A 144179-nucleotide genomic window follows, 5' to 3' on the forward strand; every position below is an offset into this window, starting at 1 on the left:
ATAAAGTCTGGCTGGAGGAGGAGGAGTTGCTCGCCATGTAACTTTTAGCCTAGTGGTTAGAACACTTGCTGGGGATGTGGGACACCCAGGTTCAATTCACCCCTCTCTGCCAGAGGGGGAGAAACGATTTGAATAGGAGTCTCCCACCTCTTAGGAAGCTGCTCTAACCACTGAGCTATGGGATTTTCTTATTTGGGGACACCTCCTTTTTCCTTTTCCTCCAGCTGTTTTATGTGTGAAGCGAAGCAGGCACCTAACTCATTCCCTCAAGACGGGGTGCAGGTACCTCCAGGCAGCAGGTTCCTGGATTGCTAAGACAACATAGGTACCTCCCTGCAGCCCAGATTTAGGTGCCTCTCTCTGAGCCAGAGCTTAGCAAACACCCCTCTTGTTGGCATTTCCCATCGGAAGCTGAAGTGGCTCCCTGCCTAGTGTGCTGACTTTTGTGGATCACATTCATTGTACAGGGAGACTTGGTATCACAATTGGCTTTGTGTACTGCAGTGATATTCCTGTGCTTTTCTAGGCATTTAAAAGTTAGGTGCTGTGAGCCTCAGCATTGCAAATGCTCAAGTCCTTTCATGGATCCTACCCCTTGTGCTTAACTTCATGCCTGTCAATACTCCCTTTGAAAGCACTGGGACTAATCTAGAGTGTAAAGTGAAGCACCTATGTAAGTCTTTGCAGGATCAAGGCCTAACTACAGACAAGGCACAAGAAGTGAGTGTAAAACATGATGGTGTGGTTAGGCTCATGGCTGCTTGTGAGAGGTTTCTGTGTTAGAAGAAAGATACTGAGTAGGGGTGCCAACTTTCTAATCACACAAAACCAAACACCCCTGCCCCTTCTCTGAGCCCCTCTCCCTCCATCACTTGCTCTCCCCCACCCCCACTCACTTTCAATGGGTTGAGGCGGGGGTGGGGATGACGGCTCTGGCTGGGGGTGCGGGCTCTGGGATGGGGCCAGGGATGAGGGGTTTGGGGTAAAGGAGGCTGGCGCAGGGGGTTGGGGTGTTGGGGGAGGCATGCAGGCTCTGGGAGGGAGTTTGGGTGCGGGAGAGGACTCCGGACTGGAGCAAGGGGTTGGGGTGCAGGAGGGGGCTCAGGATCGAGACAGGGGTTGGCATGTCGGGGGAGGGGAGAGGCGTGGTTGCGGTTCCTGGCCAATGGGAGCTGCAGAGCCAAGACTTGGGGCAGGGGTAATGTACGGAGCCTCCCTGGTCTCCCATGTGCCTAGGGGCCACAAGGGCCTGGCGGCTGCTTCCGGGAGCCGTGCAGAGCTAGGGCACGCAGGGAGCCTGCCTTAGCCCCGGGCCCTCGCTGCACTGCTGACTGGACTTTTAATGGCCCGGTCACCAACGCCAACCAGAGCCACCAGGGTCCCTTTTCAACCAGGCATTTTGGTCGAAAACTGGACGCCTGGCAACCCTAATACTGAGTCTGTTTTTTTAATTCATAATAGACCTAGAGGTCTCTCCAGCAAAAGGCTTAAGAACAAGGGGCTGTCCAAGTTGCCTTTAGAAACACTTCAGCATATGAGGGATGTGGTGAATTACACATAAGAAGCTAAAAACCTATTGCTATTGCTACCTACAGCAATTACTGCTGTAATTCCAGTTTTAAATTTTAATTGAGTCCCAAATACGGAAAAAGTTTTCCATGGATGGGTCTCAGTGCCCACAGGAAAGGGTTCTGCAGGTACAGGATTCTGTCCACCCAGAGCAATCTGCAGGACTGGGGCCTAAATTGGTACTTAAAGTGGATACCTATAGCTACATTAGGGTAACTATGCCTTACTATTCCGTCATGAGAGTCTGAAGAAAGATTTGAGTGTGACAGTAACCGTTAAAGTACTGGAATAACAGGATGAAGGATATGAAAGGAGGGAAACATTTTAGCGTTTACCCTAGATAACTACTTCCAGTTTATTTGCAGATGTAGGGAGAGAACTACTTATCATTCTGATCAAAGCTTCTTCTAGGACTGTTCTATCAGGATTTTACAACTTCTCTCTGATTTATTGAGTAGTGCAGGGGGCCACTTCTCAGCTGGGAACCTCTTTTTCCAGTCTAGTTAGTTTTTCTGGGAATTAAATAAATAGAGGGGGAGACTTTGAGCTATTCAGTATTTCAAGTACTAGCCTGGCGATGCATGACCCTGACGGCATTATTAATCCACTTCAAGAAAATGCTCTAATTGTGCAGCCAAGCCTGGAGTTTTTCCTAGGGCTAAAAAAGGAATCAGTATTTAGGAGGGTTGATGCAAAGAGACTGTTTCCTAAGACCTAGCTGGCTGGGTCTGCTCGGGTGTGGCTGGCAAAGCTCACAATAGCCTGTAATACCGAATGGACAGAATATGTAAGTCAATTACTGTTTGTCTTAGCATTTGTAGCCAGAAAGCATGATCTCATGTTATGTGATGACTCTTCTTAAATAGTGTTTGAGCCCTTCTGGCAGATAGAGGTTACTAAATGATACTTTATACCATAAGAATAACTATTTTTCTGACTAGCTGGTCGTTACACTATTCCCTTATGAAAAAAAATGCAGTTAATCTCTAAATTACTACTAGTGAAAAAATAAGGGAGCTATGATGAGTGCTGGAGTCACCTTGCAAAGGAGGGAGTCCAAATGTAAGGTCTCATGATTTCATATTAGTGTTTTTTGCTATTGGATATTCTTTCAGTGACCTTTGGTCCAGATTATAACGAGAAAAAATGCTACGCTACTGACTTGATTAAAAGTCGGTGCATTTCTGAAAGCCGGTTTCTTTTTATTTCATTGTCTTTGTGCTTCTTAGGGCAGAAGATGCAGAAAACTAGATAAGTGTTCTGAATAAAGATAAGATAGAAGTATGTATATATAGTAAATACATGGAAACAAGGTAAGCAACAACACAACAAAAAGCACAGGTAAAATTAACCTAGCTGTCTCTTGGTTATTTTCTCACATCTTCATGTGAAGCAAATGGCACTTCTATGCACTGTCAAAAACCAAAGGAAATATTATGGAAACTATTATTGTGTAATCAGCTTTTCACAGAGCCAGGGAGTATCTCTGGCCTTATTTGGTACTTTTCTGACATTTTTTGGCTAACTTTATTTGTTTAAACTATAGATTGTTTGAACATATTAAATCGTGTTCAGGTAGGAGCAGTGCACTTCAGAATGTACCTAACTACTGATTTTGCTATTAGGAATAAAAGCTAGAGCACTAATAAGTGGACTGAAGAAGCAGCTCCATTTTCCCAGTAATTGATCTCTCCTCAAGCCATTACACCAGTATTTGTATCTGTTTAAATATAACAAGATAAATGTCATCCCTTTTTAGGGCTGAATTGTTTTCTGAAAACTACATTAATGTATTAATCCATGTTGAGGTAAAACAGACATCTGTATTTATGCTACACTTCAGATTATACTTAAGAAAAAAAATGTAAAAACACAACACTGTCATTTTCTATAACATATGAAGCTTTGAGTAAACAGCACAACCAAAAGAATTCAGCTGCAAGTTAAAGTGACATAGCCACTTTAAATGTTTAAATAAAAGAACTGTTTATTAAATATCAGCTTCACCAGAAGTGAATTTTAAACTTTATGAATAACCATTATGACATCATCCTACATCAGATTTAGGGTTGGATTTATCAAGGCATCTGTTTAATCTACCTACTGCATCTGGATTGTTACTTATAATGCACTCATTACTTTGGTACCTAGCCCTCCTGCCCTCCTAAAAAAACCACACCATCATCATCCTCATTGCTGTGGAACATGACGCAAATGCTGGTTATGTCAGCATCACAACTGCCAGCTGGTGCCTTCCACATTGCCTTTTCTTTCATTTCTCATCATGACATGACCTAAAGAGCCACCGTAGATCTAGGTTGCATCTACTCTATAGATCCCTTATTAGGAGCAGCTGCCTGCTACTAGAGTTCCAGAATAGAAGTCAATTGGAATTTTGTCATTACTTCAATGGGAGCAGGACTGAACCTTCAACAGCTGCTGTGATGTGGCCAAGATCCACAGGATCCTATATTAATCTTCCTTTCCCTGTAATAATGTCTCAGCAAACAATGGTAGTAGTAACATTTAAAAAAAACTCAGATTCCCTCCGTCCTTTTTGTAAATAGGAACAATTGACACACCTTCCCCTACTTTACATGCACTTTCTTTACAAATTTCAAGAGTTCAGAGCGTAACTATGACACACATAAATGTTTTATTTCAAACAATCAGGAAAGGTGGAATGTATTGCTTCAGATCTAAATAAATAGAATAACTGCTTCCATGCTAAGAGCCTTATCCAAAACCCATTTCATTCAGTGGAAAGATTCTCAGGGCTAGATTCACAAAAGGACTTAGGTGCCTAACTGCCACTTTGGGCACCTACATCCCAGAATCAGGCCCCACTGAGATACACAAAACCCCCACTTAGCTGCCCCCAAGGCCTTTTGGCTCCTAAACTTGCTCAGCACCTAAATTTTTGCAGTAAAAGTTCCCTAGAAGCCTGTTTTTCTCACTGTGCACATGTATACTGCAGCCCCACGCTGGACATCTAGACACGTAAGCCCTAAAGTGAGACCCATCGAGAGACATTTGAGGCCCAGTACATGGTATTTGCAGGGGCCCCACCAATTCCCATTTCACCCCATTACAGATTTTTTTGGGGGTGGGGAGGGCCGAGCTCAGAGCCCCAATACAATTGTCTCCCTTTTCTCCCTCCCATCAGCCCTTCCTTCGAGTGTTGCACAAACTGGGGACAGATAGGTTTTCCTCAGCCTAACTTGCCTGCAGGGTCCAATCCAATAAGTGTGCTCAGAGCTTACACAAAACGTCTGGAGGAAAAGAACTTTCCTCAAAACTTGTAGCCCAGTGATTAGGGAACCCACCCAGGATGGGGGAAAACCCCAGTTCAAATCCCTTCTCTGCTTGAGTGGGAAAAGGAGTTGAACAGGGATCTGTCACCTCTCAGGTGAGTGCCCTTGCCACTGGGTTATTCTGATGGGGAGGGATCCCTCAATCCCTGTTTAAAAAGTCATTGTAGCTGGGGGACTTGACCCTGGCTCTCCCACCTCTCAAGTGAGTGCACAAACCACCAGGCTACAGAGGCATTTTCGTTCTTGCTTTTTCTTCTTTCATTAGTTATCCATAGAGGTACCTACCTCCAAGAGAGGGCTAAACAACCCAAAGAAGAAGGGTTTCAGAGTAGCAGCCGTATTCAGTCCACTGAATGCATCTGATGAAGTGAGCTTAGCTCACGAAAGCTTATGCTCAAATAAATTTGTTAGTCTCTAAGGTGCCGCAAATACTCCTTTTCTTTTTTCCAAAGAAGAAGGCATCGCCTCCCTGCAGCCCAGACTTAGGCACTGAACTCCTTGAGAGATGTGTAATTTAGGACACATCTCTCTTGCTGGAATCCCCCATGGTCTCCCATGGGATTGTGTAAACTACTGCCCAGGTGCCAGACTCAGTCTTTGTGAATCTGGCTGATTCTCTAGGTGCCTAAATCTGGGATTTAGGCAGCTAGGGTGGAATCCACAAAGCTATGTAGGCACCTAGGTCCCATACTACCACCCACAAAACTCCCACAAACCTTGTAGGCACCAAAACTCACTTAGTGCCTAAGTTTTTCAAAGTAAAAATTCTCTTGGCACTTAAGTTTCTGCTCCTGGGCATGCACATTGTTACCTCACTCAAGGCATCCAGACTCTTATCTTCTGCCTAAGCCCAAAGAGATTCATGAACCAGGGAACGTAGGCATTTGACCACCTAATTTTCCCATGGGGCTTCATCTGGCAGGCATGTTCAGAGGGCATCTACTGGCATCAGGCCCCATTTAAAAACCACCCAAGGAGATAGAACCCACCCTATAACTTTTAGCCCAGTGGTTAGACTAGTCACCTGGGATGTGGGAGACTGTGATGATTCTCAGGGTACATAGGACCAGGTTTACAAGGGTGCCGATGGCACCATGGCGCAGAGTTCACACTCAGAAGGGGAGAAGGGGCCCCACTCCACCCACTCGGCCTCTTCACCCTGAGGCCCCACCCACTGCTCGTTCCTCTCCGCCCCCTCCTCCCTGCTGAATCCACTGAAGTATTCCCCTGTGATATCCAGCTCCTGACAATAGCTACTCACAGAAATCCCAGATCCTCTTCCACCAAAGGAGCAGTGTATCCCAGTTTTACCTTAAATCACCATTCCTGTATCACACACAACACTTGTAATGAAACAAAAGACGGTTTATTTAAGAAAGAATAGAGACTCCAGTAGAAACAAGCGACAGTGATGGAAACAAATGGTTACAATACAAAAAAAAGTCAAAATGTGAATTAGGGCCTACACTTATTAGCAGTTACTTTTCCTATCTAATAAAGTAGGATTTCCCCCAAACTTCAATCTGTTGCAGAGTTGGCTGGCTTCACAGGAACCAGGATCTAATCTTTCATGAAAAACACTCCCACTCAACAATATATCACCTCAGTGAATGGATACAGAGTGCTTCTTTCCACTCTCAGGAAGGTGCTCTAACAACTGAGCTCTGGGATAATCTGATGTAGAGCTCTCTCAGTAGATCCAGTTGAAGCTGTTCCACTGTAGATAAATCCTTAAATGGTCAATGGACCACAGAGAGAAAGAGTGGGAATAACTCAGAGTCCCCCCTCTGCCAATCACTCTTTATTTCTCTCTTCACCAGGAGAGATGGAGGGAGCCCCTATCAGCCTATCCCACAGCTCAGTGGTTAGAGCAGCCTCCTGAGAGGTAGGGTTGCAGGAATTGAACCCTGGGTTTCCACCTCCCAGATGAATGCTCTAGCCACTGGGATAAAAGTTATAAGGGGGGTACCACCTCTATCTTTGTGTGGTTCAAGACAGGCCCATAACTGTTTCCCCCAAGAAACTATGTAGGCACCTAAGCACGGAGACAGGTCCTGGATGTGGATCACTAGCAGAGCTAGACATCTCCCTGCAGCCAGGATTTAGGCGCCTGTTTCTGAAAAAGGGGCAGGGCTTAACACATCAGCATCTCCCATTAGTCAGGTTAGGCATGCTCTCTTTTGTAGATCACATTTTAAGGCACCTCTCTCTCCCCATTCTATAGAGTCTAGGTGTCTAACTCTGCTTTGTGGATCACAGAACTGTTCTTAAAAAGAAAAGGAGTACTTGTGGCACCTTAGAGACTAACAAATTTATTTGAGCATAAGCTTTCGTGAGCTACAGCTCACTTGAGGGCTGTTCTTGTGATTTTGTAGGTGCCTACAAATTAGGAGAGTGTTGCAATGCCTAAATCCCTTTGTGGATTCCACCCCTAAGTACTTGTGTAAATCCCATTGTTAATGGAATTTTTAGAAGTGCCTGGGTGTCTGGCTGCCGAATGCCAATGGAGTTTTATATACCTACATACCTTGAAAAATCTGACTAAATCCCTTCGTGCCTAACTCCCCAATTTTCTAATCGCCTCTAGGCGCTATTAGAATACAAATTAGAATACAATAAACAAATCATAAAAGAGCAAAAAAGCGATGCCCCAGCCAAGCAGCCTACAATTAGCCAGATGGCGCAAACTGTAGCATAGACAGAGCCAAAATCTAACCCTCTGACGTTTTCTTTGCACAGAGCTTGTCATCTTGACATTCAGTTGAGCTGCTTTGTGACCGCAGTGATTTACCGGTGAAATTCCTTAGAGTGGGGCAAGCTGCCCACAGGCAGTAGAGCTGAAGGCAGAGGAAATACATTTATCAAAGGACAAGGCAAACCCCAGAAATCAAAACAGAGACTAGTTTCTGGCTGGGAAGTTATCCAACATATGAGGACAGTTTTAGAGAGGCAGGCCGTGATCCTGTCGCCTGCCAATACATCACTAGCTTTCAGGCCATTTCCCCTTCTTTGGGAGGAACCAAACTTCCAGGCGGATTTGCCCAAAGCTGGAGAGTTGTGCCAGCAAATACCTTCTCCATGACCTTATCAGCTGACTCAGTCTGTGAATGATTCAAAAGCCAAACCCCTCTGCCCCCATCCAACTTCGCAGCTCCTCCCAGACCGACACCTGGCTCCGAGCACGCAGAGGGCTGCCACGGTCTGCCGGTGCTGCGGCTGCACAGCGCCGACCCGGGGAGGCGGCAGTCCGGCACCCCTCTCCCCCGAGTCGGGCCTTTTGCGAGCCCCGAGCTGCGGCTGCTCAGCAGGCAAGCTAGCCGGAGCCCGGTGTGAGACTCTGATTGGCTCGCAGACCAGGGAGCTACAGGGGGATTGGCTGGGGAGCTGCCTTTGTTCCCTTTCTACTCCCTCCACGGCAGCCACTGCCGCAGGGCAGCGGAAGTTTGAGTGCAAGAGCTACGCTGGCTGCAGCGGCTGGCTGGGTGCAAGCAGGCGTGAGGCTAACGCAGCCCCCACCACATCCGCGTGCCGCTGGTGAGCGTCTCCCTGCTCTGACCCTTCGCTCGCCCAGCCTTGCTCCTAGCGGAGAGAGACAATGGACTTGGAGAGCAAAGTGAAAAAGGTAAGGGCGGGCCGCTGGGTTACCTGCTCCGGGCGCTCCTGGGGCGAACAGCGCCCCAGCTCCCCGCTGCTGCTCCTCATTGTTCTTTTCTTATATAGCAGCTGCTCTCCTCTCCCTCCTTCCTCCAGATCCATTGCCGCCGCTGTCCTGTCTATAGTGTCTGATCGGGAGGGGATAGATAAACTCACTACACGGAGTATGCACCTCCTGGTTCAGTCATAGCTAATGCGGGAGGGGCGGAGTGGGAACCACCCCCCCCACACACACAAACACGCACCCCAAAATCTTATGTTGTGCAGGATCTGCTTGAATTATGTTGACTTTGCCCCTCAAGCTGCTGCTAACTTCTCAAGGGAGCGAGAGTTGGGCCAGTTAATTGGGGCTCCGAGTTGGATCCGATTAGAATACAAGGTGAAGATCTCCAGACCCACAGAGCATGATGCATGGCCCCTCCCTGGTTCTCGCTCAGGTTTACTAGCTTTGCTGTTAGCGTTCAAAGACTCGTAAATGTGGGTAGTGGTGGAGGATGTGTGTGAAAGTGGTGGCTGGGAGGAAGTTGGGTAACTTGTTTCTGTTTTTTAAAGTAGAAGGTTAGAGGAAGTGTTGTTTAATGTGACCAGAATAAACTCGTACAAAATAAGAGGCACTGAATGACTGGCTTACTAACCAACTCACTGCCATCACCCACTGTCCTTCCCTAGCTCCCCAGCCAAAGAATGTTTCTCTCCATTTGCAGGGGCAATTATTTAAATACAGAAAATTGCTCTCCTGACTGCAGGCCTATGATCATGCAGCCCATACATTTTTTTATCTGATAGGAAAACCAGAAAAGTTAGTGCCATATAAGAACTGAATCCTGAAAAAAATAAAAAATACCTATCCTGCTAACCTGTGTTCATGTATATACCCTTTATACAGGGTATCTTCAATTAAATCTTTAGCTAATTCAGTAAGTATAGCTTAAGGATACTCTAAAGACCAATTGACTCATTTTGGAGAGAATATTCCATTTTGAGTCAGTTATAGATTTCATTTTCTGTATGTCTTACCCATTGATGAACTTGTTTTATTGATGTGGAAAACAGGCTCTTTGCTACCTGATAGCAAACTTTTCTTTGGGACATCACAGTTATTTGATTTGGAGATAAGTAAGAGAAGCTGATGGAGAGTCAAAGTTTTAGTTTAATGCAAATTTCTTCAATAATGAATTTTGGAAAGGCAGATGGAATATCATATGTGGAATTCTGTAACGTCTTAAATAGATTTGAGGAATCATTTTTTTTTCTAGTGTGGTCTCAACTTAAAACTGATGTCATATTTAAAAAGGAACCTTGCTGTTTCATTTATCTAGTGTAGTGGTTCTCAAACTGTGGGTCGGGACCCCATTTTAATGGGTTCGCCAGGGCTGGCTTAGACTTTCTGAGGCCCGCAGCTAAAGCCCGAACTCCACTGCTTGGGGTTAAAGCTGAAGCCTGAGGGCTTGAACCCTGGGTGATGGGGCTTGGGTTACAGGCCACCTGCCTTGGGCTGAAGCCTTTGCACTTCGGCTTTGGCCCCCCCCAGCTCACGGTAGTGCAGCTCAGACTTTGGCCCCTCCTCCTGGGGTTATGTAGTAATTTGTTGTCATCAAAAGGGGGTTGCGGTACAATGAAGTTTGAAAATCCCATATCTAGTAATAAATATCACAAATGCAGAAGAAACCTTGCATGTGTGATAAACATAAACCTGGAAGCATCTTAAATAGTTATGTCAAAACCTGTCTTGAGGAACAAAGGTTGTGTTCAAGCGTGAATTTTTACATTTTTCCGGTACTGTATTTGGCTAGGTACAGAGATTTATAAATGATTTTATTGCTCTTTCATCCAAACGTGCAGACATCCAAAATGTTCCTTTATTGAGAAAAAAGTGGAAATGACGTTTATAAGAGACTTAAGAAATGTTGGTTTATGAGCCAGAAACTTACCAAAATGACAAGGGTGTCATGGGACTGTGGGTTAACAACTCATTTGTGATTCCTACTCAAGTATAACCAACTTTCACTGAGTTAGTGTGTGGGGAATGTAATCTGTATGAAAAGCCTGATTGACTTTATAGAATCTGCATAGAACGTTACGTAGGCCCTGATCCTGCAGTTGACTGTGGGTGGGTGCAGCCACACACAGATCCATTGATTTTCATGGGGCTGTACAGAAGGGCAGAGATATGCCTGCACAGTCTCTTGTATGTCTGGAACCTTAATTAGTAAAAAAGCCCAAACTTTTTGAATGCAGTTATGAAATGTACTCTAAGCCCCTGTACGATATTTAGATGTTGGGGGAACCTCAGGTTCCGCACTCTTTCTGAAATATTACTTCCTCTTTGTATAAGATCAAGAGCTGGGGGAAAGAGTAAATCTAAAATTTCACACCTGTGTTTTCATAGTTTAGCATATCAGTTGTGAAAACGGGTGGTATCAGGTTCTACTTTTGCTTAATAGTTTGGTCTTGGCTTGAGCAAAATTGTCATGGGTGAACACCTGCTTTAAATCATACAATAGGAAATGGAAATAGTGAAAGATAATATTATTACACGAAGGGCTTTTCTGTTTGTTCTGTCTTGTTTTTACCCAACTTTCACTTCTCTCTCAGACTCCAAAACTAGTCTTTGATATCAGCAGAAAAGTCTTTGGTGAGAGACCTACAAACTTTGAAGTGGACACAATAAAAAGAGCAGCATAGCTGCATTTTCATAAATTAACCTGATGAAGTCAGGGATACGGAGGACTCCTCCCGGCCCTCCCAAATGTATACATTAATAAACTCTCCATCGTTCTTTTATCACCTCTCCTCAATTTTTTTTAAACAAAAGAATAATACATTTACATTTCTCAAAATGAAAGAAAGTGGCCCCCTGACAGATCCTGTTGCTGATGAACTGAAAGCTTCACTGTGTGATCCAGTGTTTAGTAGTAAATCACCAGCCCTAGTTGTACAACTGCTTTTCTTTCCCTAATGGGGGTGGGGGGGAGTGAAATGTTTTGATTAAAATTGTTTTATACTGTCATGAATTTACAAAAGGCCACAGCCCTGAATTTCCACATTACACAGCAAATGAATCCCTGCTGTCTCCTTTCTTCCTCATGCCTTTCCTACTCTTTATTGAGCCCCATTGTCTTTTCTCCCATTTCTCTCCAAGCCCCTTTTCACTTTATTTTCTTCACACTTTTCTCCAACTGTCTCTCTAAAACAATCAAAACTAACCTCAAAAATGCCAGTCAGGTTTGCCACCCCACAGTTGACACTCCATGCATCTGATGAAGTGGGTTCTAGTCCATGAAAGCTTATGCCCAAATAAATTTGTTAGTCTTTAAGGTGCCACAAGGACTCCTTATTGTTTTTGCGGATACAGACTAACACAGCTACCACTCTGAAAGGTAACTGAGTAATCACTATGTCCAGACTGAAGAACCTATTCATTTTTGGCAGGAGAAGAGAAACTTGGCCTGATCTTTAGTCAGAAGTAAGAAATGGATGTCATTGTAGTTGTATCTGATGCCCTAAATCTACAATGTGGTTGGTGCACAACAGTAGTTCATTGTCCTGAAAGACTTAGGTTCTAAAAAGGAACAAGGGACAATGGACTGAGCCTACACTGAGCAGTGTGTGACATGAAAACTCCAAAAGATGGTGTTGATAGAAGCTAGAAATGGAAAAGAGACATCCCTTGACCATTCAGTATTGGTTTTTCTATAATACATTGAGTATCTTGTTTACATTGCTACTAAATACATCAAGTGATGAAACTTCTAACATGATACTTCTAGGACTCCTGAAGCTCTAATGAACACAATTAGAGCCTATAATTCTTCCTCCCTACTCCCACACACATAGCCATTGACAGCCAAGGCGGACAATTAGCCAGGATGGACAGGGATGCAAAACTATGCTCTGAAGTGTCCCTAGCCTCTGTTTGCTCCCGGAAGCTGGGAATGGGTAATGGGATGGATCACTTGATGACTACCTATTATGTTCATTCCCTGTGAAGCACCTGGCATTGGCCACTGTCATCAGACAAGATACTGGGCTAGATAGACCATTGGTCTGACTCAGTATGACCATTTTTTATGAAATCTTTCACTGCCTTTAATTTAGGCTAAAAATAATATCAAAGCAAATGCTTACTGAATTGCCGAATTGGTTCAAGTGTGGGTTTTATTTTTTTTTTTTTTTAAATCTGGTTCAAATACACTATTTTAGGGATATGCTTTGATGTAACTGGATCCATTTTAAAAATAGGTACACTGGCACAGCTTTTTTTTACGAATGTCTATGCTGGACAAAATCTGGGTAAGAGCCCTGGTTAAGCCTTATCCCCTGTACCATCTATCCAGGTTTGGAGGAGCTCTAAGCCTAAGCTAGCTGGCTGAGTGGAGGCCATGGGTGAGAGCCTGGGCTCCACTTTAAGTTGGGCTGGTACCTGCTCACTTTGCAGAGGATATACCGGCTCTCTTGCCCCTCCTCCCCCCCCCCCCTCCCCCAAAAAAAAAAATCACTGAGCCCTATGCACTTCCCACAGTTTCTCCCATCCCATCTCCCCCGCCGCCAGGATAGACAAGTGTTCTCACAATTGAAAGTTCCTAGTGCATCTCAGAACAAAGAGCCATGGGATGTGCCCCAGACACACACAGGCAAGTGCACAAATGGTGAGGAAGCAGTCATGTGGGTAGATCTGTGAAGTGGGGGAAGATCACATCCAAGCTAGGCTCAGATTCAGGTGTGATTACTTGGGTTAACTGTGCAGTATAGACATAGCCTAATATACACAAACCCAGAGACTCTACTTCCCCTCCAGACCAAGAGCTCTGAGATGGAGGATACAAAGTAGCAAGAAGCTGTGCTCTCGAGCCACGCCCTTCTTTTTTAAAACAGTTCTGTAGTTGTTATTTTAAAATCCTCTTTGAGGAGAGCTGCAGTGGACGCCGTGGGGAATCTAGGGGCACAAGCAATTCAGGATCAGGCGCTGGCTATTTCATCTTAACCTAATAATGAATCTGCCTGCTCTGTAGTACTCATTTCACCTCCCTCTGTTGCACTGTAAAATTCTTTGGCTGTCCTTAACCCATTTGGCTATCACTAACTCAATCTTTGTGTATGAGATTCTATGATATTCCCAACACATGAGCTCAAAGACTGATCAGTACCCCAGAATTCATGAGGTTTGCCTAAATGTCATGAAATAATTTAAAAACAGAACAAACATGGTAGGGGGGGGTTTAATCTGTATCCTAGTTTCTGAACTCCTCCTATTATGTGTTTTTTGTAACAATTGCAATCTGAATTTTCAACCTGTAAATCACAGGCTGAATCTGAACATTTGAAAACGCAGGTCTTTGCTCTTGGCCTGTAGGGGGTTGATAGTTCCTTGACCCACCTGGTGTCCACGGTAAGTCACTCTGTTTAGGCCTATTTGACACTTCTTAGCCTTAACAGTTAGTCCTGCCTCCCTTATGCGCTCGAAGACTTTGTAGATGTTCCAGGTGTTCTGCCCAGGAATCCGAAAATATGGCCACATTGTCAAGATAGGCGACTGCATATTCTTCTGATCCCACTAGGAGACCATCTACAAGTCTTTAGAAGGTGGTGGGTGCATTCCGCAGCCCGAAAGGGAGTACATTAAATTCATACAGCCCGACATGTGTGGTGAAGGCTGACCTTTCCTTGGCAGATTCATCTAGCAGTACCTGCCAGTACCCCTTGGTTAAGTGCAAGGTAGAGATGAACTGGGCCCGTCCCAGTTTCTCTAACAGTTCATCTGTGCATGGCATTGGATAGTTGTCTGGGTGAGTTACGGCATTTAGCTTACGGTAGTCCACGCAAAAACATATCTCCCCATCTGGTTTGGGAACTAGAACCACTGGAGATGCCCATGCTTTGCCAGAGGGGCGGATTACCCCCATCTGTAGCATATTCTGAATCTCCCGTTCTATAGCAGTTTTAGCTTGAGGAGATACCCAGTAAGGTTGGACTTTAATTCGGTGAGCATTACCTATGTCAATAGAGTGGTATGCCTGTTCAGTCAGTCCAGGGGTGGTTGAGAACATTGGCACGTAGCTAGTGCACAGATCCTTGATCTGCTGTCGCTGCATATGCCCAAGGGTCATGGAGATGTTCACCTCTTCCATCGCTTTTCCCTTCTTGGTAGACACCTTCAGGCCACTCAGCGTCATCTCCTCCCTGGGCTGTAAACTGACATACCTTTAATTCTCTGGAATAAAAGGGCTTTAGAGAATTAATATGGTACACCTTGGGCTTTCAGTTGGAGGTGGGGAATGCTTTGAGATAATTAACAGCTCCCAGGCGCTCCTGGACCATGAATGGCCCTTCCCACGACACTTCCATTTTATGGGCCTGGAGCACCTTTAAGACCGTGACCTGGTCCCCTACTTTGAAGGAACGCTCTTTGGCATGTTTATCATACCAGGCTTTTTGCTCTTTTTGAGCATCCTGTAGGTCGTCTTTAGCAAGGGCTAGAGAGGTTTGGAGGGTGTTTTGTAGGTTGGTTACAAAGTCCAGAATGTTAGTTCCTGGGGAAGGTGTAAACCCCTCCCATTGCTGCTTCACCAACTGTAATTGCCCCTTAACCATATACAAGTTCAAATGGTGAAAACCCTAAACTGGGGTTTGTAGGCAAACAGCAACAGCTGCAACACTAGGTCCCAATCATTGGAGTGCTCATATACAAATTTATGTATCATGGCCCCCAAAGTCCCATTAAATTTCTCCACCAGGCCATTTGTTTGATGATGGTAAGGGGTGACAACCAAGTGATTCTCCCCATGAGCTTCCCAAAGGCTTTCCATAGTTCCTGCCAGGAAATTAGTTCCTGCATCTGTGAGGAAATTAGTTCCTGTGAGGATGTCGGAGGGCCAACCTACCCTGGCAAAAATGTCTGCTAGTGCCTGGCACACACTTAGCCCTGATGTTGCTTAGAACTGGCCATCTGGGTGGCAAAATCCATGAAAGTCCATATGTACTGCTTTCCTCTGGGTGTCTTTTTCAGAAAAGGACCCAGAATATCCACAGCTACTCACTGAAATGGAACTTCAATGATGGTGAGTGGCTGGAGAGGGGCTTTGACCTGGTCTTGGAGTTTTCCCACTCTTTGGCATACCTCACAAGACTGGACATAGGTAGAAACCTCCTTGCCCATTCCCTCCCAGTGGAATGATCTTCCCAAATGGTCTTTGGTCCTGTTCACCCCAGCATGGCCACTAGGATGATTGTGGGCTAAGCTCAAGAGCTTAACCCGGTACTTAGTTGGAACTACCAACTGTCTCTGAGGAGTCCAGTCTTCCTGGTGTCCACCAGAAAGAGTTTCCTTGTATAAAAATTCTCTTTCTACAACAAACCTGGATCGATTAGAAGAGCTGAGAGGTGGTGGGTTGTTCTTTGCCGCCGTCCAAGCTCTCTGGAGGCTTTCATCTGCTTCCTGTTCAGTCTGGAACTCTTCCCTTGATGCTGGAGACATCAGTTCCTCATTGGATTGTGGACCTAGGCTTGGTCCCTCTGGAAGCGATGTAGGGGATGGGGCTGTTTCCGTTGACTACTCTCCACTGGTGCACTATGTTGGGGTTCAGGCTCTGGCTGAGCCTCTTGTGGAGGGTTATCAACTGCTGCCATTTCAGGTTCAGTTGGGTCCTCTGGTGTTGGGGTTGCAAGTACTGGATTCAGTGCTGGCAATGGGTCTGGTGCTGGTTGTTCCGCCTGTTCCGGTTTTGGGACTGGCTCTGTCTGGGTCTCTGGGACTGGATCCACTACTGCTGTTACAGACTGTGGCATGGGGTCCGGTTCCATCACCTCTGACCGGGTCCTGGTAGAAGTTTTTGGAACAGAGCTAGGCATGACGGCTTGCTTAGCCTGGCTGCGGGTGACCATTCCCATCCTCTTGGCTAGCTTCACATGATTGGCCAAATGTTCCCCCAACAGCATGGGGATGGGATAATCATCATAGACTGCAAAAGTCCATGTTCCTGACCAGCCCTTGTACTGGACAGGCAACTTGGCTGTTGGCAAATTGAAAGAGTTGGACTTGAAGGGTTGAATTGTCACTTGGATCTCTGGGTAGATTAAATTGGGGTCCACTAAGGTAGCATGGATAGCCAACACCTGTGCTCCGGTGTCCCTCCACGTGGTGACCTTCTTCCTGCCCACACTCATCTAGTTTTGAAAGTATCTTGTCTCCTCATTGGTCATTTTGGTCAGGTGCCAGTGAGGTTACCTTTTAGCTTCTTAACCATTTACAGGTGAAAGGGTTTTTCCTCCGGCCAGGAGGGATTTAAAGGTGGTTAGCCTTCCCTTTATATTTATGACTATAATAAAGAGCAGATCTCACAGAGTCATAATTTTTTTTTATACAGTTACTGAAATTGAACAAAGCATGAGAGGAACTTGAAGGAAATATTGATTTTTCTTACTTTACTAAAAGTACTGTTACATCAAGCACCCCTCCTTTAGGATTGTATTTAAAAAGTCTCTCCTGACACAATTGTCCAATTTCAATTGATTGCATAAAATGATTGTTGTGCAGGATGCAAGCTACTGAACTCACTAAAGTAGGAATAGACTAAAATAAACTGACAGTGCTGCTTTGTGTTTGTGGCTAGTTAGTTTTTTCCTATGCCCCCTCCCCACCCTCTCAAAGACGAGTACTCAGACTAAAAATCACTAGAATTGAATTGAAAGGTGGATGATGGTTTTGTATTGTGTCATGACCATGGTTATAATTCCCACATCTGACAGCTGGGTGTGTATATAGCCAGCAAATACTTGTACAATTTGAATAAACACTACTGGCATTCTTTGACAATTTTAAGATTATGTAAGTCTCCTTAATAGCCTTAGACTTTATCGCTAGGCCGTGTACCAATGCCTTAATGTTTACATTCTGGCTCTTACATACAACATTCTCTAGCTAAAAATTGTAACAAGTGAATTATTTGACTACTTGTGTACTAATATTTTACTGCTGCAGCCAGCTCCATGATTTATACTGTTGTCTGTGCTGCTATGAGCATCCTCACTAATGTTCTCCTCCTTAGATACAAACATTTTTCTGGCATCTCTTAATATTGTTAAATGGATTTTTTTTCCCCCACAATGCTCCTAAATCATAGAAGTGTAGGACTGGAAGGGACCTCAGTATGTCTAGTCCAGTGCACTCAGGGCAGGACTACGTAATAGCTAGACCATTCCTGACAGGTGTTTGTCTAACCTGTTCTTAAAAACCTCCAATGACTGAGATTCCACAACTTCTCTAGGCAGTATGTTCCAACACTTAACCAGCCTGACAGGAAGTTTTCCCTTATATCCGACCTAAACCTCCCTTGCTGCAATTTAAATCCGTTGCTTATTGTCCTATCCTCAGAGGTTAAGGAGAACGATTTTTCTCCCTCTTCCTTGCAAAGTACCTTTTATGTACTTGAAAACTGTTATGTTCCCTCCCCCTCATCTTCTCTTCTCCAGACTAAACAAAACCCAATTTTTTCCAATCTTTCCTCATAGGTTAAGGTTTCTAGATCTTTGATCAATTTTGTTGCTCCCCTCTGGACTTTCTCCAATTTTTCCACATCTTTTCTGAAATGTGGTGCCGAGAACTGGACGCAATACTCCATCAACTTTACACTGATAAGGCCTCAGCTGAAGATACTGGGCAGAACTGGACCCAATCTAAATCCTAGGCAAACTTTTTGGTATGTTTTTTTTTTTTTTCATACCTTCATAAAACCATTATCCTATTTAGACAGAGTACATGCCGCAGTTCTATGATCCTACTGGGGGAGGGTGTAACATGATGCTCCTTGTTACACACATAGCTGCCACTAAATTTCATCGTCATTGTCTCAGAAGCCTACACCTACATCAAGACCGTAACACTTTCAATTTCTATAAATTGTAGTTAACTTGCAATCCTAAGAAATGGAATGTGAAATCTAACAACTCTTACCTGTTGCTGGATTTCATTTCAAATTCCATTTCATCAAGTTTATCTATTGTAAAAGCCAATTCAACAATGAAGGTAAACATAATCACCCAATCAAAATAGCATCAATATGGTATTTCCAGCAGCTGAATCTCTTGTGTGGATTTTATCCTTTGTCCATGTCTTTACACTTTAGACATTTCCTAAACTAAATTGGGGTCTGTCAGTAATCTGTTTTGTGTGACTTTTTCTAAAGTGCGGTGGGGCACTGTGGAAAGTCTGCCCCCTCCCCCTTTTTTTTGTTGACTCTTCCACATCCATATAAATGAATAGTTGATGCTTGAAGCAGAAGAACTTGTAGTTTTCTGCCAAGCTCCCAAGGACACCTGTATAAAAGAATGAAGGTAAAGTATGTTCCCTCGTGTTTGCATTGAAGACTTGAATAACGTGGATGATTCTTCTCTCTCTCAAGAGCAAAATAATGTATCCAAGAATACAGCATATTGAAGATTCTTCCAACATGAAGTATTGCGTACCTTAATGTGACACTTCTCCTTGTGTAGATGCTTTAAGAGTTGAGGGAAAACCTCTGTTTTCGTTGGGTTGAGAACTTTGGAGAATGTTTTGTACAACTTCTTAAATTCTCGAAAGATCTGAAAACAATGGAAGTATTTAGGTATCCTTTGTTTCTGGAGATTCTGGAGGTTGACATTTTCATGGAGCTAGTTTAGTTTAGTTTCTGTGATTCATGAGGCAGCCAAATCAAATAGGCCTCACTGGTTCCAGTATAGAAGGTGGCTCTTAAAGGAAGAGAGGCACTCAGGAGTGAGAAAGGAGGCCTTGCAGTAGAAATTCTCTAGAAATGACATTTTAAGTTATGTCTCTTCTCTCCTTTACCTCCTTCGCCTAGCTCTCTTCCTTTAAGCATAAAGGAAAACCAAGAAAAGGTGAGAATTCTGAGTGCTAACCCCTAGATGTGGGTATTATGTTGGGAAGAGGGTGAGACTCTGACTATGCTCCTCTTTAAAGAGACTTCCAAATAGCTTGTGCTAGAATTCTGGTGGACTCTAGAATTTTTATTTGTAATAGAAATGCAGTCAGATTTTAGGTATCTTGACTACATCTCCTCAGATGAGGTACCACTGGATGATCTGTTTTCTTATAATATGACTTCCATCTCTTTTTGTACCTAACGTTAGAAGTGATAACTCTTGGGCTTGTATTTCATAAATGTGTTTTAAAAAAAAACAAAAAACCTCCATAGTAGTTACAAATGACTTCTTTGTTTCTAGCACTGTGTGGCATTAGTCATCCATATTGTGCTAGGTAGGAATAATCACAAACAGCAATGGCAACTGAAAGTGATACTTGATGGTAACATGCTAAGACCTGAAATAAGTTATCACCAAGGCAGGCATGTTAGAATGAATCAGAATCCGGAAAGGTCAGGATGTTCTGCACTCTAATTTCATCCTTTCATTAGTGACTTTGGTTTATAAGCTACAGATTGAATGGTCAGAGACTAAACTGCACTTTTGCTTGTTATGGAGGGACTACCTACCTCAACACTGAGGTACTGGGGAAACAATGTGAGGAAGTGTCCACTGTCCATACTCTTAACTGTGTTTTTAAAACAAACAAACAAAAACAAAAAAAACCACACCTCTATTTCCAGTGTAGTGGCCCTTTTGCAAGTGCTAAAATCTCTTCAAAAATGCTGTCTGCCTGATTTAAAATCATATCTGGTAAAAAGGCGGTAGGAAACTCTGAAGATGTCTTTTATGCCAAATTTCAGCCTCAGACTAATATTTGTGGTCTAGTTATAAATTCCTGATAATCTAGGTTAATAGTAGAAATTCAGGGCTGCTATAATATCACACACATGAACAAACTATTAAGTGCTTATGTATAGCCACTGGGGTTGCTAAAAGTTCTGAAATGTATAGATTGTCAGCTGTGACAGTTGGTTCAGCTTGGAATGGAGTAAAGTAGTCTCTTAAGAACATTAAGAATGGCCCTCCTGGGTCAGGCCAAAGGTCCATCTAGCCCAGTATCCTGTCTTCCGACAGTGGCCAGTGCCAGGTGCTCCAGAGGGAATTAACAGAACAGGTAATCAAGTGATCTATCCCCGGTCACTCATTCCCAGCTTCTGGCAAACAGAGGCTAGGGACACCATTCCTGCCCATCCTGGCTAATAGCCATTGATGGACCTATCCTCCATGAATTTATCTAGTTCTTTTTTGAACCCTGTTATGGTCTTGGCCTTCACAACATCCTCTGGCAAGGAGTTCCACAAGTTGACTGTGTTGTGTGAAGAAATACTTTTGTTTTAAACCTGCTGCCTATTAATTTCATTTGGTGACGCCTAGTTCTTGTGTTATGAGAAGTATTAAACAACACTGCCTTATCTACTTTCTTAACAGTTCCTTATCTACTTCTGGTAACACTTGCTTAGCTGTAACCATTTAAAACACTGCCCATGAGTCATGAAAGGAGCATAAAACAGATGTTCATTATATTTATACTATCTTCCATACCCAACCTGTCCCTAAATCAGCAATCTTGTTTGAAATACCAAATATTTTTAGATAGCTTTCTTAAACATTTTCTTTGACAGCAGTTGACATGAAGAAGCCTTCCTCTGGCAGCATTTCATTTGACCTATCTATCCAATTACTTCCATAATTCCATTTATGGAGAAATTGATTCCATCCTCTTTTCAAACTCTCATTCTCTATTTATGCACATATTCAGTCCACTTTGTTATATTTTTAGATACATTGACAGACTAGTCTGGCATAGAGTAACAGCACCACACGTCCAACATAAAGTGCTATTCAGAAGCATGCCATTTGAGAAGAGGAATGGAGAAAATGCAGTGCATTTCATTAGCTTCACTTTCCAATTTGGAGACTGTTTGAATGCACCAAATGTGGTCTGTTCTAGTCAGCTAACGAATATTGACTACAGTTCTGTGTATATAGTCAGTCCTTACTGCTGAAGCAAAAGACACATCTGTTAAATATTCTTTGACTATATTACTTGACACATGCTGGCAAGTGCAGAATACACATGTGAAGGACAAAACTCTGCAACAATTTTGTTTATGGATGCTAAATACTATTTTGGGAGATGTAATGAGTAGTTCTACTGTCAACAAAGGCACTGAGTATGACCATATAGTGGGGTAGAGACTAGTGCATTTTTGAACGTGAATGGAAGCTGTAGCTAGACCAATTCAGACTGGAAATAAGGCACACATTTTTAACATTGAGAGTGATTAACCATTGGAACAACTTGCTACTCACTGACAATTTTTAAATCAAGATTGGATCTTTTTCTAAAGTATCTGCTCTAGGAACTATTTTGAGGAAATTCTATGGCCGGTGTTGTACAGGAGGTTAGAGTAGATCATAATAGTCCCTTCTGGCCTTGGAACCTGTGAATCTCTATGAATTTACAGGCTTAACCTCTTTACAGAAACTTTGGAATTCCCTCTTGGGGAGGAGGTGGGGCAGGGGCAGAAATGGAGACGGGGTTAAGTATCAAACAACTCAAGCGCTCTAAAGTAACTAGTTCATGAGGATCCTAGGCTGTCCCTTTCTAACTCTTTCCATATTTTTATCCATAAAATTGCCTCACTACTCCCCAGGTTATATATCCAAAGATCTTATTAACGCTTGTTGCCACAGCTGTGCACTGGGAGTTCCTATTGAGTTGCTTGTTCACTAACCCCTAAATCCTTTTCCAAGTCACTGCTTTCCAGAATGCAGTCCCCCATTGTGTAGATATGAACTTAATTCCTTGTTCCTAGATGTTTAACTTTCATATTTCTGTTTCAATGGGCCCATCTTCCCAAGTGATCCAGATTGCTTTGTATGACTACCCTGTTCTAATAATTATCATTCCACCAATCTGTCATCTGCAGATTGTAACCCCAGCGATTGTTACCCTACTAGAAACACCCTGATTAGATGGTTTCCAATTGTTTGCTTTGAGATCCATTAGCCACTTTGTTATCAATTTAACATATGCTTTATTAATAATGCATAGTGCTAATTTATTCATAATGTCATGCAGTACTAAGTCAAATGCCTTACAAAAAGTCTAGGTATACTAAGTCCACACAGTTTCCTTTATCAACCAAACTTCTGATTCTGTTCTTTAATAGGTTTTGTCAAACAATCTTATTTTCCATAAAAGAAATGCATAATGCAGCCAAGGTTTTGTGAAATATACTAAGGCACCCAGCAAAGTCATGTATTTCCAAACATCTCCCTGCCCTCAGGTTGGCTTGCGAAATCCATTTAAAACTTAAGCTAGGCTGATGTAGAGTCACCTTACCTCCCCACCAGACAGGGGCTAGGATTTGCCCATTAAATAACAATGATCAGTGAGTTTCCCCATCAGCATGTCTTATCCCTGAACCCCAGTTGGAAAGCCCTCTGCAGGGACCTGTTTTAGCCAAGTCAGCTGGATGTTAATTTGTCACACTCTTATTTAATAGAGTAGAATATGATTGAGAGAAGCCCTGTCTCTTAATCCATCATCTTCTAAACATTTGCTGAGCTGGGTTCACGTTAGCACATCCAGCAAGAGGTAACTGACTGTGCAAACTAGGATCCATCACCTTGAATCTTCAGGGTGACAAAGGTGCAGCCATGATCAAAGGGATGCACCTTTGAAATGCTAGGTTTTTGGGAAAAATAGGAGGGGAAAATAGCTCCAGAGCTTTGCACAGGGATGTTAAGTTATGGGGCAGTAGCTAATGGTAGAGGGCAAAATATGTCCTCTCCTATACTATGAATGCATGGGAAAAGCCCAAAGACCACGGATCAGAAGAGTTCAAGGGTCATAAGGTGACAAGACATTTGATTAATCTTTCAACTGCCAGAAATGGCATTTCCTGTGACACTAGCTAGTTTGTTTATTTAGTTCCCTCCTGGAAGGCTTGTTCATCAGTCTAACAAGTGCAGATTTCTCAATTCCAGATATGTTACTCATCACAAATACTGCAGTAAGAATGACTGTCTCTGTCTAAGATGGCACACTGCAACATAAGCTGCTGAGTAATTAATTGGAACTATTAACTAAACCAGCAGTGCTCAAACTGAGAGTCGTGATCCCATTTTAATGGGGTCGCCAGGGCTGGCACAGACTTGGCTGGACCCAGGGCCAAAGCCTGAGCCCCACCACCCGGGACCAACGCCGGAGCCAGAACCCCACTGCCCAGGGCTGAAGCCAAAGCTCAAGGGCTTCAGCCCTGGGTGGCAGGGCTCAGGTTACAGGCCCTGGGCTTCTGCTTTGCCCCTCCCCCCACCTAGGACATTGGGGCTTGGGCTTTGGCCCAGTCACCCAGGGCAGCTGGGCTCAAGCTTTGGTCCCCCCTTCCTGGGGTCATGTAGTTATTTTTATTGTCAGAAGGGGGTTGCAGTGCAATGAAGTTTGAGAAACCCTGGACTAAACTATAAAAAGATTTGCTTTGCTTCATTGTTTTAGAGACATAAGAATTACCATGTTACAGCTAACCAATAATTTAGTCTAATCTGGTATAGTGGTATTTGACAGCACTGCTTTCTTTCTTCCCCCATCAAATATACTGCTGACTATCTGAAGAATTGTGTGTCAAATGTGTGTCAACACACATGCATTCTAGTGGGTGGAGAAGGTGGGTTTTTTTGCACTGTACGAGGATAAGAATTGATGGTCATTGTCATTCTAGCTAGTGTAAATAGAATTCTGTTCCTTCAAGTGTCTCGTCCTTTAAGATTCCAAAAAACTCCTTAGCAGTAATCTATGTTGGTGATTCCATGAATTACCCTGATACACCCTTTAACTTTTTTGATAGCTGAAAAAATGTATTCAACCTTTTAATTTCACTGCTATGTTGCTGTATTATGTGAATAGCAAATATCACTCAATTGTTGGCTTTTATCATACCACTTATTAAACTCTCTCCTGTTCTTCTGCATTCCAAGTTAAATACAATCCCCCTTTTATTCTCTCCATATGAAAACATTCCCCTACTGTTTACTCTCATTGCCCTTCTCTAAATATATTCTGTTTCTATTGTGGGCCAATAAAGGTGGGCCAATGGTAATGACTGAGAACAGAATATGCTACACTCATTACAACACTGTTGAGGATGGGATGTGCCACACTTTCAGCTATCCAATGGCTAATAACATCTAAGCAATAACCTGCATTATCCTAGTTATGTTGTATTCTTTTAGTCCTGACCTCTGACTGAAGTTAATGCATATAAATGTCTTGAGGGAGTTCTTGACTAGCTTATATCCTTCATTTGAACATATGTACAATTTCAATGTTTTCTGTATTTACCTTTCAAAACTAGATGAATAGCTTTTATGATTCTGTTCTTGGTTCAATCACTAAAATGTCATCCTCCATAAGTTGTCATTTGATTATTCAAACTTTTGTTTTTTGACACTTAAGACCTCGATCATAAAAGGTAAGGGAAAAATGGAAACTGAGATGCAAAATATAATCTCTTGAAAAATAATTTTAAGTTTCATAAAAGCTTTCACTTTACTTTTAAACAGATGGGGTTAGGTCATGAACAAGGATTTGGTGCACCATGCTTAAAATGCAAGGATAAATGTGAAGGATTTGAACTACACTTCTGGAGGTGAGTACAAGTGTGACTTGGCTAAAATGTAAGGCTTGATCCTAAAAACACTCATGCACATACTTAACTTCTGGGGTACAGTAACTCCCCACTTAACAGCGTTAAGCGACAGGACGTTTCGATCTTACCTCCCTGCGCAATTACAGAACATGCTTAATTTAAAGTTGTGCAATGCTTCGCTATAATGTTGTTTGGCTACCTGCTTTGTCCACAGCTGGCAGCCCCCTTCCCCATCAGCTCCCCTATGCCCCCCCACCACACCGCCTGCCAGCAGACACTGTGGATCGGTGCCTTCCTCCTCCTCCTCCCCCCACCTCCTGCCCATGGCAATCAGCTGGCTTGCAGCGTTCGGGGGGGGGGGGGGGAGGAGCGAAGACACAGCATGCAGAGTAAAGGGGGTGGAGGGGAGGGAAGAAGAGGCAGGTTAAGGGTGGGGGCTTGGGGGAAGGGGTGGAGTGGGCAGGCCTAGGGTTGAGCCCCCCGAACTTGGTGCTTGCAGAGTAGGGGAAGCTGCCACTGCACAACCCGCTTCTCCTAGCCTACGGCACCTTCAGCCTCCTTGCCTGCCTCATTGTCCTCAGTGCCAGTGGGCAGTGCCTGTGTGGGGTAAGGCAGGGGCACCTCTCAACTATAGTATTGTACGGCAAAAAAAGTTTCCCTGGAACCTAACTCCCCCATTTATATTAATTCTTATGGGAAATTGGATTAGCTTAATATTGTTTCACTTAGTCGCATTTTTCAGGAACATAACTACAAGGTTAAGGGAGGAGTTACTGTATAAGTAATGCTGTTGTCTTCAATGAGACTACTCACATGCTTCATTGTTAAAGCATATGCTCAAGTGTTTACAGGATTAGGGCCACAATTTGGCAGGTACTTGAGCTGCACCTAGTAGAGCTGTGCAAATAGGTTTTTTGGGGGGGGAGGGGGGAGAACCCTGCTGGCTATTCTTTAAAACCAAATAATTGTTCATTTTTAATTTTTTTAAAAAAGCCACACACACAAATTAAATTTTGAAATGAAAGCCTTTTTGAATGGAAAAACCAGAACTCAGTTGGAACAATTTTTGGTAAAGTCAGCACAAACTCGCCAAAAATTCAGGTCAAGCAAAACATTTTAACTGGGTGTAGCGAAGTCGAGACTCACTGGTGCGGCACCTCCTGCTGGTTGTCTTGGGAATTAGCTCTCCAGCATACAGAGCGCCTCCTCCTGGCCAGTGTCTCACCTGCCGCTGGCCCCGTGTCCCTCCAAGACGCTGGTGCCCTTTACCTTGGGATGCTGCCCCCAGCAGTAACCCACAATCTGGGTCTCCCCTCCCAGGGGAACCCCCAACCCTCTATCCCCACCTTGCCTCAGTGGCTACTGCTAGTCATCATCTAGCCCCCGCTCATTGGGGCACACTACAGTCTGTGAACCACTCATCCCTAGCAAGTGGGGTTTGGACCTGCTGCCTTTTCCTGCAGCCCAGTACCTCTCTTTAGGCCTTGAACAAGGCCTGGAGCTCCCCAGCTCCTCTTGCCTTTCCCTAGTACTTCTCTACCTCTGGTACCCTGCTCCCAGGCAGCTAGATCCTTCTCTTTCCATCACTAGAGAGAGACTCACTTAGCTCCTCGCTCACAGCCCTTTTGTAGGGCCAGCTGTGGCCTGATTGGGGCATGGCCCCAGTTATGGCAGCTCCCCAAGTCAGCCTAGCTTTTCTTCTCTAGGAGTGGGGTAACTGCCCCACTGCACTGGGGAAGAAAGAATTTTGGATGAAAAAAATTCACTCCGCTCTAGTGCCTAGCTTCAAGTACTTGAGTTGTCTTCAACATGGATTATTGAATTACTTTTGTGTTTAAAAGTTAGGTGCATACTTAAGAATCTTGCTGAATCAAGGCAATAAATAGGAACTCCATTCCTCTATTTTATACAATGAGAGATATGGGGGGAAAAACACTTTGTTTTGATAACAAAATGTGTTGTGCCCCTGCTTCCAACAAAATACATAAGCATTTGTCTGAGCTGTAGTTAAAATGATTTTAATTTACGTTGAAATTGAGTTAATGTTTGTGGAGTCTTATACAATTGCTAACTTGACTCTTGCTATATTAAAGTAATTTATTTGAAATATTGCTTGAACTCGGATGGTATGCTGTTCCTGAATCCAAAATTGGCTATGACCTCTATCTTCTGTGTAATAAACAGATAGTGGCTCGTTAGTGCTTTATGAGGCTTTGCATAGAATTAGTATTCTGTAAGGTTGTGAGTGGGTTTTTTTGTTTGTTTTGTTTGTTTTTTTACTGAGCAGGAGAACTTTCACTTCTCCCATATTGTCATTTCCACCATCCACGCCCACCCACCAGAGTCTGGGTTCTACTAAAGCCTGACTACACTTCAATTTTACTGATATAACATTGTCAGCTAGGAATGTGGGTTTTTCTTAACTGAAATAGTTATACTGTAAAAGCTCTAGTTTGGACACAGAATACCAGTCTCGCATCAATATAGTTTAGTCTACTTCTTGAACTGAAATAAGCTATACTAGTATAAGCACTTTTATACTATATAACTGTATCACGCTGGGTTGGGTGTGCAACTCTGACTATACCACTATAGTTAAAGCAGCAAAACTCTCTAGGGCAGACACATTCACTCTCTTTTTAGACATTCTGCTGCATCAGAGAGTAAACTCAATCTGTTGGATTCTGGATCCACACTAGGGTTTTACCAGTATAACTATTTCAGTGTATTGCCCCTAACTACTGATCCATCCTTCTCTTGAATGGTCTTAAAAGTGAAGCAAGTAGTCTGTAAAGTGAACCATGCTGTATAAATGGGTACTGAAGAAAAGAAAATAAAGTCCAGATTTTGCTGATAAAGGAAATGCAGAACTATGAGTATGTGCTGCAGCAGTTCATCAGTCAGGAGGAGGTAACACACCTGAAAATGGATTCAGTTGATCATACTAGTTTGAAATAAAAATGCTCATATTTTAAATAGGATGTAATCACAAATGGACAAAACCTTAAGCTGATCAGCTTTTTCATTTATGTTAACTAGTAAATTCAAGGTTCTCTATTCACTGGGACAAGAGAATGTGGGTAACAGGTGTGGCGAGGATTGCAGTCTGAGTTGCTGTTAAGGTTGGGAGGCTTAAACGAGATCTCTAAACCCAACCATTCTGTTTTATTCTGCTTGGATGTTTTTAACATCTGTCTGCTCTACTGTCTGATTACATTCTGCATGAAACCAGTGTAGCACTACCCTCTACTGGATGGAATTGAATCTGCTCTCCCAGTGTTTCAGTTTTAATTGGTTTCAGAGTAGCAGCCGTATTAGTCTGGATCCGCAAAAAGAAAAGGAGGACTTGTGGCACGTTTGAGACTAACCAATTTATTTGAGCATAAGCTTTTGTGAGCTACAACTCACTTCATCGGATGCATTCAGTGGCTTCCCTTCATTTCTTGTACAAGGGTTCCCAAACTTTTTGCTATGTAACCCCATTTTAATTAATTCCTCCCAGGACCCCAGACACCATGGAGGACACCATTTTTAAAAAGAGCAAAATGGCATCCCTCCACACATGACCTTGAATGCCTATACTGTGAGGTCATGCCACATGGTTGATGTCATATTGCTCTACAAAATGGTGACACAGTGTCACCTTGTATGTGTGGTGTGTGCAAGGTCACGCTGTGTGGAGGATGCCATTATGTAGAGCAAAATGGTATTCTCCATGCATCGTGACCTCGCGTGCACCATACATAAGAGGTCACGCTGTGAAGAGTAAAATGGTATCATCCACACACTAGGGATTGCAGCGACCCCCAACTGCTGATGGTACAACCAGTTTGAAAACCCCTGCTGTAGTGTCAGGCCTGAAAACAATATAACACGCTTGAAAGAGCTGCTGGGGATTCTCCTTATGTTTTTGTGAAAGACCTCATAGGCTTTTTCTGGAGAACAAGATTGAGAGTTGTATGGCTAGCTGGTGGCAGGTCATTTCCCTTCTTTGGAACAGACCAGGTTTGGAAACTATAAGCCTCTTTCTATTCAAAGCACAGGATGGCTTGGAAGACAGAGGTGAAAGGATCTGTCATAAATAGGGCCACATGTATGGTGTAATTATGAAGTCATGTAACTACAGGTTATTTTCGAATTGCTACAGAACTATTTGAAAGTCTAAGCTTTTAAAAAAAAAAACTGTCTAGGCTTCAAGGTCATAAACTATGTGTAAGTCAATGTCTACAATGTAGTGGTGTCTGCAAATAACCCACAACAATACTGAGTGGCAGGGATGCACCCACTTCTTCTCGGTGGGGTATTAATACTGTAGTCTTAAGACTTCACAATTGTCCACAACACTTATTTTTCTCTGAGCAGTTTAGCATTATCAGGCTAATTGTTTGGGGTTTGTTTTGTTTTTGTTGTGGCATTTCTGAACCACTATCACCATCAGGGTTTTTCTTTTTAAGAGATCTATTAAAAACCATAAGTAAAATAAAGACTTAAAAACTGTTAAAATAAGGCAGCATGGAATCTACTGTTCAAATTAAAGTATCAGGTGAATTGATGATAGACTTATTCCTGCAGGGTTTTGCCACTACTGGAAGTCAAGGAAACTGTTGAAATGCAGACTTCTATAAACTTGGCAAAACCTCCCTGTAAGGGGGGGAAAAAAACTTTATACACTGACCAGCATTGTCTAATATTAATCTTCTACAGCACTGCTTCTCAACCAGGGGTGTGGGGTCATGAACATGTTTCAGGAGGTCTGCCAAGGCTTGGGCTTCAGCCTCAGGTGGGCAGATTTGGGGAGGAAGCACTATCTCAACCCCCAGCTCACCCCAGGAGGCCACCCAGCCTGTCTGGGTTGGGGAGGGGTGCAACCAAAAATTTCAAAATTACTGCAGAAGAAAGATCTCCCCCCTGCTATCAGAAGGGATTGCCTTACAGCCATTGACTCCACGAGCAGGCAGCAACTAGCCAAGGAGACACACCACTGCTCTGTCCTGCTACATCAGCATTTCAGGGAGCAGGGCCAAATGGAAGGCAGAAATCGGGAGGGAGGAGGGCATTTGGCCTCACGTGCCCCACCCCCATGTATTGCCTCTGGTTGGGGGTCTGCAGGTTTGTCTATTTATGTTTTTGGAGTCCCTGGGTAAAAAAAGTTGAGAACCACTGTCTTAGGGCTTGTCTGCACTGGCAATTTACAGCGCTGCAACTTTCTTGCTCAGGGGTGTGAGTTCCCCACCCCCCGAGTGCAGCAAGCTTCAGTGCTGTAAAGCACTGGTGTAGACAGGGCAGCAGCACTGGTAGCTACGCCCCTCACAGAGGTGTTTTTTTCTCTCCCAGCGCTCTGCTGCAACTACACAAGCCATGTTAAGGTGCTGCCGCGGCTTGCCAGTATAGACTAGCCTTTACAGTATGATTACATACGCTCTCATCTAGTGGGAAAGTAAGACTGGAGTCCTGTAACGTAACCTATTACAAGTAGCGGGGAATGTTCTGACTTGCCCTTTGAAATGCAGTCTGAGAATTCACAATGCTGTGTGACTACCAAAAGATGCTAATAGCCTGCCACATTCACAAAAACACTATTTGGGACCAGTACTTTCCTCAAAATCATGTAACCCTTCAGCACCTGGGTGGAAAATATGGTGGCTTAAGCCACATTTCATATCTTTCCTCATTCTGGGGCCAAAAGGCAGGTCCTTAGGCGCATCTTGCAGCAGCACTGAGGATGTTTTAAATTGCACTGCTCCAAGGGGCTATACCAGTAGAAGGGGGACTTTAGGATTTCCTTCAAGACCTTTTCCGCTCTGCTTATTCAGAACACCTCATCCAGTTCTAGGAGAACATTTCATCTTGTTTTCTGGTAACTCAGGTTACTTAATTAGGCATGTAACAGCTCTATGTCCACATTGGACGGGTCCAGACGTGGGGCTTGCATATAAGGTGATGCCATAATACCAAATCATGTGTCACACTGTACCATTTATGTATACTTTTCCTAGCTACGAACATCTATTCTTGAATCTAAGTGGTTTGGACACTGGGCAGATTGTGTGATGATTGCTTATGTCCTTGCCTTATCTACTTTCAAGCGTATCAGTTCAGGGTGTTCTCATTTATCTCAACTAGCCTGAAAACACTATCTCTGGCACACAGCCGGTCACACCCTTGTTTACGGTCTAACCTTGCACTCAAGTTTATTCATTCCCAGCAAGATCTACACCTACAGGGGGAAGAGGTGTGGAGTACCTGTATTTCCTTTATACTGAAGGCCAGGACCCTGAGATTTAGGGCTGTTAAACCAAACCTGTGCTAGTGAGAGGAAGGGGAGGGCATGCTACAGAACTCTTTTCCCTTTGCTCAACATATTTATTGCTCCGATGTAGTACAGTGGATATGGAACTCTTCTTGGGCAGCTGAATCTGCCAGCTTTGTTTGCTCTGTGCCAGGAGCCAGCACAAAATGGATGTGGTAAAGACCAGGATATGTCCCAGAGTTGTATAAATAGGTTGGCTGTCTCAACTTCTTCAATCCCCACTTTCCCTCCACCTCATCCTAACACACACATCCAGGCAGGGGGAAGGTGAGGGCAGAGGCGCTGAACCTGACCTTCATGAACTTTTAATTTGTTCTGAGTTAATAAACCCATCCCCTGAGAATAGAAGGGAAGGGAAACCACTTTCCACAACCTGTAGATCTGGTGGGAAGTATAGGAAAGAAGCTGATTTTCATTCCCCACGCCTCCACCCCCAAACATACACACTGTAAGTGCTGCTGCCAGCTCAAGAATCAGAATCATAGGGTTGGAAGAGACCTCAGGAGGTCATCTAGGCCAACCCATGCTCAAGGCAGGACCAACCCCAACTATATCACCCCAGCCAGGGCTTGTCAAGCCGGACCTTAAAAACCTCTAAGGATGGACATTCCAGTGCTTCACCACCCTCCTAGTGAAACAGTGTTTCCTAATATCCAACCTAGACCTCCCCCTCTGCAACGTGAGACCATTGCTTCTTGTTCTGTCATCTGCCACCACTGAGAACAGCCTAGCTCCATCCTCTTTGGAACCCCCCTTCAAATAGTTGAAGGCTGCTATCAAATCCCCCCTCACTCTTCTTCTGCAGACTAAATAAGCCCAGTTCCCTCAGCCTTTTCTCATAAGTAATGTACAACAGCACCCTAATGATTTTCATTGCCCTCCACTGGATTCTCTCCCATTTGTCTACATCCTTTCTGTAATGGGAAGCCTAAAACTGGGCACAATACTCCAGATGTGGCCTCACCCATGCCGAATAGAGGGGAATAATCCCTTCTCTCACTCTGCTGGCAATGCTTCTCCTAATGCAGCCCAATATGCCGTTAGCCTTCTTGGCAACAAGGGCACACTGTTGACTCACATCCAGCTTCTCGTCCACTGTAATCCCCAGGTCCTTTTCTGAAGAACTGCAGCTTAGTCAGTTGGTCCCCAGCCTGTAGCTGTGCGTAGGATTCTTCCCTTCTAAGTGCAGGACTCTGCACTTTTCCTTGTTGAACCTCATCAGATTTCTTTTGGCCCAATTCTCCAATTTGTCTAGGTCACTCTGAACCCGGTCCCTACCCTCCAGAGTATCTACCTCTCTCCGCCAGCTTAGTGTCATCTGCAAACTTGCTGAGGGTACAATCCATCCCATCATCCAGATCATTAATTAAGATGTTGAACAAAACCAGCCCCAGGACCAACCCCTGGGGCACTCTGCTTGATATCAGCTGCCAAGTAGACATTGAGCCCTTGTCACTACCCGTTGAGCCCAATGATCTAGCCGGCTTTCTATCCACCTTATAGTCCATTCATCCAATCCATACTTTAACTTGTCAGCAAGAATACTGTGGAAGACCATATCAAAGCTTTGCTAAAGTCAAGGTATATCACGTCCACTGCTTTCCCCATATCCACAGAGCCAGTTATCTCATCATAGGAGGCAATCAGGTTGGTCAGGCATGACTTGCCATTGGTGAATCCATGTTGACTGTTCCTGATCATTTTCCTCTCCTCCAAGTACTTCAAAATGGATTCTTTGAGGACCTGCTCCATGATTTTTCCAGGGACTGAGGTGAGTCTGTAGTTCCCAGATTCTCCTTCTTCCCTTTTTTAAAGATGGGTGCTATATTTGCCTTTTTCCAGTCATCCAGGACCTCCCCCGATCACCACAAGTTTTCAAAAATAATGGCCAGCGGCTCTGCAACAGGGTGGATTTGATTTAAATTTTGATTTTTAAATCATGATTTAAATCACTAGTCATGAAGATTCGATTTAATCATGGATTTCTACATAAATGCATTCTTGTTGGTTGTTATAACCTTAATACATATTCTTCACAACTCAGATGTAGGTTTCATTTTTAGAAGGTACACACTATATGTTTTTAAAGTGATCTATTTTGAAAACTTTTCAGATTAGTTAGCTAAATCAGAAAATGAATTGTTTGGTTATTACATTTACCAAAGGTAATTGAAGTAGATATTTTTGAAGTCATTGGGAGGTGAACTATATCCAACTATCTCCAATTCAATAGGTTAATCATTAATATTTGGAAGATTTTCTTGCCATGCTGTATTAGGAGGAGAATATCACCAGACAGACGTTTAAATTGTTTTATTTAACTAAAACAACAACGTTGTATATTCTGGATTTTTTTCTTCAACAGCAAACATAATATTTTAACAAAACAAGCATTTGACTTTAGTTAAACATTCAAGATTTTTAAAATCCGGTTTCTTTTTGTTAAAATTTTTTAACTAAAATAGTTTAAATTTTTTTTTATAAAAATAAAAATTAAATCAACTGTCGGCCAGGTCAACATGAGAAACTTAAAATATTGGCTTCTACAGCTAACTCAGTCGTCTTCACCTTCAGTTTCCTGTTTTGTTCATAATCTGAAAAAGGAAAAACAAGCTTTCCTGCTTTTTACAGGTCCCAAATGATTTCTCAATTTGGAATGAATTATTCGAAAGGAAGAAAATATTCTTTCTACACCAGCGGAAGAAGCTACTGCTATTAAAAGTGAGATTATCACTTCAACAGTCTCTGAATCCAAGTGCTTACGTGACTTCCACTAGTTCACTGGTGTGACTTTCTTTAAAACATCAGCAAACGTATATTTCTTGAGTGGTTCACACTTAGCTCTGAAGTTTATTATAGTTGGCATTATGGAGGGATGATTGATGGATATCCATGTCAGAGCCAACTCCTCTTCTTCAGCAGTTAAGGTTTGACCCTGGAACCGAGTATTGAGAATATTTGCAAGAAATGAGCTGGAGATAGTGTTTGTTCCATTTGTTTTTTTTTAATACTTGTAATTTAAACTCTGTCATTGCATATTTCTCTTTTTAAGCTCTCACTCAGTTCCTTCCCAGTTTCAACAGCATCAGCAATAAAACAGCTGTTTCCCTGCATTTTGTTCAAGGCTACAGAAATAGTCTTCAGGGTATTCGGCATGTGCTCAACATTTCTCTTAAGCCCAATGTTGAGAACTTTGGCTGTGACAGTACCATCTCTTTTTTTCACAATTTTGTTCAGACTATCATCAGATTAGGCCAGTTCTTGGTATAGTGCTCAAAACAGTCCAATCATGAGTTCCATCACACATCTTGTGGGAGCATTAGCTTGGTTCCTCCCACTTTTTTCAGAGCAGCTGCTGCAAAGTGGTTGTTATGGAAGTATTTTGCAATTTCAATAACATTCACCTTTACAGAAACTCCTCACTTAGTCATCCCGGTTAATGCTGTTTTGTTATTATGGTGCCGATCAGTTAGGGAACATGCTCGTTTAAAGTTGCACAGTGCTCCCTTATAACGTTGTTTGGCAGCCCCCTGCTTTGTCCACCGCTTGCAGAGAGAGCAGCCTGTTGGAGCTAGCTGATAGGTGGGCTGCCAATCCACCCTGGTTCCTAGCTAGCTATCAGCTCCCCTAAGTTCCCTGTGCAGCAGCCACTCAGCAGGATATCCATTGCCTGGCAGGTCAGCTGTCCCTCCCCCCACTGCCCTGTGCTGCTCCTGCCCTCTGCCTTGGAGCTGCTCCTGGGAGCTTCCCGCTTGCTGTGCAGGGCGGGAGGGGGAAGAGGGATGCTAATGTCAGGGTGTCGTCCTCTCCCTGCTCCTGTCCACCACTCCTGTCCCCCCATCTCCACAGAGCAGGGGTGGGGGGGACACAAAGGGCTCTGGACTGAAGGAGCTTGATAGCAGCAGCTGCTGTCTCAACTTGCTGATCTACTTAAAAAGGCAGTGTACTTAGAGTGGGGTCAGCGTACTTAAAGGGGCAATGCGAGAGTCTCTCTCACACACTCTCTCTCACATACACACACACACACACACACACACACACTCACACACTCTTTTGTCTGGCGAAAAAAATTTCCCTGAAACCTAACCCCCCCACACACACATTTACATTAATTCTTATGGGGAGATTGGATTTGCTTAACATCGTTTCGCTTAAAGTAGCATTTTCAGGAAGATAACTACAATGTGAAGTGAGGAGTTACTGTATTTCTGAAACACTGAAGTCTTTGGCTAGGAAGTACAGCAAATGAGCACTGCAATCGCATGTTGTTAGCTTGGGACTCTCTTCTAAATTTCTTCTCATCTTGGATACATTTGCAGCTTTGTCTGTGACCAAGCTGCGTACTAGACATTTGAAATTTTTTTCAGTTTGTTATAGTTTTTACTGCTGCTACTTATAAGTATTCTGCTGTGTGTGCATTTCCTGATGTATCAATTCTTTCTGTAAGAAAGACATTCCCTTCTTCTCCTGTCACACCAGCACACACAACAGGATCATTGTAGACATTGCTCCACCCATCAAGACTCAGGTTAACAATTTCACCCTCCAGGCCTTTTGCACACTGCTCAATTTCTCTTTCATACACTTTATCCAGCAATTTGCCTGCAACATCTGCTCTGTTGGGTGGACTGTATCCTGGTCTTAATGACTGAATCATGTTAATCAAGTGTGGGTTCTCAATCATACAGAAAGAGTTCGTTGCATAAACAAACTAGGCAATTTTTTCATCAATTACCTCTTTCTGTAATCTGCTGGTTCTTATCACAAATTTATCTATGGTTGTTTCTGGATGATGAAGATTTTTCTTTTTCTTTTTGCTACAGGTGATATACTGTGCTATGTGACATACATGATGTGACTGAAACACTATCATTGGCAGATAACTCTGAAACTGTAGAAAATGATGGTGATCTTGAAGGTGGATAGTCTTCAAAATCCTATATGGCAGGGATTGGCAACCTTTGGCACGCAGCCTGCCAGGGTAAGCCCCCTGGAGGGCCGGGCTGGTTTGTTTAGAGACGCCCAGTGGGAGCCGCAGGTTCAGCTGATCGCAGCTCCCTCTGGGCGTCCCTAAACCTCTGACTGCCAGAAGCTGTGACTGGATGACAGGGGAGGGATCACTCGATAAATTGCCCCGTTTCGTTCGTTCCCTCTGAAGCATCTGGCACTGGCCACGGTCAGAAGACAGGATGCTGGGCTAGATGGACCATTGGTCTAATCCAGTATGTCGATTCTTATGTTCTTTTCTTGTGGTAGCCACTTCAGATATAGATTTTGCATTTGTCCTCTTGAGTGAATATTGCAATATCTGACCTTGTTTTAAACCACTGTGGGTATGTGCAATAAAAGGGAAGTGTCAAAACTGGTAGAGAAATTACCACTTGAGGTTTATAAAGATAGGGTCTTTTAAGGGCAAAGAAGATTACTACAGGAATGATGGAAAACCTCTTTAATTTCAGAAGGGTCACCTAGTTTCTGCTCTATTCCTTTTTTAAAAACACAAAATTATTATAGGGATAGATCTACATTTTTGGAAGGCAGCAGATGTGCTTTCTTAGTGGTTCACTTTGATGCATGTAACTAATGTGAGATTCGGCCTGCAGTTAGGGTGCTAACTGCCTATATTCCTCCAAAATTATAGAAAAATATGTCGAAACTGCAAATGTGGCCAGGAAGAACATGATGTCCTCACAAGCAACGAGGAAGATCGTAAAGTGGGGAAGCTCTTTGAAGACACAAAATACACAACCCTTATTGCAAAGCTGAAAACTGATGGAATTCCCATGTATAAACGCAACGTAATGATACTGACTAATCCAGTGTCTGCCAAGAAGAATATATCCATCAATACTGTGACATATGAATGGGCTCCTCCTGTTCAGAATCAGACACTGGTAAGAAATGCAGAACTTACTTTCTGCTTAGTGATAACATTTAACTGGGGTGTGGGGCTTTTGGGTTTGTTTGTTTTTTGTTTTTTTTTCTATTTTGGTGGTTGAAGGGGAGGCAGAGGGAATCCACAATAAGGGTCAGCATTTGTGGATCTTGTATAGGATCAAGTCCTTGTTTTTGATTTGATTGTATTTCTGATCCTTGTTTCATAGCTTTTAAAATTACCAGTTGCTTCAAAACCTGATTCTCTCCTCCTTTTTTCCCCCTCCACCTCTCAAATAAAAGTGTGCTGGTATTCAGCCTGTGGCCCTGATGTCTTCATATGGATTTCAGTAGGTTATAGTTTACTGCACGCTGTCTGTCTGTCTGTTTGAGGTTTTTACTTTGGAAGTGGTGGGGAAGAGGCCATGTTCTTATCTAATAGTTAGGATTAAACATTGCATTAGGCATATGCCTTTAGTAATGGCACTAAGAGAATTTACAAATGCCCAAATCTGTCCTTTCTAGAAGGACTGAATGAAATGGGATGTACTGTTTAAAAAAAAATACAATTTATGTCATTGTTTAAAGTAAGGGGAAGCACTCAATGCTGCACGTTTCTGTTACTGTATATGGTAAGAACAAGCTCAGTGTTGACCTCTAAAAGAAAAGCTTCTTTTAGTTTGTTAGCAGCTCAACCAGATGAGACACTTAGATAGCCTTCTGGGGATTTTTATTTTACTTTTTAACTTGAATTGTTGACTTTATGTACTGGAGTGCAATGTGATCCATAGCTGGAGATGCTCTCTTTGTGGCCTGCTTCTAACTATGATAGGATGCAGTATCTTTTTTTAGTGACTTTCTTAAAACTACATATGCTAAATCCTTCAGTACTTAACATTCATTTATCGATTTGTATTTTTAGTTTTGTACTTGCTTTCCTGAAACTATCTTCCTCTTTGCCACAATTATTTGTAATTGGTTCTGTGCCCTGGGCAAGCTGCCCAATGCTTTTTGGTTCAGTTTCTCCATCTGTAAAATACTTTGAAAACATTGTCAACATGTATGTAGAGTGCTATATAAATATTAAGCATTGTTGGATATTATTTACAGGAGTAAATACTATTTTTTTAACGTAGTTATAGGCTTGGAATCAAGCATGTCTTTCATGTTGGGCAGAAGTCAGTTAATCTACTGCATTCATCTAGATCTACTAAAATTTGGAAGCTTAATGTTTATATAGAAGATTTTGCTAGTGATTAATTCAACTGTTGTTGGTTTTAGCCACTTGTTTAAAAAGCTAGATTCCATAATTGGCATCTGATATCTAATTCTTCCGGTTTAGGCTAGACAGTATATGCAGATGCTTCCAAAAGAGAAACAGCCTGTGGCTGGCTCAGAAGGTGCTCAGTACAGGAAGAAACAGTTGGCTAAGCAGCTGCCTGCTCATGATCAGGATCCTTCGAAATGCCATGAGTTATCTCCTAATGAGGTGAAGCAGATGGAACAGTTTGTGAAGAAATACAAGAATGAGGCACTTGGTGTGGGAGATGTCAAGTTCCCTAGTGAGGTGGAAGCTAAAGCTACTGACAAGAATAATGCTAATGGTGACAGAAGCACCTCAGCACCTGTAGGAGCAATGGAGGACAAGTCATCAGGTCAAAAAGGATCCCAGTATGTAAGTATAAAGATAGCAGCAGGCAATATCAAAGGCTACAAGTAGACAGCTGTCAGATACCATGCAAACTACAATTTTAACCTACTGAGCTTGTACATTGAATGTATTTGAAATACATGACTCTTGGCAGTATTAAAAAAAAAAGTATACAGCAAATACCTCTAAGCTTCCTAACTATGTAGACTATCCTACCTTATTCTCATAAGTAATATAACAGTGTGATTCTTAATGAAGTGATCATGGATGAGAATAGTGTTCTTTCTTTATGCTATAAACTAATCCCCTAAGGGGAAGGAATGCTCTTAGTAGTCTGTTCGTGCGTGCTCTCTCTCTCTTGCTGGGAAGGGAAGATTTTCTGAGGTAACTTAACTTGCTGATTTTTACCTAAAACTAAAGAAGAGCAAAAGATTATATATTCCTAATAAAGTAAGTTTCCTCACCAGACGGTGAAATTCATTGATATTTTGACTAGTCAAATTTTCATGTTGAGAACTACACTTTCTTTCTCTAGCATGGTCTTCAGTTCTATGCAGTGTTGAAGGAAAGCCATTAATTCCCAGTATTGGGGAGTAAATTTTTATTGTCTCAAGAAGGATCTGAATAAGATCTTAGTTGACAGTTCCACAAAAATGAAGCAAATAAGTACTACCTCTTGTGTTCCTTTATATTCTTATACAAGTATGTTTTAACCATACTTGCTTTGTTAGGATTAGAGATTACAAACTCTAGCTGTGTATATCTCGGATACCTGTGTATAAGCAATGCAGTTTAACTGGGGGTTAGACTGAACCACAGGTGACTTGTTACCAGAATTTAGGACTTATTCTATGATTCTATGATTCTATGATTGCCCCTCCTAGCCTTGCTATTGGGGTTCAAAGAGCAGATAGTGAAATTACTGGAATTCATATTATTCACATGAGCTATTTACAAGGAACTGCTACAACTGAATGAGTGTTTTTAGTAACTTTGGAATATCTCAGGAAAAAAAACATGGAATAATGCATGGATTGTATGGGGTTGTGTGGGGGAGGAATCTAACTTTAGAGTTCATTCTTTGTAAGTGTATCATAGGAGTTATTCCTAACATAGGGCTAGATTCTGTAGCATTTTGTCTAGTATATTCAAAGCTTTTAAACTAAGTGTGGACTGATGCAGTTAAGGAACTCTATCTGACCACCTCTGCAATTCTTATTCAACTGCTGCAGCAAACTAGATATTGGAAACTACTTTTTGAAATAAATAACAAGACTCCCATTGCAAGAAGGGCTGCTACTACCACATGTTAAAATAACATGCCCATGTGTAGCAAAACCCCTATTAACAGGCCATGGTGAAATTAAGCTATAATACAACAAGATGTGTCATGCAGTCAGAACCACCTTCTTGTGATACTGCAGCATCAATATCTTTCCTGTTACAAAATAAACTAATATTTTCTTAGAAGCACCCCCTTGTGCAAAGTGTGATGATAAACTGCTCTGGATTACACTGGATCAAGGGAAACGTAGCTCACAACCCCCTGTGGAGGAGCATTTACAGAAAATTCCCTGTTGCCAGTTCTCTCCCATTTAAATCTCCTAGGAGTGTGTAACCTAAAGCACCTCAGTGTAGCATGATTTGCCCAGGTAAGAAGGGGGCAAATAGGGACATTGTGGCCCATATACATTTGTGTGTTTCCAAACTGAATTTAAAAGGGGGTGGTTGGGACTCTCCCAATGCAGGTAAAAAATTGGTTTTATCAAGGTATCAGGGCACACTCAAATACATATTCATTAAAATGAACTTTTTGTTTTGCTATAAATAAGAAGCCTTGTAGAGCAGGGAGATTGGATAGTCAGGGTTCAGTGAGTCAAACTTTATCTATCTGGTGGAGGGAAAAAAAATCTTGTGTGAATAATACCCCTCTTTTTCCCACAAGGCTAGTGGGTTGCAGGGGAGATGGAGTACATGGAGGTCCTACTCTGGCTCACACTGAAACTAACTGGAGCCAGTGGGAAGTTTTCCTATGGGAACAGAAGCAGGCCTGAAGTAAGGATATGAGCCAAAAGAATATTTATTACTTCTAGTACTTACCCCTTCAGCAGTTTCACTGCCCCATTTTTTATTTATTTATTTAGGTTATTTGGACTCTCCCTTTTATGTACACTTCCTGGAAATATTTTATTTGAAAGGAGCAAAAAGCAGAATAGAATATTTTATTGACTTCAGTTGTGTGGGGGGGGGAAAAATGAAAGGAGCCAATCAGAATAGAGGGATCATAGTAGCTAGTCAGTGGAGAGTTTCATATTCACAGTATAGCTATTGGAGAGAGGAAAAGAGGCACACAATGAAATAAAACCAATCAGTGCAGGAAGTGCGTAAGTGATAAATAAACTGTATAGCATACACCATCTCTACACTCCAACTGGCGGACAAAACCACTTCAGTATAAATATAAATATTAGTAAAACAATATGCCTAGACTTCTTGGAACCTATTTGTAGTATGATTGTGTTTATACTTTTCTTTTCCTTCCCCCTGCCCAAAGATAGATAATTGGACAACAGCCATGCGTGGCTCAGAAGCAGGGGAGTGTAGGCTTAACACAAAGATTTTTGAAATAGGAACAGTATGTGCCTTCTGTTTAGCAGATACAGCCACTATTTTATAATCTTTTCAATACTAAAAAGTATATGACCTTATTCTTATTTCATGTGATCCAATTTTACTCCAGCAACTATTGGTTTCACTAGTTATTCCTCATTCTCATGAAGAGTTGGTCCACAGAATACTGGATTAGCTAATAGGATAATGGTCACTCATCTCTTGGGTGCTGTTCTTGACTCTGCACAGATTCATAGATTTCAAGGCCAGAAGGAACCACTGTGCTCATTTAGTCTAACCTCCTATATGATACAGCCCATAGAACTCCTGTAGTAACATGTACTAATTTACTTTCATACTGTTCCATGAACCATGTGAAATTTTCTGGTGGTCTCAGTTCAGTTCCAGTGGATAAATATACACATTGCAAAAACCACCATCCAATTAATCAGCATTGGTGCTATGCTGGCATAGCACTGATCTTCTTGTATTATTGCTTAATTAAACCTATTATTTGATCTGGGATAAAACTTACTAACGTTGACCTTGGGAGTAATTCCACCTCCTTAATTTTAAGCTAGGAAGTTAGGATTTATTGAAATACAAATTGTGGAGTTTTTTTTATAGATATTTTATATATCCTCATTTTATATCTAACTTGACTTAATTTGGATGGCTTCATTATAGTCCTGCTACCGCTGCAAATTAAACATGAAAGAAGGTGATCCAGCTGTTTATGCTGAGCGTGCTGGATATGACAAACTGTGGCACCCCGCTTGCTTTGTGTGCTGCACCTGTAATGAACTTCTGGTGGACATGATCTACTTCTGGAAGAATGGAAACCTATATTGTGGAAGACACTACTGTGACAGTGAGAAACCCCGATGTGCTGGATGTGATGAGGTAGGCAAAGCCCCCAGCCCCCCCCCGTACATATTTAGAATATAGGTGTTTTACTGCGAACCAGTCTTTCCTTCTGAAAGTAACTGAATATTAACAAAACAGTCCTATACAAAGGGATGAGTGATACATTTTAATCATCAATTAAATGAGAGCTGACTTATGTGGAATATAATGCAGTTAGCTAGGTCTTGTTTGTCTTTCTTGCTGAGGACGCTAGGTGGAGTGCCTTGCTAAATTACACAAATATCTTAATGCAAAATGCAGAGAGCAGACATATTAATGCCATTGGAATCTACTGCATTAACAGAGTCAGAGGGTATCTGAAACAAAGCCAAGCAAATGTAACTTTAAATGTGCATGGAATGTACATTTAAATGTGCATGAACAATCTGGATTCAGAAACAGTGTAATCAAATGTCCAATTTTTGGAAACCTGGCAACATGCCTTGTTAGTGGTATAAAGTTTCCTAGACAGAAATACTGTTCAAATCATACATTTGTGGTGTTTTTTCCCCCATAGCTGATATTCAGCAATGAATATACCCAGGCAGAGGGTCAAAACTGGCACCTGAAACACTTTTGCTGCTTTGATTGTGACTGCATCTTGGCTGGGGAAATCTATGTCATGGTAAATGACAAGCCTGTCTGCAAACCATGCTACGTGAAGAACCATGCTGTGGTAAGATACTTGAAGTTATCTTGATTTGTAGAAATGAGAGTGACAACTTTTGATGGTACAGTATACAATCACATTCTCATCCATATTATCTAAGGTATGAATTGTTTCAATTTGGGTCAAAGTCCATCAGTTGTCTTCTACTTTCTCTTGATACCGAAATAATTTTCTAATTCGTGTATATATAGAAGCTGTTTAAAAGAATGCAATCTGTTAACCAACTAGGCAACTTACAGAGCATTTAGTATGTAAACTTGGACTAAGACTACCTAGAAACTGAAAGATCTGAAAATGGGTTAATGATGATTTTGTGTGTGAGGTAATATCTTTTACTGGACCAGCTTCTTTTGGTGAGAGACAAAAGCTTTCAAGCTTACAAAGAGCTCTTCTTCAGGTCTGGGAAATGTATTTAGCTTTGACACCTAGTACATTTCCCAGATCTGAAGAAGAGTCCTTTGTAAGCTCAGAAGCTTGTGTCTCTCTCGCCAACAGAAGTTGGTCCAGTAAAACATATTATCTCCCCCACCTTGTCTCTCTAATATCCTAGGACCAACACCGCTACAACAACACTGTATACAATAATGACGACTTGTGTAACTTACCAGGCTAGCAGGATGGTTTTAAGATATAGGAGACATTAAGTCATTTTGCTAACATAAACCACAGCTACCGCCATTTTCACACTGTCAGTTTCATCACCACACCATCAGTGGTTTTTATATCTCAGATGTCACCACTACCTTTCAAGTATTACTAATTACTCACAAAGTAATAGTGCAGATTATCATAAAGTAGGAAGTGAGTGTGGTCTGGTGGGAAGAACAAGAGAGTTGGGATTTTGACTCCCACTTTCTAATTCTGTCAGTATCTGTAATGTTGCATGTTAGTTAACCTCTGTGTAGCCATCTATTAAATGACTAGAACATCTGTTGTAGGTATTTTGATGATTGATGAAATCCACACAGGAAAAGCTATAAGCATTAATAATGCTTTTCATTCATGTTTTCTTCTTGGCTTTTTTTTCCAGGGGTGAAAGTAAGATAAATTACTTACTGGTATGGGGGCCCGGCCTTGGGGGGAAGGGGCGGGACTGGGGGGGGGTCAGCCTCCCCCAGCCAGCCCTTCCATGCTGCCTGGCCTACACCGTCTGGGGCTCCAGTGGCAATTTTAAAGGGCCCAGGGCTCTGGCTGCCGCCATGGTAGCAGTAGCCCTTTTAAATCACCAGGCCCTGGGGCAGATGCTCCTTTTGCCCCCCAACCCCTTTGGCGGCCCTGGGGGCGGGGGGCAGTGACACAGCGCTTAAACATTGGCTGTGTATGGGCCGGTACCGGTGGACACTTCTTACCGGCCCATATCGGCCTACTTAGGTCTGCTATAGACCTAGTCCTGCAATCACTGAAGTGAATAACAGTTTCTATTGAGGGCAAGAACAGCTCCTAAATTTATGTATGGGCAAAAAAAGTTACAAGATTTCTCTATATAGTACCAAGAATTTAAAATGTCTTTTCTACATCATTTCTGAATTGCCTTGGAGCTTAAGGATTTACTTTCAGCTCCTTGAATACAGTGTCTAGGCATAATACGATCGCGCGTGTGTGTGTGGGGGGGGCACTACAGCAGAACCTCAGAGTTACAAACACCTTGGGAATGGAGGTTGTTCATAACTGAAATGTTTGTAACTCTGAACATTCAAAAGTTTACAACTGAACATTGGCTCAATACAGCTTTGAAACTTTACTATGCCGAAGAAAAATGCTGCTTTTAACCATCTTAATTTAAATGAAACAAGCACAGTTTCCTTACCTTGTCAAATCTTTTTTAAAATTTTCCCTTTAATTTTGTTAGCAGATTACATTTAACACAGTACTGCACTGTATTCCCCCCCTTCCCCACCCTTTTGTGTCTGTGTCTGAGTGTCTGTCTGCTGCTGCCTGATTGTGTACTTCCGGTTCCAAACGAGATGTGTGGTTGACTGACAGGTCAGTTCATAACTGAGGTTCTACTGTACGTAAAAGTAAGAACACAATGGCAGTTACAGCTCTGGGAAACGATTTTTATGGATGTGACGTGTGTGCTGCTTCAGAAGTTTATATAATATAATCCCAGTACTTCTCAGTTCAGATTTTTTAATTTGTGGTGTTTCTCCTGCTATCTGAGATGCTTCCTTCGAAACACACTGTCCTCCTTCTTCTCAGTCTGACCATTGTCCTTGTAGCTTAAATGAACTGACCTGAAACCTGTCTTTCCATTTTCATAACATTGTTTTAATTGAATGTTGCATAACTCCAAAAGGCCTGTACTTCAGGTTTGGTTACTTAACGGTTAAGTCTGAGGAGAATGCATAGTTTAGTAGCTAAAGCACAGCCATTATGGTGTGGTGGTGTGAGGCTCAGTTCATGAATGGCTGACTGTAAATCACTTTAAGATTCTTGGAAACAATATATCGTAGAAATAAACTACAAAACAGTTCGACTGATAAGAGTCCGGCTTCCTCTGGTGGTGCATCCATAGCTGTTGCATCACTTGGGAAAGGAAATATAAAATCAGAGTGCTGTTCTTCCTTTGGAACAGTGCCAACAACATTCAGCATTTTGGTCCTTGAATAGTCTTAACTAACTTTGCAACAACAATAATGCCTGCAGGCCAGGTCTGGGCACAATATAACTGTGAACTGAAGCAAGCTCTTCAAAGAAGACTTTTGAGCTTGAATCTCCTTGGTCAGACTGTCACCTCAACTGCAACTGTACAACTCCCTGTATACAGGCCCCTAAAGGGTGTGTCTACACTACATTTTTAAAACCCACAACAGCTTCTGCTACATGCTAAAAACAGTTGTGTAGACACTCTGGCTCTGAAGCCGAGGGAGGAAGGTGGGTATCAGAGTCTGAGCTCCAGCCTGAGCCTGAAGATCTAAACAGTTGTCATTAGTGCCATAGCACAAGCCCAAGTCTGTAAACCCGAGCTCTGAGAGTCACTGCTGCGGGTTTTAAAAAGCCGTATAGACATACCCTAAGATCTTCATGAATCTGCAGATTCAATCCACGCCTCAGATTTCATCCACCTGAAAAGTGGTTTAAAACAGATTAGAGGGTGGATAATGTTGGAGTAGTTTTGTGAGGTTAAAAAAACCTAGCACTAGAGGGCCTAATCAAAAAAGTAGGGGTGGGGGCATGAGCTTGTGTATGTTAGTTACTCAAGAGTTTTGCTACCATTTTTTTTAACTTCAACATTTAAATTATCTATCCAGAAACTTTTGCCTTTTCCTGCTAGTTTGTGCATGTTGATTTGTCAAATGTTGACCTGACTCTCTCCTCTTCTTTTGGGCTGGCCAAATTAGCAAAGTTTTTATTTCAGCCTGCTTCTGTCTTATATTTTGCAGTGTTACATAGATCCAGATATTTAGAATTAGCATCATAGGGAACCTTATTCTGTGGACTGTTGTATGTCCAATAACAATAGTTAAGACAAACAGTCCACTTGGGGATTCCATATGGTGAGAGAGTGAGTATGCGTGTAATAGAATTTTAAAAACAAATCTTCATTGTGCGTACTGGAGTGAAAATGCTCATTTAAGAATGCAACTAAAATATTTTGAGAGAATATTTTTAATGGGCATTTTAAATCAGTGTATACAATGAAAATAAAATATCCCTTTAAATTCTGAAAACCTGTTAGTCATGGTGTGGCTTTAAGACCGTAACTGACCATCCAAACCTGGACCTTATCTTTTGGAAATGTTACCATAATACCGTTACCGTAATACCATTCACCATAATACGTGGTTATAATGGGAGTCTTACCAGAGTAAGGATTTCAGGACTGGTTTGTGATACAGGCCAAAGAGTTATAGTGTATTACGGTGAAAAGCAAATTAATCTACTCCAAAGTAGTCTTTGCAGTTCCTATTACTTTAAAGGCTGCACAATGCTACCAGAGGGATGAGAGGAGGTGTGGAATTGCACAAGAAACTTAGGGCCATAATCCCAGTAGGGAAGAGGGGTGTGGTAGTAAGACAAATATTAGGTTGCTCACAAGTGTGACAGTTGAGGGCAACTGCAATCATATTGCTCCTCTATGGTCCATCAAGGGCATCTGCTCTCAGGTTTCCAGCTCCCCAGCCGTCACCTCTCTTGGGCCGAGACACATGTCTCTCTCCCTACTGACCTGGGTATTTCCAGGCTGCTGGGTCCTGCCTTCATTGTATGAGTTCCCCAGCAGGTCAGATTGCCTAGGCAGCCCTGCTTTGCCTTCTCCTCAGAGGCTATAAACAGCATAATTGCCCCCAGTTAAGTTACTGCACAGCCCTTTCTAAGCAAGCACATTTATTCTTAAGGTGAAAGAACCTACACATACTAATAAGCTTACCAAAGCTCACTCCAATTCCAACAAGGGGTCTGGCAGATGAAACATCCTTAAACCCCATACAGGGGGTGTTCTGTGGTCACAAGTTCATAACACCTTTTTGCTCTGACCAAGAATGTTCATGAATCTAAAAATCCTTTATACAGTTTGGGATTCTGATTTGTTCTCATGTAACAGGTGATCAGCTGACAAAGGCCCCCTCCTCAGGACAGGGTTTCCAAAGGCTGAGTTCTTGTATAACTGGAGAGGGTACATTGTTTCAGACAGTTCTCTGAAGCTCCTAACACTTTCCAGAGTTTACATTAGTCAGGTCTCCCTCCACAGACCTTACATAAAATTCCACAATAATACAAACACATTTGCATTTGTAATACAATGAACTCCTAAGATACTTAAACTTAATTCAGTAAGGTTTGTCCAGAATACTTCAGGAGATTGCCATATCTGTCACAACAGAAGCTACTGACCATACTGAATTGTGTTACAGAAATCAGTGGATGAAAAATGCAAGTAATTGCAGAGGTCAGTGATGGTGTAACGTAACTTCCCCTACGGTGGCTATGTAATTCATCAGGTCTGTCAATGCTGTGTTGTCAGTGGCAAGCTGTTCCAAAAAATGACACTGACCCTGGACATGGCATTTAATATGGTGCTGTATAAAACATGTAGCACAATGAGGACTTGTCCTGGTTGGCGCCTCAAGTCACCATCGCTATATAAATGTTTTAAGGTTAGGCTCTATTGCAATGGGTTCTTTGATTCATTGTTTTGTTTCAATTTTTAAACACTAGTGCCTGCTCATTTGCTTATTTTTTAATATGTACGCTGACTACTTGAAACCATCTGATAGCTGAATTAGGCTTTAAAGCTTCCTTTTGGCCCAGAAGAGTTCTTACAGTATTTATTCCCTTTTGTGCATCGGTCATTCGCAGCTAGTAATTCCTATTGCCTTCCATGAGTTCTACCCTTTCCACAAATTGGAGAGAGAATGTGTTTTATAATTTGATTGCTGTTTTCACTCATCAGGTCTGCCAAGGCTGCCATAATGCTATTGATCCAGAAGTTCAGCGTGTAACCTACAACAACTTCAACTGGCATGCCACAACAGAGTGCTTCCTGTGTTCCTGTTGTAGCAAGAGTCTAATTGGCCAGAAATTCATGCCAATAGAAGGAATGGTCTTCTGCTCAGTAGAATGTAAGAAAAAAATGATGTCTTAAGAGTGGTATGTGTACATGAAATGAAGTATCACCATGTTTCAAAGTCATTGCATTTCTACTGTAAAATGTAATATCTGGGCATTTAAAAATTGGCCTATTCCCAAAGACTCTGAATGAATAACCAAGAAACTTGCTCTGTAACTTGCTTTCTTTAACTATAAGTAATACTTTGTGAAAGTTTCATATTTCTCTATTCTTTATGGTATTGCTTTTGAGCACTTAATGCTAACTTTTTCATATCCCAGATATGTAGAAAAATGTGATGTGAGCTACATACCTTAACAGCTGTCTTCACCAAGAAGACTTTCCTCCTCTCGTACAATGTAGGATTTAGAACTAACAGATCATATTTCCTGGGTGTGGCTGTCTTTGTGAATGATACATACAGGTTTCTCGCTTCAGTTAGGGCAGTAAATTAACAGTTTTTAAAGCATTCCTGCTTTCATCAAGCACTTGGCTAAAGCCACACATTTTGTCTAAAACAAAAATGCACCCAGATTTATAGAACTCAATAAAAGTGGAATGCAATGTGTCACTTAATCCTCTTAATTTACTTTCCCTGAAAACAACTTAACTTTTTAGTAGGTGTACATGAAAATTAAACAAAACTGTTGTCAAGCTGGAATATATGAGTGAGGCTTCATTCTGCTAGTTCAAAAAGATTAGGCCAGTCTGATTATTGGAGGAGGAGAAAGGATATGCCCAAAAAGAATTTTAAACTGGCTTTTCCGGTATTTATGAATGCCCTCTTCCAAACTTGTGCAGTTTATCAAGGGGCATGGCACAGAATGACACCTCTATTTCATTCTGAGAATCTGGCATTTTACGAAAGGTGAAGGACTTTACATTTTAAGTGATCTGAATTTTTATCCAGAAGTTAATGGGATATGTTGTAAATTCTGAGCGGAAGCAGAAACAAAATGGATAGTTCTCACAAGACCCTTTCAGTATTTGTATTTGAACAAAAACTTTACAGTTGTATACTAACTTTTCTTACTCTGGAACTCAAAATGGATTTAAATATTGTGATTATTTTGGGGAGAGATCTGATTCTGGGGGGAGGGGGACTGAAATTTAAATTTGTTTGTTTTCTAAGAATAACAGTTGTATGCTGAAATGTCTTAATCTGTGTAATACAGGTGCCAAACATGAATGAGAGAGATGTTGGCTTTGTAAAGAACTATGCAAATTTCAAATTCAGCTCTTTAAGAATTACACGTCTATGTATGTACCTTAATGCTCACAAATAAAAAAGCTTTGCTGAACTTAAGTTGCATAATTTTTATTCCACTCTTTTAATTTATGTAAATATGCCTTTACTGCAGTAGGGGGAGTTAACTTCAAGGACAAAAAATAGTCTTTGGGTAACTATTTTAAGCTTCACGCTGTTCTGAAGACCATACTTGTTGGTGTTGTCTTTGTATGCACTTTAGAATACAGAAGGGAAAGGTCTGTTCAAACTCTGTAGTGATCATGATCTTGATATGAATTTATACAATTTTGTTCAAATACCACTAGTTCCAATTTTGTATCAAAGGTCTTGTGTTTAAGGCACAGGAGTGGGAGCCCTGTGGGATAGGACTTCTCTCAGCTTGTCTGCTGAATGAGAATGATATGCTAGAACAGCACAAAAGCATTGAGGCCTTTGTAAAGTGCTTTGAGAGCCTATGAGTGTGCTGCAAAATAATACCATTGAAATTACATGAACAAGAACCAATTTAGTATTACAAGTCTAGCAGGACACAAACATATGTTCCCTGGACCCTTTATGGAAAATTGTACCACCTTCTTGGGCTTGGGACATCCTAATGGCCAGGAGGACATACCTAAAGTGCATGTCCCTGAACCTGTACCACCATGGACTGTGATCTTGTAAGCTAAACAGGTTCAGGCTGTCAGTAGCTAGATGGGAGACATCCAAGGAAAACAAATGTGCTATAGGAAGTGCTGAAGGTGATTCCATGAATAACTCTTTGAATTAGTACTTAACCAAAGACCTGTCATGCTGCTGGAGGTGCCATCTGTTGAATGAGAATAAAACAAGGTCCCAATCGCTTCTAATGATGTAACTGCTGCTTTTTTTGCAAGTGGTGGGTGAATCTGCTGTGATGTCGGACCAAATTCCATTCTAGTAATAGCATGTGATCTCCCTAAACGATCCTTTAATTGGCCAAGATGTTCACTTTCTGTCCTTCAGCTGTCATGTGATTTTGCTGTTCCCAGGTTAATGGCAACATTCAGACATCCCAGAGGGGCTGGGTGTAGTGATTAAGTGATACGGTTTCAGACCTTGAGGCTTATAGATGGCACTGTGTGTGGGTTTTAGGCAAAACTGCCAAACTGAGGCAATGCACATTCATCTTCATGAGTGACTAACAGTTGTTAATGAAATTGGTCAAGCTGAAGCCAGTGTTTTTGTAGTAACGAGCTCACTGCTTTCTCAAGCATGCCAGCCTGGCTCTCTTCTCCAGCTAGCCTAAAGACATGCTGCTCTCTGACTAATCTACTTCCTCTCTCTGCTTCATGCTCCTGGGATGCCCATGCCCGCCTGGGTCCCAGGTGCTTCCAAAGCAAAAGTTGATCTACCTACCTGTTAACAATTTGGGTGTGTCTGCGCAGCCAAGAAAAATCCACAGCTGGCCTGTGCCAGCTGACTCGGGCTCAGGCTGCAGGGCTGTTTTCTTTGCTGTGTAGACTTCCGGGCTCGGCCTGGAGCCCAGGCTTTAGAACCCTGCAGGGTGGGAGGGTCCCAGAGCTCGGCTCCAGCTTGAGCTCAGAAGTCTACACAGCAATGAAAAGAGCCCCACAGCATGAACCCCACAAGCTATGCTGTGTAGGCATACCTTTTGTTGTATTCAGGGCTGACTTAAGCTAAGCTGAGGCTCCACTCCTGCATTGGGACCCTTCCCCTTCACTATAGCTATGCACCCACGCACTGTGACCCAACCCCTGCCCCGTCCCCAGGGACAAAGACCCTAGCCTAGTTGTTTGTACCTTCATTGCCTCTCAGCGGGACTACAGCAATTTGATATACCTGGGCATGAAGCTTCCAGCACTTAGGAAACTCCAACTAGTAGAAAATATTGCAGTTTATCCCATCAGCAACACAGGCTACCATGAGCACATCCCACCACACTTTGCATTGACTTCTGATAGACTTTTGAAATCCAGTTCAAGGTCTTGGCCTTTACCTTCAAGGCACTCCATGGCCTGGGTCTAGGATACCAAAAACAGTCAAGCTCTGGGATGAAGACCACCACGGTCAACAGCTTCACTCTCAACCGTAAGAGTCAAGCTTGTCTGTACAGGAGCTAGAGCCTTCTCAGGAATGGTCTGAGCCTGGAATGAACTCACCCCAAGCCCAGGGGCCGTCACAAACCTTGCCACTTTCTGCTCCAAATGCAAGACACAGTTCTTTAACCTTACCTTCTCTGTTATACCTGGTGCTATGTGTCTTTATATCGATCTAATGCATTTAAAAAATAAACATAACCCCCTGACGACAAAACGACACTTCACTGCGCATGCTTCTCCCTGGGGGGAGAGGATGAGAGAACGAACAACACGTGGCAGATGTGTAGTCACAGTGCTTCGCGCCGTGACGAAGGCGCTCAGAGACTACAGCGATGTGTGGTGCAAAAACCTATATAAAAATACAAGGCCGTATCAGGAGTCACCTGCAGAGAGCCATCCGCTGGGTTGGTGGAGACAGGGTGGCCTCTCCCTTTCTCGAACCAGCATGTTCAGGCAACCTGGGATCTGTCCTGGAAGACAGAAGATTTGGGCTCAGTCCAGCTCCCTGTATGTGATTGTCCCTGCAGACACTACCCCAGCTGAGTCATGCTGGTGTGGCACCAATGAGGGCTCCATGCAGAGTTCTCCACTGTGATGATAGTGGTGGGGCCCTGAGAGCAGTGGGTTTGATAGCAACCCAATAAAATACATCCAAGGCTAGGTTAAGCCACGTACTATCAAATAACTATTTTAAATAATGAAGCCATCTGGTTTACTAGTTAACAATGCCACATCACTCTGGCCTTGATTTTGCCATCCTCACCCCACAGTCATAAGTAATTACATGAGCAGCCCCATGGGTGGGGGAGTTAAGTGTGTACCACTTGGTGGCTTCCTGCGCAAGAGCACACCTTACAGGGAACTTAGTTCTAGATCCTAGTATTTGTATCTTAAATCCCTTATTTAAAAACAAAATGAAAATCCTAGCCTGTTCCAACTCAATCTTCCAGAACACTACAGCAGCATTACTGCAAACTGAAGCCTTTGGATCCTTATGGTGGAGTACTTTTTTTAAGAGCTAAGGAATGAGGTGACAGCATGGTTTTAGTAGATTAAGCCAGTGGTTCTCAACCAGGGGCCCACATATCCTTGGGGCCATGCAGAGGTCTTCCAGGGGGTACATCAACTCATCTAGATATTTGCCTAGTTTTATAACTGGCTACAAAAAAAGCACTAGCAAAGTCAGTACAAACTAAAATTTTATACAGACAAAATTAGAAAGCAAGCAGTTTTTCGGTAATAGTGTGCTGTTACACACTTGTATTTTTATGTCCGATTTTGTAAGCAAGTAGTTTTTAAGTGAGATTAAAGTTGGGGTATGCAAGACAGATCAGACTCCTGAAAGGGGTACAGTAATCTGGAAAGGTTGAGAACCACTAGACTAAGCAGTGTGACTGGAAACCAGAACTTCTAAACTCTAATCCCACATCCCCCTTCACTTCCTGTGCTAAACCCCTTAAACTCCCTGTTCCTCAGTTTAGCCCTGTGTAAAATGGGCATGATAAATACATTACCTCATTGTAATGATTTGAGGCTTGATTCACTAAAACCTGTAAAGCTTTTTAGAAATATACAACATTGTAGAAGTACAAAGAATTATTACTATTATTAAATAGGGCCTCAGTCCTCTTTTATATGTTATTACCTTCATTTTGGCATTCCTGTACAGAACCACAAAACAGAATCTGAGGTTTTTGTTTATAAAGCCTTGTAATCATTCCGTGGAGTTAAAGAAGTTTGGCAGTGATCTGGAAACTTAAGAGGTAATGAAAGGTTACCAGCAGGAATGCAGAGCTGCCTTGTATGGTGGTAGAGCATAGAACCAGTACATTCTTCAATAGTACAGTACAACTCTTGTCTTTGGGGTGGGCCTTGATTGTGTAGCTCAGACTGCATTTGAAATGCTCTGTGGTGTAAACATTCTAACAACACAGAGGTTCTCTTAAACATCTGTAAATAGGCCAGCAATTTTGAGGAACCGGGTGGAGTCTGGGGAAGGAGAAAGAAGGAAAGCTTATTTTGTTCTGATAGTTGTAGAATTCACTGCCCTAAGCTCAGTTCTGCTCTTAATGTAAGCTCTTTAAACGTGCCTTCAGGCACAATTATAAAATGTGCACTTGAACAAACTTGGAATGCACACTGTGTTCCAGAGTGGTACAGGGTCACGCCACGTGCAAACCTTTCCAAAACTGGTATCCTAAACAGCTGGTGATTTATTACCACTCAGCAAGGAGGGTTTCTATAGTAATCACATTGTGAGTGTGTTGGTGGAATTACTTTTTTAACTGGATTCTGCTTATAGTGGAGGGGGGAGGAAAAAAATCTTGTAGAGCAGTATTTCCCAAACAGAGGGTCCTGACCAGACTCTAGATAGGTCGATGGCCCAGTGTAGCGGGGAGGTCCCAGAGGGAGGGGTGGGGGTTGGAGAGCAAGCACACCCTACACTCAACCCACAGTGGTGGCTCCAGTCCTGCAGGGCTAGGCCTGGCTTCCTGGTCCAGGAGTTGTGACCTGTGCATGGGGTGATGGAGGGTCAGCCAGGCCAAACCGGAGTGGAACTGTGACCCTGTGTGCTAGGTTGTAATGCCCCTTGCTCACATTTAGGCTGGCCTCCCCTTTGTCATGTCTAGGCGGCAACTCCTGGAGCAGGGAGGTAGGCCCATCCCCCAAAAAACAAAAATGCCGCTGATGAACGACTGCAAAAGTCTGGGAACCATTGCTGTAGCATATAACCTAATAATGCTTTTACTAAAAGCTTGTCTACACTTACCCGGGGGATTGACGAGTGGCAATCGATGCATCAGTGGTCGATTTAGCGGGTCTAGTGCAGACCCGCTAAATCGACCGCATATCGCTCTCCTGTAAACCCCTGTACTCAGATCGAGAAGAGTAGGGGGAGTCGACAGGAGAGCATCTCCCGTCGACATCACGTAGTGTGGACCCCGTGGTAAGTAGATCTAAGCTACGTCGGTTTGAGTTACGCTATTCACGTAACTCAAATTCCGTAGCTTAGATCGAATTTCCCCTGTAGTGTAGACTAGTGACCTAGACAAATTGGAGGATTGGGCCAAAAGAAACCTGATGAGGTTAAACAAGGACAAGTACAAAGTTCTGCACTTAGGAAGGAAGAATCCCACGCACTGCTACAGGCTGGGGACCGACTGGATAAGCAGTGGTTCTGCAGAAAAGGATCTGGGGATTACAGAGGACGAGAAGCTGGATATGAGTCAGCAGTGTGCCCTTGTTGCCAAGAAGGCCAACAGCATACTGGGCTGTATTAGTAAGAGCACTGCCAGTAAATCGAAGGAAGTGATTATTCCCTTCTATTCAGCACTAGTGAGGCCACACCTGGAGTATTGCGTCCGGTTTTGGGCCCCCCCCCACTACAGAAGGGATGTGGACAAAGTGGAGAGAGTCCAGCGGAGGGCAATGAAAATTATTAGGGGGCTGGTGCACATGACTGACAAGGAGAGGCTGAGGGAACTGGGGTTATTTAGTCTGCAGAAGAGAAGAGCGAGAGGGGACTTGAAAGCAGCCTTCAGTTACCTGAAGGGGGAGTTCCAAAGAGAATGGAGCTAGGCTGTTCTCAGTGGTATCACATGACAGAACAAGGTGCAATGGTCTCAAGTTGCAATGGAGGTGGTCTAGGTTGGATATTAGGAAAAACTATTTCACTAGGAGGGTGGTGAAGCACTAGAATGGTTTACATAGGGAGGTGGTGGAAACTCCATCCTTACAGGTTTTTAAGGCCTGGCTTGACAAAGCCTTGGCTGGGATGATTTAGTTGGTGTTGGTCCTGCTTTGAGTAGGGGCTTGGACTAGATGATGTCCTGAGGTTTCTTCCAACCCTAATATTCTTTGAAGGCCTAAGTTTGGTCATCAACCAAAAAGTAAGTTCAGTGGTAGTGCATGAGGTATAGAAAGGATAGGATTTTAAAAAAAACCTCAGGCATACTTATATTGCAAGCGACTACAGCAATAAACTTCGAGTCATATCAGACGTGCTTATGTTGGCATAACAGGCTAATTGGTCACTTAAAGAATTAGTGGTATGAGCACAGGACTGGGAACCAGATACTCTTTGGCTCTGTCATTAACCCCTTTCATCACTACCCACCTTAGAAAACCTTTCTGCTTTAGCGTCCCCATTTTAAAAATAGGGATGACAACACTTAACAGAATCTTCTGGAATTAATTGACATTTGTAAAATGCTTTAAAGATGAAGCGTTGGGTATTATTTCATTTTTTCATATCGGCAGAGTGTGTACTAATACCTATCATTAAAGCTGCCCAAACATTTTCATTATGGAGGATCATTTTCAGATGTTAGAGTAACAGCCGTATTAGTCTGTATTCGTAAAAAGAAAAGGAGTACTTGTGGCACCCTAGAGACTAACCAATTTATTTGAGCATAAGCTTTCGTGAGCTACAGCTCACTTCATCGGATGCATACTGTGGAAAGTGTAGAAGATCTTTTTATACACACAAAGCATGAAAAAATACCTCCCCCCACCCCACTCTCCTGCTGGTAATAACTTATCTAAAGTGATCACTCTCCTTGCAATGTGTATGATAATCAAGTTGGGCCATTTCCAGCACAAATCCAAGTTCTCACCCCCCCACCCCACACACACACAAACCCACTCTCCTGCTGGTAATAGGTTATCTAAAGTGATCACTCTCCTTACAATGTGTATGATAATCAAGGTGGGCCATTTCCAGCACAAATCCAGGGTTTAACAAGAACGTCTGAGGGGCGGGGGGGGGGGGGTAGGAAAAAACAAGGGGAAATAGGTTACCTTGCATAATGACTTAGCCACTCCCAGTCTCTATTCAAGCCTAAGTTAATTGTATCCAATTTGCAAATTAATTCCAATTCAACAGTTTCTCGCTGGAGTCTGGATTTGAAGTTTTTTTGTTGTAATATCGCAACTTTCATGTCTGTAATCGTGTGACCAGAGAGATTGAAGTGTTCTCCGACTGGTTTATGAATGTTATAATTCTTGACATCTAAATTGTGTCCATTTATTCTTTTACGTAGAGACTGTCCAGTTTGACCAATGTACATGGCAGAGGGGTATTGCTGGCACATGATGGCATATATTACATTGGTGGATGTGCAGGTGAACGAGCCTCTGATAGTTTGGCTGATGTTATTAGCCCCTGTGATGGTGTCCCCTGAATAGATATGTGGGCACAGTTGGCAACGGGCCTTGTTGCAAGGATAGGTTCCTGGGTTAGTGGTTCTGTTGTGTGGTATGTGGTTGCCTGTGAGTATTTGCTTCAGGTTGGGAGGCTGTCTGTAGGCAAGGACTGGCCTGTCTCCCAAGATTTGTGAGAGTGTTGGGTCATCCTTCAGGATAGGTTGTAGATCCTTAATAACGCGTTGGAGGGGTTTGTAATTTCAGAGATATCCCTATGTGCCTTTTTAGTGCTCTGAGAAGATTCAGTACTGAGATTTAGCTGAGTTATGAAGGGTTAAAAATGTACTTCATGCATGTCAACTATATTTGTTTTACAATAACCTAAGGACATACCAATATTCCACTGGCACAGCACATGTGCGCATAGATCAGTGGAATGGAAACTTCAGATGAATAAGATCTCTCAGTATTTCACCAGATTTGTACGTGTGCTTGTGATATAGAGGGGTCTGTTGGAGGGTGAAGATGTCCAAAGGAAAACAGCCTTTTTCTAAATGGCGCTGCATGTGGAAGGTAGCAGGCCTCCACCCGATCCTACCTTCTTTCAATCAATGCATGTATATGGATGGAGGCAGGGGTGAGAAGAAACTCTGCTTCACTACACACAATATGTAGGGTGGATACAAAGGTCTAAGAAAGTGTGCTACCTCCTCCTATCAAATATTTAAAGGTGCATAAAGAAGGAATAGAAAACCCTTCCCTCACTGAGTATGCATATGTTCTTGTATAGGGCAGAGGGATCTTCTGTTTTCTAGAAAATAACTGCGCATCATGGAATCTGTCTTCATTTTGTTGTTTGTTTTTTTAAAAACCTAGGAAATTCCACACACAAACCTAAATTAAGAGTGACGTGCTCAAAAGTCAGGCAACAACAAAGTTGCATTCACCTGCGCAAGACAAAATCGTAGAGAAAATGAAAGTGAAATTAATTTAAATTTTTGTCCAATTTTCTTGTCATCTTAAAAACCTAGAGTGGCCACCATAGGTGCCGACTTCCTCTCAGCCTACACCCCACCCCCTGCCCCAGGACTGCTCCAACTCCATCCCTTCCTCCAAACCCTGCCCTGCCTCTTCCCTGCCTCCTTCCCCGAGTGCGCCCCATTCCCATTCGTTCCCCTCGCTCCCAACGCCTCCTGCATGCCACTGAACAGCTGTTCTGCAGCGTGCAGGAGGTGCTGGGAGCAAGGGGGAGGAGTTGCCCAGCGGGAGGGAGGTGCTGTGGGAAGGGACTAATTTTTTTCCATGGGTGCTCCATGGAGTTGGCGCCTATGGTGGCCACATATCTGGAGGGCACCAGGAAGTCTGGGATATGGTTGGTTGGATGCAGGCCTGTGTACTGCATGTGGACACTCGTGCCCCAGGTTGGGGGATCAGGGTCAAAAATTCTCAATGGGGACTCAGCAATCAGTGTAGACGCTGAAACACAGGGTTGGTTCACTCAAGTTCCACTAACCCTGGGCTTACATTGCAGTGTAGACATACCCTAAGACAGTTTCTTTATTCCTTCTTCAGCCCACTTCTCCCTATAGGCAGAACCCATTGATTTGACTGATATACAGTTACTGTGGCACTGTAGCCTGCAGACTGTAAAGCAGTGTTTTACCTAACATGTAAATACGTTAGCATGTAACATGATCTTCAAAATCTGAAGTGTTTTCTTCACTTTATTTTGATTATATCTGTAACAACTCAAACAATACAATAAAAGGCAAGGCAGTGTTGCTTATTCAGTCCTCCTCTTCCTTAAAACAAGGATGTTGTTGGAAAAGATGTATTTTACTCTTTCATGCCATTTTGAAAACTAAACCAGGCAGCTTAAATAAATCAGTCATATTTTCTAGAGCTCTGTCACAAATGCAGTGTACTTGCTGTAGCACAATAATGTTTGTGCCACTTTAACCATGTTCAAAAAAAAAATTAGCTCATTAGCCTTTGGAGCACCCTCTGCCATCTGGTGATCCGCCTTACCGCCGGCCCCAGTCCCTCCCAGGACCCAGTGCCTCCTCCCACTGGGGTGCTGCTGCCCCCTGGCAGTAAACCCCAGTACCTAATAGGCCCTAATCTAGGCCTCGCAGCTGGTGGTTTCCAGGCCGGAGCTCCCCTGGCCTTTCCCCCTCAGCCCTGCCCCAATGTAGGTATTCCCTCAGGTCCCTGCAGCCAGGCCCTTCCCTCTCTGAACACAGAGAGAGAGAGAGACTGGCTAAGCATCAGCCTAGCAGCCCCTTTATAGGCCCAGCTGCGGCCTGATTGGAGCGTGGCCCATTTCCCCAATCAGCCTAGCTTTTCTTGCTCTCAGTCCTGGCTCTCTCCCAGGGCTGGCTTTTAAGCCCGACAGGGCAGGAGTGGGTAACTACCCCACTACACAACTCATAAGACAAATATGCATCAGTACTACTGGTGAACATCAGGTGAGCTAATGATGGAGATTATGTCTCTGCTCTAAATATTCTTGTCTCTGTAGATTTTAATCAAAACCTAACTGAAAATACTATTTGGTTGTTTAATATTCAGCTATTCATTAGTTTAGGGCCAAATCCCAAGAGATGCACGCACTCAGGGTACTCCTTTAATTCCCATCACTCTGGAAAGTACCATGGACAAGAAAGGCCCACGTCGCTTCCCGCAGCACATCCCCCGGCCCACGCCGCTTCCCGCAGCCCCCATTGGCCTGGAACGGCAAACCGTGGCCAGTGGGTGCTGTGATCGGCCGAACCTGTGGACGCTGCAGGTAAACAAACCGTCCCGGCCCGCCAGCAGATTTCCCTGACAGGCTGTGTGCCAAAGGTTACCGATCCCTGGTATACACTGAATGTCAATCCAAATAACTGAATCAGATTGTGCACCCCTGAATCTCACTGAGGAAGAACTCATTGAAATCAATTGAATTATTTAGGTGAGTAACTCCTCACTCATTTGAGTAAATGGGTCTGAAGATAGCTATTGATTTGCATTCCCGCATGTTTGTTTTTATCACGCACATCCTGGTGTTAACTTCTTGGTCTTGAGTCAATAGAAAATTGCCACGTGGTTTTGTTCTTTTTGTTTTCTCTGTACTTTGAGATTATTATTTTTTATTTTTAAAAATTGAGTTGATTATTTCACAATGTGGAAATATGTTTCACATATTTAGCAACTTTGTTTTAGTCCTTCTTAAATGTCATACTTTTTAGTAGGCAGGATGGGGAAAAAACAGGTATTTATGAAATACGATCAAAACACAAGTATAGATGTAATAATACTCCTGATTATACACCATAATCAGACAGCTAGGGGTGTCTAATTGCAGTGTAGACATATCCATAGGTGCAGGGATCAGCCCACATAAAGCTCACTGCATGATTGGGGCCTAAGCTCAGATCCTGAAAGGTACTAAGCTTGTAACTTCCACTGATTTCAAATCAAGGGAAGTTGGGAGCCTAACCTTTGAGGATCTGGGTCTTTACTTGTTTGCCTAGAAGTGGGTTCAGAATATCATTGGAGTGCTTTCAGGCTCTCTACCCAAATGAATATGTTCCACACTGATGACGAACAATGCTGATAATATACGGATGGTTTTTATTAGGCTCTAAAACTAGTTTCTACAATCTTATATTCTGAGTACCATCAAGTGTATACTGGGGGAAAAGATTTTCCAGTGTGGTGCAGTCTTCCCTTGCTAATGAAGCACTTGGCCCTATCTATGACAGCACCAGCTTCCCTGTGCTACATTCCAGAAAAGTGATTCAGAGATACCATAGCCAGATATGGGTGAAAGCACGCAGCCTTGGTTTGGTTGTAAAGCTGACAGATACTGGGAAGGGAGAATCGTTGGGAACTTCTTTGCAGCTGCAGCAGCTACTTGGCATGTGAGTAGACTCCCAACAGCCTATGGGTCAGATCCTTAGCTGATATAAATTGGCATAGAGCCATTGACTTCAGTGGAACTGCACCAGCTGAGAATCTGGCCCCATGTTTTCTCCTAATTGTAAGAATAAAAAACTCTTCTGAAAGACAAAATCAAAATGACTACAAGCCTCCTTTGATTTATTTATTCTGATCTCTACAAAAAAGGATAACAGTATTTCTTCATGGCCCTACGTGCCCTTGGCAATATTTGCAAATACAAATATTATTTTAATTTACAATGCCATCCATTTCACCCTCTCCTCTCCAACCTGAACAAAAATAGCACAGCCAAAAAGAGGCAATGAAAAATCTCTCTTCCCACCAGTGCTCAACCTCAGATTTCTCTCCTCTCTCCCAAAAACAGGGAGAATAGGTGGGCTTTGCAGCATGCCTTAATAGTCACCAGATTTGAGCTGTTTTGGATTAAGGTGGGGAAAAGCAAGTTTCAAAGTTGAGAAGCTGTTTTAGGGACAATCCTGCCAACAACCCCTCTTTCTCTGCACACCAAGGGAGCCCCAACCTGAATGTCTCAAAGGCTTGCAACTGTGGATGCATGTTCAGGGTGGCCGTCCAGGGAGATAGGCCACAGGTCCTAACTGGCAGTTAGTGAAGCACACAGAATAGCTGTGTAATATGCTCATGATGAATCATACTACTTAGCCAGGGAGCTGTGAAATTTTGCACAAGATTCAATTACTGGATGGGTTTTAAGATATAGCACTATGTACAGTGCACTGCAGAAGAAAAAGGGGACCTGACAGTATCCGGTCAATTAACAAATGTAAAGATGACAGTAGTAGATCTTCATCCAGAAGAATTATCTAAGAATTCTGTGAGTGATTTTCTAAGCAGAGTAGGGGGTTTAGGGACAGCTCCACTAGCACCTTGCAGATAGTCTGCCATCACTCAGAAGACTGGGTTCAATTCCTGGCTCTGCCACAGACTTGAGGGTATGTCTACACTAGAACCACTACAGCAGCACAGCTCCACCTCTGCTCCCTCTGTCGTGCAGACACTTACTACAGCAACTGGAGGGATTTTTCTGTCTCTGTAGTAAAAGCAACTCTCCAAGAGGCCATACCTAGGTCAATGGAAGTAGCAGCGTCTACATCAAGGCTTAGGTTGGCTTAATTACATTGTACTTTTTTGAGCGATGCTGACCTAACTTTGTAGTGTAGAACAGCTGTTCCTATAAGATCTTAGGCAAGTTGCTTAGGCTCTGACCTTAACCATATGGGTAATGTGTTCAAACATATGTTTGCAGGGTTGGAGGTTAAATCTCTCCGTGCCTCAGTTCTCCATCTGTAAATGATAATACTTTCCTACCTCACAGGGGTGCCATGAGGACAAATAAATTAGAGTGTGAAGTGCCAGATACCACGGTAACGAGGATCATGTAAAGCACCTAAAATGTCTAGATGGATAGAAAAAGGTGTAGAAGGGAATATAGGTTTGTGTTCTGTTTGGCATGGGATGAGGCCTAGACAGTTCCTTATGTGGTTGCTTAATGGAAAAGTGTGGGCTAGAAAAGCATAAATAGTGACCCATATATAGCGTCTGTCTGCACTACAGTTAAAACCAAGTCATTAGATAATACAGTTGTCTGCTTGCTTGGCTATAACACAGATTACTTAGTGTAGATGGGACCTTAACCATCATCTGAAACCTGGAACACGCTCTGAAAGTGCAACCTAGGCATGCACTTTCAAATTTAGTCTAAATGTCTATGTGGTATACAGTATGTTCTTGCATAAGAATTTCTCTGCATGCATCGTGTCTCTCAGTTACTTAGTCACTTACTGTGGTGATCAGGAAAAAAGAGTTCTTTCTTTAAAAGACTGAATGCCTCAAATGATGATCTAAATCTTAATGCACAGTTAACATCCTCCAAGATATTACACAACAAATACCTGATACCTTGGTTTGAGATGACTTATGTGGTTGGCGCTGTTACTCATTCTATTTACAAGTAATCCAACCCTAGGAAAGAAAATGAAAATCAGTTATTATATAGCATTTCATACTCCTTCCTTAAAGACAACGGAGCTTTAGTAGAGATTGTCAACAAAACACAACAAAACAAAAACAGTGTGGCCTTTTTCCCCCTTACCAAATTCCTTTAGGAATTATCACAGACATATCAGACAGGCCCTTAGAAATCTTAACTATTTTGCAAGCATTTTTCCTTGTTGTTTGTTCTTAAGTGCCATATATTATATGTACTGTCATGTTGTTGGAAAGTCCTGTGATTCTGCTGATCAAATGACCAATATGCCCAATGGCTCTGGGGCACACAGAAAAACAGCAGCTACATAGTACGCCATTGTACACCATCCATCACAAACAATTGTCATTCTGGGTTTAATCCTGTTCCTAATGAATCCAATAGGACACATCCTGCTCATTTTACTATTATGTAGACCTGCTGGGGTCCATGTGAACATGGGGATAGTCTGAGGGATTCAAGAGTCTCCATTTTTATTAAAGATTTAGTTTATGGACACAAGGGAATGAAAACGTGATCCGAGGATGCTGTTAGGAGACAACTTAACTTTAGTACCTGGGAAAGGGCTACAAAGTCCAACACCTTGTGGATAATATTGATTGACATCGCCCTTAGGGTGGCCAGGTGCCCAGTTTCCAACCAGAATGTCTGGTCAAAAAGGGGATCTGACAGTGTCCAGTCAGATCTGCTGACTGGACACCTGAAGTCCAGTTACTGCAGGCAGCGGAGGCACCAGGTCATCATCCGCGCCAGCCCTTACTCAGCCAGGGCTGCCTCCTACCTGCGTCGGGTGGCTGCAGCTCCCAGCCCCAGCTGTGCAAGTGAGATCCTCCCGACCCCGGTAGAGGGAAGGGGGAGCAGGGAAAAGCAGCGAGTGCTGGGAAGGGGGGGGATAAGAGGAGTGAACGTGGGCAGAGTGTCAGCGGAAGAGGTGGAGCAGGGTGAAGCCTCAGTGGAACAGGCGGGACAGGGGAGTTTCCAGCACTCCTGCTAGAGTGTCCAGTTTTTAAATATTACAAAGTTGGCAACTCTAATTAGTCCCTAATTTGGAAAAGCACTTAAGCAAGGCCCAGATTCACAAACTCCCATTGATTTCAATGGACGTTAGGTGCCGAACTACCTTTGTGAATCTGGCATTCTGTGCTCAGTGTTGTAAGGCCTAACTGATTTAGAAGCCTAAATTTCATTTTCAAAAGTGATTTAGGTTCATAAGAGCTTACATCCCATCAACTGTCAGTTCCCATCAACTGCTGAGCACAGCTACATCTAAATACCTTTAAAACTCTGGGCCCAAGTGCTTAACTTTAATGCTGGCCCCAGTGTAATCAATGGTAAAACTCCTGTTGACCTCAATGGAGCCAAGATTTCACATTCAGCTCATTTTCATATTGTTCATCTTGTTAGTTTCACTAAGTACCAATATTTTAATTGCATTTTAAAGCATTCTCGAGTTCAAACTGGAGAAAGAAAAGGCCACGCAATAAACACATCTGAAGCAATGAAAAAAATGTTAGCTGGATTTCACCGAACTTATTGCAGCTCGTTGATCGGTCTCAGTAAAATGCTTACAAGATTCCAGCATTCAGAAGTGGATTTGTGTACTTCATTCTGGCTAAGTTATTCTTTTTTAAAAAATATTTTTGGAGCTTCATATAATTTTCTAATATTAGTTCCTCAAATTTTCCTCATCTGGTTAAAAAAGCGCTGAGCAGTTAATTATTTCTGGATAGTTTATTCTTAGCCTCTTCTAAATTCTTTCACCTCCAATGTCCTTAAGCAATCTCTGTACACATTTTAAGTCTGTTATCCACATTGCTTCTTGGCCACAGTACTACTGTCCATGAACTGGTTTCAACTTTCCTTTATTGTCATCCAATTTTCTTCTCTATAATTTGCATGAGAAGTATTCATAATCTGGCAGCAGCATTGCTGTCTAATCGCCATATGTGCTGTAAACTTTCCTTATTATTGGATCTCCAACAAAAACTCAATGGCAGACATTTGGGGAAACATCAATGCCTTATATATGAAAAGGCAATCCAAGTTACCAGAGAAGGGGAATAAGTCTGACACTGTTTTATGAGGTATGGAATCCCTGTTATTTATATACAAATGGTTGGTTTTGCTAATGGAAAATAATTTCTACAGACCAAGTGGAATAATGTGAGGTGCAGATATGCCCAGGCCAGTCAGCCAAATGAAGCACAGCCATTTGTGTATTGTTTTGCATTGTTCTGTTAACTTTCTGATGCCAAAAAAAATCATTTGTTCCCTTTCACCAGCCTAGAAGGTCACAAAACAGGCAGTTCCTTCTTGATTACTCTAAGTAAATAAAAGTCTGATTCAGGGAGGGGAAACAATTATTTGCCAACTGTCAAACCCAATAAAGGGCAAATCTGCTTTCACTTTTTGAGCCAGATTGATGAGTCACTGCAACTGTGACTAATACCCACAAATATTAAAATGTACCAAATAATATAACCTCCTTTTGTACTGCTAAAATAGTTCACTCCGTGTAGGACCCCAATCAAACAGGTGTTGCTGGGGAAAACTAAACCATCCCAGCTGCTGCTAATTAGAACCAATGGCTTATTCTACTTCAATCATGTACAAGCTACTGACACACATTTACTGTACACACATTTGTAAGAGCAGTGGAGGAGTTGGCTAATTAGATTCTTAGTCTGGAAAATTAGAACCTATGAAAATACAACACCCTCCTTTCAAGCTTCCTTCCCCAACTCCAGCTCGCTTTAGAACATACTGTAACTTTAGGTTAGTGTCTGCAACCCTAATGAATTGCATTTGGAAGATAAGAGGGTTTTAATCAGAAAAACCTGAGAAGGCTCGTTCAGATAACAAGGGGGTTTTGAGTTAAAGAACTATCTGAAGATTAATCTAATTGGGAAAGCATATGCATTAAGGCCAATAAAAGTAGTATAAAGTGAAATGGTTACTTAATATTTTTTTAAATTTTTAAAATGAGTTAGGATAAATAAGATACAAAGTTGTTAATTCATTTCTTTTGCTCTGTTGTTTTATAAAAAACAGCTGAATTGCAGGACCCATTGAAGTCAATGATAAAGCTCCCATTGGCTCCAAAGGAGCCAGGATTTCACCAGCTGTATTCATATTTTTTATTAAATCACCACAGTTGTAAATCAGTCTATCTATAGCCCCCATCACCATAGTACCTCACAATCTTTAAGATGTTTATCTTCAGTGAGGTTGGAAAGTCTTATTATTCCTATTTTACAGATAGGAAACTGAGGCATAGAGAGACTAAGGCCCAGATTGTTTCATTTCCAAAGAGTGAAGTTGAACACATTAAGTTGAATAAGTGGGACTTTATTAAGCCATGTGCACTGCTACATCCATGTGGCTGCATTGCTTCCTGCCTAACTCCCTGCATCCCTGTTTTTCTGGTATCCTTTCAATAACAGTCCCTCCAGGGAACACAGGCCTTCCGACTCTAGTTCCACTGAACATGATATACAGCTCCTCAAATGCACTTCAGTGACTATTTGCCTAAGTCCACCATTTAGGCACCACTGACATTTTCAGAACCACCACTCAGCTGCTCCCTAATTCCATAGGCACCTAGTTTTCCACAGGTCGACATTCACAAAGCCTCCTAAGTGCTGATGCTGCTGTCTAGCTCAGAGTCCTAGCTCAAGCCAAAGCCCTGGAGCGGGTTTCTCTAAGTAGGTGGGGGAACACCTATGTCACCAGTGTAGCCCAATCCTGTATGCATGCTCAGAGCACAGCTAAGACTTGATACCTGCCACCAAAGCCAGCCAGGGTTGAGCAAGTTGGACATTTTTATGAAAAAACGAGGAGTCCTTGTGGCACCTTAGAGACTAACAAATTTATCTGGGCATAAGCTTTCATGGGCTAGAACCCACTTCATCAGATGTGTGAAGTAAAAGATACAGGAGCAGGTATAAATACATGAAAGGATGGGTTGCTTTACCAAGTGTTAGGTCAGTCTAATGAGATAAATCAATTAACAGCAGGATACCAAGGGAGGAGAAATAACTTTTGAAGTGGTAAGAGAGTCGCCCATTACAGACAGTTGACAAGAAGGTGTGAGTAACAGTAGGAAGAAATTAGTATTGGGGAAATTAAGTTTAGTGTGTTTGTAGAGCCCTGGCTTCAGATGTGAGAGACCCGTAGTCAAGTCCTGGCTTCCTGGAATATTTAATTATTTATACAAAGTGGAACAGCTTCACCAGGAAAGCTTGCAAAAGATCTACCCTAGAATAGCCTGTAGCCTAGTTAGGGTACTCAACTGGAATGTGGAAGATGTGGGTTCAAGTCCATGCTCTGAATTCCTAGCCACTGGGCTATTCTGGGTGCTCTCTCTTGTTAAAGATCTCAGTCATGTCCAAATGGGTTTCAGATGCTAGGGCACAGGCTACCTAAGCAGGTCACCTGGGTTAGGCACCTTACTTGGGGAGAGGATCCCCTGAGGAAGGAGGTACCTATCTCTAGCCTATCAGCAAGGGCACCTAAAACCTTCTCCTCTCCCCACCCCTTTACTCTTCATTTCACTCCTGGCTAGCTCAGACAACTACCTAGTTAGCTTCCTGGCTTCTGAGGATCCCTTCCTTAGGCATCTAACTCTCTCCATGCATTGCATAGAGGAAACTGGCTATCTAACTCAGGGCAGAGGATTCCACTAGGGGGCAGGCCACCTAGGCATTAGGCATTGCAACATTGAGCAGAGCAAGTACCTTTGAGTATCTGGGCCTAAGTGACTTTGGGCACTACAAAATTAAGTAGACCTAAGTTAAGTCAACGTACAGCCACCACTGTAATTAAATCACTTCTTGTGTCATCAGTGTGTGTCCTCAGCAGGAGTGCTGCACCACTTTAACTGTCAGTGTGGGGCACTGTGGGACAGTTTTCGAAAGGCAGCCACAGTCAATATAAGCAATGCTGTATCTATGCTGACACTATGTTGACCTAACTACATTGATTTAACCACTACACCTCTCGTGGTGGCAGCGTTATTAAGTTGATGTAGTGGGTGAGTTACATTGGTGGAAAAGTATCGGGGGTATCCGTGTTAGTCTGTATCCACAAAAACAACAAGGAGTCCGATGGCACCTTAAACCTTTTTTAAGGTGCCATCGGACTCCTTGTTGTATTAAGGTGCCATTGGACTCTTTGTTGTATTGGTAGAAAAGAAATTTTAATGTAGACGCTTATATCAACCTAACTCTGTAGTATAGACCAGAGCTTATTGAAGGTCACACAGCCTAACTCCCTGCATTCTGGAGAGAGTCAATAGTGGAGGAGAGAATTGATATCCAGGATCCTAACAAATGGACCATCCTTCTTCTCATGCCCTCCTCAGCCAATCTTAAAAAGACATCATCAACCTAAAACATAGTGTAAAGAAATGTTAAAACAGCTTTTAGGTACCATACCTACCTTTAAATCCTCAGATAACGTTTGTGTTTTTTACAATCGTATGCTGCTATTTTTAAAAACACATGTTCCCCTTCCTTGTTGCTGTATGCAAGACCCCCATAAAAATGGTCTAAAATCCTCATTCTGTAATGCTCCTCACACAGGTAGATCATTCTGATCACACAGAACATCAGAGTTGACAGTACCCTTCTAAATTGGACCTAGGCTGATTTACACCAGCTGAGTGTATGACCTGCAATCTTCTTTTTCTACCATCCTCTTCCCACTCTTCTCTCTTATTCAGTCCCCCGCTTTTCTTTATTTGTGGGGGGGATTTTTTTGTTTGTTTTTCTTCTAAAAATAAATGACCAGAGCTATGAAGTTCCATATTAAAACTACTTTATTTTTCAAAACGCCATCGACTGTAAAAGGAATTCTGTTAGAAAGTGGGTCATCACATTTACTATGACAAACTGCATTTCACAGCATGTGGCATAGGAATTATAACACTTGTACAGCACAACAGCAGCTGCTGCAGCACTTTAGTGAAGACGTTCCTACACTGACAGGAGAGCTTCTCCCATTGGCAGAATTAATCCACCTCCTTGAAAGCTATGTCAGCGGGAGAAGCTCTCCCATCAACATAGTGCTGTCTGGGGAATGGAGGCGGTTAGGTTGATATAACTATGTTGCTGATGGGTATGGATTTTTCACAACCCTGAGCGACGTAACTATACCAATATAGGTCTGTAAGACCTGGCCTAAAGTAATACTCTGTGAAGTGTCATAAGATATATAGCTTATACAGTAAGGCTACATCTACACTACCACTTACGTCGGCAAAACTTAAGTCGCTCAGGGGTGTGAATATTCCACCTCCCTGAATGACACAAATTACGCCGGCATAAGTGCTAGTGTGGACAGCACTATGTCAGCGGGAGAGCTTCTCTCATGGACATACCTACCTTCTCTCATGGACATGTTCAGTGGGGGTGGATTAATTATGTCAACAGGAGAGCTCTCGCCTATCAGCATAGAGCAGCTACACGACACTGTTTACAGCAGTACAGTTGCATCGGTACAGCTGCGCAGCTGTAAGCTCTCTAGTGTCGACATAGTCTTAGAAGGATGGAAAGATCACCCACCTACCCAACATTTGTTTGGATACCGAGTTCCTAGGCTTTATTTTTATTTTTTGCTGGAGATCCCATCAGAGAAAGTCAGTAGAAATCCCTGAGGAGGTTATAAACTGCAATCTGTTCACTGGCTACCAAAGCTGTGAGCAATATGTGTAAGTTGTGACTCATATGCAAAGAATTCCAATTCTATGTCCCATGTTAGCAGCACTAAGTTGATGTTGAGCTATACATAGGATAAGATAGACTCTATGTGGGAATGCTAAATGCATAAGCAGATTATGGTATCCATTAGCAAAAGGGATGTAATGATAAATAACTTCCCAATAGGGGGCGTTATAGTGTGGTTATGTATAGGAACTTGGAGAACTTTACTTCCAGGAAATGCTTGAGGAGGATGACAGTATATGTAGAGGAAGTAATATAGTCTGAATGTTTCACTGTCTTGGCTCTCTCTTGTTATTCTCACACAAAGAAAACCCTCATTCTTCTACTCTTAGTTCTGTCCTCCTTGACCTGCATTCTCATGAGGTTCTTTCCTCATGTTTGTTTATTCATGCACATACAAACTAGGCCATAAGCCAGTGGTAGGCAACCTGTGGCCCGCCACTTCCCGCAGCTCCTATTGGCCGGGAATGGCGAACCGCAGCCACTGGGAGTTGTGGGGGGCCCATGCCTGTGGATGGTCAATGTCCTCAAAATGTCTTGTGGCCCAAAATCAGCTTACCCGGATGGGCCGCATGCGACCTGCGGGACACAGCTTGCCCACCACTGCCATAAGCTTTCAAAGCTAGTGAGAGATATCACGTTCCAAAATTATACTGTTCATCCTCTCTCCTACCTGTACCTCCCCACAAAGTGTCAATAAGGCCAAGTCATATCAATAGCACTCCCTCCCTCCAATGGATTCAGGAAAACCTGATTTACACAGCCATTTGAGCATAAGTGCCTAGGTGTCACTTATCATCCTATATCAAACAGTTTCAGCCAGTATTTGATTTCCTAACAGATATCTTTCCTGAACCCTCCTCTTCTGGCCTTCAAACACCCCAACCTCACAAAGCTCATCATCAGAAGGAAGCTCCCTGAAGACCAAGGCACACCAACTCAATTCGGCCTCAGACCCTGCTAGAACAACAGATGTGAAACTTGAAGACATATCTGCACTGCTATGATGATCAATACACTTCACAACACACCTTTCAAGATGCATGGGTCCTACACATGCCTATGACAACAGGTGGTGTACCTCATCCAGTGCATCAAAGGCCCCAACAGCTATGTGGGTGAAACCAAACAAAACTATGCTCGCAAATGAACTCACATTGAAAAATGACAAAAGACCAAAACACTGTATCACCAATGGGAGAACCCTTTGCACAAAATGATCAATCCATATCTGATCTTTCAATACTCATCTTCAAATGAAATCTGCACAATACCCTCAAAAGGCAAGCTTGGGAACATAAATTCATAAAGTTGCATGGCTATGAGCTTATCTACACTTAAAATACTGCAGTGGCTCAGCTACAGTTGTGCTGCTGTAGCACTTCAGTGTAGACACTACCTACAGAGACAGGATGGGGGGGTCTCCCATCGCTGTAAGTAATCCACCTCTGTGAGAGGCAGTAGCTAGTTCAATGGATGAATTCATCCGTTGACCTAAGGCTGTCTACACCAGGGGATAGATTAGATTTTTCCCCTGAGCAATGTAGGTACGCTGATGTAACTTTTTGGCATAGACCAACCCTAGACACTAAATATCATGGACTCAAGAGGGACACTGGTTTCCTGGCTCATTATGACAATTTGTAACACACATCTTCATGCTAATCCTTAATGGCACATTTCATATCTTTTTGCATAACAATCTAACTCCTATTGCCCACTCCATTTCAAGTGGCCTACAACATTACCCCTTACGCTTAGCAATCTGTCCCAACTTGTATTTAGCTAAGACACTCTGATTTCCATCCCCAGACCCGAAGAAAAGCTTTGTGTATACTCCTGCGGGAATTCTGGGCCACTGCGCATGCACAGAATTCATGTCCCCTGCAGATTTTTTCTCTGCAGAATATAGATTCTGCTGGCGAGGCACTGCAGTTACATCTTTCACCACCAGTTGCTGCTTTGATGTTAGAAGAGAGGGCAGCCAGCCAGAGGAGAGGCTGTTTTCTTCACAGTGGGGCCAGGTGAGGAGGCACTGGATAGAGCGGGCCACACGGGGCTACTGGGCTGTCATAGCCTGGGGTTCAGAAGGGCTAGCAGGGGAAAAGACTGAGGCGCGGGCTCAGGAGCTAGTGGGATGACATCATTGAGCCAGGGGCTGAATGGGAGGGGGGCTGCAAGGCCATACGGGGATGGGGGTAGGAGGTGCAGGGACATATGGGAACAGGGGAAGATGTGCCTGACTGAATGGGAAAAGATGGGGCCAGGGTCTGCATGGGGGAAGCTCCCAACTCCCTACAATCCCTCCCCCCAAAATCCTGTTGCATACTTCTCCCACCCACACCAAACAACTCTCCAGGTTCACTTCCAGGTTCCTTTCCACTGCCTGAGCTCCTCCATTTCCCCTGACTCCCCCAAGCCTTTGCACTGCTTCTGAGGGGTGCAGAAAAAAAGTTTCTGTATTGTAATTTAAATTAATTATTACTCAATGTTCTGTATTAATATGGCTAGTAAGGAATCTATTTGTCAAAAAACAATTTCCTTTATTTTTTGTCTATATTGTTACAGAAATACTTGCTGACAGATAATTTGAAATAAACTACCAAAATAACTGAAACTGGTGTGATTATATTGTGTTATTTTGACAAATAAAATATGCAGAATTTTGCAGAATTGTGAGCAGACTTTTTAATTTTTGGCACAGAAGTCCCCCAGGAGTATTTGTGGCTTGAAAGCGTATACATTCCACCACCAGACGTTAGTGTAATAAAAGATATTACCTCACCTACCTTGAGTTTTGTTCATTCTAATCTATATTACCTAATCTCTCTAATTAATGTAAAGTGCATATCAGTTTCAGTTTCAGTCCTGTTTAAACTCAAATGCTTTAGGTTTGTTCTATCTAATCTATCCATTGTAGGTATTTCTGAGGTGTCTACCATCTTGATATGTAAGTTTCATGCTATCACTGGCTTCATGAAAAAACTAGTGGACATAAAATTGGAAAATAAAAGCAGCAGGCAAAAGAATGTTTTTATTAGGAAGGGCCTGATCCAAAATCCAGATCCAATTGCCTTCTCAATTTGGAAGGATCAAAATCTGGATGTGAATTCTGCAGCTTGAGCCCTTATCTATCTTTTATTGTTTACAGGAGGAAGCAGGTGAAATACTTAGAATGATATGAATAAAACGAAACACTTCAATAGAAAGTTAATGGAAAAGTAAAAAATCAAATGCTGTTGCTATAAATTAACAAGGATTTGTCAAACTTTTTGAATGCAAGAGTAGCATCCGAGAGGGTTTGACTGATATGGTGGCTATCAGCAAACGTGTCTTTGATCTATGGCCAATCACAGACCTTACTGAAGCTGATAGGCATGCTAGCCACCTTTCATTCAGGCAAAATGAGGGAGCAAATAAATGCCTATTTGTCCAGAGATAGAAACAGCCATGAACCCCAATCTAGAACACAGGAAGGGAAGAGCTGCTGAAGACTCCTGCGTTTTTTAAAATAAGTTAGTAGAGAGTTTATGCAAGGTCATGGCAGGCCATAAACCCGGGTTTCTATCAGGGCATACCTCCGTCTTAGCTACTGAACCACACTACCCTGTCAGACAGATCAAACCAGTTTTTATTAGTCTATGTCTCGCTAATATAATTCTTTTCCAGAGCTGGGGAAAGAATCTAGGATTCCTGCTTACCAGTATTCTACTGCTGACTAGTAAATAGTTGTATACCCTACTGTGAACATTTGTATCAAGTCCTACTCCTGTGGCTTGTCTACAAAGAGGTTAGCAATTAATCCATTAGGAAGGGCCTACAGTAGGGATCTGAAGGTCAAGGGGTTTAATGCTGGCTGTTTATCTATGTGGGGATATGGGATGTTTCTAACAGTGAAAAGATCACTTTAAAACAGGTTTTATACTTAAAAACTATGATAATCTATAAATTATGGTATGAATCACCAAAACAGATTCACATTTCAGTCATTTCTCATTGTCACTGTTAAGGTTTTATGTTAAAGTGCAAGTTTGATGAAGTTGGGCTATGTATTGCTTTCGGGTATCTGTTGGAGTTGGAATTGAGAGCTTTATCGAGCATTGGAGTGTTATTGAGTGTTAGAGGCTATCAGAAAGAAGAAGGGAATGCACAAGTCCTTCCCCTTCTTATTTCCATGCTTTGAATATTTTTAGGCAGATAGGATGTGTCATGTCATAACTTAGCTGTCTAAACATACTTTAGAACATATAAGAACATAAGACAGCCATACTGGGTCAAACCAAAGGTCCCTCTAGCCCAGTATCCTGTCTTCTGATAGTGACCAGTGCCAGGTGTTTCAGAGGGAATGAACAGAACAGGTAATCATTAAGTGATCCACCCCCTGTCGCTCATTCCCTTTGTGTTTGCTAAGATTAATATATTTGCATAAGAAATTCCTAGTCAAAGGAATAAGGAATGTCCACAGAGAACTCTAAAGAGCTTCAGATTTAGAAAGGTCTTGGAAAGAAGAGTATATGACCAGCAGACCTATTTAAGGTACCCATTATCATAATAACTGAGCTCCTCATAACCTTTAATGTATTTATCCTCACAACATATCTGTGAGGTAAAGAAGTACTTTTATCCCCATTTAACAGATGGAAAACTGAGGTACAGAGAGAATAAGGTCTAGATCCACAAAAGGAGTTAGGCATCTAAGTGATTCAGCAATCATTGAGTTCTTCAAAGCCCCTGCTCAGCTGCTGCATAATGCTGTAGGCACCCAAAGTCCCTGAGAGCCTAAATTTCTACCAATAAGTCCCCTCAGTGCCTCAGTTTCTACCAATGAGTACAGCTGTCTCAGTACAGATGCCTATCTCATATCTTAGTTTGAGAATCCTATTGGAGCTAAGTATTCCTGTGCCTATCTTGCCTGTGGGACCTGACACAGTCGGCATCCTCTGAGCATGCCAAACCCACACAAAATGGCCAGAAAAGGTCTCAATAACCTTTAGTCCAGTGGTTACAGCCCTCACTCTGAAAATAAGTGACCTGGGTTCAATTTCCCCTGCTGCCTGATACAGTGAAAGGATTTGCACTTGGGTTTCACCTCCCATCACCTCAGGTGAGTGCCTTATCCATTGAGTTAGGGAACACTCTGGCATGGGTTATTCTCAGTCTCTCCTGATGAAGGTGTCCCATTGTATAAATAATTAAATATGCACTGGGCCACCAGGAAAGCATGACTGACTCTATAGTCCAGTGGCTAGGGCATTTACTTCAGAGGTAGGGAAACCCAAGCTGAAAGCCCTTTTTCACATCAGGAGTGGGGGGAATTGAATTTGTGCAAGTGCCCTAACCAGTGGGGTAAAGATTATTAAGAAAGGCCTCTTCCTCTCCTGATGCCACTGCATTTCTTCCAAAAAAAAAAAAACAGCTGATGTGCCTATCTCCAGAAGAAGGTTCATGGCTGTGAATCACATGTGGAGATAGATGGCTGGCTCCCTCTGAGGGGTGGAACTTAGGCCACACCCTTTTTCTTGGCATTTCCTATTGGCTAGCATAGGCAGCTCCATGCTAGGCATGATGGCTTTTGTGGATCCCGTTCTTGGACCTTGTCTACATTGGCTACACTTGTGACAGTGTGTAGGGTATATGTAGCTACATACCGCAGTGAAAGGCAGCCTGTATCCATGCTCACTGCAGTGTATAGCTATACTCGGCCGTGAAAAGTTCTGGTGGGGGGTAGAGCGGGAAAGGCTCCTGCTACCTGAGCCTTTCACTGTAACAAGGAAAGGCTCTGGCTGGGGGGAGCTGCCAGATCCTTTCCCAGCCACAGTGAAAGGTTCCAGCAGTGAGGAGATGAGGGAGATTTTCCCCACTGCCTCTGCCGCTGCCAGAGTGTTTCACTGCAGTGGGGAAAGGGTCCAGTGGTCAGTAGGGAGGCAGTGGGACTCTACACTGCTAACCATAGCAGTATAGATGTCAGAGGCACAACTTGGGTCTGAAGAGTAGTGCAGGGTACATATGCTACGGTACAGGTGTTTAGGGCACTCTGCTCAACTCTACTTGCCTAAGTAGTGCCACACCATCTATCTGGCTATTTATATCTGCACTAGCTACTCATGCAGTGTATGTGCTCTGCCCACCACCATAACGTAGACCTGCCCTTAGGCACTTCTCTCTCTCTATGCACTGAACAGGGAGCATGGGCGCCTAACTTGAGGCTGTGGATTCCACCAGGTGGCAAGGGGGCTAAACCTTAGGTGCTGCAACACTGAAGTCACAGTGTGGATTTAGCCCTCGGTTAAACAGGAAGTCCATGGCAGAGCAAAGACTCAAACACAGCTTGACTATCCATCCTCTCTAACAGGTATTAAACTTGCAGTTGGTAAAACATCTTTCATACAAACTAGTTTCTGGAGCAAAGTACCTTTCCAGGTCTATGCTCTCTACTCCCAGCTGACTTCCTCTTCTTAAAGTAAGATGCAGGCTGGCGAACTGCTTTCAGCTGTTTCCCAGTCCTATGTGTTAAACCTTGTCTTTTCCTAGAGGAATTCAAGAACTTCCTGCTCTCAACATATATTGACCCTCATTGGGCCTCAAAGGGATGATCCATTCTCAGAACATGGGAGATGAGTAGGCCCATGAAGGATTATAGCAAACAGTGTTTTCTGTACAACATTTTCTGTACAACACCTGATCCTGCACCTCTGCTGTCTGGTGCTGCACAATCCACTCTGCTTTACACTATATCAAGCAACATGGAAAGCAGACAGCTGATCAAAGAGAGGCATTGGAGGTGCAGATCCATGGGGGTCAAAAAAGTGGCAGTAGCTCTCAAACTGCAGATAAGGGGAGATGGGGAATGGAGAATTGGAGCAGTAATTCTTCTCCTCCCCCTTTACCTCCATTTTGTTTTTTTTAATATTTAACACTCATTAAGTCTCCCACACTAAGCATGTGCTCACCAATTCAAACATGTTTCAGAACAATACAGATTCAGGTTCTGACAAATAAGAATACGAAAGAAAACCACAATAGTTAAGAATAAGAGGAAAACTATTAACTGATGGCAGGAACTACTAACTGGGACATAAAGTTGGCATATTAAGCTGAAATCCTCTGCCATTTGTTGTAAAACTCAAACCACAAGCATTTTCCCAAATATTCTATTTGGCATTCTTCACCAACCATTGATACGTCAGCTTGTGGGTGTGAGTTAATGATCCAAACACCAGGAGGACTTGTTGGAATGAAGATCTGAGCACTGACTAGAACGCACATCTAGCAGAGATCAAGCAGAAACTGCAGGGAAAGGAAAATGTGTATGCCTAACATCATCTTCTAATTTATTCACTTTCTAATTTAAATGATGTCATAGGAATTCCGGCCTACCAGCCTGTACAATTCATTAACCATACTTGATGAGATAAAAAAGTAATTACCAAACCTGAGCAGATATTAGAAAAGCCAACAGTTTCTGTCATAGCTGTGATAAGAATATGTGAATGTGGGGATTGATGTAGTCTTGATGAATGAGAGGAGGGTGAAAGGAAGAAAGATTCTATTATTTTAATCACTTTGTGAGCTACAATAGTAGTATCTGGCAGAGCTGGTCTGGTGCTTTGTGAAACCCCAACGTGCCAGTGGTGTGGTTGAGTCATCATGAGTTGTCCCCTTCATTTTTTCTTCCAGAGGAGGAGATCAGACCGTGAATTTCCTCCAGCTCTGGTTCTGCTGCCAGAAGGTGAGACTGCCCAAGCAATCACAGTCACAGAGGGGGTCCCCCAAATACATGAGCCCCAGGTTGTCTTGCATTCCTAAACCTCGAGTCTGGCCATGATTTTTTGGACAAAATGTAAACTTCTACAATCAGATCATCTGCTGGTTTAGTTCCACAGAAATCAAAGGAGCTATGCCAATTTGTACCAGCTGCAGATCTGGGCCTAATATATAAGCTATAACTATTGCTACAGGCAGAGTTTTGTCCATTTAATTTCATCTTTGGAAACCAGTAAGTTTTCCATGGAGTAATGAAAACCCCATAAATGAGGAGAGTGCATCTCAAGAGCCATATTGGTAGAAGTTGTTATTTAAGAAGGAGGATGGATGTCTATGATCTGTTTTCAGATACTGCAATTTGCCATGACATGCAGCACAATCTTATCACACATATTAAAATTCCAGTCGAGTTTATCAGGAAAAAAGCTGTAAGGGGTACATTTAATAACTTCAGTGACTAAATTAATGATTCCCTAATTGCAGATACAGGGAAAATATTTAGGAGCAGAAGCATTTACCTTAGCAACTAGTGATAGATATATGTACTGTGTACTTTGGAAACTAATCTTGATTTGACTTCTTTCCATTTTTCCATTCTTTGCTGTTATAGTTTTACTTGCTTATTTCATCTTTATCCTCTCAACCTTTCCTAAACATATACAACAATTATTTTTGTTCATAGTAATATACATAGTTAAATACACAAAATACTGCATTTCTTATATAAAAACAATGGAAAAAAGCTACCATTATATTGGTTATTGCATTGTTAATGCACGGGTAGCTGTGAACTGGGACAGAGACTAAGTGCTGATAACATATGCTAACCCCTACAACCCTTAATTGGGCCCCATGTTACCCTTTGTGGCCACATGTTGGGAGGAGTCTGTTTCTGAGGAGAGAGGAAATTAGCCATACCGTTTGCAGCATGTTCTCTTCTCCAAACCCTGTTGAAGTTACTCTGCATTATTCCAGCTCCCAAGAGTGGGAGGCAGCATAAGCACCCTATAACACAGGGTAAACTCTAGACCCGGAGAAATGTATCCATCATCTCCAGATCAGATCAAAACAGCTAACCAAAACAACTAAGTCTTGCAGAAACAAGGAGACTTGTAGAGGCAGCAAACTCACTTCCTGGAGAAGACCTTTGTGTCAGTCAACAGTGATCATGCAAGCCACTTCAGATCTGATTGTATAGGGCCTTGTCAACACAGGAAAGTTTTACCAGTTATAACAATTCAGTGTATGGATACTCTTATTATGGTATGAGAGTGGCATTTTTTGGTTTAGCTTAAAGCCCTTCCCTTCAATGGAGTTACAGTAGGGATGAGTTTGTTCAAATGGTTTCAGTAACATATTGATGACATTGGAGGATGAACACCAAGGTTTAGAGTTCCATATCCAGTAGTACATTTTTGCACTAGGTGCAGTCTTATAATTAGAGCTGGTTGGAAAAACTTAAGTGAGACCATTTTTTCCATTGGAAAATGCAGTCCTGCCAAAATTGAAACACTTTGAAAAATGGTGTCAATTTTACACAAAAATATATTTTGGAGAAAACTTGAAAAACAAGTTTTGACAATGTTGAAATGTCCCATTTTGACATTTTTGGAATGAAATGTTTTGATTTTTCATTTTGAAATGACTTTTTGTTTCATTTTTTTAAATGTTGTATTATAATTTATATTATCATGTAAAATAAAACTGTCTAAGTTGAAATAAAATATTTCAGTTGAGCCAAAACAAAAACAAATGGAATGTTCTTTCATGGAGAATTTGGAAATTTTGCTCTTTGTACTGATTTGGAACAAAGACAAATTTTGAAATCTCAAAATCCTCCAGGAGGACAAAATTTCTCTCCTCCACACAGCTTTACTTATAATGTCCAGATACAATGTAAGCCACACTCATAGCAAATTTCTTCTTCTTTCCATTATCCCATCAACTGGGGTCAGGTCCCCAGGCAAGGATCCTCCATCAATGCCAGAGGAGACAAGAAACTGTTGATAATGTGGGGGCATGAATTTTGAACCCATTTCCCACAAAAAAGAAATAAAAATATAAACCCTGGCAGAAATCTGCGGGGGATGGAGGAACATGACCCCACATCCCCCTTCCTTCAAGTGTCACCTCTGTCGTCTCTCTAAAACAGCACTAAAGTCCACCTGCTTATCATCTTCTACGAGGTAATCCATCCATCACTTCCTTGGGCTTTCCCCAGGGTCTTTTTCCTACCTCCCTCTCCTGGCATGCTATCTTCATCAGGCCCTCTTCATTCATCCTTTGTATATGTCCAAACCAAAGAAGTCGAGCTTCCTGGATTTTATCAGCCACATCATTTCACATTATGTCAGATGCCTGCTTCATAATAGTAATTAATCTTAATCTGTACTTCTATAGCACTTTTCACCCAACACTCTCACATTGCATAAAAATTTTAATGAATGACAGCTCATGAAATGTACTGTGTCCATTTCACAGTTGGGGAAAGTGAGGCACTGTGAAGTTAAGAGCCTAAGATAGCATTGAAAATAGTGGCTGACCCAGGCATAAAACCCAGGCGTCCTGAATCCCAATCCCAAAGTTAAAAAACATGACCTAAAATCAATCAACCTTTCTAAACCACATACACCATTATTTTTGCTATTATTTATTATTCATGTTGCAGTGGTGTGTAGTGACCTCAACTAGTTCAGGACCCAATTGTTTTTAGACACTGTACAAACATACAATTATTAAAAGTCCCTATCCAAAAGGATCTGTTGTTTAAAAACTTATAGCGTAAGAGCTTCCCAAATGTCAAGCAGACCATAGGGGCACTAAGCCTTAACCCAACCCTTATGCTATCATCATGCTCTGCTTACAACTACCACCATATTGGACCTGATTCACCTCCTGACTTCGAGGAATGACTCTTGTTTTACACAAGTGTAAGTATAGGAGACTCAGGTCCCTTATTTGTAAGACCAAAAGATGACTAATGACTCTTCTAGACAGCAAACAAGGAAATCAGGATCGGATGTTAAGGTAAATTCTATGTAACATTCAGAGATTAAGGGGCATTTTATTTGCTTGGGCATTTTCCTCTCTGATTTACAGCTATTCCTTTTTGTTTGGCCTTCTAATGGCTATTTCATGGGACACATTATTCTTAAAGATTATATTGTTAGTCTTGAATAATACTTTAGGGTTAAGAAGTTGAAATATTTGCAGGGACTTCCTGTTTTTGACAGCTCCTTTTTCCTTTCTACAAATGTGTTTTATACTTTTTTTCTGCCTTTTTATTCTTTTTTTAAAAATTATTATTTTCTTGCAAAGGCAGTAATGAATAAAGCGTTTTAATCCTAGCTCTGCAAATTTACCTTTATATTTTGAGGAGGGGAAAATGAGGAAATTGTAGGTATAGTTTATTATTTATTATGATTCTGATGGTAGAGCTAAAAGTTTAGTTTTTGGAGGGCAGGCTGATTGGCAAGACAATAACAATCCTTCAAAGAAAAGCTGATCTAGTGTAATACCACACCAAGTGCTTCTTCTGGCCACCAAAATATTAAAAGGAGGGCTCCTTGATTCCAGTGAAGTTGTTGATTTACAGTCTGAAGCCTCAGAATAAGGTCCTGTAATCTCTTTAGTGCTGATACCACCTCTTCCTTGTGGTATTACTGAAACTTCTCTGAATTTCATATCTTCCAACCTCATTGGTATTTTCAAATGTTGGATCATGTTAAAGACGTTCTGTATTAAAATCACAAATGAGTTTGATTCCCCATAGTTAAAATTCCAGGGTATTACTAATTAAGAGGTCTCTTGGTTTTTGGTACTGTTTCTCTCCCTCTCTGTGTGAAACTTGCAAGCTGCTAATTGTGTTAGTACATTCTAAGACAGAGTCTGTTCTCAAAGCAATTCTTTGTAACAACAACTACTCACACAGAGAGAGACTCAAAGCAATACTCTGTAACAACAGAAACAGCACCCAGAGACTCCCCACCCTTTTGTTGTATTCATCTCGCTTTGTTAACAATTGTGATTAAAATAGAGCTAGAGGATGTATGTGGATGGATGCTTGGTGTGGATAATAACTGAATGATCAGGGAGGTGCCAGCCTAAGAATCCAGTGTCCATCGGCTGAAGAAGATGTCAAGTGGAAATAACCAGAGGACCCCCGGAGGGCAGACTGGAATCCACCCAACAGCCTCAAGAACGGGAGAACCAAAGAACAAGATAACATCTGGCAGCACGGAGCCGTCAGGAATGTGCCATCTGCTGATTGATTCAGCAACAGCATGATGAAGCAATTCCCACAGACTGGCATAGGAAGAAATTCCTATAAAATTGGACTCTAAAAAGTGAGAGCTTTGGGGTCTGATTCTGCAAACCAACTTCCAGGAGCATCAGATGTGCACCTGACAAGGCCCTGCTCCCTCCTCATGTCCAGGCCACCTGGCCAGTGGCTTGGCATGGACAACTCTAAGGCTGGTAACTATGATAACAACCTTGCAGAACCTGTGTTTGTGTGTGAATGAATGTGTGAATAAATATGAAATTGAATGGAATGTTATAACTATAACTAACTGCTTACTATGATTCTTTCTGTATTCACAATAAATGTGGCATTTTGCCTTTTCCCCTTTAATAAGATCCGGCTGGTTTTTATTTTATTGGTGTAACATTTTCAGACACTTCCATAATAGCCATGAGGCAGTGATGTCTAGGAGTTAGAGCAGAGTGCTGTAGGTCATGATTTCTGGATTTTATTCCCAGCTCAGCCACATAGTCACTGTACAATCTTGGGCAGTTCACACAGGCCAACATTTTCAACACTGGTGCCTAAATATTAATCTCATTTATTCATAGACTGTCAGGGCAAAGGGGACCACTATGAATATCTAGTCTGAGTCTGACCTCCTGCATGTAGTGATAAGTGCAGTATAGAATCAGTATATAATAGACCAGAACAAGTCACAAAATTTCACCCAGTGATCTCTGCATCAAACATTCTAGTTGAACCGTGAGTTGTTGAGTGTCTTTTCAATAGAGAGAGAAGATGGATGAGGTAATATCTTTTATTGGACCAAATTCTGTTGCTGAGAGAGACAAGCTTTCAAGCTATAGAAAGATCTTCCTGAGGGCTGGGAAAGGTACTAAGGCTGTGTCTACACTGCCAGTTTCAGCACTAAAACTTTTGTCATTCAAGGGTGTGAAAAAACAGCCCCCCCCCCAGCAACAAACGTTTTAGCGCTAAAAGCGCCAGTATAGACAGCGCTTGATAAAGCTACCACCACTCATTCGGGGGGGGGAGGGTGTTTACTGCTGGGAGAGCTCTCCCCCAGCGATAAAATGATCTACACTGCCCATGTCACAGCGCTGCCGTGGCCACACTGTAACGTGGGTTGTGCAGACGTACCTTTAGTGTGCCGCAGCTCAATACAACACGGAACAGATAGTTTAGCCTAAGTGGTTAGCACATATTCTAAAGGGATCATTCAAGGTGAAGTGGCCCGTTAACTCTTCTGCAGTCACAGGACAAAAAGGGGGTGAATGGGTTACAGAGTGTAGTAATAAGCCATAAATCCAGTGTCTTTTTTCAGTCCATGGTTTTTAGTGTCTAGCAAAGTTATGAATTTAAGCTCCAAGGCTCATCTTTTGAAAGTGTTGTGCAGGTAGGGTGACCAGACAGCAAATGTGAATAATCGGGATAGGGGATGGGAGGTAATAGGAGCCTATATAAGAAAAAGACCCAAAAATCGGGACTCTCCCTACAAATTCAGGACATCTGGTCACCCTATGTGCAGGTTTCCTTTGAGGGTGGGGACTGATAGGTCAGATAACAAGTGATTGCTTTATGAAAAGTATTGACCCACAGGTGGCAGGGTGTTTTTCTCTTTTTTTATTTTCCTGTGTGAGTTCATTCGAGAGCCTAGTGGTTGTCTGGTTTCCCCCACATTTAGTGCACAGGATGATATGTTGTGATAAGCATGTGTAGGAACCACGGATCCTGAAAGGTGCGTTGTGGTGTGTGGATCATTGTAGCAGGGGAGGTATGTCTGAAGATTTTGCATCTCTTGTTCTGGCAGGGTCTGGTACCACTTTGAAATGGTGTGTCCTGGTGTGTGGAGAGCTTGCTTCTGATGATGAGCTTGGAGGGCCGGGGGGTTGTTTGAAGGCCAGAAAAAGGGAGTTTTGAATGTGTTAAGCTGTATATCCCAGACCTTCTCCTCAAGCTTATTCTATGATATCTGAGTGCCTGGCTGTAGAGAACAGATTTATGACTGTCAATGGGGATGTGATAATTGTGAGTGGCGTTGTCATTGTTGTGAAAGAATTCTTTGAGGCAGAGGCAGTGAAGAATTCTTCTAGTTCTCCATGTTAGTATGATATCAGATTCTTTGATTGGGCAGAAGTTCAGTCCCTTAGAGCAAACAGATACTTCAGCTCCAGTTAGGGGTAGTCTTGACAAACTGAGGTTGTTTGAGTGTCATGTAGAATCCATGTGGTAGGTATTGGTGCCATGATTTCTCCCAGAAGTGGTGTTCAGTGGGTTGTGGAGTAGTTGCAGTTGGTTCCACTTTTTGTTTTTGTTTCTGATTATGGCTGTCATCAGATTTTTTTAATAGATGTTTTGGATTTTTTGCAGTTGTCAAGTCTCGATGATTGGGAGATTGAGGGACCCCTACCCCCAAATTGCCTGGAGAGGGAGAGGTGGATTGGGTAATTGGGGAGGGAAGGTGAGGTGCAAGTCTGACCAAGTAGGGGCACCACTCTGAAGATCCAACCCCTCTTTCACCCTCCCATTAAGACTCGGCAGATAGCTTTCAAGGCCCCTGCGATCAGGAAAGACCCTGAGTGGCATGTCCTACCACAACCCTTCTCATAGTGAGAGTGGGAAACCAGTGCCAGTCACTGGGCTGAGTTCAGAGGGTGACCTTCCCCTTAGGTTGGGGGGTTGGGGATTGGGCAGGGCAGCCCCATGTACATCTGCCTCCCTGGAAAAGGTAACCTCCCTGTGGTAAGGGTTATACCTTTAAAAACTATGGAGATTTTAATTAATATTTTTATTTAGAGCAGTTTTGCACTGGATCAGATTAACAATGTCCCCACTGCCAGCTTTGATGCTCTAACCAACAAGTATGTTAGGGGAATGATAGAGGTTACAGTTCCTATTCATGAAAATCTTTGTCACACTGTCTGGAATGGCTCACAACTGTGAGTTCCTACCTCAGGGCAGATTGTCAGAAACAGGGCAGATAACCCAAGCTGGTGGTGTGTTCTATACTGAGATTTCACCAAGTCAATAACAAATGTGAACTCCTGGATCACTATACCAGTCTTACCATATAGTCACAGGCAGTCCCCTTAGACTCTCCAGCTTATCTTGCCATCCAGAACTTTATGACAAAAGGTCACTCAAACCAAAAATCACACCATAGAATCATAGAAGATTAGTGCTGGAAGAGACCTCAGGAGGTCATCTAGTCCAATCCCCTGCTCAAAGCTGGACCAACCCCAAAAATCATCCCAGCCAGGGCTTTGTCAAGCAGGGCCTTAAAAACCTCTAAAGATGGAGATTCCACCACCTCCCTAGGTAGGTAACCCATTCCAGTGCTTCACCAGCCTCCTAGTGAAATACTTTTGCCTAATATCCAACCTAGCAGGGGCGGCAAGTTATATCTCCACATGGTGCCTTAGCACCAGTGATATTCAGAGCCCAGGGGCCCAGCTCCACCGGTATTTGGGGCTGAGTGTCCCCCCCGACTACACCTGCTGCCCCCCCTTGCACCTCCCCTGAGTGTCCCCCAGCCCCCTCTTGCTGCCCCCGGCCCCCCCGCGCGCCTCCCCGGGCCGCAGAGCAAAGCATCCCTGCTTCTGCCTCTTCTGTGCACCTCCATGCTGCCTCCCTGCAGCAACTGCTGCCGCAGCGTCCTAGTGCTCCCATCTCCACTGCCAGGGCACACTGCCTCTGAGCTTGCCCTTCCACCTCAGACCCTTCCCTTTTCTGGAGGGACGCTCCACCAGCACAGGGGGCCCCTCCACCCGCAGTCACCGCTCCTGCCCCATGCTGGGCAAGGAGGCAGCCCCATCCCTCAGCCCCAGTGAGGCTACAGTCAGGGGCAACAGCAGAGGAGGAGGCACATGCAGCACCCCCCGGCACCCACCACAGGGGAGGCGAGGGAGATTCCTGGACCTGAGAGGAGCCCTAGGAGCACATGCAGTGACAGTGCTGGGGGTGAGTGAGCTGCTGGGGGGTGGGAAAGAGGGGGTCCTCCCCCAGAGCTCGCTGCTGCTGGCAGGGAAAGGGCTGGGGGGAGTCCTCCTCTCTGGCCCCTATCCCGGAGTATTTTTCCGGGATTGAGGTGAAGCTGACTGGCCTGTAGTTCCCAGGATCCTCCTTCTTCCTTTTTTTAAAGATTGGCACTACATTAGCCTTTTTCCAGTCATCTGGGACTTCCCCCGTTCGCCACGACTTTTCAAAGATAATGGCCAATGGCTCTGCAATCACTGCCACCAATTCCTTTAGCACTCTCGGATGCAACTCGTCCGGCCCCATGGACTTGTGCACATCCAGCTTTTCTAAATAGTCCCTAACCACCTCTTTCTCCACAGAGGGCTGGCCATCTACTCCCCATGTTGTGATGCCCAGCGCAGCAGCCTGGGAGCTGACCTTGTTAGTGAAAACAGAGGCAAAAAAAGCATTGAGTACATTAGCTTTTTCCACATCCTCTGTCACTAGGTTGCCTCCCTCATTCAGGAAGGGGCCCACACTTTCCTTGGCTTTCTTCTTGTTGCCAACATACCTGAAGAAACCCTTCTTGTTACTCTTGACAGCTCTTGCTAGCTGCAGCTCCAGGTGCAATTTGGCCCTCCTGATTTCATTCCTACATGCCCGAGCAATATTTTTATACTCTTCCCTGGTCATATGTCCAACCTTCCACTTCTTGTAAGCTTCTTTTTTATGTTTAAGATCCTCTAGGATTTCACCGTTAAGCCAAGCTGGTCGCCTGCCATATTTACTATTTTTTCAACTCATCGGGATGGTTTGTCCCTGTAACCTCAACAGGGATTCCTTGAAATACAGCCAGCTCTCCTGGACTCCTTTCCCTTTCATGTTAGTCCCCCAGGGCATCCTACCCATCCGTTCCCTGAGGGAGTCGAAGTCTGCTTTCCTGAAGTCCAGGGTCCGTATCCTGCTGCTTACCTTTCTTCCCTGTGTCAGGATCCTGAACTCAACCAACTCATGGTCACTGCCTCCCAGATTCCCATCCACTTTTGCTTTCCCCACTAATTCTTCCCAGTCTGTGAGCAGCAGGTCAAGAAAAGCTCCCCCACCAGTTGGCTCCTCTAGCACTTGCACCAGGAAATTGTCCCCTACGCTTTCCAAAAACTTCCTGGATTGTCTATGCACTGCTGTATTGCTCTCCCAGCAGATATCAGGAAAATTAAAGTCATCCATGAGAACCAGGGCGTGCGATCTAGTAGTCCTCCTCTCTGGCCCCTATCCCGGAGTAGCCTGTCTGCACCCCAAACTCATCCCCAGCCCTGCCCCACCCCAGAGCCCACACTCCCAGCCAGAGCTGTCACCCCCCAACTGCACCCTCAACCCTCTACCCTGGCCCTGAGCTCCTCCAACACCCCAAACACCTTATCCCCAGTCCCAGCCAGAGCCCTCATCCTCCCCACACCCCAACCCTCTGCTCCAGCCCTGAGCCCCCTCCAACACCCCAAACCCCTCATTCCCAGCCCCAGGCAGAGCCCTCACCCCCTACACCCCTACTCTTGCCCCTCCCATACCCCAAACCCCTCATCTGCAGCCACACCCCACAGCCCTCACCCCTGCACCCTCTCCCTTCGCATCCCCTCCCATCACAAAACTCCCTCCCAGAGCCTGCACCCTGCACCCCAATCCCCTGCCCCGGTCTAGGGCCTGCACCCCAGACCTCCTCTCCCACCCAAACTCCCTCCCAGAGCCTTGGGCAGGTGGGGGGCGGAGTTTGGGGGGGCAGAGTTTGGGCACCACCAAAATTTCTACAAACCTGCCACCCCTGCATCCAAGACCTCCCCTACTGGAACTTGAGACCATTGCTCCTTGTTCTGTCATCTGCCACCACTGAGAACAGCCTAGCTCCATCCTCTTTGGAACTCCCCCTTCAGGTAGTTGAAGGCTGCTATCAAATCCCCCCTCACTCTTCTTTTCTGGAGACTAAAGAAGCCCAGGTCCCTCAGCCTCTCCTCGTAAGTCATGTGCCCCAGTCCCCTAAACGTTTTTGTTGCCCTCTGCTGGACTCTCGAATTTGTCCACATCCTTTCTGTAGTGGGGGGCCCAAAACTGGATACAATATTCCAGATGCCGAATGGTCTGGCGGCCCGCCTGTGGATTACCCTGACAGGACGCATGCAGTCCACGGGCTGCAGGTTGCCAACCACTGTTCTAGGGTCTGGTCACAGGAAGAAATTGAGTTTTTAATCCAAAAATAAAATATGCTAGTGTGAGGAATATTAATAGATGTATCGACAGACAATTGAACACCAAAACCAATAAACAGATAGCAGATTAGAAGAGGAATTTAGCTTTAAAGAGGGTTAAAGAAGCATCAATGAGTGTGGTTCAAGTTCCTGAGAATGAACTTGTTGGGAGCACATTGGGAATCATAGAATCATAGAATATCAGGGTTGGAAGGGACCTCAGGAGGTCATCTAGTCCAACTCCCTGCTCAAAGCAAGACCAATCCCCAATTAAATCATCCCAGCCAGGGCTTTGTCAAGCCTGACCTTAAAAACTTCTAAGGAAGGAGATTCTACCACCTCCCTAGGTAACGCATTCCAGTGTTTCACCACCCTCCTAGTGAAAAAGTTTTTCCTAATATCCAACCTAAACATCCCCCACTGCAACTTGAGACCATTACTCCTTGTCCTGTCCTCTTCTATCACTGAGAATAGTCTAGAACCATCCTCTCTGGAACCACCTCTCAGGTAGTTGAAAGCAGCTATCAAATCCCCCCTCATTCTTCTCTTCTGCAGACTAAACAATCCCAGTTCCCTCAGCCTCTCCTCATAAGTCATGTGTTCCAGACCCCTAATCATTTTTGTTGCCCTTCGCTGGACTCTCTCCAATTTATCCACATCCTTCTTGAGGTGTGGGGCCCAAAACTGGACACAGTACTCCAGATGAGGCCTCACCAATGTCGAATAGAGGGGAACGATCACGTCCCTCGATCTGCTCGCTATGCCCCTACTTATACTTCTTGGCAACAAGGGCACACTGCTGACTCATATCCAGCTTCTCGTCCACTGTCACCCCTAGGTCCTTTTCCGCAGAACTGCTGCCTAGCCATTCGGTCCCTAGTCTGTAGCTGTGCATTGGGTTCTTCCGTCCTCAGTGCAGGACCCTGCACTTATCCTTATTGAATCTCATCAGATTTCTTTTGGCCCAATCCTCCAATTTGTCTAGGTCCCTCTGTATCCTATCCCTGCCCTCCAGCATATCTACCACTCCTCCTAGTTTAGTATCATCTGCAAATTTGCTGAGACTGCAATCCACACCATCCTCCAGATCATTAATGAAGATATTGAACAAAACCGGCCCCAGGACCGACCTCTGGGGCACTCCACTTGACACCGGCTGCCAACTAGACATGGAGCCATTGATCACTACCCGTTGAGCCTGACAATCTAGCCAACTTTCTATCCACCTTATAGTGCATTCTTCCTGCCCATACTTCTTTAACTTGCTGACAAGAATACTGTGGGAGACCGTGTCAAAAGCTTTGCTAAAGTCAAGAAACAATACATCCACTGCTTTCCCTTCATCCACAGAACCAGTAATCTCATCATAGAAGGCGATTAGATTAGTCAGGCATGACCTTCCCTTGGTGAATCCATGCTGACTGTTCCTGATCACTTTCCTCTCATGTAAGTGCTTCAGGATTGATTCTTTGAGGAGCTGCTCCATGATTTTTCCGGGGATTGAGGTGAAGCTGACTGGCCTGTAGTTCCCAGGATCCTCCTTCTTCCTTTTTTTAAAGATTGGCACTACATTAGCCTTTTTCCAGTCATCTGGGACTTCCCCCGTTCGCCACGACTTTTCAAAGATAATGGCCAATGGCTCTGCAATCACTGCCACCAATTCCTTTAGCACTCTCGGATGCAACTCGTCCGGCCCCATGGACTTGTGCACATCCAGCTTTTCTAAATAGTCCCTAACCACCTCTTTCTCCACAGAGGGCTGGCCATCTACTCCCCATGTTGTGATGCCCAGCGCAGCAGCCTGGGAGCTGACCTTGTTAGTGAAAACAGAGGCAAAAAAAGCATTGAGTACATTAGCTTTTTCCACATCCTCTGTCACTAGGTTGCCTCCCTCATTCAGGAAGGGGCCCACACTTTCCTTGGCTTTCTTCTTGTTGCCAACATACCTGAAGAAACCCTTCTTGTTACTCTTGACAGCTCTTGCTAGCTGCAGCTCCAGGTGCAATTTGGCCCTCCTGATTTCATTCCTACATGCCCGAGCAATATTTTTATACTCTTCCCTGGTCATATGTCCAACCTTCCACTTCTTGTAAGCTTCTTTTTTATGTTTAAGATCCTCTAGGATTTCACCGTTAAGCCAAGCTGGTCGCCTGCCATATTTACTATTTTTTCAACTCATCGGGATGGTTTGTCCCTGTAACCTCAACAGGGATTCCTTGAAATACAGCCAGCTCTCCTGGACTCCTTTCCCCTTCATGTTAGTCCCCCAGGGCATCCTACCCATCCGTTCCCTGAGGGAGTCGAAGTCTGCTTTCCTGAAGTCCAGGGTCCGTATCCTGCTGCTTACCTTTCTTCCCTGTGTCAGGATCCTGAACTCAACCAACTCATGGTCACTGCCTCCCAGATTCCCATCCACTTTTGCTTTCCCCACTAATTCTTCCCAGTCTGTGAGCAGCAGGTCAAGAAAAGCTCCCCCACCAGTTGGCTCCTCTAGCACTTGCACCAGGAAATTGTCCCCTACGCTTTCCAAAAACTTCCTGGATTGTCTATGCACTGCTGTATTGCTCTCCCAGCAGATATCAGGAAAATTAAAGTCATCCATGAGAACCAGGGCGTGCGATCTAGTAGCTTCTGCGAGTTGCTGGAAGAAAGCCTCATCCACCTCATCCCCCCGGTCCGGTGGTCTATAGCAGACTCCCACCACTACATCACTCTTGTTGCTCACACTTCTAAACTTAATCCAGAGACATCAGGTTTTTCTGCAGTTTCGTTCCGGAGCTCTGAGCAGTCATACTGCTCCCTTTCATACAGTGCTACTCCCCCACCTTTTCTACCCTGCCTGTCCTTCCTGAACAGTTTATAACCATCCATGACAGTACTCCAGTCATGTGAGTTATCCCACCAAGTCTCTGTTATTCCAATCACGTCATAATTCCTTGACATCACCAGGACCTCTAGTTCTCCCTGCTTGTTTCCAAGGCTTTGTGCATTCGTATATAAGCACTTGAGATAACCTGCTGATCGCCCTTCATTCTCAGTATGAGGCAGGAGCCCTCTCCTCACAGACGTTCCTGCCTGTGCTTCCTCCCGGTATCCCGCTTTCCCACTTACCTCAGGGCTTTGGTCTCCTTCCCCCGGTGAACCTAGTTTAAAGCCCTCCTCACTAGGTTAGCCAGCCTGCTCGCAAAGATGCTCTTCCCTCTCTTCGTAAGATGGAGTCCGTCTCTGCCCAGCACTCCTCCTTCATGGAACACCATCCCATGGTCAAAGAATCCAAAGCTTTCTCTCCGACACCACCTGCGTAGCCATTCGTTGACTTCCACGATTCGACGGTCCCTACCCAGGCCTTTTCCTTCCACGGGGAGGATGGACGAGAACACCACTTGCGCCTCAAACTCCTTTATCCTTCTTCCCAGAGCCATGTAGTCCACAGTGATCCACTCAAGGTCATTCTTGGCAGTATCATTGGTATCCACGTGGAGAAGCAGGAAGGGGTAGCGATCCGAGGGCTTGACGAGTCTCAGCAGTCTCTCCGTCACATCGCGAATCTTAGCCCCTGGCAAGCAGCAAACTTCTCGGTTTTCCCGGTCAGGGCAGCAGATAGATGACTCAGTCCCCCGGAGGAGAGAGTCCCCGACCACCACCACCCGCCTCCTTCTCTTGGGAGTGGTGGTCGTGGAACCCCCAATCTCAGGACAGTGCATCTCATGCCTTCCAAACAGTGGAGTCTCCTTCTGCTTTCTCCCCCCAGACATATCATCTGGTCCACTCTCCGCAATGGTAACTGTGGAGAGAACATGAAAGTGGTTAGTTACCTGTGTCTGCGTTGCTGGAACCCGGACATTCCCCCTTCTTCTTCTGGAGGTCACATGTTGCCAAGCTTCTTCACTGGCCTCTTGGCTCCACTGTGCAACCTGCTCTAAATCTTTAGAGCTTTGTGTCCATAGAAGCATATCCTAACTTTTGTCCAGAAAATCCTCAGTTTCTCGTATGCAACGCAGGGTCGTTATCTGTTGCTCCAGACCTTCAATCTTTTCTTCCAATATGGAGACCAGCTTGCACTTTGTACAGACAAAGTTGCTTCTGTCCTGTGGAAGAAAGACAAACATGGCACATCCAGTGCAGGTCACAACAGCTGAACCCCCACACCCCTTCCATATCACCTTCCTACTATGAGCTTCCTCAGAGACGTTGGCAAGATGTAAGCCTCACTGGGCTCACTCCAGGCAAACTCCCAGGCAAACTCCTGCTGTGTGCTGCTCTGCTGGTTCGCCGCCGCTCAGCTGGTTTGCGAAGCTCTGGCTATTTTTAAACAGTCAGGCTTCGCTGAAACAAACAAACAGTCCCATCGCTACATGAAAGCATTAAATTATTAAAGGAACATCCTAAGATCAACGTGCTTAAGGCTCTTAATAATGACATCAATGTAGAACAGATCTTAAATCTATTGAAAGAGATAAAAGAAAGCCTTTGGAGATTGCAGATGACTTCAGTTGGTTGGGGAATGATGGAAGAGCTGTGTAAATCCTTGCTGAAAATTCCGAGAACTGTTCATTCACCTAATCGAGCATCCCATTAGGGCTAGAAATAATACTAATGGAAATAAGAATAGATGCAAAGGGAAGAGAGTGTAAGAACCAACAATGATGAGGGTTCTGAGTCACTTTTGCTTCTGCATTGCCATTGGAAGCTTTGGTTGGGTTTCTGATGGAAAACCCCATGACACTAGGCTCTGCAGGAAGTACCACCCAGCAGGGCCTGAGTGGTGGCCCTGCACAGCCCATTGATTGGCTTATGCTGGTATTTAAACCAGGAAGCCATCATGGGGAGCACTCTGAGCAATAATGCAGGCTGTCTGCTTCCTTCTGCACCAATGTTGCTTTGCTATAGACCCTAGACTCTGGCTTCTGACCCTGGTTTGTCCCTGACTCTGCTGTTTGTTTGCTGTCTATAACCTGGTGCCTAACCCTGACTTCCTGATATCTTGACCTGGCTTGACCTCATCTCTGCTATTTGTCTGCAACTTGGTGCCTGACCCCATCTTCCTTGTATACTGACCTGGCTCGACCTGACCTTGCTACTCAACTCCTGACCACAACTTAGTAGCTGATCAGTGCACACAGGCTGCCCATTGTCTGACCCTGATAGAGATTAGCACATATTATTATGAGTGAGCCTGATAGGGCTAAACGCTGTATTTCTATGAATAAGGTTAAACCACATTACTTAGAGATTTTGGACAAGATGGGCATGGTAGAATGGTAGGATGGCCCCATGCAGAAGAGTGGACAGATAGCAACCTCCTCATGAGGCCAATATCGGCTGATGTAGTTCAAGAGGCATTCGAAGCTATTTGTAAAGCTAGTGCCCCTGGTCCCAATCAAGTTACAGTTAATGATCATTGGGATATTTTTAATTTAAATTCTACCATAATTAGAACAATTATATATATAAATCAAATAATCTCGGATTTGTAAATTGTGTGTGTATATATAATTGTATATATATACAATTTACAAATCCGAGATTATTTGAAGGAAAATAAGACATGTTTAATCCCCAAATCTGAAGAGCCTGACAAATTTGCTCATCTCTCTTCATGGAAACCAATAACTATTGGATTAGTTTGGCTCAGGATACATTCTAAATGTTAGTGACCCAACTAACTTGCGCAATTCAAATATGTGAGAGACAAAAAGGTTTTATTTCAGTTCTGGGATGTGGGGAAATTATATCTATTTTAAATAATTTAATTAGAGGAGCTAAACATAGAAGGGATGAAATTGCGATAGTTTTTATAAATTTGGCCAAAGCCTCTGATTGTATAGGCCGTGGACATATTATTTATTGTTTTAAGAAATTCAGCATTAGTGAAAGATGTATAGAAATGATCAAAGATCTCTATATTAATTGCTCTATAAAAATGTATGTAGGTAAGGAATACTCTGAATCTATCCCAATTCGCAGTGGGGTGAAACAAGAGGTCCCTTATCTCCAATATTATTTTATATTGCTTTGGATCCCCTTTTGACAAAGGTGGATTTTATGTCAGTGGGAAAAAATCAAAACTTTGGCATTTGCTGATGATGTAGCTATCCTTAGTGGATGCTATAGGGATATGAAGGAAAATTTAGAAATCTTAAATCAATTTTTTACCCGTACCAGTTTAAAATTAATATCAAGAAGACCATGGGATTCCACATTGTACACATTGTAAAATTTATATTGTTAACCCAAATTATAATTGGAGATTAGACTGAATTGATAGACTATGTGGAGCCAGGACAATTTGAAAAATATTTGGGTGCCAAGGTCACCTTGGACTGGGATTGTTGATGCATCATGTGAAATTAAACTGGTGGACTGGTGTAACAATTTCTATAGGGGTCCTCTTAAATCAGTTGAAAATTGATAATTTAAAAGTTTATATTTCGTGCAGATTATTTTATAATTTATTATTGAATGGGCCTTCTAAATGTTTTAAATAATTTAGATATATTGGTTAGAAAGACAATCACAAATATTTTTCATCTCTCATAATGTACTACTGATGGGCTATTTTATTCAAGCATTAGGGATTGTGGCCTCGCACTTACTAAATTTTTGGTATAAATTCCTAATATGTTAATTCAGAAATGGAGAAGACCAATGGCTTCCGAAGACAGCTGAGTAGACTTGTCATTTATTTATGCTGTTAAAGACCTAGTGGAAAAGATTTTAAATGTTAGTGCCTCCATGCCCAACCCCAAAACATGGAGAGTAGAGGAATTTAATAAGAGGAGAATTTTAAAATCCCAAGGAATTGGTATTCACTATTTTAAGAACTATCTTACAAGTAGTGCTTTCTAAAAAATTCCTTTTTTAGATAAATCTGCTCTCATAGCTACAGTTCAATTAAGAACTAACTTGTACCCTATGAGGGACACACTGGCCAGAGGTTGGCCAATTGTTAATGCTTTGTGTAGATTGTGTGGTTTGGTCAAGGAGACAATTCCCCATATTTCTGGGCAGTGTTTTAAAACTAAAGAGGCCTGGATTATAAGAAACAATAGGATAATTTATGCCTGGTCAATTGATCAAATTGGGCTGAAAGGCAGTTGTTGAACCACACGTCAGGAATAAGGATGGTAACTTAAGAAAGCCTGATATTGTGTTTAGAGGGATAAAATGGGCAAGGTAATATCTATTATTGGTCCAACTTCTGTCGGTGAGAGAGACAAGCTCAAAAGCATGTCTCTCTCACCAACAGAAGTTGGTCCAATAAAAGATGTTACCTCACCCACCTCGTCTCTCTACTATCCTGGGACCAACATGGCTACAACAACACAGATACTGTATTTGTACGAGACTGTGAAGCTGTTGTGGTTGATGTTACAGACCATTGGGAGAATAATTCCTTTAGTGTGGAGGCAGTCCAGGGGGAGAAGGTGGACAACTACTCTGAGCTGGAGGAGGAGATCAAAAAGATCTCTGGCTGTAACATTGTCTCCTTTCATGGCTTTGTACTTGGGGCTTGTGGAAAATGGAGCAAATGTAATATGGAACTACTTAAGCTCCTGGGTTTGGAAAGAAATAAGCAGTCTAAAGAAAATCTATGCAGAATTGCTTCATATTCCACGGCTGACATGATAGCTATTAAGTAGACATCACGGATCCTCATTCCATTGATTCTACTATTCTTACACTTCCTTATTTTTTCCCTCCACATTTTATCTCGTTTTTAAATCTTTTTAATCAATGGAGCTTTATTTCTTTGTACTATTGTCTTCATTGCTATTTCTATTCCCATCCAGTTTTTATTCATTTTTTATTGTTTTTAAATACTTTATTAAATACTTTTAGCTAGGGTTTGGATGTTCTATTTGAACTTTACCAGATTTGGCTGCAGACTGGCCTCACAAAGTAACCAGGAAAGAGCATGTGGTTACACCTGTATAGAAATAGCCAAGAAATGTATAGCAAGAACTAGTGTCCGGAAGCTGAAGCCAGATAAATTCAAACTTAAAATAAGGTACAATTTTGTAACATTGAGGGTGATTAACTATTGTAACAAACTACCAAGGGGAATGGTAGATTCTCTATCTCTTGCTATTTTCAGATCACAACTGGGTGCCTTTCCAAAAGATATGCTTTAGTCAAAGGCAACTTGTTGGGCTCATTACAGGAGTAACTGGATGAAATTCTATGGCCTGTGTTATGCAGGCGGTCAGGTGAGATGATCTACTGGTCCCTTCTGGCCTTAAAATCTATAAATTTATTCTTTGTGTATGTTGACTTCTACGTCTAAAAAGTGCTTATCCAAAACATTGGGTGTCCCGACATCACTTAAAACTACACTCAGCATTATACAATAAATGAAGCACCCCAGTCAGATGGAATAAAGCAATAAACTAATTCCTCCTTTCATATATTCAATGGAGTTGTTGATCTACTTTATGCTTTCCTGGGCCTTTGAAATGGAAAATATAATATAATATGGAAAATATATAGAACCTAATCTCTGGCATAAGACTATTCAGTTTGGTACCTAACTTCAAGGAATGAATTTGTCCTTTGCTGTCTAACTTTAGCTGGTTGTGCTTTTTGAACCCTAAGCATTGGCATTCCTGTACACACTGTGCTTTCTAGTGGGCTCATAATTTATTAACTTTGTTTACTTGGACTGTTGACATAATATAAAAGTCATCCTCACTGGGAAGTGTATGGTTGCTCTTTGTGGAGGGAAAATCATAACACTAATCACAATGCTTCTGCTTACTACTTGGAGCTGCTTTCAGGGCTGGGAGCAAACAAGTGTTAGCCATGTGGAGGGGACCAAACCCATCCTGAGGGCTGGGGTGCAAATGCATGCTGTTGTGCAGGTCAATACTCTTAAAAATTACCAGATAACATTCCCACCTAGTACCTGATGCAGGTCATAATGTGTATGCTGGCATGGATTGTGGGCCTGATCACATCCCCAAACCAGTGACCATGCCCCTTGGAGGTCATGCTGCCTGACTTGAGAGACTCACCTGAGTATTAAGTTGCAATGTTGCTCTCCTAAATATATGCACGCCTGTGGAGGAATCTGGATGGGAAGTTGTGACATGCCAGGGTACAGGCCAGACCAGGGTCTGGGTGCCTTACAATGCCTTGCTGAAGTAGCTCCCACTTGAGCTGATCACAAAAAACAAAACAAAAAAAAAACCCCAAACACTTAAAGATTGTGTTGTCAAAGGTCAAAGAATCAGGCCTAACCATAAAAGCCTCTGAGTGTAAAACTAGAGGAGCCAGAGTTCCTTATTTGGGACACTGGGTAGGGGGAGGTCTAGTATCCCCTCATCACTTGAAAGTTGAAGTCATTGTAAACTGGCCTGTAGCCCAAACCAAACAAACAGGTACAGTCTTTCATACGTCTGGTAAACGATTACAAAAGGTTTGTGTGGGGGTGCAGTGACATTGTATCTGCAAACACAGATCTACATACAAAGCCCTGGTCTACAGTAGGACTTTAGGTCGAATTTAGCAGCATTAAATCGATGTAAACCTGCACCCATCCACATGATGAAGCCCTTTATTTCGACTTAAAGGGCTCTTAAAATCGATTTCCTTACTCCACCCCTGACAAGTGGATTAGCGCTTAAATCGGCCTTGCCGGCTCAAATTTGGGGTACTGTGGACACAATTCGATGGTATTGGCCTCCGGGAGCTAAGAAGATGATGATGATGATGATGAGGTTGTAGATAGCTCACAGCAAGCAAGCGGAGAAACCGGTTTTCCCGACAGCCAGGAACTGTTTCTCACCCTAGACCTGGAGCCAGTACCCCCCAAACCCACCCAAGGCTGCCTCCTGGACCCAGCAGGCAGAGAAGGGACCTCTGGTGAGTGTACCTTTTAAAATACTATACATGGTTTAAAAGCAAGCATGTGAAAGGATTACTTTGCCCTGGCATTCGCGGTTCTCCTAGATGTACTCCTAAGGCCTTTGCAAAAGGTTTCTGGGGAGGGCAGCCTTATTGTGTCCTTCATGGTAGGACACTTTACCACTCCAGGCCAGTAACACGTACTCGGGAATCATTGTAGAACAAAGCATTGCAGTGTATGTTTGCTGGCATTCAAACAACATCCGTTCTTTATCTCTCTGTGTTATCCTCAGGAGAGTGAGATATCATTCATGGTCACCTGGTTGAAATAGAGTGCTTTTCTTCAGGGGACACTCAGAGGAGCCCATTCCTGCTGGGCTGTTTGCCTGTGGCTAAACAGAAATGTTCCCTGCTGTTAGCCACAGGGAGGGGGGAAGGTTGAGGGGGTAGCCACGTGGTGGGGGGAGGCAAAATGCGACCTTGTAACGAAAGCACATGTGCTATGTATGTAATGTTAACAGCAAGGTTTACCCTGAAAGAGTATAGCCACTGTTTTATAAAATGTGTCTTTTTAAATACCGCTGTCCCTTTTTTTTCCTCCACCAGCTGCATGTGTTTCAATGATCACAGGATCTTCTCCTTCCCAGAGGCTAGTGAAGCTTAGAAAGAAAAAAAAACGCACTCGCGATGAAATGTTCTCCGAGCTCATGCTGTCCTCCCACACTGACAGAGCACAGACGAATGCGCGGAGGCAAATAATGTCAGAGTGCAGAAAAGCACAAAATGACCGGGAGGAGAGGTGGAGGGCTGAAGAGAGTAAGTGGCGCGCTGAAGAGAGTAAGTGGCGGGCTGAAGAGAGGGCTGAAGCTCAAATGTGGCGTCAGCGTGATGAGAGGAGGCAGGATTCAATGCTGAGTCTGCTGGAGGACCAAACCAGTATACTCCAGTGCATGGCTGAGCTGCAGCAAAGGCAGCTGGAGCACAGACTGCCACTACAGCCCCTGTGTAACCAACCGCCCTCCTCCCCAAGTTCCATAGCCTCCACACCCAGATGCCCAAGAACGCGGTGGGGGGGCCTCCAGCCAACCAGCCACTCCACCACAGAGGATTGCCCAAAAAAAAGAAGGCTGTCATTCAATAAATTTTAAAGTTGTAAACTTTTAAAGTGCTGTGCTTAAAGTGCTGTGTGGCATTTTCCTTCCCTCCTCCACCACCCCTCCTGGGCTACCTTGGTAGTCATCCCCCTATTTGTGTGATGAATGAATAAAGAATGCATGAATGTGAAGCAACAATGACTTTATTGCCTCTGCAAGCGGTGATTGAAGGGAGGAGGGGCGAGTGGTTAGCTTACAGGGAAGTAGAGTGAACCAAGGGGCGGGGGGTTTCATCAAGGAGAAACAAACAGAACTTTCACACCGTAGCCTGGCCAGTCATGAAACTGGTTTTCAAAGCTTCTCTGATGCGTACCGCGCCCTCCTGTGCTCTTCTAACCGCCCTGGTGTCTGGCTGCGCGTAACCAGCAGCCAGACGATTTGCCTCAACCTTCCACCCCGCCATAAACGTCTCCCCCTTACTCTCACAGATATTGTGGAGCACATAGCAAGCGGTAATAACTGTGGGAATATTGGTTTCGCTGAGGTCTAAGCGAGTCAGTAAACTGCGCCAGCGCGCCTTTAAACGTCCAAATGCACATTCTACCACCATTCTGCACTTGCTCAGCCTGTAGTTGAACAGCTCCTGACTACTGTCCAGGCTGCCTGTGTACGGCTTCATGAGCCATGGCATTAAGGGGTAGGCTGGGTCCCCAAGGATACATATAGGCATTTCAACATCCCCAACAGTTATTTTCTGGTCTGGGAATAAAGTCCCTTCCTGCAGCTTTTGAAACAGACCAGAGTTCCTGAAGATGCGAGCGTCATGTACCTTTCCCGGCCATCCCACGTTGATGTTGGTGAAATGTCCCTTGTGATCCACCAGAGCTTGCAGCACTATCGAAAAGTACCCCTTGCGGTTTATGTAGTCGGCGGCTTGGTGCTCCGGTGCCAAGATAGGGATATGGGTCCGTCTATGGCCCCACCACAGTTAGGGAATCCCATTGCAGCAAAGCCATCCACTATGACCTGCACATTTCCCAGGGTCACTACCCTTGATATCAGCAGATCTTTGATTGCGTGGGCTACTTGCATCACAGCAGCCCCCACAGTAGATTTGCCCACTCCAAATTGATTCCCAACTGACCGGTAGCTGTCTGGTGTTGCAAGCTTCCACAGGGCTATCGCCACTCACTTCTCAACTGTGAGGGCTGCTCTCATCTTGGTATTCATGCGCCTCAGGGCAGGGGAAAGCAAGTCACAAAGTTCCATGAAAGTGCCTTTACGCATGCGAAAGTTTCGCAGCCACTGGGAATCGTCCCAGACCTGCAACACTATGCGGTCCCACCAGTCTGTGCTTGTTTCCCAAGCCCAGAATCGGCGTTCCACAGCATGAACCTGCTCCATTAGCACCATGATGCATGCATTGGCAGGGCCCATGCTTTCAGAGAAATCTGTGTCCATGTCCTGATCACTCATGTGACCGCGCTGACGTCGCCTCTTCGCCCAGTATCGCTTTGCCAGGTTCTGGTGCTGCATATACTGCTGGATAATGTGTGTGGTGTTTAATGTGCACCTAATTGCCAAAGTGAGCTGAGCGGCCTCCATGCTTGCCTTGGTATGGCGTCCGCACAGAAAAAAGGCGCAGAACGATTGTCTGCCATTGCTCTGACGGAGGGAGGGACGACTGATGACATGGCTTACAGGGTTGGCTTCAGGGAGCTAAAATCAACAAAGGGGGTGTCTTTACATCAAGGAGTATTTCAGGCAGGACTTCACGGAGGGTTCCAATAAGAAATGGTGCACCTAAGTTATTGTTCTTATTGGAACAAGGAGGTTAGCCTGGCCTATGATTGATACATGGCTAGATTTACCTCGCTGCACCTTCTCTGTGAGTGACTGCAGTGTGACCTAGATGAATGAGTCCCCTAGACGGGGGGGTGGGGTGGGGGAGGGGAAGCAAATGAATACAGAACAAATCTGGTCTATTTCTTGTTCTGACCCACTCCATCTATCTTTTACATCTTTGGCTGGCAGCAGACGGTGCAGAAGGACTGCATGCCACCCACATCTCATGGCTGCTCGGCAGAAGATGGTACAGTACGACTGCTAGCAATCTGTATCGCCTGCCTGCTCACCATAAGACGGTTCAATAGGACTGACTGCAGGACTAAAGAGAATGACCTGCTCAAGTCACTCCAAATTTAGTCCCTGCGCCCATGTCTGCCCAGGCGCTCCCAGCCGACGTGGCCAGGAGCACCTCAGACATGACGATGACAGCTACCAGTCGTACTGTACCGTCTGCTGCCACAAGGCAAGGGGTTGCTGCTACTGTGTAGCAAAGCCGTACCGGGTCTGCCAGCACGCAGGAGACATAGGGTGACGGTTACCTGAGCGGGCTCCATGCTTGCCGTGGTATGGCGTCTGCACAGGTAACTCAGGAAAAAAGGCGCGAAATGATTGTCTGCCCTTGCTTTCATGGAGGGAGGGAGGGAATGGGGGCCTGACGATATGTACCCAGAACCACCCGTAACAATGTTTTAGCCCCATCAGGCATTGGGATCTCAACCCAGAATTCCAATGGGCAGCGGAGACTGCGGGAACTGTGGGATAGCTACCCACAGTGCAGCGCTCCGGAAGTTGACTCTTGCCTCGGTACTGTGGAAGCGCTCCGCCGAGTTAATGCACTTAATGCACTTAGAGCATTTTCTGTGGGGACACACACACGCGAATATATAAAACAGATTTCTAAAAAAACGACTTCTATAAATTTGACCTTATTCCGTAGTGTAGACATACTCAAAGACAAAGCCTCACCTGCTGCCTCCAGGTCAGCCAGTGGCTAACCTTATTGCAGTTTTGTAAGGGGAGAGTGTGACTGAATACACCCCTGTGTTCACACCCTACACACTACTGTAATAATTTTTGTATGAGGCATGTCTTGTAAGCTATCATTTGAAAACTCATAATTTGCAAGTCAGTATAAAGTATACTGATAAAGTATGTGTGGCAACATTGTATGAGAAGTTATAATATTCCTTTGCATGGTGTTATTAACATGTGTTCCAAACCCCACAGCCATGCCCAAACAGAAGTTGGCAAACAAGTCTGGCCTAAACAAAGGATTGTGTGCACTGCTTAATTTACATTTAAGCGGTAAACAGAGTCATCAGGCAGGAAGCAAAGACAAAGGACGTTCAAACAGGAGAAAAAACAATCAGGGAATATCCTTCCACATAGACTTTTTGACTCCTGGTTCTCAGCTAGAAATGTTTTTCAAAAGGGGGGCTGAAGCTATAAAAAGCATTTGTTAGACTCTGAAAGAAAAGGTCCCTGATCTACACAGTATGGTCAGTAAGACTGCTGAAAGCACATGATGAGAAACTTTGCTTAAATCTGATTGCGACAGATCCCTGGGGTACAACCTGGTGCTCTGGGACTGCTGTGTTCTCTTAACTCACCAGCCTGGGCTGTCTCTCACGATGCTTTGCTAGTGACAGGTAGCAAACCCCTCCAGGTGCTGTGATCACTCAGTCCATAACATGCAGGGACACACCCAGCTAAGTTGCGTGAATGCTCTCTAAACCGTTCATGAACTAAACAGAGGGAGACACCAGCAAATGCCTCCAGCCTTGCACCCCCAGAAATGTACCATTCTACAGGGCTCAAAACCTTCTCTTGAACAACGCAAGCTCATTAATTAGTTCACCACTTCGTCAAAGGATAGTGGACATGCATCAGCCTTTGTAATCTGAGCAGATTCCTCAAGAATTTTAGACAAACTCACTGGTAAACATAAAACAAAATAAGTTTATTAACTACAGAAAGATAAATTTTAAGTGATAAGTGCTAGGCATAAATGTCAGAGATAGTTACATAAGAAATAAAAAATAAACACACATTCTAAATCCTAAACTTCATCAGATTCAGTAAGATTTGAATCAAACAGCTTTTTTCACTTCAGGCAGGTTACAGTTCTTAATACACAGGCTGAATTCCCTTCTCAGCCTAAAACCAATCTCCCCAGTTCAAAACCTTTGTCTTCCCAGTGTTCTTGTTGTCTTCAGAGTAGGTGGGAGAGGAGAGAGGTGGACTCATGATGCCACTGTCCCTTATGTTACACTTTCAATTCATGTCCCTGGAAAAGTACTGGCCCAGACATGTCCTGGTGGGCCTTGCTGAGTCACAGAGTTGAGCAATCCCCAGGTTGTGGTCCTTGCGCAACTGTCTCTTACTAAATTGTAACTCTTCTGCTGGTCAATGCTGGTGATGGTCATTTAAAACCCACCTGGGTCTGGGTCACCTCCTTTGTTGCCACTGGAGAGCTAGCTGTGGGTATCTTACCACAAATTTCAATAACAACCATATAGAAAAATCTCATAACTTAATACACAATAATTATATTCATATTTTGACAGAACAATGAGTTTCAGCAAATCATGACCTTTCATATGGTTCCTTACAAGGCATGCTTTGTATGAAATATCAAAACCATATACAAATGACGAATACGGGAGTTAAAGGGTACTTCTTTGAGGTACAGTGCATCACACTGATATAGTTTATTAAGATAGGCATTAGTGAGCATTTTATTTTTATTTTTCTTGCAACCATTTCTCACTTTTATGCCTCATTGTACTCTCTTTGTAGTTAATAAACTTGTTTTACTCTTTTATCTAATCCAGTGTGTTCGAACTGAAGTCTCTGAATAACTACTTGAGATAATTAAATGACATATTATTCCCTTAAAGGAATAACGGACTTAAAATATTTGTACTGTCCAGGTAAGAGCTGGGTAAGAGCTGGGCATTTCTGGGGGAAATCTGAGACTGGAGATGTGTTAGGGTCATCCTTCAGTATACCCAAGGCTGGTGAGTGTCAGAGTGTAATTGAACTGCGGCTGGCAGGCTGCAGTTACTCACAAATACTCAGGGCATGGCTTGCATGTTGGAAGGCTGTTTGTCAGCAGCCCAGCTGGGAGCTACTTCAGCAAGGCTTTGTAAAGCACCCAAGATTGCATGGCAGAAGTGACACAGCCCACCACTGGTCTGGACTGTACCCTGGTGTGTCACAGAGGGCAGCAGAAATAGCCCTCCATTCTTTTCTCCTACTAACATTCTGACATAGCAGCTTGCAGGATTTTGTGCTTAAGGACATATCTTCAGCCCAGAGCTGGGCTATGTACAGAGGTAGGGGTAGGGCCAACGCTTCCCCCTCGGGCGCCCAGAGTTGCTGTGGATCTGCTCTGCAGAGGTTGCTTCAGTCCTGCAGCTGAAGTAGTGCATTCTAGCCTGAATACAATCCCTTACAGGTCAGAAGATTGCAGCTGTGTGCAGCAACAGATCTTCTCCTGCATGGTGCTGTGCATGGAACTCACATGGAGCAGGGCCCGCACTGCGACAGCCCCCCAGATCAAGATCCTCCTCCTCTTGCACAGTGGAACCACACATTCTGCCGCCAGGGGATCCTCTGCAGAATCGAGGGAGGCAGAGAGCAGCGTTTTCCCCTTAGTTAATACGGTTCTCATGGTCAGTGATATTTTATAAACAAGGCAAATGTGTGTTATGCTCCCCATGGCAGTGAGACATACTCCCCATGGCAGTGAGACATTTCCTGTCCCATGAGCAGAGGTTTTCTGTGGTAACTGGTGCTAACTGGATGGCACTACTGTAAATAAAATCCAGCTTGTGCCTCGGGCTATGCTATTAGAATATCTAACCTTGGTCTGGAAGAGTAACCTTAAGCATCCTTAATGTTCAGGGAAATCTTTTAATCGCACAGTGAATAATACTAACTTCAATCATTGTTTTTTTTTAAATAAACCCGCTGCTGTACATTCAAGGATCAAACCCACCCTTAGTTTGAAGATTGTTACAGTCTGACTGGACAGTGCTAATTCCCTGAGTGAAACTGCCTTGATGAGTGTTTAGGTTACTCTTCTTGTTAACATCTAAAGCTCTTAACTGAAATGACTTTAAAGAGCTTCACAATTCTCTCCCCTTAGGACAGCTTGTGCAGAGTGAATCAATGCCATACGTCAAGCAGTGTTTGTATATGTTTCAGTGTATCCAGGCAGAGTGTTTTAACTTTCCATCCTACCACCCGAGCTGTACTTTCCTGACTGTCAGCCAGGAAAATTTTTGTAGATTTGGCAGCGAGACTGTGGGAAGCCTGGTTCAAGACCTGCCTGAGTGCTGTAGCAGAGGCTTTATATAAAGACAGAGGATCCAAACACCTTCCTTTGTTTCACACTGCAACTGAATACAAATGGAGCACTGAGATCACAATCAGGTCCCATTGTATAATCTCCGGGGTTTCCATTATTGTATTACATTTTTTGGCATGTAGAACTTTATTATTTTTAAGCTGGAAAACCAATTTGAATTCTTTTTTATCAGGGTATTAATTCTACAGTTATTGAGCACTCCTCTGGCCCCCAGCCACTTAATTTTGGTCCCTTGGGCAATGCCTGCCCAATTAAGATAAAGCCATTACTTAATGTTTCCCTCCAAAGAGAAAACAAAACCTATTTCCTGCTCTTATTAATTGGATGAAGTCAACTTCCATGTAAAATTTCAGCATAATCAGAGTCTCTGCACTAGGCTGTTATCTTAGCACATACTGGTTCCTTAGCTGGAATGTGAGGGGGAGAAAGAGTTGTCAGGTTTCAACTAGGCTTTCAGTCACTTGGAAAAAATCCTAACAATAAACAGAGACATTTGTCAAGTGCGTGGATTTTTTACCACTATGGAGCCACCCAATTTAGCACCCTGGGCTTTTAAAGTATTTTTACTTTCAGAGCCTTCATTATTATGCTTTGATTTACCTGGACATAAAAAACAACCCTAAATATTCCAGTCATGACAAGTGGATTAGTCAGAGCTGTGGAATGGGCTCTGCCCAGTTCAAGTACCTTTGAAGGAGCCAAATTCTGCCATGTTTCAATGTGTAGATAACTAAAGTTCATGCACTCGTCAAATAGTTTTTGATTAAGATGTTACATATTTTCCTGACCATCCTTCAAACACGAGGGTGATGGTATTTGTTTCTTTGCCTTCTTTCTTTTTAACAAATAACCTCTGCCATGGCAACGCGACTTAATGCCATCCACTGAAGAGAATGCAAGGCCTCCAGCGAGCAAACAGGAGACACAAACCACACCTTGGGAAAAGCTCCAAAATGATGCAAAAAGTTTTGAGGGGAAGTAGTAAAACAAATAAAGGAAACACAGCAACATGCCTGGGGCTCCAAACACACAGCAGAATTACTGTGTTTTCATCTCCATTTGGTATCCGTGACACAAAACATACATCTCATGCCACGAGCGCTCTGAACAGCGTTCCTTCTCTCTTCAATGCTCTCTTTGTAAAATCCTCAATTTTAAACAAAACTGACTCCACCAAAAGGCCAGCTAGATAGCAGAAATCCCACCAAATATTTTCCTACAACCACGTGGTTTAAGGAAGGACTTTTCTTAACAAGGAGTCTGTGTTCTGAGTGCTGTTGAAATGATCTATGATTTGTTTGTCTTTTTGGGGCCTGCAAAGGAGATGCTGCAGCATGTCTGTTAACCCCATGAGAGTGACACTTAGCTTGTATTCTGGGTCCACACCTAGCCTGGTCATTCAAGCAGATCATAAGAATGTGCCATCTGACTTCCTAGAGCTGGGAAAGTCCTTCTTTGCTGAACACACTGCACCAAATTTTCAGAGTCAAAATTGTAGGCTCATGGCAGAGCGTGTGTGTGAGTGTAAGTAAGGGAGAGATCAATCTGGCTGGATTTCACTAGAGCCTCTATCTCTGCCCCCATGAACCCTCTCTTTTTAATATATTTAATATAGCATAAGACCAGTGTTTCACTGACACTCCATAGGAGTAAAACACCTGTCCCATTGCTGCTAACCCCTAGAGGACAGACCAGCACATATACTAAAACTGGGCAAATGAGTGATTTCTTGGTCTGCTGATCTGAATTTAAACAAAAAAGTTTGGGTCAAACCAAATTCAAAAAACATGATAAATTTTGGTGAATCAAAAGAATACACTTCAGGAAGAACAAATTGACCCAAAAATCCAAAATGGATTTTTCTGGGTGGTGGTGGCCACCTCCCTTATAACTGTTAGCCCTGTGGTTAGGGCATTCATCTGGGAGGTGGGGACCCTGGGTTCAATTCCCTCCTCTGTCTGACATGGAGAAGGGATTGAAACTTGGGTCTCCCACATGGCAGGAGATTGCCCTAGTCACTGGCTTATTGGATATTCTGGGGTGAGTCTCTCTCAAGCTCTCCCACTGAAGTGTTCCACTGTGTATAAATAATTCAGTAGTCATTGGAGCTGGGACTTTGTGCTTTAGCTACAAGAGCTTCCCAGCTGGTAATGAAATTATGGACTAATAAAAACATTACGTTTGGTACCAAAGTGAAAATTTATCAACCCAGTGTTCTAACAGTATTATTCTATGGACTAGAAGCAGCTGCATTAAGTGAAACAGCTATCAGAAGAACATAAACATAAGAAAATAAGAATATCCAGAGTGGATCAGACCAATGGTCCATCCTGCCCATTATCCTGTCTTCCTGCAGTGCCCAGTGCCAGAGGCTTCAGAGGGAATGAACAGAACTAGGCAATTATCAAGTGATCCATCCCCTGTTATTCAGTCCCAGCTTCTGGCAGTTGGAGGTTTAGGGACACGCAGAGTATGAGATTGCATCGCTTAGCATCTTGGTTCATAGGCATTGATGGACCTATCCTCCCTGAAGGCTGGACGCAGTACAGAGGAGTTCTTCAAAAGATGGTAGGTGTGAAGTGAAATGATATTAAGACAAATGAAGAAGTTAGAAGGAGGGTTGGATGTGAAGTCAGGGAACAGGACTGGCTGCAGTCAAAAAGATTAAAAGGATGGGGTGTGGATTAAGATGATGTAGAAGACATGCTGAAAAGAAATAATGTTCAGTTGGATTTAGAGGTTGACCACCAGCTAGATGGCAGGACATCATACACAGGCACACAACCAGCTGAGCTTAGTGGAGGAAAAGCCATGGATAGGAATGAATGAAGACTGTACTGCTCCCCCTGTCTGTAATATCCTTTGAGATCAGAAGGACCAGGGACTTGACCTTAGGTCTCTCACATCCTAGGGGAGTGTCCTAACCAAGCGAATGACTTCGTAGCCTGGTGATTAATATTTTCTTTATTTTAGTGAATAATACATGTTTTAAATCTTCTTTAAAGATTATCAGTGACTGTGTGGGGCCATTGTACAAAGTTACTAGCACCGTGGACACACTCTTTCCATGGCCTTAGTTTCCCCAATTTCCATTTAATCCAGCAAGGGGTGATCTTATCCAGTCACCTACTGCTCTGATGCTGCACACACACCGAACTGCCCTGTCCTGCCCCACTCACATTGTTTATAGTAACACATGGGGATGTGACACTTGCAATGTGAGATCTGAGATAGTCCAGCACAGCCCCAAGGAGGAAAACACAGAAAGGAAAAAAGGTTTGATTGATGGGTAAGGTTTTCAAACAGATTTTCAGCAAAATCATTTCATATTTGTTGTTTTCCACAGAAAATGTTGTACTATCCAATGCTGTATTACAGTGCATAAGTAGTAATTATGGTTGTGGCACTTTTTTTCACTATGCATTAAGAAAAGTACTTAAAAGGTATTACCATCTCGAAATTTCTTTGAGTAAAATATAAGTGGCCAAATTTACCAAATTTTTTTAGTTGCCGCTAAAATAATCCAGCTGTTTTCCCCAAATGAGGTTAAGAGAAAAAACACTGTTTTTTCACGTGATAAATTCCTTCCAGCTGTTTCACTGAGAAGTTTAATACTTCCATGCTATGTATCAGGGACTTGAAAGTTGGCAGCAAGGTTGACCTGATGTCAGGAAAGTGCCTTTTGCTGTCTCCATGAAAATCTGTCCAAATTTGGCCAAGTTAAAAAGCCTCTGAAAATCTCTATTTGCACATGCTCAGTAGAGACTTGTAGAGTTTAGCAGTTAAAGTCTCAAAAATTCCATCTGCACTGAGCATGCTCCATACCCCCACAGCTCTTCTGCATGACTGGACATGCACCATCCCCACAGAGTGATTGAACATGTTTCATCCTGGAGCCGCAGCACTGGGCTCCACAACTGAAACTCTCTCTCCTACACTGTCACATCTGCCCATTGCAGGTGCATAGGTAGTGTGGAGGAGAAGGGGGAAGCAGCTTGACTTAAATGAAGAGGGAGGAGGTGTGGGAGGGATAGGTGTGTGTGTCGGGGGGGTGCACAGGCTCTACACAGAAAGAGTTGTGGGGGACAATGGCACGGAAGGAGATAGAGGCAGAAGCCAGGGGGTTCGGGGAACGAGTTGTAGGGAGAGGAAGCGAGGAGCATGGGGAGGAGTTGAGGAGAGGGAAGTAGTAAAGGCAGCAAATTGCGGGGAGGGGGAAATAGGAGCAGAGTAGGGAGGGCCAGGGAAGGAGACAGGCAGGACAGCCAAGGGAAGAGCAAAGGGGATCAGAGCAGAGGAGGATACAGGGGCAGAAGCATGTATAACTGTTAGTGCACATTCTTCTCTAGGACCTAGACTTGAATCCAGAATTCCTGAGTCTCAACCTTTCTCTAAGAGACTACAAACCACACTACCAAATGTGTGTCTCATCACCCTCTGCTGGGTGCTCCAAACTGAGGATAACAACTACTATTAGCTCAAGTGACAGAGGTCTGTGCTGTGAATCTAAAGGTCCAAACCCTGCTGATGATCCATGTGGAGTTTAATATGCTGCCACATGATGGAATTTCTGTGTTTTTCACTGTGTTTTTACAGTTTTTAAGAAATTTACAGTCCAAAAAATTACCTTAAACGAACATTGATTGCAAAGTCAAGGACTCAAACATTAGGAGATGCCAGAATTCAGGTTGCCTGTGAAACCTTGATTCAATTCCTTGTGCATATGCATCACAATCCAGTGTTTAAATACATGATATAGGGCCCCTGTTTCTGTGTGATGCTGGGCAAGTCACTAAGCAACATTTTTCACAAGTGGTCTCTAACTCATCTGTGTGCTTAACTTGAGACACTTGTGACTAGATTAGCAGAAATGCTGAGCATTCACAACTGCATCTGAAGTCAACTGGTGCTGTGCTATAAAAATGCTAAGCACTTTGAAAAAATTAGGCCCTAGATTTCCTAAATCAGGTACCCAAAGTTAGTGGGCACATGTGACAATTTTTACCTTAATCACTCAGGCCCAGGTCCTCAAAGATATTGAAGTGCTTAACTCCCATAGAAATCAGTGGGAGTTAGGTCCCTAAATAACTCTGAGAATCTGGGCCTCAATGTCTCAGTTTTCCATTTGTAAAAAGGGGAGAAATAGAGTACCCTCCCCCTTTACAGGGGTGTTCTGAAGATAAATTAATGTTTCTGAAACATTCTGTTACTGTGGTGAGAGCACCATAGAAAAGCCCATGATGAAATAAATAAGTCTGCATTCAGTTCAGGGTTTGGCTGGTGTACAGTAAATAAGGCTTGTGGCTACTCACTAAATGATGTGGAAAAAAAGAAATATTGAATAACTACCCATTCAGTGAGCGTGGTTTATTTAGTGCACCAAATGAGGCAGCAGTGCTGTTTTAAAAAAGAGTGTGTGATCATGTTATTAAAGACTACCATTAATGTCTGTATTATTAATAAAGAGTGTAATCTTAATTTTGATATTTCCTAATTTCTGAGTGCTTGACTTGGCAGCCTTAAAGTTCTTTTTTCATAAATGTTTATGCTATTTTCTAATAAAATTGGCAATACAGACTTGATTCAAAGTACCTGAAGGGGTGAATTTAGTTATTTCCATTCCATTTACCATCTTTACAAGCCCTTTAAGAAAATATTTAGGCCTTGTTGAAATATCAAAATAGTGGCAGCTCATCTATCAATCCTAGCCACTTTTAAAGGAAGTTCTATCTATGAGGATTCACAGAACAAAGAGGTTCTACATATTCCCTGATTAAATACAACAGAATAGGGGAATTGGAGCATACAAACAGTGTCTCTGTTTTGCAGTATAAAAAAACTTCATCGCCTGAGGGGCATAATTGTCAACATGGATCAAATATTTTCACTTAAGATCAGATGTTCAAATGAGTCATGCTTCTGCATTTGTGCCAGTTATAGACATCAGGGAGGTAAGAGACACTAAACCATGTAAACAGAGGATCGGAAAGGAACAGGTAAAAATAGCTAATGTGAATAAATGTGATACAAGAAATGGGCATCCACTTTCTAAATTACACTAAAAGTAAAGTAACCAGCCAAATTCAATGAGGAGAAGCTCTATGTAAAAGGTTGTTTTCAAAGACAGAAGTTAATTGACAGGAAAAGAACCCAGGGTCAAGATATATAATTTATTAAAGGAAGACTTATGGCCTACATGAAAAATGCACCAATGAAAGGATAAAGACATAAGAGATAATTTTGTCAAATTCATTTTCTGAAATCATTTTTCCCCCTGTGGTTATTCCCCACCAGGGTATAAGTGAGTGTTTTTTCCACAGCTGTGAACATAGAAATGGTCTGGCCACACAGAATTAAGCTTCAAAGACCATTTCCAGGCACTCTATCATTTTCCTTTGAGATGACACTTTCATCATTTTATTTCTTTTTACCCTTTTGTATGTAACCCACACACCTCCTGGGTGTGGTGTTCTGTCCCATCTAGTGGCACCGAGACCACTTAGAGAGAAAGAAAGATAAAATGAGTCTGCTCTATAGCCTTTGCTAACAGGCAGTTGGCTTTTAGCTCATGCGGTAGAAGCTCATCCACTAAGTTCCAAAGGTCCCATGTTCGATCTCGCTCGCTGACAGCTGGGGTCTCTCAGCTTTGCAAGTGAGGGCTTGGTTACATGTGGTTAAATTCAGTAATCATAAGGTGCTAAATTGACATGCCTGGAGCCTCAATGCTTCTAATTAACCACAGAATAGGTACCGCATGGGCAAGCTTCCCACAGTACTCTGCCAATAAGCCTTATGGAGGGACCGGCTTGGTTCAGTTTCTCCTGCCCTTTTAGTCTGTTGAGCCTGCCAACAGGATGGCAATTCTGCTGCTGTTTTTTGTGATGTGGACACCCATCTACTGGGGCCTGGACTGAGAGTGGAAAATGCAATTGAGATAGGCTAGTGAATAGACATCAGTGGGTAATAACTTTTGATCACTTGGGGTGTGTCTTCACAGCAACTAGACACCCATGGGTGGCCTGTGCCAGCCAACTCAGGCTTGTGGGGTTCAGGCTGCAATGTTGTTTCATTGCTGTGTAGACTTCAGGGCTTGGGCAATAGCCCAAGCTCTGGACCCTCCCACCTCACAGAGTCCCAGAGCTCATTCTTCAGTCCAAGCCTGGCAGTCTACACAGCAAAGAAACAGCCCTGTAGCACAAGCCCTGGGAGACCAAGTCAGCTGGCATGGACCAGATGGGAGTATTTAGTTGCTGTGTAGGCATAGAGTAGCATAGTGACCAGGGCTACATTTGAATCAACAATTTGGAAGTAAAAGGTTCTAGAGGCCAGATTTTCTGGCCTGCTCCTTTTGTGACACTCAGGCAGCTAAGAGGAATGGAGCATAGCCTCCCTTTGCAAAGGCTCAAGTCTAGGGGTTTGTGCCAGAGATGGTGGGTGGTATGTTGAGGTCAGAAGGAGGAGTGGCCAGATTGCCAGGCACTCTTGCTATTCACAAATGGTCTGTTGGAGACAACTGACAGCTGGTACAAGTTAGAGCAAGCTCTAGCCTGAGCCAGGGACATGGCTGGGGCAGAGAATCAGGGAGATCTCTGTTTTGCTGCACTCAGCATACAAAACTGAGTGCTGCTTAGAATCAAACCCTATAGCACATTATTAATCCCCTGAGCTATCTAGTCCCATGAGATAGTTTGTAAGGGCTGTAGTGTAGATGTAGCCTATGTCTTTTGAGAGAAATTGGGGTAAGTGGATTGGATAATCTAAACTGGGGAAGAAGTCAGGGGAGCAAAAATGGCTTTGGAAAATTTTAGTGCCACAGTTATATCTTAACATATAAAATCAGAAAGTGATTTGTTGTGTATGAAATTCCCCCACACTGTGTCTTGAGTCCACGATCAGCAAAACTAGCAGATTACAAAGGGAGTGGAGTATACCCATTGAAAGGATCCAAAACTTGCAGAACACAGGGGAAAATAGTGTTGGTATGTCCATCAGCTAAAGCAGGGAGCAGATATTCAGTGTATATCAAAAGCCAGATATACAAGTTCTCCGAAAGGGAATCCAGGCTGATTAGTCAGCTACTGCTCTGCATCCCTCATTGTGAGAAACAAGCTTAATTTCTGACCTAAATTTACAAAAAGAAAAGGAGTACTTGTGGCACCTTAGAGACTAACCAATTTATTTGAGCATGAGCTTTCGTGAGCTACAGCTCACTTCATCGGATGCATACCGTGGAAACTGCAGAAGACATTATATACACACAGAGACCATGAAACAATACCTCCTCCCACACCACTGTCCTGCTGGTAATAGCTTATCTAAAGTGATCATCAAGTTGGGCCATTTCCAGCACAAATCCAGGTTTTCTCACCCCCCCACCCCCATACACACACAAACTCACTCTCCTGCTGGTAATAGCTTATCTCAGCCCTGGTCTACACTAGGACTTTAGGTCGAATTTAGCAACGTTAAATCGATTTAAACCTGCACCCGTCCACACAGTGAAGCCCTTTATTTCGACTTAAAGGGCTCTTAAAATCGATTTCCTTACTCCACCCCTGACAAGTGGATTAGCGCTTAAATCGACGTTCCCGGCTCGAATTTGGGGTACTGTGGACACAATTCGATGGTATTGGCCTCCGGGAGCTATCCCAGAGTGCTCCATTCTGACCGCTCTGGACAGCACTCTCAACTCAGATGCACTGGCCAGGTAGACAGGAAAAGAACCGCAAACTTTTGAATCTCATTTCCTGTTTGGCCAGCGTGGCAAGCTGCAGGTGACCATGCAGAGCTCATCAGCACAGGTGACCATGATGGAGTCCCAGAATCGCAAAAGAGCTCCAGCATGGACCGAACGGGAGGTACGGGATCTGATCGCTGTTTGGGGAGAGGAATCCGTGCTATCAGAACTCCGTTCCAGTTTTCGAAATGCCAAAACCTTTGTGAAAATCTCCCAGGGCATGAAGGACAGAGGCCATAACAGGGACCCGAAGCAGTGCCGCGTGAAACTGAAGGAGCTGAGGCAAGCCTACCAGAAAACCAGAGAGGCGAACAGCCGCTCTGGGTCAGAGCCCCAAACATGCCGCTTCTATGATGAGCTGCATGCCATTTTAGGGGGTTCAGCCACCACTACCCCAGCCGTGTTGTTTGACTCCTTCAATGGAGATGGAGGCAATACGGAAGCAGGTTTTGGGGACGAAGAAGATGATGAGGAGGAGGAGGTTGTAGATAGCTCACAGCAAGCAAGCGGAGAAACCGGTTTTCCCGACAGCCAGGAACTGTTTCTCACCCTAGACCTGGAGCCAGTACCCCCCGAACCCACCCAAGGCTGCCTCCTGGACCCAGCAGGCGGAGAAGGGACCTCTGGTGAGTGTACCTTTTAAAATGCTATACATGGTTTAAAAGCAAGCATGTGAAAGGATTACTTTGCCCTGGCATTTGCGGTTCTCCTAGATGTAGTCCTAAAGCCTTTGCAAAAGGTTTCTGGGGAGGGCAGCCTTATTTCGTCCTTCATGGTAGGACACTTTACCACTCCAGGCCAGTAACACGTACTCGGGAATCACTGTAGAACAAAGCATTGCAGTGTATGTTTGCTGGCATTCAACCAAAATCCGTTCTTTATCTCTCTGTGTTATCCTCAGGAGAGTGAGATATAATTCATGGTCACCTGGTTGAAATAGAGTGCTTTTCTTCAGGGACACTCAGAGGTGCCCGTTCCTGCTGTGCTGTTTGCCTGTGGCTGAACAGAAATGTTCCCCGCTGTTAGCCACAGGGAGGGGGGAAGGTTGAGGGGGTAGTCACGCGGTGGGAGGAGGCAAAATGCAACCTTGTAACGAAAGCACATGTGCTATGTATGTAATGTTAACAGCAAGGTTTACCCTGAAAGAGTGTAGCGACTGTTTTATAAAATGTGTCTTTTTAAATACCGCTGTCCCTTTTTTTTTCTCCACCAGCTGCATGTGTTTCAATGATCACAGGATCTTCTCCTTCCCAGAGGCTAGTGAAGCTTAGAAAGAAAAAAAAACGCACTCGCGATGAAATGTTCTCCGAGCTCATGCTGTCCTCCCACACTGACAGAGCACAGACGAATGCGTGGAGGCAAATAATGTCAGAGTGCAGGAAAGCACAAAATGACCGGGAGGAGAGATGGCGGGCTGAAGAGAGTAAGTGGCGGGCTGAAGACAGGGCTGAAGCTCAAATGTGGCATCAGCGTGATGAGAGGAGGCAGGATTCAATGCTGAGGCTGCTGCAGGACCAAACCAGAATGCTCCAGTGTATGGTTGAGCTGCAGCAAAGGCAGCTGGAGCACAGACTGCCACTGCTGCCCCTCTGTAACCAACCGCCCTCCTCCCCAAGTTCCATAGCCTCCACACCCAGACGCCCAAGAACGCGGTGGGGGGGCCTCCGGCCAACCAGCCACTCCACCACAGAGGATTGCCCAAAAAAAAGAAGGCTGTCATTCAATAAATTTTAAAGTTGTAAACTTTTAAAGTGCTGTGCTTAAAGTGCTGTGTGGCATTTTCCTTCCCTCCTCCACCACCCCTCCTGGGCTACCTTGGTAGTCATCCCCCTATCTGTGTGATGAATGAATAAAGAATGCATGAATGTGAAGCAACAATGACTTTATTGCCTCTGCAAGCGGTGATTGAAGGGAGGAGGGGCGAGTGGTTAGCTTACAGGGAAGTAGAGTGAACCAAGGGGCGGGGGGTTTCATCAAGGAGAAACAAACAGAACTTTCACACCGTAGCCTGGCCAGTCATGAAACTGGTTTTCAAAGCTTTTCTGATGCGTACCGCGCCCTCCTGTGCTCTTCTAACCGCCCTGGTGTCTGGCTGCGCGTAACCAGCAGCTAGGCGAGTTGCCTCAGCCTCCCACCCCGCCATAAACGTCTCCCCCTTACTCTCACAGATATTGTGGAGCACACAGCAAGCAGTAATAACAGTGGGAATATTGGTTTCGCTGAGGTCTAAGCGAGTCAGTAAACTGCGCCAGCGCGCCTTTAAACGTCCAAATGCACATTCTACCACCATTCTGCACTTGCTCAGCCTGTAGTTGAACAGCTCCTGACTACTGTCCAGGCTGCCTGTGTACAGCTTCATGAGCCATGGCATTAAGGGGTAGGCTGGGTCCCCAAGGATACATATAGGCATTTCAACATCCCCAACAGTTATTTTCTGGTCTGGGAATAAAGTCCCTTCCTGCAGCTTTTGAAACAGACCAGAGTTCCTGAAGATGCGAGCGTCATGCACCTTTCCCGGCCATCCCACGTTGATGTTGGTGAAACGTCCCTTGTGATCCACCAGAGCTTGCAGCACTATTGAAAAGTACCCCTTGCGGTTTATGTACTCGGCGGCTTGGTGCTCCGGTGCCAAGATAGGGATATGGGTTCCGTCTATAGCCCCACCACAGTTAGGGAATCCCATTGCAGCAAAGCCATCCACTATGACCTGCACATTTCCCAGGGTCACTACCCTTGATATCAGCAGATCTTTGATTGCGTGAGCTACTTGCATCACCGCAGCCCCCACAGTAGATTTGCCCACTCCAAATTGATTCCCAACTGACCGGTAGCTGTCTGGCATTGCAAGCTTCCACAGGGCTATCGCCACTCGCTTCTCAACTGTGAGGGCTGCTCTCATCCTGGTATTCATGCGCTTCAGGGCAGGGGAAAGCAAGTCACAAAGTTCCATGAAAGTGCCCTTACGCATGCGAAAGTTTCGCAGCCACTGGGAATCGTCCCAGACCTGCAACACTATGCGGTCCCACCAGTCTGTGCTTGTTTCCCAAGCCCAGAATCGGCGTTCCACAGCATGAACCTGCCCCATTAGCACCATGATGCATGCATTGGCAGGGCCCATGCTTTCAGAGAAATCTGTGTCCATGTCCTGATCACTCACGGGACCGCGCTGACGTCGCCTCCTCGCCCGGTATCGCGTTGCCATGTTCTGGTGCTGCATATACTGCTGGATAATGCGTGTGGTGGTTGATGTGCTCCTAATTGCCAAAATGAGCTCAGCGGCCTCCATGCTTGCCTTGGTATGGCGTCCGCACAGAAAAAAGGCGTGGAACGATTGTCTGCCGTTGCTCTGACGGAGGGAGGGGCGACTGACGACACGGCTTACAGGGTTGGCTTCAGGGAGCTAAAATCAACAAAGGGTGTGCCTGTACATCAAGGAGTATTTCAGGCAGGACTGCACGGAGGGTTCCAATAAGAAATGGTGCACCAAAGTTATCATTGTTATTGGAACAAGGAGGTTAGCCTGGCCTCTGATTGATACATGGCTAGATTAACCTCGCTGCGCCTTCTCTGTGAGTGACTGCAGTGTGATCTAGACAGGGGAGGAGGAAAATGAGTACAAAACAAATCTGGTCTATTTCTTGTTCTGACCCACTCCATCTATCCTTTACATCTTTGGCTGGCAGCAGACGGTGCAGAAGGACTGCATGCCATCCACATCTCATGGCTGCTTGGCAGAAGATGGTACAGTACGACTGCTAGCCATCTTCATCTCTTGCCTGCCTGGCATAAGATGGTACAATACGACTGCTAGCAATCCTCATCTCTTGCCTGCCTGGCAGAAGATGGTACAGTACGACTGCTAGCAGTCCGTATCGCCTGCCCGCTCACCATAAGACAGTTCAATAGGACTGCAGGACTAAAGAGAATGACCTGGTCAAGTCACTCCAAATTTAGTCCCTGCGCCCATGTCTGCCCAGGCGCTCCCAGCTGACGTGGCCAGGAGCACCTCGGACACGACGAGGACGACTACCAATCGTATTGCACCGTCTGCTGCCAGAAGGCAATGGGTTGCTGCTACTGTGCAGCAAAGCCGTACCGCGTCTGCCAGCACCCAGGAGACATAGGGTGACGGTTACCTGAGCTGGCTCCATGCTTGCCATGGTATGGTGTCTGCACAGGTAACTCATGAAAAAAGGCGCGAAACGATTGTCTGCCCTTGCTTTCACGGAGGGAGGGAGGGAACGGGGGCCTGACGACACGTACCCAGAACCACCCGCGACAATGTTTTAGCCCCATCAGAGTGCTCCATTGTGAGTGCTCTGGACAGCACTCTCAGATGCCCGATTGTTTGCCATTGCTCTGACGCTGGGAGGGGCGCTTACAGGGTTGGCTTCAGGGAGCTAAAATCAACAAAGGGGGTTGCTTTACATCAAGGAGTATTTCAGGCAGGACTTCACGGAGGGTTCCAATAAGAAATGGTGCACCTAAGTTATCGTTGTTATTGGAACAAGGGGGTTAGCCTGGCCTCTGATTGATACATGGCTAGATTTACCTCGCTGCACCTTCTCTGTAAGTGACTGCAGTGTGATCTAGAAGAATGAGTCCCCTAGACAGGGGAGGGGGGGAAGCAAATCTGGTCTATTTCTTGTTTTGATCCACTCCATCTATCTTTTACATCTTTGGCTGGCAGCAGACGGTGCAGAAGGACTGCATGCCATCCACATCTCATGGCTGCTCGGCAGAAGATGGTACAGTACGACTGCTAGCAGTCCGTATCGCCTGCCCGCTCACCATAAGACGGTTCAATAGGACTGACTGCAGGACTAAAGAGAATGACCTGCTCAAGTCACTCCAAATTTAGTCCCTGCGCCCATGTCTGCCCAGGCGCTCCTGATCGACCTCACAGAGGCGACCAGGAGCACCTCAGACATGACGATGACGGCTACCAGTCGTACTGTACCGTCTGCTGCCACAAGGCAAGGGGTTGCTGCTACTGTGTAGCAATGCCGTACCGCGTCTGCCAGCATCCAGGAGACATAGGGTGACGGTTACCTGAGCGGGCTCCATGCTTGCCGTGGTATGGCGTCTGCACAGGTAACTCAGGAAAAAAGGCGCGAAATGATTGTCTGCCCTTGCTTTCACGGGGGGAGGGAGGGTGGGAACGGGGGCCTGACGATATGTACCCAGAACCACCCGCGACAATGTTTTAGCCCCATCAGGCATTGGGATATCAACCCAGAATTCCAATGGGCAGCGGAGACTGCGGGAACTGTGGGATAGCTACCCACAGTGCAACGCTCCGGAAGTCGACGCTTGCCTCGGTACTGTGGAAGCGCTCCGCCGAGTTAATGCACTTAATGCACTTAGAGCATTTTCTGTGGGGACACACACACTCGAATATATAAAACCAATTTCAAAAAAAACGACTTCTATAAATTCGACCTAATTTCGTAGTGTAGACATACCCTAAAGTGATCATCAAGTTGGGCCATTTCCAGCACAAATCCAGGTTTTGTGCTGGAAATGGCCCACCTTGATTATCATGCACATTGTAGGGAGAGAGGTCACTTTGGACAACCTATTACCAGCAGGAGAGTGAGTTTGTGTGTGTGGTTTTTGGAGGGGGGTGAGGGGGTGAGAGCACCTGGATTTGTGCAGGAAATGGCCCACCTTGATTATCATACACATTGTGAAAAGAGTGGTCACTTTGGATGGGCTATTACCAGCAGGAGAGTGAGTTTGTGAAGGGGGCGGAGGGTGAGAAAACCTGGATTTGTGCTGGAAATGGCCCAACTTGATGATCACTTTAGATAAGCTATTACCAGCAGGAGAGTGAGTTTTTGTGTGTATGGGGGTGGGGGGGTGAGAAAACCTGGATTTGTGCTGGAAATGGCCCACCTTGATTATCATGCACATTGTAGGGAGAGTGTTTCAGAGTAACAGCCGTGTTAGTCTGTCTTTGCAAAAAGAAAAGGAGTACTTGTGGCACCTTAGAGACTAACCAATTTATTTGAGCATGAGCTTTCGTGAGCTACAGCTCACCTCATCGGATGCATACCGTGGAAACTGCAGTAGACATATAATGTCTACTGCAGTTTCCACGGTATGCATCCGATGAGGTGAGCTGTAGCTCACGAAAGCTCATGCTCAAATAAATTGGTTAGTCTCTAAGGTGCCACAAGTACTCCTTTTCTTATTGTAGGGAGAGTGGTCACTTTGGATAAGCTATTACCAGCAGGAGAGTGAGTTTGTGTGTGTGGTTTTTGGAGGGGGGTGAGGGAGTGAGAGAACCTGGATTTGTGCAGGAAATGGCCCACCTTGATTATCGTACACATTGTTAAGAGAGTGGTCACTTTGGATGGGCTTTTACCAGCAGGAGAGTGAGTTTGTGTGTGTGGCGGGGGGGGGGGGGGCGGGGGCGGAGGGTGAGAAAACCTGGATTTGTGCTGGAAATGGCCCAACTTGATGATCACTTTAGATAAGCTATTACCAGCAGGACAGTGGTGTGGGAGGAGGTATTGTTTCATGGTCTCTGTGTGTATATAATGTCTTCTGCAGTTTCCACGGTATGCATCCGATGAAGTGAGCTGTAGCTCACGAAAGCTCATGCTCAAATAAATTGGTTAGTCTCTAAGGTGCCACAAGTACTCCTTTTCTTTTTGCGAATACAGACTAACACGGCTGTTACTCTGTGACCTAAATTTAGTTTGTTATTGTGATACAGTGGCCTCCCTGGAAACACCTGTTCTTCCTCCATTTAGTAAAAATATTTCATCAGTAAAGGTAGTTAAATAATAATCATGACTAATGCATGGATTATGTTTTTCATTCATTGTTGAATAATTTATTCCCCAATAAGATTTTCCACTATTTGGCTGCCTCCATCAATAGCCAAAGATAATTTGTCAAATTACTTTCCAGTTTTTTTCCTGTCAATCAGTGAATAATGTGTTTTCAAATAATTATCCATGCTCTTTGATCAGCTCAATTCAGGCGTTATCCTATCTTTGCACCACCCAGCAGTAGTGGCTCAGGGCATCAAAACACACAGCACTTGCCCTGCAACTTCCTTAACAACATCCCCAAGATGACTGCTCCCTATTGGAGGCTAATGTGATTGCTGCATATGGGGTCTAAAAAGCTTTTTTGGATCCTCCAGGGTGAGCTATAAGATATCATAATTCAACATAAGTTATTATATTGCATTGGAAATGCCTTTCTAATTTTATGCATGTTGCTACCTTTAGGTCTCTTCTGGTATTACTGCTTTCCAATTATCTCCCTGCTATTGAATATCTCTGTTTTGACTTATTTTGTCATCAGATGTGTCAGCTTACATTTTTCCAGATTTAATCTTATTTTGTTATTTCCTGTCCATATCTGCACAGTTTAAAGGTTTTTTTTATTGCTTTGTAACAGAGAGAAAAGGGGGGAAAATAATATACAGACAAGGTTACATCATTTGTTTATAATTCAGCTTTTTCTAAAATACCTTATAGGCCAAGCTTAAAGCATTTTAAAAACATTTAAACAGGGAATAGTAACAAAAATCCCATCTTATGCAGACAGTTTGGCCACTTCAATTTAAAAAAAAAAAGTTGATGAGATTCCAAAATAATAATCAATACTATTTGTCCAGTCATCCCTTCGTTTACAACCCACACCCACACCAAAAACTCGGGGGGAAAGATATGCCTGGTAGTATGTTTGCAAAACAGCTTAATACATTTAGGTTCTGTCAGCCCAAGGCATGAAGAGCTTTAAGGTCAGTGACGCTTCATAGAAAATGCTCTTTACCACTCTCTCTTATAAAACAAAATTCACCCCTCTGCAGACAGCCAGCACCGACTATTACCATATAATCCCACTTAAGCCTTCGAAGTGGAGTTTAAGTAGCCCTTAAATGAAGCATAGAGCTTGGGTGAAATTCTGGCCCCACTGAAGTCAACACGAGTTTTGCCATTGATTTCAGTGGGGCCAGGATTTCACCCCTTGTGTGAGCCTTCTGCACACAGATTAATTTAATTCATAATGAAGAGAAAAACAGGAAGTGACCTCATTTCTGTTGGCAGTACCTCACAATTTATTGTAGTTGTGGGTTGGGCAAAATGTCACTGAAGCTGATAGGTGGACTCACTGCCCTTGGTGTGGGGGACCCCCTGGCCCTTCCTTTAATGACAGTTCAGCCCCTTTACAAAACAGCAGTGGCCTTCAGGCCAAACACAGGCACATGTCGCTGCCCAAAACAAAGCCACATGCAGAGCACTCAGGAATTTGAACCATATGGGAGATGGGCATGGCTGGGTATTGTTTTAGTGGTCATGAGACAGAGAGCAATTTTAGTAAAAGGCTGTACATGAGAGAAAGAAGCAAGAGAAACTCCCAGAAACAGGCAGAGAAGGCTGCAAGGAAGCACCAGACACAGCGTGAACAAGCATTGAGAACTTGAGCCTGAGAAAAAGCCTGAAGAGAGCTTTTGGGCTGAGTGCTAGCTGAAAGGGGGGGCTTGAAGCCATGAACAAAGAAGCCATCTCATTTGTTTCCTGGAAACAAGACTTGGTACATTCTTTGTCAATAAACAGGATTGCAACAAACCTATCTGACTCATATAATCAATTTCTCCTTCTAACGGAAACAATCTGCAGGGCACCAAACTTTGGCTGACCACTCAAGTCACTCAGGGTAACACTCATTTTTGGGTTAAATCAATACGCACTAACCACTTCCTTCAGGTCATTAATAAGGAAGCTGGGTGCAAATGAATGTAATAAGTGATCCCTGCAGAAACCTCACCACAATCTGATACATTTCATTTTACTAGCACCCTGTGTTTATTTCCTTCTGTCAGTTTTCAATCTATACTATGGTGCTCATATACAAAGCAATTTAAATGAATTTCCAAGAAACGTTTCTTGACACACTTTATCCAGTACTTTCTGAAAGTACAGATCTAAACTAAATGAGATCATTTAAAAAAAAATCTTCCCTTTAGGTGAAAAAGGAATAACTAGTAGTTCACGGCAAGAAGCAATAAACTTCTGACTCATCAGAAACAAATGTTATATGTGCTTTCCTCTGCAGGGCACAGTTTTGAAAGTAAATTGCTTTTTTAAGAAAGATCCTATTACAGTTTATAGACTTTAAAATCTATGACTAACTTTTCTAAAATTGATCCGATTCCCAAGCAGACATATAAATAGAATTTCAAAGCAGAAAACAGTAAAACCATTTAGGGGATATTAAATCAACTTTCAAACTCTCCCATCTATACAAGAGATGACAAGCCACTTATCACTGAAAGACTTGCATGCCTGTTTTCCTTACACCTCTCTATTAGTTATTTTAAGTTCACTGAGTGCGAACTGCGACTTGCCTTTCTCAGGTTTATCTATATTTGCTCTGTTTTCATCAGCTCAGTAACTACTATGTATTCTTTTCCTCTCAGGACAGCAGTTCCATAATGAAATTTATTAATTCAATAGGCTCAGAAACATCTGAAATTCCAGAAGCCCCAGCTAAGTGTGCCTTGGGAATCAGAGCAACAGTATACTGAGCTGCAGGTCCCTGAAAAATCTAAAATAAGACTTGGCAAAAACTCTTGCCAGCTGTTACACGTTTCCCAGCCAAGCTACTTTTTTTTATATGTCAATGAAGCATCAGAAAGGGCTGCTCTTCGCCTTATTTGGATTAAACTTTATACCATGTTGTACCAGATTTTTTTTTTATTTGCATGTTTATTTGCTTTGTTCACTTATTTTTATTGAACCCAGATGTCAGCAATGGCCTGCGTTGCCTTAATTAGTCCAAATCATTCTCCACTAGGAAAGATACAAATTACTCCTACCCTACTGTGGGAGACAATTTAGAATATTTACAAGCCAAAATGATGAGATCAGGTCAGTCACTATCTCCAAGGGATAGCAAAACTTGATTGTAATGAATGGTCATAAACTGACACAGGATAAAACCTGCCATATACCACAGTTCTATGATTTGTAAAGCATACATTACCAGTCTTTTGCATGGGAACATTGTAGCTGTGCCTAAATCATATTTTGAACTGCAGACATTGCAAACAATATTAAGTGCTCAATTTTATACTACATTTAAAATGCACCCTTTGTAATGAATTTAGAAAATTCAAATCAGTTAGACTGTGTAAAGATTCACTGCAAATTTTACCTCATTGTATTGAAATACTCTGTTGACAATTAATCTAGTGCTGACAAATGGGGAAATATAAACTCAGCTCCCAACCCATTTAGTTGCCATAATCAAAATCTAAATGTGCTGAGTGACAGAAGGGATAAAAATATTTTTACAAGAACTATTATAATCTCTCCTCCTTTTGCAGATTACCTCTTTCCTTAGACTTTATATATTACCTAAAGCATTTAGGAAACTGAATTGCTAGATTTGATTCATGCCCATAGGTACAAGGATATAATCTGCATCTCCTTCATCTATGATAGATGCTGTGCCATAGGGGGGATTCGTATCCAGAAAAAGGCAAAATACCTTTCCCAAAGGCTTCACTGGGGGAACACAGGTATAATTTGTGGGCCTCATTCCATAGGAGCGGAATCAGCATATTTCTCAGGTCAAACTTCTTCCCTCAAGGACCCACCCAATTTCTGGGCTGTGCCAGACAGCTCCGTTTTCTCTGACAGAGGGAGGGATGCTGGGAGCTTCTTGCCCCCCTCCAGGCACACTTGTGAGTTTCATTAGCAGCAGTGAAGCAAAAGTGCTTCATTCACTTTATAGTAGGTGAGCACATTCCTTATCTTGTTTATTAGAAACACTTAAGGTAATAAAACCTCAGGGACCTATAAACTGAAATGTGTGAATTTCGTGCCATACTGTTTAGGAAGAAGTGCAGGAGGAAGAGAGTAAGAGATCCTATTGTTTGTGATTTCATAAATCAGGCAGCCACATCAGACAGGACTTTTGCCAAAAATAACTGTCAACACTGCTTTTAAGATTCCTAGTAGGGTTGCCAAACAATTAAAAAAATTAATCGTGATTAAAAAAATAATTGTGATTAATCACACTGTTAAACAATAATAGAATACCATTTATTTAAATATTTTTGGATGTTTTCTACATTTTCAAATATATTGATTTCAATTACAACACAGAATACAAAGTTCACAGTGCTTACTTTATATTTATTTTTATTACAAGTATTTGCACTGTAAAAAAACAAAAGAAATAGTATTTTTCAATTCACCTAATAAAAGTACTGTAGTGCAATCTTTTTATCATAAAAGTTGAACTTATAAATGTAAAATTATGTACAAAAAAACCTGCATTCAAAAATAAAACAATGTAAAATTTTAGAGCCTGAAAGTCCACTCGTCCTACTTCTTGTTCAGCCAATCACTTGGACAAACAAGTTTGTTTACATTTGCAGGAGATAATGATGTCTGCTTCTTATTTACAATGTCACCTGAAAGTGAGAACATGCGTTCTTGTGGCACTGTTGTAGCCAGTGTCGCAAGATATTTACGTGCCAGATACGCTAAAGATTCATATGCCCCTTCATATGTCCCTTCATGCTTCAACCACCATTCCAGGGGACATGCATCCATACTGATGACGGGTTCTGCTAGATAACAATCCAAAGCAGCGCGGACCGACACATGTTCATTTTCATTATCTGAGTTAGATGCCACCAGCAGAAGGTTGATTTTCTTTTTTGGTGGTTTGGGTTCTGTAGTTTCCGCATAGGAGTGTTGCTCATTTAGGACTTCTGAAAGCATGCTCCACACTTCATCCCTCTCAGATTTTGGAAGGCACTTCAGGTTCTTAAACCTTGGGTCGAGTGCTGTAGCTATCTTTAGAAATCTCACATTGGTACCTTCTTTGCGTTTTGTGAAATCTGCAGTGAAAGTGTTCTTAAAATGAACATGTGCTGGGTCATCATCCAAGACTGCTATAACATGAAATATATGGCAGAATGCGGATAAAACAGAGCAGGGGACATACAATTCTCCCCCAAGGAGTTCAGTCACAAATTTAATTAACACATCAGCATGGAAGCATGTCCTCTGGAATGGTGGTTGAAGCATGAAGGGGCATACAAATGTTTAGCATATCTGACACGTAAATACCTTGCAATGCCAGCTACAAAGTTCCATGCAAATGCCTCTTCTCAATTTGTGTAAATAAGAAGAGGGCAGCATTATCTCCTGTAAATGTAAATAAACTTGTTTGTCTGAGTGATTGGCTGAACAAGAAGTAGGGCTGAGTGGACTGGTAGGCTCTGAAGTTTTACATTGTTTTGTTTCTGAGTGCACTTATGTCACCAAAAAAAAATCTATATTTGTAAATTGCATTTTCACGACAAAGAGATTGCACTACAGTACTCATATGAGGTGAATTGAAAAATACTATTTCTTTTGTTTATCATTTTTACATTGCAAATATTTATAATAAAAATAATATACACTTTTCTTTGAATTAGAACACAGAATACAATATATATTAAAATGTAGAAAAACATCCAAAATATTTAATAAATTTCAATTGGGATTCTATTGTTTAACAGTGCGATTAAAACTGCGATTAATCGCGATTAATTTTTTTAATCGTGATTAATATTTTTTAGTTAATCGCATGAGTTAACTGCGATTAATTGACACCCTAATTCCTAGTTTATAATTTTAGATGAAAATCCCTCTGTTGGTAATATGGAGAAATTAGATTTGTCATCTCAGCTCAGTTCAGCTCTCAAACCACATGATCCACCATTTACAGAGCAAAGTACATAGGGGAATACTGGTCTCAGGAAACCCTTCAGATTAAATCAGGGTTAAAACAATAAAGTTTAACCACAGCAAGGAAGGGGACACTTTAAATGGTGCTTAACAAGAAAGTATCCTGCCAAGTCATTCAATTTTCACGCTATTAACTCTAACTTCTACAGCAGAAAGTTCCATAGGCAACTGTTGTTAGTGGCAAGATATTTAACATAGACACATCTCAGGTCACTGGTATAAATTTATTCAAACTAATAGGCCCAATAATACCATGTATTGTCAGACATTTCAAAATGCTTGCATGGTTGGAATATTTCTGTTTTAAGACTCCATTAAGACTATTTTGGAACCTGTCTAAGAATTTATACCATGCTCATCACCATGATATCGGAGTGCATCTGTAGCCTTGGAAAGCATTTGTAGTCCTCCCAGACAGACCCTGTGCAGCCTCATATTGACTGAGGAGACAACAAAACCCGTTTTGCATCTTGCACAGCAGCAAATGCTTTTTCTGTGTCTGTGGTTACACCCAGGAGATAGCTGTGGGACTGCCTCCTCCTATGCCCCTGTATGGCTCAATTATATAGATGTGTTAATGCCCGGACTGAGCGTGATATGAAAGAAAAATGTACTGAGGGTTTAAAGAGGATGACATGCAACTACACTGCTTGTCAGTTCATATCTGTCAATGCTATAACAGGCCCCTGGGGTTTCTCAATCATAAAATCCTTCACCAAGTGTTTACTTTCACACATACTTTGACATAATCTTGAACATGAATTAACTAAATGAATTACTCTTAATCTTGTCCAGATGGCAGAGGAAAGATTACATGCACAATCATATATCTGAATTCTCATAAATATTAGCTACTCAGTCCAATAAATTCAACATTCACTTTTACTGGCTCATTGGACACTTAACTCCAACGCAGATTAATCCAATCCTTACTGTCCAATATTTAGTGTTTTTATACCCATTTCATTTACTTTTATAAGGGGAGTTGACAGTTACCCCAATTTTTAAGTTGCCTACACTATTTATGGTATAAAATTCTTGTGATTTTTTTTATGATGCTCTCACACCTTGTTTGCAGCAAGCCCTTAAAATTCAGCAAAGGGAGAGCCTGAAAGCCAGGGATTTGCTTTTAGCTCCTCTGTGAAATTCTATGCCAAATAACCTGAACATTTTAAAGGCCTGTACGTGACCCTCACCACTGCTACATAGCACCTTGAACCCCCTTCCCCTAGGAGCAGGCACTCAACCTGGGAGCAACCATAGCAGGGTTATGATCAAGAGAAAGCCAAGATGGGCTTGGACAAGTCAGACTCCTCCCCATCCTAACCTAATTTGTGGACCTTGCACCACATAGGGAAGGGGCTCCCCCACTTCCCATGGGCCAGATTAGAAACCCTTGAGAAGCGATTCAGGCTGGTAGCTGCTGGAACCATTGTAATTGGGAGAGAGACCAAACTAGACCAGGTTCCCACCGATTCAAACATCCAGCAAATTCAGTCCCCTTCTCTGGGGCACCACAGGGAGAAGGAGCCTCCTCCTTACCCAAAGGGCAGGAAATAGGGTCCTGATCCCTGTTAGGGGCTATCAGGCTACAAATATTAATAACTGGGAACCAGGAGATCACAAGTTCTGGTCTCACCTCTTCTACTTACTGATGTTCATAATTCTGAACCCTTCACAACCTTTATTATCAAGTCCTGGCTCACCAGTGCTGGGCATTCTGTGGAAAATTCTGACATTTCGTTTTGATTCAGAATGAAAACTAAAAATGTAAAAAATTTCCAACAAAAAGAAATTTCCAATAATTATTTTTTGAAAACTCAAATAATTCTTGTTGGATTTTTGTTCTAAATGAAATGGAGCAGCCAGCTGCCCTGGCTCTGGGGAACTCCACAGGTTGCTCCCAGGGACTCAGAGACAACCCATGGAGTCCCTGGGATCAAGAGCAGCCCATGGAGTGCCAGGGAGTGGGGGAAGTTCCCAACATGGAGCAAGAAGCCTAGCAGCCCTGAGATGGTGCCCTGCATGGTGGGGCTGAGCCGAAGCCAAGACCTGGAAACCTGGCCTCCTCCTCCACCCACCAGGTGAACGGGCAGCAAACCAGGCTAGGTTCCATCAGAACTCTGCCTATGTTTTTGCAGAACTTGGTTGAAACCAAACGTTTCTGCCTAATGCCTATTTCTCCAGGAAAAGTCATTTAAAACAAAACAAAAAAATTGAAACATTTCATTCCACTAAGATCAAAACCTTATCCAAATGCTTCATTTTGATTTTTTTAATGAAATTTTGTCAAAATCGACACACTCCCGCACAAGGTTTTGATTTTGGTAAATCAACATTTTCCGATGGAAAAATGTTTCATCAGAAAATTTTCAACCAGCTCTAATTAGGATACAGTCTTTATTTACATGATCACACTTTTTTTTTTCATTGAAATCCTGCACAGGATGGACAGTTTTTAGGAGAAGGATCGGGGCTGTATAATGAATGCAGCTGTCATCAGTAGGACACCTGTCTTAATTTTTTCCAGGTGTGTAGTGAATGAGGTAGGGGGTGTGGAGGGAAAAAAAGATAGTCTCATAGTCAAGGTGGTTGAGTGTCACTCTGGAGGACTGTATTCTATCCCTGTCTCTACCACAGAGTTCCTTAAACTAAACTTTTCACAGGTGACCAATAATTGTGTGTTCCTCATTTTCTGGATGTCCATCTTGAGACAGTGGGGCTTGATTTTCAAAAGTGCTCAAAACTTACACCTGCAACTAAAGTCAGGAAGTCCTGACTCTGCCACTGATTCGTTATGTGGCCTCCGGAAAATCACTTTGTCTCAATTTTCTCATCTGTAAAATGGGGTTAGTAATACCACTTTACCTCACAGATAGCATGATATTTTGAAAAATTACAGAGTGGGGAAAAAGAAAAAATGGGGGAAAACCCAAAGCTCAGACACCATTCAGTCTGTTGCATTCAGTGGTGGAAAAAGAAGAATGCAAAAATTTGAAATTTTGAAAAAAATCAGTTTTGAAAACTCAAACAAAATTCAAATTTGAAATAAAGAATTAGAAATTTGCTGTTGGAGTTTTTATATTATGTCAAAAATGACATTTTTATCATGAAAAATGTTCACATTGAAATCCCATTTTTCAGTAGGAAAGTTTTTGGTTTAAAAATGTCAAACAGGTTGTTGTAGCAACCAGGCAAGGTACTAACAAACTTCAACAGGACTTTATTTTTAAGTGGGAACCTCTTTACCAAGCTGCTGCTGCACCCTCGGTAGCTCTCACTCCGCCTCCTCAACTCCCCCCCCCCCCCCGTTTCCTGTCCTTTCAGACTACCAACAGCAGCATCTAAACACCACGTTCCCTCCTCTCTTAAGAAACTCTCCCAGTTAAAATAAACATTGTTGTTCTAACCACAGGAACAAATATGAAACAAGACACTATACTGTTGGCAGAAATATTACAGTGAAAACACTGTAGATACTATATAACATAGTCTCTAGTCCAGACAGATCATCGTCTGAGTCTGACAGGCTGTCTCTCAAGCCCCGGTTCCAGTGCAATGTCTTGTTGTGTTGATTCTATGGTGAAGTCATCCAATACAGACTGGGTGTTGGCATAATCTCCTCTTGGCGCATAGGCAGGGGCAAGATAAGAAGCATTCCATACCCACCCATCAGAAAGTTGATAGGTGTAAGGTCCCTTCTTCTCTATGATTTTAAGAGGAGCTGTGAATTTATGGTCCCCTTTGCATAAAATTCCAGGTTTTCGTATTCCAACGAAGGAACCACACTCAAACTTTGGTTCCTTAGCATCCCGCCGCTTGTCTGTGAAAGCCTTATACTTTGCTTGGTTCTGTTCAACTGTTTTTCTCACATCATCCTCAGTTGGGGCACCAGGTTGTGCCTTTAACAATCCAGCAATGTTCAGTTTAGTATTCATCTGTTTCCCATGCGGTAACTCTGTGGGTGATCTTTGAATTGTGGCATGTCGTGTAGCCCGGTATGCTTGCAAGAAATCAGTAGTGAAGGTTATCCACAATCGCCCTTCCAGTTTAGCTGTTTGCAAACTCTCTTTCAAACTTCTGTTTGATTTCCCCATTGGCTTGAGGGTAATATAGGGATGACCTTCTGTGTAAAATGTTCCTCTCTGCTAGAAACGTTTCAAACTCCAGGAAAGTAAATTGACTACCATTATCTGAAACCAGTTCTTTGGGGTTACCTTCCATGCTAAAAACTGAAGAGAGGAACTTAATTGCTGTAGCAGAAGAGATTTGCGATGTAAACGCTACTTCAGGCCATTTACTGAAATAGTTTATTAAAATGATGGCATAACGGCAGTCACTTGGATCAGTATCAAAGGGTCCTACAAGGTCAATCACCACTTTTTCCCATGCAGATTCAGGAAGAGGAACAGGCTGTAATGGAGGGGTACATGTCACTGCTGTCTTATCATGCATTTGGCAAGTGACACAGGATTTTATGAGTGCTTTCAGTTTGAGAGTCCATCCCTGGCCACCAATACAGATCCCGTAGTCATTGTCTGGTTCTGACAATTCCTTGATGAGTATCGTGTGCCAGGTGTATGAGTTTTGACTGTAATTCTTCTGTCACAAGTAGCTGGTGTGTACCTCATAGCACACAGCCATCAAGCAAAGAAAGTTCATCCTAAACTCTAAAATAAGTCAGCAAAACTGGGTCAAGGTTTTTAGGGTTACTTTGTCAGAAATTCCCATATATTTTGTTGAATTAGACACGCTGAACAAGCAGTTTGAAATTATTCTTTTGTAACTGCAGTAAGAGTGCTTGTAATAAGTGCAACTACTACACCCTCATCCTCCGGTGGACCATCTGGTGAAGGCAAAGGCAGGCGAGAAAGGCAATCAGCTACCACATTTTGGTTTCCAGGCTTATATTCCAGTTCATAATTGAAAGAGAGTAGTCTTGCAGACCATCTAGCAATACGATATCCTGCTCTTCCCAGTCCTTTCGTGGTGAGCAACGTCATCAAAGGGCTGTGGTCTATGCGCAACTTGAATGTGCGGCCCCACAGGTAAGTTCTCCATTTTTCAGTAGCCCAGACACAAGCAAGTGCTTCTTTTTCGACTGTAGAATACTTCCTCTCAGCATTACTTAGTGTCCTTGAAGCAAATGCAACAGTCCTCTCCGTGTTGTCCTCATGAAGTTGTGTGAAGACAGCCCCAAGTCCATAATCAGAAGCAACAGTATTTACAATTGTGGGCAATTCAGGAATGAATAGTGCAAGTACTGGACTATGTACAATCAAGTCTTTCACCATTTCGAAACTAGCTTGTGCATCCATTGTCCACACTAAGGATGAACTTCTCTGTAGTAATTCTCATAATGGTTCAATGACAGAAGCATAATTAGGAATGAATTTTGCATACCAGAAGGTAAGACCCAAGAAGGAACGTAATGTTTGCAAATCTGTTGGAGGAGGAGCATTTGAAATTGCCAGGATATGATCTGGATCAGGTTTTAGTCCAGCCTGTGAAATTGTATGCCCCAGAAAGGAGAGTTCAGTTTGTCTAAATTTGCATTTGGATCTATTGAGCTGGAGGCCTGCTGTGCTGATGCAGTTTAGTACAGACTGCAGGTTATTGTCATGCTCCTCTGAAGTATTTCCAAACACGATAATATCATCCAGATAGCACTGAACTCCACATTGATTCTTCAGAATCAATGACGTCATTTTTTGGAAGGCACTTGGGGCAGATGCAAGACCATCTGGAACACATTTAAAATGAAATAGTCCCTCATGTGTAATAAATGCTGTGAGGTCTCTGCTATCTTCATTCAACATAACCTGGTGATATGCGCTCTGCAAATCAAGAGTAGAAAACATTTTTGCCCCACAGAGTTCTGCAAATACTTCTTCTATGTGAGGGTGAGGATGTCTGTCAATCACAATAGCTTTATTTGGCTCCCTTAAGTCCACACAAAGGCGAATGCCTCCACCCTTCTTCTGCGTCACTACTATAGGTGAAACCCATTCCGAGGAGTCAATCTCTTCAATACTGTCCTTTTGAACAAGTGTTCTAAGTTCCTCTGAAACAGCTTCCCTGACTGAAAATGGTCTGTGCTGTAACTTCTGTCACATTATTCTGCATTTTAACTTTATGCAGAAACCCATAAGCACAGCCAAGTTTCTCCTCAACCTGGTGTTGGGTCCCAGCTGAAACTGGTGTGTGTACCGCAAGAGTGCTTTGCTGAGGAAGATCAATTCATCCATTAACTACCCTGAGATTTAAAGCAGCCAATAAATCTGTGCCAAGGATAGGTGTGCCTTTGTGGACAATGTAGAACTCTGCAGTTACACAGCAATCACCAAAAGTAATTATTGCCGGCAGGCAGCCATGTACTGGAATATGGTTTTTCAAATAGCACACCAAGTGAAGTTTGGGTTCAGTAAGAAGCACATCTTTAAAGTAATGCAAATAGATAGAATCAGATAGTATAGATACTGCTGAGCCAGTGTCCAACATTAGCTGAATAGAATGTGATTTGCCTGAGGGTATGGCGGAAATGTTTACAGTGCACTTTATTCATTCTGGAATATGTGCAGTCGTGATTTTGTCCATACTCAGCACAGTAACTTCTAGTATTGTAACTGCATGCACCTGTTGATTGAACTGGCTGCTGAGACATACTTTAGCAAAATGCCCAATATTTTTTTTTTTTTACTTTTGCCGGACATCCCGTGTAGCTTGCAAGGTGTTGTGGGGATCCACAGTGAAAGCATGCTTTCATTGTATTTTGAATTTGCTGATTCAGTGGTTTTCCATTAGTTTTCCTCTTCTAATTGTTTGTCTGCAGCGATAGTGAACTTTTCTGCAAAGGAGTCACAGCCTGGACTGTGCCTCCTGTATCCATGCTCATTATTTTGGCTTCAGCTGTAGCTGACTCAATCTGAGTAGCAATGGTTATTGCTTTTTCTAGTGTAAGTTGTGGTTCTAGAAGTAAGCATTCTCTTACATGAAGCATGGTTGTTTTCTCAATGAGCTGGTCTCTAATCATCTCATCTGCCATATTCCCAAAGTCACGAGTTACAATCAGACTCCTCAGGGAAGCAATATACTGTATTACTCCCCTGGTTTCTGCTCACGCTGGCGAAATCTGTAGCAATTAGCTACTACATTCACTTTTGGCACAAAAAAGTTCTTTAATGCAGTGAGTGCAGTCTCATATTTATCATCTGCAAGGGGGAAAGTGTAAAAATATATGCTGCCCTTCTGCTCCAAGGCAGTGGATTAGCAGAGCACACTTTCTTACTTCAGAAATCTCTGTAGCAGTGATTGCAATCAGATAAGTTTCAAACATATGGATCCAGGCAGTAAAAGCAATTGGAGGCTCACCTGGGATTTGCAGAAAGGGTGCAGGTGGGTTCAGAGGCAGAAGATCCATCCTCATCACCAAAATGTTGTAGCAACCAGGCAAGGTACTAACAAACTTCAACAGGAATTTATTTTTAAAGTGGAAACCTCTTTACCAAGCTGCTGCTGCACCCTCGGTAGCTCTCACTCTGCCTCCTCAACTTCCCCCCCCCCTTCCCGTTTCCTGTCCTTACAGGCTCCCAACAGCCAGTGCTCCCAGTTCTAATAATTGCAAGCAGCATCTAAACACCACACAAGTCTACTAAATGACTTTTTAAGCTAATATTTGGCATGTAATGTGTATGTAGATTCAGTCAAAATGACTTTTTTAACCTTTCTACTCATAGGTAAGATATTATCTCTTTGAGCAAGAACTCCCTATACATATAGGCTGTGGTCCTGCAAAGACATAAGTAGATGCTTAACTCCACTGTGACTAGATGAAATCCTCGGGTAACAAAGGTAAGCACCCACTTAAATTTTTGCAAGATTGGGAATCTAATGGGGAATATTACTAGAACTGGGAATATTTTGCCTACTGGTTAAAAAAAATGTAAAATAAAACTTTAAGCTGATTTTGCTATATGAAGACATCTTGCTCAAAGAAAACTGAGGAGACAGCTGTTAAGGTGTAAACTGCCATAACTCCTATCTCATATATTTTTCCATCTTATGTTTCTAATCAGGTGAGTGTGGTAGGACATATTAAGTAAAACCTCACAGCTCTTGATATGGACGCGTGCTGGTACTATATACCAGTCCTGTAGTTGTCCATATACACTATAGGCATTATAACTGGTTTAAAAAAATGAAAATATTGACAATTGACTAATTTTAAGCATGTGATTAGTCCCATTAGAGACATTGCTATTATCTGGAGATCCAGAGACAGCCACGGAGACAATAAAACCCCAAATTTGTAAACTTGAGTAACAAAGGAATAACAAACGCTCTCATAAACTTCACCATCCACAGCAGACTCATAGCAGAGTCCTTTCAGAATCTGTTTAAGGAAAGGGAGAAAAAGAAAGCTAAGGTAACTGGAGGAAGAATGATTCATATATTTCCAATATAGATTAGGAAAAATAGATACAAAGATAGTTAGTGAGAGTTTAGTGCCTATCAGCAAAATACAAGTGTAGACATTTCTGGTGCTTTGTGTGGATTCATGCATTCCTAATTCTGAATTATCTATCTTTAGGGCTGCATTTCTAAATAGATTTAGTACTGTTTTCTGAATGTTGCTGTCCACCAAGGGGGCAATATTTTCCAGTATTTCACTTATATAATGCAATGAATCAAGGATACTCTAACAGATGCTCATGAATATGGGTATGTGAGAGAATTTGCACTGTATACTATGCATAATCTTTATGCTAGAGGCACCATTCACATTTAACAATGACACAATGATTGTCTGTGCAACACTATCACATACAGGAACAAGGGAATATAGCATTGTTATTCAAGCTTGAAGCTCTATTTTCTTTCAAAATACAAAAGAGCTTTTGCTGCCATGTAGAGTGATATTTTGGCTCTGCTGAATCAGGATTACTATTATATTCATAGAATCATAGAATATAATCATAGAAGAGAAGAGCAGTGGAATGAATTTCTTAACTGACCAACCTGATTGCCTTCTATGATGAGATAACTGGCTCTGTGGATATGGGGAAAGCAGTGGGCATGATATACCTTGACTTTAGCAAAGCTTTTGATACGGTGTCCCACCGTATTCTTGCCAGCAAGTTAAAGAAGTATGGATTGGATGAATGAACTGTAAGCTGGCTAGAAAGCTGGCTAGACTGTTGGGCTCAGTGGGTAGTGATCAACTGCTCACTGTCTAGTTGGCAGCCAGTATAAAGCAGAGTGCCCCAGGGGTCAGCCCTGGGGACGGTTTTGTTCAACCTCTTCATTAATGATCTGGATGATACGATGGATTGTACCCTCAGCAAGTTTGCAGATGACACTAAGCTGCGGGGAGAGGTAGATACCCTGGAGGATAGGGATAGAGTCCAGAGTGAGCTAGACAAATTGGAGGATTGGGCCAAAACAAATCTGATGAGGTTCAACAAGGACAAGTTCAGAATCCTGCACTTAGGATGGAAGAATCCCATGCACCGCTACAGGCTGGGGACTGACAGGCTAAGCGGCAGTTCTGCAGAAAAGGACCTGGGGATTACAGTGAACGAGAAGCTGGATATGAGTCAACAGTGTGCCCTTGTTGCCAAGAAAGCTAATGGCATATTGAGCTGCATTAGAAGGAGCATTGCCAGCAGATTGAGGAAAGTGATTATTCCCCTCTATTTGGCACTGGTGAGGCCACATCTGGAGTATTGTGTCCAGTTTTGGGTCCCTCACTACAGAAAGGATGTGGACAAATTGGAGAGAGTCCAGTGGAGTGCTGAATCATTTCCAGCAATGAAAATGATCAGGGGTCTGAGGCATATGACTTATGAGGAAAGGCTGAGGGAACTGGGCTTGTTTAGTCTGCAGAAGAGAAGAGTGAGGGGGGATTTGATAGCAGCCTTCAACTACCTGAAGAGGGGTTCCAAAGAGGATGGAGCTAGGCTGTTCTCAGTGGTGGCAGATGACAGAACAAGGAACAATGGTCTCAAGTTGCAGTGGGGGAGGTCTAAGTTGGATATTAGGAAAAACTATTTCACTAAGATGATGGTGAAGCACTGGAATGGGTTACCTAGGGCGGTGGTGGAATCTCCATCCTTAGAGGTTTTTAAGGCCCGGCTTGACAAAGCCCTGGCTGGGATGATTTAGTTGGGGTTGCTCCTGCTTTGAGCCAGGGGCTGGATTAGATGACCTCATGAGGTCTCTTCCAACCCTAATCTTCTATGATTCTATGTGGAGATACAAATAATATTGCTGTGTGGCTGTGTGTTCTGTTGAACAGCTCAACTGAATGCAGAAGCCAGACCTGAATTTTTAAACGTAATTTAGTGCTTGAGAGAGGTACCTGCTTGGCATCACTGGGTACTGAATTCCTTTCTTTAGCCACAGAAGTAGTACAGAAGGAGTACAGAACAGGCAGCAGCAGTGCACACACTTGTATACTGTACTGCTTATGTGCCACAACTCTGAGCTGTTAGTCACTGGGATAGTGGTAGCTCATCAGATAGAAGCTCATTTTCTATGCTTCTTCAATCTCAGGCCTTCCTGCTGAGACTTCTCACAAGAGTGCCAGTTACAACCAATTGTGATGATAATTTTTGTAATGCGGCCACAGGGCCACTAGAAACTTGACTGAAAATTTACAGGTTTGATGCATGCTTAGGCATGGAAGCCCATTTATTGTTTCTGCCTAGTACAGCCTACGCTGCTGGTACACCACTGTATTTTGTTTTATCCTGGGGTCCTTGGTCTTCCATATCCTTTTCAAAGTTCTGAGAAGCCTTCAGTTTTTCTTCCACTTTACATTTTCTTTCTCTTCCATATCACAGTCACCTTCCTTCCAGCCAATAAGAAATTGGTGGACTTGAGAGGAAGGATGATCTTGTGGCTAAGGCATCTGACTAGGACTCAGGAGATCTGGATTCAATTCCATTCTCCAATGCAGACTGGTCCTTGGGCAAATCAATTAGGGTGCCATTCTTGTGCCTTTGGAGTCAATGGCAAAACTCTCATTGACTTTGATGGAGCCAGGATATCAATCTTCATTTCTCTGTGCCTCAGTTCCTCAACTGTATAATGGGGATAATAGTAATTCCTTTCTTTCAGTCTTTGTTTTCTGTATGTAGACTAACTCTCTGGGGCATTTACTGTCACTATATTTTTGTGCAGTGCACAGTGCAATGGGAACCTGACCTTGGTTGGATCCGCTAGGCACTAATACAACAATACTAATAATAACTAAAGATAATAAGAGGAAATGCACTCAATTTTCCCCTGGTATAACTCTATTGATGTTTATTTAGTTACTCCAAGGAATAGTTTGGTCCTATGCCCTTTGGACCACATCAAATTCAGTACTGAGTCAGCTCTACTTGTATTTTCTTTATTTTTTCCTCACATTTTGTTCATGATTTCCTATCATGTGGGAACCTATTATTTACACTGTTAAAAGTTCATTTTTGAAACATTGCAATAAATAGTATTACATTGAAAGCATTTCCATTCAAAGTTTAATTATGGTTGTCAGGCTGGATTAATGTTGTGCCTTGGCTAATTCTCCTTCAAGCAAACTTTGTCATAAAAATTGGCATGCCAAAATTTGAATTCCCAGTAATATGTCCAGATCCTGCATTCCTTGAACATCCCAAACTCACACTTAAGTCAACTGGAGTTTTGAGTACACCAGGAATAAAGAATCCAGCCTGTACTGTGTAGGAGACAGAAACGTGCTACTGCTCTGGTCCATTCCTCATGTCTGAGATTATGAAAGAGGGGAACTGGAATGGTCAGTAGTGCTCCTTTGCTGCATTCCAGGCCATTACTGCCTCTGCTGCTCCTCCACACAAACCAGTCATCCACCCCTTCCTTTACCAGCATCCTGCCAGGCCCACCTACAGCTCCAACCTCCATACTTTTCTTTTTTGCTTCCTTCTCTCCACCGCCCTGGTTCATTCCTCACATCTCATTCCTCCTCTCTTCAGATTACACAAGTGAATGCACCTGGACAAAATGGAGGAACCATGCAGACCACCTCCAGCACATCTTTGTCCACACCTCCTTCAGCTGTGCTGCCTTCTTTCCTTTTAATTCTCCCCAAATGAATCCTGCTCTTGCAACCTGCCAGCATCTTGCTAATTTCTTCAGAAAAATTTGATGCTGTGATAAATGAAGGGGCCGGGGGATAGCTCCCTTTTATGGACCCGCAGTCAGCCAGCAGCTATAAAATCCTGCTTAGTAGCTGTTCTCTAATTGCATCAGCCTTAACAGATGCATTATCCCATATGCTACCACCACTTCCTCTCCCTCCCTCCCACTTGTTTGCTCCTCCCCTTTTCTTTCCCTACAACCTCTCCTCCTTAATCCTTCCCCTCCCAATACCTGTTCAAATTCTGCAGGATTCTGTCTTTGGTCCTCTCCGCTTCTCCCTCTACAATTTACACCAGGGAAATCTCAGCTAGTTCCACAGCTCCTGTTACTGTCTTTACACCAGTCAATCCCAAATGCACCACCTCTGATCTAGCCTGTCTGTTCAGACTCCCGCTTCTGCCTGCCTGTTTGACATACTTTCCCGGATGGCACAACGTAATTCACTCTTATGACAAGTAGTTTAAAGGAAATAGGAAGCTGCACAAAATATAACCCACTCTCACTATACTTTCCGCTATGGGCCAACTGGAAATGTGAACCCTACTACAAGACATGCATTGCATGCATTTACTTCAGAGATTTGGCTATGTGTCTTCTATATGGCATTTGAAAGTGTTCTGTTCCATGTCTACACTGTTCCTGGCCTGGAAAGCACACTTCACGTTCAATGGGGTCTGGATCATTTTTACACAGCTTTGACACGTGTCTGTCCATGTGTAGGCTGCTGACCTCATAACAAGGTGTGAGCCTAACTTTCCCGTTGTTGACATAGTAATATGAAGAATATTTTTCCCTGTCGAAAATGGTTAGGGATTCTTTTTCTTTTCCTTTCCTCCGGTAAGATGTATTTTCTCAAGGATATTTTGCATTTTTGCATTGTAAATTTTGAATCTTCTCCTGTTATCAGTTTTATTAAATTATATATTCATTTCCAGTAGTGCCCAGTTTTTTGAGTGCTGTATAAACAAAGAAGAAGCATAGTCCCTGCTCTGAAGACTTATGTTTAAAACATGGGCATGCACAAAGGGCAGCAAGCAGGGGTGTACCCCCCCGCAAATATTTGTGTGTCCATGCAGCCCAGGGAGCAGCTGGCTGCCAGCTGAACTCCTCCTCCTCCTCCTCCCAGCCCTACAGCTGCTGCTGCTTCTTCCCTGCTGCTGGAGTCCCAGGGATTGTCTCTGCCTCCACGCCCTGACTCACCTCAGAGGACTGCCAACTTTCTAATTGCACAAAACCAAACACCCTTGCTGCCCCCTCCCCCATCCCTTCCCCAAGGCCCTGCCCCCTGTCCCGCCCCCTGTCCCGCCCCTTCTGAGAGGCTCCGCTCCTGCTCACTCCATGGGGTGTGGCTGGGGATGCAGGCTCTGGCCTGGGGGTGCAGGCTCTGGGCTGGGGCCGGGGATGAGGGGCTTGGGGTGGAGGAGGAGGCCCTGGGCTGGGGCTGAGGGGTTCGGAGTGCAGGAGGGGGCTCCGGGCTGAGGGAGGGGGTTGGGATATGGGAGGGGGTAGGAGCTCTGGGCTGGGCATGTGCTCCAGGGTGGGGCCAGAAATGAGGGGTTCAGGGTGCGCGCAGGGGATCCAGGCTGGGGCAGGGGGGTTCAGAGTGTGCCTTCACCTTGGCAAGCAGTCTGCAAAGCAGGCAGCAGTGCTGGGTCTCTGGCAGCAGAGAAGGAGAAGCAGCAGCTGTAGGGGTTGAGGGGAGGAGGAGCAGCTGGCAGCCAGCTGCCCTGCTGCTTCTTCCCGCCCTGGGCTGCAGGGACAAGGAGAGTTCTGCTGCCAGGAGGAGCCATTGCCTCCTTGCTGCTGGGTATCCCTGCCAGAGGCGTCCTGAGAAATTAGGGTAGGGAGTGTCCCACAAACCTTTCATTGGGGGGTGTGTAATGTGCCCCTTCAAAAGCAATCAGAGTTAAATTCCTATGCACACCCCTGATTTAAATTAGTTAACTGTATCTGCATTTGTGTACCAATTTTGGATTTAAAAACACCTTTAGTTTTCCTACAGCTCAAGCTATTCTCCTCCATGAATAATTTTAAATATGTATAAGTTCTTGGTTTACTATACACAGACATGAAAAATAGCCACCATGTCAAACAGAAATAACATGAACAAATACAAATTCAATAGCAGTGTCTAGAACTGCCAGCTAACTCAAAATGCAAATATATTAATATTTACATCTATCCTGGAATGTCCACTTTGACTTGAGGCTTATTGTCCCTCCCACGATCAGCATCAGTATGACAGGAGATAGCTTTCTATGGCCAAATCCATGTTCAGTGACAGATCTATTCTAGTCTATCAGTAGCAAGGGGGCTGCTACCAGGCCTGTTTAGCTCCCATGGGTGGATGAGTAGTTTGAGGAGATAACCAATGGAGGATATATATGCTTTTCTTGCTGCTTAGTTCTTTTTCTTTATTTTATTCCATTTTTGTCCTGTCTCCTTTCTTAGTTTCATCAGGTTCAGATAAGCTAAACTGGGAGATCATCCTAGATATAGCCTGCTGATGTAAGCATCTGGCAGCAATGCTAATACGGGAACTTGTAGGAGCACATTCTCTCAATTGATGGCGGGTTAAATTCTTTTCCCCCCAAGAGTGTTTTTCTCTTTTCTCTGTGTGTGGTTTGCGTGGGTGTGAGCAAGCCTGATGGGAGACACCTGCAGACGGATTTGATCATCTTTCCCAGGTGAGATGGGAATCTCTGGGAGGCAGGCTAAAAGCGTGAGGAATGTGACTGGCGAAGGGTGGTGTGGGAGAATTAGATGGCTCGTTAAAGCTGGCCCTCTTTAGACATCATATGTGGTCTGATAGGGAAAATTTAGGGATGGAAGCTTTGTTATGCAGCTGAAAACTCTTTGAGAGCCAGGATGTAGAGTCTGTCCATTTCCCCTTTAGTTGCAGTGGATAGCTTTCTGTTTTAAAGGGGATTCTGGCCCAGGAGTTCCATTTGATTCTACTTTTGGGGTGCTCTGCTGTGTGCATACTTCAGATTCTTATTCCCGACGACAAATCATTGCTGATAATTTAATGCAATCTCTTGGAGGCTTGTGCCCTGTCCAGTTCTCATATGGGTAACCTGCCAGCACCGCTTTGAAAAGCAGTATTATGTTTTTAATGCCTTCTGCATACACAACACCTAGCACACACAATTGGATAGTGTTGGCTGACAGGCCCTTGCTTTAGACTAGTCCCTCTTTTTTCCCCTCCCTCCTTTGGCAGTGAGAAAAAGCCCAAAGAACTATCTTCTTCGCCCTCTTTTAAGATAGGACTACTCAGCACATGCAGTGAACTTTTCCTCTTACTTAATGGTGTTCTGCCTCTAAGGATAACCAGCTGTAATTGCCTTCTCTCAGGCAAGGAAAGAGAATGAGATGAGGCAATTGATGTTTGTACCAAGGAGAGAGAATATGATTGAGATTCTTACACCATGTTGGGGGTCTCTTTTTGGACAATCACTTGTCTTTAAAACCTTGTTACATTATCTTGGCTGTCTGACCTTTAAAACCCATTTAAGAATTAGATATAATTGTTACTTCAGTTTAACATAACCCAAACAAACACAGTTCTGAAGAGCTTATTATACTTTTGCTAGCATGGGTCTTCAGAAGCTTAAACCCCTGTTTATAGTAGTCATGATTTTCCTAATGGTTCTCCTTAGCCATGCTTCAGGGGTCTGGGAGTCTCAGAGAGAGAGAGAATGGCTTCTTTCCCTTCTCCTTTGGAGCAGAGAGTTCCATTTTTATGCAGGAACTTACTCAGAATCTATTTAAACAAGCCAGGGGAACAACTGTAGCAGCTAGGGAGGAATTCACCCAGCTATAAATGACAGCAAAAGCTAAAGATAGTAAAAATATCAGTGAGAATGACAAGGAATGTTGAAAATACATCAGGCCAGTCTGGCAATCAAGTGGTAGCAGAATGTGCTGCCATACTGGGGGGATAGGAGGACCCAAGCTTGTATTCTGAGTTTGCTACTAAGCTTCCTAGGGTGGCAAGGAATGGGAATCCTAAGGAGGGACTATTATATCCTCAGTGCTTGGGGAAAAGGAGCTCTTTGTGTTGTTCTCGAGCAACTGCTTCTAGCTGGTAGTGAAAGAAGTTGATTTAAGTGCTCAAACACAACAATAAATTGACACTATAAAAACCCCTAAACGTAAAGAAAGCACTTCACAGCCCCTTGCTCCCCCAAAACAAACATGACCAGTAGAAAGCTACATGCTCGAATGATTTCCAGTACTTTTCAGCAAGTGAGTGATGTTGAAATCCCTGACTCTTGCAGGGATAGGACTAGTCTTCCATTTGTCTTCATTTAAACAGCAAATAGTTGACCAAAAATTGCTTATTGCCTACTCTGAACACTCCCAAAACTTTTGGAGAGCTTGGATCCAAGTCCAAGCTTCATGTTAGTCCCCATATTTATAATGGGCCAGGCACAGGCATTGACTTTTGTTTTTGTTGGTGGATGCTCCTCTCTGCCCCGTTGCCCGTTGTGTGAGCGGCGGGCAGGGCCTCATGGGAAGAGGCCAAGTGGGGTTGGAGCCTTGGGGCAGAGCAGCAGGGGGCAGGGCCACAATCTGGGCACCGGGGCCCACCAGAGATTAATCCAGCCCTCTGGATGCTGAGCACACCCTATTTTTTTCAGTGGGTGCTTCAGCCCTGAAGCACCCATGGAGTCAGCACCTATGGAGCTATGTCTTGAATCCTCATTGGGACCTTGGGAAAAGTTCAGTTCCAGATCCAAAAATTGCAGCTCATGCTCTTCTCTAGTTCTTATATCATGATAACTCTTTTAATGGAATAGTTTTTGCTTACAGTGAGAATTTAGTAAATGAGTACAGAACAGTGAACAAGGGGCAGTGGAGGAGACTGTGGACTTCACAATGATCAGTGTGAACTTTGCAGGGCTGATATTGTAGATGACTCTAGATTTCTGCAATCGATATGGTACCTGGAGTAAAATCATTAATAAAGCCTCCAAAGTTGTCAATGTCCTTGTTACCCATATAATCACAAAGGAATATTGACAAAAAAAACCAACCCAACAACTCACGGATTCACATTCTGAATGAAATAACATTTGCCGAGTCTATAGGATTTTCTCAGGAGGTCTGTGTTTAATTGTATGCATGTGTTTAGAATGCATAATTCAAGGTCTTTATTCATGTGACATTACTAGTTACAGAAGTTTAGTATCCTCAAATCAGTATCTTTTTAATAAATTTTATGTTCTCATGTGACACAGTTGTTTGTAAAACATGATTAAAGATGAGTAATGAACGGAAAATGTA

At 43.3% G+C, this 144179-nt stretch overlaps 1 protein-coding gene and 1 long non-coding RNA gene across 2 annotated transcripts; one reads left to right on the forward strand and one right to left on the reverse strand.

Annotated features, from left to right (window-relative positions):
- Positions 1-6233: 6233 nt before the first annotated feature.
- On the reverse strand, positions 6234-8983 carry LOC140905237 (uncharacterized). Its single transcript, XR_012156801.2, has 2 exons — positions 8529-8983; positions 6234-7720 (listed from the first exon to the last, which is right to left on the reverse strand). It is a non-coding gene; the product is annotated as an uncharacterized LOC140905237 (long non-coding RNA).
- Positions 8040-49981, forward strand: TES (testin LIM domain protein). The gene is made up of 7 exons (XM_073328141.2): positions 8040-8505; positions 25026-25111; positions 37063-37315; positions 38638-38970; positions 42244-42459; positions 42980-43138; positions 48525-49981. The coding sequence occupies exons 1-7, from the start codon at positions 8479-8481 to the stop codon at positions 48714-48716; spliced, it is 1266 nt and encodes a 421-aa protein (XP_073184242.2). The 5' UTR covers positions 8040-8478; the 3' UTR covers positions 48717-49981.
- The last annotated feature ends 94198 nt before the right edge of the window (positions 49982-144179 follow it).

The sequence above is a fragment of the Lepidochelys kempii genome, chromosome 1 (genome assembly GCF_965140285.1).
Source record: "Lepidochelys kempii isolate rLepKem1 chromosome 1, rLepKem1.hap1, whole genome shotgun sequence".
NCBI lineage: Eukaryota > Metazoa > Chordata > Testudines > Cheloniidae > Lepidochelys > Lepidochelys kempii.

Bases quoted from the DNA above. Each gene is read 5' to 3' on its own strand.
- TES (XM_073328141.2), top strand. From the start codon at position 8,479: ATGGACTTGGAGAGCAAAGTGAAAAAG. The intron at 25,112-37,062 runs GTGAGTACAAGT...CCAAAATTATAG, and splicing joins TTTGAACTACACTTCTGGAG to AAAAATATGTCGAAACTGCA. The intron at 42,460-42,979 runs GTAGGCAAAGCC...TTTCCCCCATAG, and splicing joins GATGTGCTGGATGTGATGAG to CTGATATTCAGCAATGAATA.